The sequence below is a fragment of the Anser cygnoides genome, chromosome 12 (genome assembly GCF_040182565.1).
Source record: "Anser cygnoides isolate HZ-2024a breed goose chromosome 12, Taihu_goose_T2T_genome, whole genome shotgun sequence".
Lineage (NCBI taxonomy): Eukaryota > Metazoa > Chordata > Aves > Anseriformes > Anatidae > Anser > Anser cygnoides.
Genome location: NC_089884.1, coordinates 9,542,765 through 9,664,660, shown reverse-complemented (window position 1 = coordinate 9,664,660; position 121,896 = coordinate 9,542,765). Strand labels below are relative to the sequence as shown.

At 41.1% G+C, this 121,896-nt stretch overlaps 3 protein-coding genes across 6 annotated transcripts; all 3 read right to left on the bottom strand.

Moving 5' to 3' along the window:
• Positions 1 to 203: 203 nt before the first annotated feature.
• Positions 204 to 4,342, bottom strand: LOC106033246 (uncharacterized). Its single transcript, XM_048068997.2, has 2 exons — positions 4,022 to 4,342; positions 204 to 2,168 (listed from the first exon to the last, which is right to left on the bottom strand). Exons 1-2 carry the CDS (start codon positions 4,340 to 4,342, stop codon positions 663 to 665), a joined length of 1,827 nt encoding a protein of 608 aa, XP_047924954.1. The 3' UTR covers positions 204 to 662.
• Positions 4,343 to 7,328: 2,986 nt separating this feature from the next.
• On the bottom strand, positions 7,329 to 61,184 carry BEAN1 (brain expressed associated with NEDD4 1). 3 transcript variants are annotated; one of them, XM_013176653.3, is made up of 7 exons: positions 60,799 to 61,184; positions 60,004 to 60,078; positions 49,538 to 49,672; positions 37,364 to 37,510; positions 24,954 to 25,163; positions 22,245 to 22,386; positions 7,329 to 10,828 (listed from the first exon to the last, which is right to left on the bottom strand). In XM_013176653.3, the coding sequence occupies exons 1-7, from the start codon at positions 60,827 to 60,829 to the stop codon at positions 10,480 to 10,482; spliced, it is 1,089 nt and encodes a 362-aa protein (XP_013032107.1). In that variant the 5' UTR covers positions 60,830 to 61,184; the 3' UTR covers positions 7,329 to 10,479. The 3 variants fall into 3 exon arrangements, with proteins under 3 accessions (XP_013032107.1, XP_013032109.1, XP_013032110.1); XM_013176655.3 differs by lacking the exon at positions 60,004 to 60,078; XM_013176656.3 differs by lacking the exon at positions 37,364 to 37,510 and having other exon boundaries at positions 60,799 to 61,177.
• An 18,542-nt stretch (positions 61,185 to 79,726) lies between these two features.
• Positions 79,727 to 111,184, bottom strand: CDH5 (cadherin 5). 2 transcript variants are annotated; one of them, XM_013176651.3, is made up of 12 exons: positions 110,967 to 111,184; positions 93,133 to 93,333; positions 90,517 to 90,805; positions 90,311 to 90,427; positions 89,171 to 89,335; positions 88,576 to 88,763; positions 86,561 to 86,814; positions 85,850 to 85,992; positions 84,927 to 85,051; positions 83,728 to 83,836; positions 83,198 to 83,443; positions 79,727 to 82,409 (listed from the first exon to the last, which is right to left on the bottom strand). In XM_013176651.3, exons 2-12 carry the CDS (start codon positions 93,319 to 93,321, stop codon positions 81,904 to 81,906), a joined length of 2,331 nt encoding a protein of 776 aa, XP_013032105.1. In that variant the 5' UTR covers positions 93,322 to 93,333; positions 110,967 to 111,184; the 3' UTR covers positions 79,727 to 81,903. The 2 variants fall into 2 exon arrangements, with proteins under 2 accessions (XP_013032105.1, XP_066860283.1); XM_067004182.1 differs by having other exon boundaries at positions 79,727 to 82,397; positions 110,967 to 111,181.
• Positions 111,185 to 121,896: the final 10,712 nt, after the last annotated feature.

Sequence of the window (121,896 nt, the reverse complement as noted above, 5' to 3'; positions counted from 1 at the left end):
CTGAAAGAAGAGCAAGGAGGTTGTGGTGGGTTGACTCAGTGAGTAGCTAAGCACCTGCATATCTGCTTGCTCACCTCCCTACATGACAGGAACATAGGAAGAGCAAAAGCAAGAAACTTTCGGGTTGAACTAGAGGTTTAATAAGCGAAGGGAAGAGGGGAAGGGAGAAGTGATGCAAAGGCAGACAAAAAGAACACACCACCTTCTGCTATCCCAGTTTTATTGCTAAGCATGATGTTACATGTTATATCTCTTTGGCTAATTTCAGTCAGCTGTTCCAGTTGTGTCCTCTCCCCATTTCTTGCCCACCCCCAGCCTACTCATGGGGGGTGGGGGCAGAGTGAGGAAGAGAGAAGGCATTGGTGCTGTGCAGGCACTCTTCAGCAACAGCCAGAACACTGGGGCATTATCAACAGTTTTAGCCACTACTCCTAAACATGCCACGGTGCAGGCTGCTATTAAGGAAGTTAACTCCATCCCAACCAGACCCGGTACAGACGTATTAATCTCTGCGTGCATGTTCACAATATCTGTTTCTCCCACTCCTCAACACCATCCAAAGCTGAAGGCAGTCTTGCCCTGATGACAGGACTCCAGCAATTAGTTGTTCAAAAACTAACTGGGTTACCCCGGGGGGTATTACAAATAAAGCACTGTTAGAGTCAAGTGTTCTGGCACAACATTCCTGGGTCACTTTTGTCAATAATGACATAAGGCTCCTGGATTTCGTTTACTTTTGAATTACAGTTTTCCAGCTTTACTTCACTGGATTTGGGAGAGTCACAATCAGGCTGCAAGAGGTTCCTTCTACCCAGTGCACTGGTGCTTCTTCTGCTTGGAGACTGAACATTAATACTTCGTGGTGGAATGTAGGTGGGATTTGGTGGCTCTCTAATACGTCTGAAGCACTCACAAGCTGCGTGCGCATTAGGAGTATCCATTAATAGTCTCTTGCTATCAGACTCAGTAGTGGGATCCTCCATGCTCCCAGTAGTACAGCACAGATCTGAAGATGGCTCAATACATGCAGCTGCTTGGTTCTGCATTTGAGCATTGGCCAGGTATGTGCATTTTATTTTGGACTGATTAAATTCTCTTACATTCCTGTCACTTGTAGTTGCATATGATACTGACTGAGGTTGCCCAGTTTCCTCTACTGGATACATCAAATCTTCCTGAGTGTCCTTGACTTGTAGTTTTGTGAAGGTTAAAGACAGCTCACAAACTTCCTCTTCCTTAGTGACACCGCAGTTTTGGACAGAGGCAATGCCCTTGTATGGCAGAGACTTCAGCTCATTGGGTTCATCTGCAGGGTCTGGGTCTACACAATTTATGGCATCGTTAATTTTTGCTTCAATTGATTCTTCAGGCACTTCTTGAGCTTCGTACTCCAATGTGTTCTGACTGTCACAAGAGCTGTCAGCAAATATTGCAAAGGCTGGCGGACCGCTCGCTCCTGGTGAGAGTGGCACAGGCCTGATCTCATTTACAGTTGACTGTGCAGTGACTGCCAAAACACATTCTTCACTTAGACTGGCTCTTGGCTTTTTTTCAAAAGCTTTTGGAGAACGATTCTCACTGAAAATAGGTGTCTGTCTTATGACAATGTCGCTATATTTGATCAAGAAGTCCTCGCTGTCTGAGCATTTGCCCGGAAAGTGTGCTGTGTTAATGATTTGCCTTTGGTGTTCCTGAAGCCTGTTAGTGGATTGAGTAACCGCTAACTGAGGCATGTCATCTTTGATCTTAAGATTCCCAGCAGCTTCAAAGGATTTATCGCTATTAGTTGAAGACTTCGGTTGCATAGCAAGGCACAAAGATGTTTCTCTGTTTTCTTTATTTTCTATGTTTTCAGAGTCTTCTCTCTGGGGTGTCTGATCTTCTTTGTCCTTATTTCCATGATGCCAGTGCATTTGTGTTCTCTTCTGCAGGGTCTTCTCCAAATTGCCATGTTTTTCTTCATTTGTCATTTCGAGGATGGTTTCACACTCAATTCTTGCCAGGAATATTTCAAATGCAGTCTGCTTTGTTTCCTCATTGTTTCTCTTTCTGACAAGTGAAAACTCTGTTTCTGTTGTTGCAATGTAACCTATTTTCTCCAGTACTGTTTTTACTATGTCATCTGGGAGCACAGATTGAATATAGTAGACAAAATTACCGGTGAATGTCTGAAACAGAATGCAACAGTGAAAAACAGATGAACACTAGGGGGATGGGGAGATGTGTGAAAGACTCCCTAAAAACAACACTACTTCAAAATCAGTTAAATCTTTTTAAAAACTATTTTCTTGGAAGTTTGACTTTTGAATCAGTGAGACTTTTCTAAAAGCATTATTTTGTCAGCCTCTTGAGTGCTGTATCTGTGCTGTAGCATAATAATTTCAAAGTTATGCCAGTTTAAACCTGCTAAGATACTAGCCAAAAGCATCAATATTAAAAAAAAAAAAAGAAAAACCCCAACATTTTATTCAAACTAGAGAAATTCAGAAATGAGTCTTATGTATTCCACTGAAGAAGGGAAGATTTTTCAACAGAAGATTCATGGAATCAATCACTGAGGTCTAATTTTTCCTAAGGCGAAAGACACAATGCAGTCACTGTTAGTCATATTTTTTCATTGGTGACAAGAACGTACCATTTTCTTTCTCAGCAGTTCAGATTCTTGCTTTGACTTTACTTTCCCAAAACTAGGTTACCACTTCTCTGAAAGCACCCTTCTGAGCTGACACTATTCTAGGGCAGATATTGCTAAAACATGCTCTCTTCTCACAAGCTGCCTGCACAACACGACTTCTGTAAAATACTGCTGCTGTGTAACAACTTAAAGTTACCATTTGCTCTGTTTTGGAGCCACCCGAGGCATAAGGCCTAGTTTGTAAAATCAAAGTGTTTTTTGGTTTTGTCATAAATCTTGTGATGGGAGAGACTGTGTTTACCTAAGCATGACCAACTCCAGGTAAGTCAAGAGAATGGAACTAGGAATGCAGAGCTGACTTTCAGTTAGGGTACTGTATTCTCTGGCTGCCCTTCGAGACCTGCTTACCTACTTCCTAATGCTAAGTGTTCTCACAAGTATGACATCTTGGGGGAAACAATACTGCCCCCCTAAAAAGGCTATTAAATTAAAATGCCACAGTATAACGTAGGGCTGAACCTCAGTCTATTTTCAGGTGAGTTAACAGCGGCTTTCACTGCCCAGCCTCTGTTCTTTCTGGATGGAAAGAAATAAGCAGGCACTGGGGCAGGAGGGTGGCATCGGTGTGGGTGAGAGACAGAAGATATGAAGTATGTCTACATCACTGTGGGTGAGACACAGGAAATATGAAGTATGTCTCCAACCAGTAAGTTCTATCAAACCGTTATGTACATAGACGCTGCTAGTTCTCCAGCTTGTGCCTTTCAGTACAATTACTTCAGGCCTTCAGTAGGATGTATCTTGTATTTTGCATTACCTACTGTATATATTTTTTTCTAAATTAAACTTAAAATTTGTGTACTATAAAAAGCTGAGCCTGCTCACTGTAGACCTTAATATCTTACACTAATGCTTAGCCCTGTTCTAGGGAGATGAATGTGAAATGGTAGTCTAGAGCTGTTTGAGAATCCACAGATGGCACCTAAGAGCAGGAAGAAGGCAAGAAATGGCTTTTCCTTGCCAGCATCTGGTGCTATAGGAAGGGAGATATGTTTGTATTTTGGGTGTTTGGGAACTTTAAGTTCAGGTGGCTTGAGGATGTGTGCAAGGGGAGAGGGACAGCCCTGACCACCTAGGTGTGGGAAGCAGCTGCGTGTCTTCTCAGGAGTCCTCGTCCGAGGGCCTTTCCTTCCCTGCACCGGCTGCACTCACCGAGCGAGGAGGGGCAGAAAACCCACCTGTGCGGGGCGAGGCCAGCCCGGCCAGCTCCAGGCCTTCCCCTTCCCCAGCGCCTCCGTGAGCGGGGCTCCCCGGGAGGCCCCAGAGCCCCCCCGGCAGTGCAGGGCCGGGTAAGGCCTCGCCTCGCCTCCCTCGGGGGCCTCCTACCTTCAGCGACCTGATCTCCTTCCTCCACGGGGACAGCAGCAGGTTGACGCAGAGCAGCTCCAGGACCTCCAGCGCCTTCAGCAGGTCCTTCAGGACGCCGCAGCCACTCCCCCGCTGCCCGCGGGCCCGCCGGCACCGCTCGGCCACGCCGCGCACGTCCAGGCCGCCCCGCCGCCGCGGCTCCAGCAGCCGGCGAGCCCTCGCCTTCAGGGCGGCCTCGTCGCACGCTGCCAGCCGCCCCTCGGCCCCTCGGGCCGCGTAGTAGGCCAGGTAGTCCCGCAGCACCCGCTCCTCCTCCGCCGCCGCCGGCTGCTCCTCCATGGCGCCGCCCGCCCGCCGCCGCTGCCCCGCGGCGCCGCGCCGCCCGCCATTGGCCGCTGGCGCCCCGCCGCGTCACTCCGGGCAGGGCCGGGCGGCACGGCCAAGCCGAAGCGAAAAAGGCCCGGGGCCGGCGCCGCCTTGCGGCCGCCGGGGAACGCTACCCGCGGCCGGGGCGCGGGGCGGGGCGGGCGGGCGGTGGCTGGGAGCGGGAAGCGAGGAGGCGTCGCAGGGTGGCGGCGGCGTGAGGGAGGAGGCGGCACGTGGTGGCGGCGGCCGCATGAGGGGCCGTGTGTCGCGAAATGGCGGCCGTGTGAGGGAGGGGGCGTCGTGAAATGGCGGCCACGTGGAGGACCAGGTGTCACGTGATGAGGGCCGTGTGAGGGACCAGGCGTCGCAAAATGGCGGCTGCGTGAGGTACCAGATGTTATGTAATGGCGGCCGCGTGCAGGGTGAGGCGTCGTGCAATGGCAGATGTGCCATGCTTTTTCCGCGCTGAGGTGAGGCTCCCCTCCTTTCCTGCTCCTCATCCTCGGTTCTAGCAGCCTCCCTGTAGCCTTCCCTGCTTCTTCCCCTCACCGTACCCCCAGTGTGATGTGTGGGGCGGGCTGGGAGGTGAGACCTGTGCTTGGATGGCTGCTGCGTGGAAGCTCTCTTCTCCAAAGGTAAGCACGTGGGGAAAGTAGGTGTGTGCCCTGTGCCCTTTGCACGCAGTCTCGGAATTCCTCAGTTAAATGGCTCGTGTCTTCTGCTGCCATGGCTGGAAAGGTTTCTGGGGTGGGCTGGAGGTGGAGGTCCAGCAGCTGGAAAACAAGCCTGTCTTCGATCCAAAAGACTTCGCTCATCTTGGTTTTTGAAATCTGGATTTTACAATCACTTGTTATGGCTGCCGCATATATGCTGCATGCCCGTGTGATTTCATAAATTAGTGCCTGCATGGGCCTCCCATGACCTTAATTTCTGTTGTAGACCAGCTGGGCTGGTGTCTTTAGCTGTGTCTCCACTGACCTGAGTTGCTGCGAGTGTGAATTTGACTTCATGTTTTTTTAATGACTCATCTTATTATAGATTGTCTTCATTACTCGATAGATTTTAGATAAATATCAGTCATACCGTTAACCACTGGGAATGGCTGGCTTCTCGTGATTAAGGGAAATCTCTGGCTAACTTGACCGTAGTCCCTCTATTTCTTGTCTTGCTGAAAGTGACTGTGCAGTGTTGCAAATAAACTGGCTTTCTCTCTGACTTTTTAGGCAAGAGGGCTTTCACAAAAAGCATATGCTTTTGATCGTCATTCCAAGTGAAATGTCATTAGGTAATACTTTTGCAGTATTTGTGTACCGATAATTGCTATATAAAAATTGCTGATCTAGCCAAGAGGGAAGAGGGGAAAAATCCCCGTACTACCACCACATGTTAAAATGAGGCCATCTGGCCATCTGCTGCAATGTCTGAGTTTCCTCCCCTGCCATATGTGCATGCATAGACAGACAAGCTTGGCTGTGCTATTAGTAGGGTGCCTGCAGGCAGCTCAGCTCGCTTCTTGCCATATGCAAAACTTTATTGACCCAAATGAGCGGGTCTGATTTTGTGTTTCTGCACGCCCGCTCCCATGGGGGGGCTTGGATTCTTTAATCTTTGCAGTTCTGTTTCACATATGGAATAGTTGCATTTTGTTAGTCTGGTGCATTTTAAAAGGACTATACAGGGAATCTTGTTTTGTTGCTGTTTTTTTTTTTTGGTGTTTCACTTTTCAGTACAGCATTCTTGCATATTTACTTAATATACTAAGTACTGAGTTGCTTCATTTATCTAGTTGTCAGTGCATTGTTTTTCTCTGAATTCATTTCCTCGCATAGCCTCCAAGGATGTCTTGAAGGTCCTAATACTTCAAAAGCCTGTTCTCTGAAAGAACAGCTTGATCACTTCCCTGCTATGTGAGTGGTGCCGATGCCGTCACTGCCAGCAGGTTAGGGTACTTGCTCATGACTCAGATGCCTGAAAGTCAGGCTGCAGTTCCCTGAGCTATGAGGTCTGTCATTTTGCTCCTCCTTCTTCAATGGGAACTTTGGAATGTTTTGTGAATAAGTTTTGTTCTTTTCTGGGTGGGTGTCTTAATTTTACTTGTTACGGATTTTATTCTCTTGAAAAAATGTAAGATCACGATAGGAGTAAAGCTATGACAAAATAATCTTATTTTTTACAGGGCTCTTTCACTGCTTCATTTGTATTTGTTTTGCTTGTAACTTTTTCTTGCTTTAAGGGAAGTGAGAAAATATATATGCATATGGAGCTGTCTGAAATCCAAGCTGTGAATTTATCATATGCTTATGAGTTCAGTAGCCAGTGTTCAAACATACACTACTGTGAGCAGAGCAAAAGGATAAATACTTGCTTGTATGATAACTTTAATTTAAGAGAGTCTGTGATTATAATTTTTCGCAGAGCATATTTCTCTAGATTGAGGGGGAATTTTTTGTCAGACTTTTGTACCATGACCAGTTAGGTAGGTTTGATGTGGTTACTTATCTTGCTGTGCTTAAAAATAATCGGTTTAAAACTTTCTGGAAAGATTGGTCTGTTATTTCGTGGCTTTTCCTCTTCTTTTCCCAGTGATATGTTGACATTTTACAGCCTCCTAACCTTAGTAATTTTCTGAGGTACGTATGGATGTTTGTGATGGTTTGTGATGCTTCTTGAAATGCCCGGGAGCATCTCACTCAAAGGCAACAACTTTCTCTGCTGTGCTATTGCAGGCTCTTCCCTTCCTGCTTGTGCTTGTGCACATACAGCCTTGTCTCCTGGAGCAGGGGAGCCCCGAGTGCCCCACAGAACTGTGCCGGTGGCTGCTCCTTCCTGTGGCTTCTGACAAACGTGAAATCCCCATGGAGGTGGCTGAAGCACAGTGGTGCTTAGTTGCCTTATCGACGGGCTGTGGCTAGTCCCAGTGTGATAGTGGTGCAATAAAAATCACAGAAGCTGTATCAAATACGTGTATATTCTTTACTAAAGGTTGTCTGTAAAGATCCATATACTAAAAATCGAAGCAAAACAGATGAGTATAGAAATACAGCATTGTTATCAAGTATCAAGAAACAGTACGTCCAAACAGTTTTCTTTCTCACATTAATCATGTAATAGATGAAAGGCCTGCATTCAACTTGTTTTTAGGATTGCTATTAAAATGATGCCAAGAGTTTAGGATAAAATCTAAGAAGAGGATGTGAATTTCTTATGAAAAGGTTTCTTAAGAGTATAACTCACCTTCCATTAAATTTAGGAGACGCTGTTTATACTATTGTCTGTTTGCAGAGGCATATGGTTTGGATTTGTAAGCTTTTTCTCTCAACTTTGTTGGATATAACATAGTTAAAAAGATTATCAAGACTAGAAAATTCTAAGTTACTTTTGCAAGTGGTCTTGCTAAGGTATCACATTGTATCTCAAATTCACAATTTTCTTTTTTTTTTTTTAAAGATGTTAGTTGATAATCAATGATGGAACGTGTGCATTTAGTGCTAACTTAGGAAAGTGCGACGTAATGGAAGTGTGTTCTGGTTGGCTTCCGCATCGCTGTGACAAAGAAGCTGGGATTGTCTGGCCGGATGAGTCCCGCTGTGACCTGGGTGTAGTGGTGTGCCGACTAGATGACTTTCTAAAGCAGTGTACCACAAGAGGGAGTAGATGGCTATTTGTCAGTAATGCTGCTACCTGCAATCCAGATTGCAATACTGAGGATGTCTTAACTGTGTTCAAATCAAGAAGACTTGGATTAGTTTACTAAATTTTAGTGAAGCATTTCTGTCATGAGGTAAAATGCAACTCTCCTATTTTTATCAGAAATCAGCTTGTTTTTAAAAATCTTTTTTTTTTTTCTTTCCACATTTAGATAGCGGAAGGGCCTGAAATCTCTGTCAGGTGTAAAGCCAAACAGCTAGAAGCATTTCCCAGAATACATAGAAAATGTAAGCATTTGTAACAGAGTAGAGGCTTTAGATGCTTGATTGTCAGACATGAAAAGCCCTCTGCTTGTCTTCGGAAGTACCGTCAGGTTTGCTGTACAGGTGGAAGAGACAGTTTTTGTTTTTTTTTTAAAAAAAAAAGTCACATTTGCATTCTAATATTAATTAATTCCCTCTCTAGTCCCTGCCAGAAGACTGAAGTGGGCATGGTCTGGTCCCAGTGTCTTACCCTGTTCTAGGCAGGTCTCCAGGAGCTGCAGGAAGACACAACTGTGGAAGCATGTGGTATTCTGCATAAATAAACCTCTGCACCTTCCTTCACTTTTTATTTTCCTTCCAATAGAACTGACTGGTAGCCTTTTATGTTGATTTTCTTTTCTGTCCGTAATGGTGTAGAGTTTTGTCTCTGTCTTTTGCATGCCACACAACTATTTCCGGTAGTACTTTATACAGAAGAATGGTTCTTTCTGGTAAAAATACGAATGCTGAATAATTTAGCCTAGATTCTGGCAATACCTGCCAGTATGTTTTGCAACGCAAAATGGTGATTTTTTGTTGTTTTGGGTATAGTATATTGAAAATTTTGGAGAACTGCAAATGATTTCTGTTGTTTTAGCAAAATACAGATTTACTCTTATCAGCTTAGCAAAAAATACATACTTACCTTACCCTATCATTGCATATGACTCAGCAATGATATAATTCATAGAGCAGTAAGAATCATGTTATTACTTCCCATCTAAGTATTAATTATATTTATGTCGATCTTTGGAGTGTCGAGGAATGATTACTGCTGAAAATTATTTTGTATTTACAGAAAATCTAAGTGCAGTTTTCATAATTTGAATGATGCTTCCTTTTAAACACAGTTGTACATGTACCATGCTCCTTTTAACTTTTCCTTCACTGGGGGTAACAAACTGAAGTCCATTTTATCAGTGTAAAAGTTAAACATTTTTTTCAGTGAAAATACCCATAAAAGATTTAATGGAGATGAGCCCCTGATAGCTCTGCTAACTAGTGCTGGTTGAAGACACAGCTTAGTCCTTAAATGTAGACAGGATGCCTGTGTACCATGCAAGATTAAACTCATGCCTGCAGTTCCTTCTGTTGTTCCTGCCAGCATGCATCTGCAACTTCTGTGCATTCATCAAATGGATGTGTGAGAAGTCCAGGTCTTTGAACAGAGACTAGGTTTATGAGTAGCAAAATCTTAGTGAAGAGGATCGTGTCTAACAGAAAAAGTTTCTGTACAAAGTGAGAATCTCTGTTATTGTGACTGCTGAGTGCAGCATCTATTATGTACATCCCACTTGCTCAATTTCTAGAGGTCAAGGTCCTTTTTTTAGTGCTACAGGCTCCTAACTGAAGAATGAGTTAGTGCCTGAAAATTAGTCGTGCATGATGGGAATTGGCACGAAGCATCTTCTGGGCTTCCAGATGCTGCCTTTCCTTAGCTACATCAAGTCCCTGTGAAGGGTGCCCAGCTCCCAGGCTGCACACAGCTGGAGCACAACCTGATGGGTAAAGCCAATCGGTGTGTGAGGATCCATTGCCACCTCTCCATCGCTTGCCCGTTTACAGCAGGCTTTGGTACCGGCCAGGCTTTCTGAAGGAAAAATGTGAGTATCAAAATACTCTGCTGCTTTTTGTTTGGCTCCTATGCAGTACTGCTAATCATGTTTTGCAGGCAGTGTTCTGTCTACTGAAATACATATTTAGACAAAGAATTTTTTAAAAAAATGCTTTGTTGCCAAGACATTGAATGAAATGTACTAATGACACCTACAAAGACAACAAAATGCTCTTCTTTTTCCTTCTGCTCTAAAGCATGCAAAGTATCATAAAATCAACAAGTTAGCTTGACTGGATAACATATATCTACACCGAGAGGCTAATTTCAGTGTCATTGGAAATGCTTCAAAAGGTCGGATGCGCTGCTTGTCACTGCTGCTTTTTAATGCTGTGTGATGCCATGGAACACTTTGAAGCACAAAGAGGGAACTTTAGGTAAACTTTCAAAATTCACTGTAAAAAATAAAAAAAAGCAATCCCATTACATCCCTTTTTAAAGATATAAAATAGGTAAAACTTTCAGAGGTTTTATTCTTCCATTTAAATGTTTTTTTTTCTCAGCCTGAGTTCTTCAGAAAGATGGAAGGAAAAAGCCGCTTCCATTCACATGACTTGGTTCAGAACGGTCTGATAGTCAGTGGGAGAATTTTTCAGTACTTCCACTGGAAATAGTGGGATGGGGATGTTCTGTTCGCACACCACTGTTTCGTACAGAGGAGCAGCCTCCAGAGTGAGAGACGACAAAGAGATGGATGAAATGGGCTGCTGCAAGTCCTGCAGCCTGACTGCGTAATTTGCAGCCTGTCCTGTAGTCCCAGATGCTTCTTCCTCTTCCAGGCTAATGTTTATAGATATTTCATTTCCTTGACAGGGGTCCGTAAGAGAATAGGGGGGGGGATCATCTGTGGGAATATACATTTGTGTTGCTCCTGGCCCCACGCATTCATCGTAGCTGCAAGACAAACAAATTTTTCATTAGATTCCTGTGAAAAATGCCACAGTACATCATTTTCAGCATAACAGGGGCAGGTGAAGTGAGAAGAAAAGGATCATCTGGTGTTTTGTTCCTCAGCCCACAGCCCTGCTTGCCCTTGCCATGTGAAATACTGAGAGCACCAGACTTAAAAGCACATCTCCCAGTACCTGAAGATAATGCCAGAGGTCTCAGTGACGGTTCAGCCCCCCGTCCTTCTGCAGGAACCGCAGCCGCGGTAGCAACACGCTGGGGGATGAGCCTCGCTGCTGCTTATGTGGGAGCCAGGGGAGCACGCTGCTGGCACCAGTTACTGCTGGTGCACACAGCGGGATGCAGTCCCCATCTCCGCTCTTTGTGTCTGGCAAGGTCAGAAATGGGGGAGGCAAAAGAAGTGGTGGTGCCGTTTTTATGAAAGATAGGTATGGAGAGCCTTAGATGGAATATCACATCAAATCCTGTCTTCCTGACTCGCAGGTCTCTGGGACATCCTTCCTCGCTGTGCTCAGCCAGCCATTATGTGCGGTGGGCTGTCTGGATGGCAGATCTGTGCTTGCAGGGACAGCAGGATTGCTTGCTGAGGTGCAGAGCTGTGATGAATAATCTTGACAGACTCATGCTGGCCATTCTGAGACTCAGCAGACTCCTCATCATGTTCCTCTCAGATAGGAGGAAAGCAAGAAAGATTGATCTGCGGGATTTCCACGAGGAGCCAGCTCATGTCTGCCCAGGCTTTGTGCTTCTGTCAGTGGCACCAAGCGAGAGCCAGGGAGCTACTGCCTCCTCGCTCCACCACAGTGCTCAGCCCTGGCTGCCCTGGGGCAGATGCAGACAGGCAAATCAGGATTGGAGCATGGGCTGTGCAGCCTAGCGAGGCGTGAGAGGGAAAAATAATGAGCCAGGATGGACCAGTGTGTCTTAGTGCTTGTGTTTTCCCATGTCCTATGGTGCAGGAGGGGGCTGGGAATGGTCCCAGCCAATGTGAGCACCGTACTGCGCTGGCGCTGCTCAGCCCTCCGTGCAAATTGTGCTGTGGCCCCACAGGAGCCAGGCAGGCTTGGTGCTCAGCCAGAACTGGTGATGCTGGTTTGTTATCTGGGTGCTCCACTACCTGCCTACCCTATCATCACCTGCTTGTCTGCGAAATAGAGCTGCCTCTGCTACCCAACCAGCCCAGGTCTGGTGGTCTGAAGGGGTGTCCTGTGCTCTGAGCTCACTGGCTATGCAGGCAAAAGTGAGGAAGAAGCATAAGATTGTGTTCCTAAATGCTGGACCTGCTTTATTTATGGCTGCCTTGTTTACAATTTTCATGATCACTTTTAATTGGATTCTGAAGAGGACATACGCATGTTCTGAGAGAATACACGCACACAAAACCAAACAAAAAACTACCACTGGAAAAACACAAAACCTTCTCCCAGTCAGCTGACCTGAAAAACAGTTCTGCTGGAGCCAGGCAAATTAAGAATCCATTTCCTCAACCACACTAACTGCAGAGCTATTAAGATCTAGGATATTTCCTGCAAGATGGGACATTTAGCATATGTCTTCCCAGTAGACTGCAGGCAGTCATTCTGCCCCCTGTAATCGCATTACTGCCAGGCTAAACCCAAGCTAATAAACCCTACTTGCAGATTGTAACTGACTTGTAACAGGGCAGCTCACATCAGTTGCAGAGAGCTCAAATCTACTGAAATCAACCATGGAGGCCCTGCTTTAGAAAAACACTCGGTTCTGCGGCACTCGTTCATACCTCTCCCTCAGAGTGCTCCTGTTGTTTTTGATGGTATTGTTCCCAGTATGGGTGATGAAAGTGGTTTTGGGGGCAGGGAGAGAAATCTTTGGGTAAGAAAGGGAAATCTTAGCACTAGGTTACTAAATAGCCTGAATATCCAGAATTGTTTTTAAACTACCTCCTCCCCAATCTTATTTTTATGTTTGTGGGGACAATGGTTTTAAATCCAGATTTAAAATTCTCATGGTATTTCAAACTGTAACTATGCTCTGAAGACCCTAAGGTGGCTAGATACTTCAAAATCAAATCTCAGCAGGTAGAAGGTTAAATTGTTTTTATGTAGCACATGGAAAAGATTTGAGTCTGGCACCTGCTAAGCACACTGAAACTTTCAAGCGTACCTGTTACTCTTTTACTTCAGTCAAAGACTGAGGAGCTGATGACCCAAACTCAATTCTTCACAAACTCAGAGTAAAGGAAAAGCCACTCTTTGCAGAATTACTTCCTCTGAACTGCATCTTTACTTAATTTCTGTCTTACTGACGTAAAGCCCAGTGAATTTATTTGAAATCTTTCCACCAGTTTTGACTGACTTAATCAGGCTAATGAAGAGCACTACCGGGTCCTGTTACCATAGCAAAAGAGGGAAAAGAATTTTGGTTTTGGAAAGCCCACAGGAATGTGAGTTCCAAGGTGGAAAATCTGGCATCCCTTTTCTGAGATACGAGAGGGAAGAAGTTTGTCTGTCTCCTGATTCTGGCCCAGGCCCAGCACAAGGGAAATCTGCCACTGGCCTAAAGGAGAAATGGGCACAGTATGAACCTTCTGCTTACTGCTCTTACCTGGTCATCTGCATGGTGCTGCTAAAATGCTTGGTGCAATAAATAGCAAAATGGCCTTTTGTGAAGGAGGCTTTTAAGCATCAAGACATGGCTAGGAAATTATGGAGTTCAAGACCTGGCATTTTGGTGTTTTATTCTAAATATCAATATATTAGTGTTAGGGTGTTTTTTCTTAATATACGTGATGGATAAAAAATAAACTTTTTTCTCCAGACTCCCATGCAAGTAATGCTCTCCCTCATCATTTCTGGCAGTTAAGTTTACATCCTAAAAGTCTTATAAGACAGTAAGGAACACAGATTTTTCAAATAAGTAACTTTTTAACACCTTCATGGCTATATATACAGATCATTCTCTCCTTCGGAGTCCATAATATGTAAGCTTATGCATCTGGTCTTTACCTGATCTTTTTTTATTAGAGGATTCTAAGAATGTATTATAAGAAGTAATACACAATTCCATGGGTACTCACTGTCCACGTATGTTAACGGTTGGAAAAAATCATTCCTTAAAGATTTAATAAAAATTTTTATATTTCTTTTATTTATTAAAAAATTTTTATATATATTAAAATTTTTTATAAAAATTCTAATAGCAATCATTTCTTGCAGTTGATTGCCACGTACAGATGTGAGTGATACTAGACTAAATCCTCACGGCTGTCTTAAAAATTAAGTGTCATGTTTGAGAGGAAGAGGTGACTAGACCTCTTGCAAAAAATATGATGATAGTTATGTTTTATCTGAGATTCAGTTCTGCAAAGTTATTGTACACATAGAAACTAGCTAATGCTTGATGTTCAGTACAGCAGTCACAAGGAATCTCCTTTTAAACTACAACAAAAATGGCTTTGGAAAGTATTACGTTACTGTAACTTAGTAATGGACCACAGGAGCTTGTTGCACTGCATCTTGTGAATATCATCCATTTCTTTTTGAATCTTAAAAAAAACTCCTTGGTTACAGTACTTGTGGTGAATTCACTTTATTATTTTTTAGTCGCGAGGAGGAAGGGGTTACTGACATGGGGATGTTTTGTTGTCTATATTTCTTTGCCTTGTTTCCTGTCAAAATAACTTAATTGTCATCGCAGACTATGCTATTGAATTTTTAAGGGATAACTATTCTAGGAAAGGGAAGGAAGACTGGTATCTGTTAACGCCATCATGCTGCATGTAAATATGACCCGCAAAGAGAAGAATGTTACTTAAAAAATCCAGCAGATCTTCAGGCTGACCTTGTTGACTCGGAATGTTTGGAGGGAGTGAAATAACTTCATGAATTTGTCAGGTCTCATTGCAGTAGGAATTAGGATGGGTTTGTTGCTAAGGAAACACAAAAGAGCTTATTTAACTAGCTGTCATTCATAAATTATGACCTACTGTCTGGGGAAAGAAGGAGTTTTTACTTAAGGAATTTTTTGAGTTGCAGACAGTAGCTAGCAAATAAAAGACAAATCTGGGGAATGAAAAATTCTTCTGTGTGAAATAGATGTCTTTTTGTTTACTTCATTCATCTGGTATATGTTGTGCGTCCATGAAAATTGCTCCTGCATTGCTTCCATTTTATTGATGACCTACTGTCTTTTAATAATGGTAAACACTAATCTTTTCCTGGAAAATGCATGTGCTGACAGGTTTAAACTATGATAAAACACCACAAAGGATGTTTATGTGATGATGTTGCCTGAGAAAGAAAAGCTGAAATTAGAACAAATGTTCTGTAACTATTTAAAGGAGAATCAAAGGGATGTGTTGGATGTGTTCGATAACAATGTAAGTAGTTCAACAGATGATGCTATCTCTGATCCCGCAGCCTGCCAACAGCTGGGTTTGTAGGACAGAAGCTTGGAAATGTCAGTGTTTTTTCTTAGATAATACTTGTATGTTTTGGTTATCTGTAACTACCGAGAGAAAACATTACCATTTTAGCAGAACTGCTCTTACAGTGACATATGTCATGAGGCAGCATATTTTCTTAGGTTTATTTTTGATATCAGCAGTTTCCATGAGAGATATTAGGTGCATTTACTAACTGTATTTTAACTTCTGCATGCTTTGTTAGTGATTTATTGAGTGTTAGTTTAATATTTTCATACAGTAGCAATCCATTCATGTTACTCTCTGTCTCAATCATTCACTTTTAATTCTTGAACAGTGACTTAGGATGAAGAGCCAAAATGTATTTCTTTATTACAAAAAGTACCCCAGACTGTTGGAGCTTAGTAATTAGCAGAATGATAGTGCAAGAATAAGCCTGTGTAGTTAAGTAGCACCTCCTGTTTCTGTCCTCCTAGTTACTGTGTTCATATGAAATAAAAACCCATCTGTCTCTGGGCCTGGGTAATATTACATGAGAATTTTTACTATGGCTGATCCCAAATTCTGGTGGTGAGGAGTAACAGGCGTGTAACACTCATGGATGACAGACCGCCATGTCAGGCAGGGCCCTGACAGAATGATCCAGTGAAGTCACTGGAGTTTTTTCTGGGAAGGTTTTGTCAAAAAAATAACGTTTCTCATTGCGTATGAAATACGGTTATTTAGAAAAGGGGACTATTATACAATTAAACTATGGGCACTGTAATAGTGATCAATGAAGACAAATTTGTTTTAAAATAATCTCTTGTAGCCTCCTGTACCGTGGAGTTAAGCCACAACTACATTTCTAAACAACAGTAATCATTTCTGTGTCAGCAGAAGTGCTTAGAATCTGCTGATATTTGGGGATGTTTGCCACATGATGTGTTTTAGGATCATATTCCTAGAAAGGGCTTTGTTTTAATTATTCTAGGAAAGATTTCTGAGCAGGTAAAGGAAATACTATCTGTGATATAGAACAGAAAGTGTAACTAGTGGGAAATGAGAGAAAAATACTTTTTTTTCAGTACTAGCTTAAGAGCTTTAAGTATTGTGATTGATCTGCATGGCACAGTAAGTTTCTGGTTAGAAATGCTTGGTGCTTATCTTTTATCAGGTTTTTCTGCCTTCAGTGCTGCAGGGTGTTTTTATGCAGCAATAGCTTGCACTTCCAGAATGAAACTGGGACGGGTGTAGAGAAGGGCTGGTCAGATGATACAGTGGCCTAACAGATATGTTTGATGACAGAAAGCTGAAAATGCTTTGTGCCGTAGCCTCACGACGTGCAGGCAGAGGTGCGAGATGATTTTTGACTACAAATACAACAAGCAAGCTAACGGAAAGGCATGGGCATCTTAGAGGAAGGGAAATGACACAAAAGGAAACTCATAACATGTCCATAAACAAATTTAAGCTGGAAATACGTTTGTCATAATAGCTAAAATTAGGTCTGTCTGTAGGTATTCTGGAATGAGTATAATGGGGAAAAAAGATCCCCGCAGACTGTGTTATGGGATAGCTAACTGTCTGTTAAGAGTGATTACTTGCAGCAGCAGGGACGGGACCGTGTAATTGCAGAAGATCCTTTTCAGCCTACGTTCCTCTGATGGTAATGGTTTCCTGGAGGATGATTTGTAGCAGGGAAGTGAGATGAAAGCAGTTGGAGGGAGAAAACTGCCAACACAGCAGGTATGAATTGATAGAGCTGCCCTTGTCTGGTGGCATGCACATGAGCTGAGCACCTAGCCAGGGCAGGGCTCCTTTTACAGAGCTCCCAAAGGCATCTGCAGGACTAGTGCAGGTACACTTGTTGGGATGTGGCTTGCACACTGACCTCTCAGGGTCACCCAGTGGGCCTTGAAATGTGTCATTAAAATCTCTTCACAGCAAATAGTGACCAACTAATCAAAAAGCAATTACCTTGTTTCTATATCTAATATTAGCTAGGAAGAGCTCTAACTAGAACGTGAAAGGAAGGGATTTTGAGGGTCTCATTCAGAATTTGGAGATGAAAGAATCGCGTTTTATCTTATGTCATGATTGCCAGTGGATTTCGTGTCATATTTCCAATGATATTTTTTAGTTTACTGACTGAAAGTTTCAGTGAAGGGTGTGAAAAGGGGCCTTGGCAAGAGAATACAGCCCAACACAGCAAGTTTTTGTGCTCATTTCCTGCAAGCCTAATTATTTCTTTCAAGAAAATCTCTGGAAGTTGGTTCAAGCTTTCTTGTCTCAGGTATGGCTAACTTGCTTCCTCAGAAATTGGGGATGGAAAAGGATATCTTAGGGAACAAAGTAGCTGAAGTAGTTTGGTGTTGTTTTTTTGGCTTCATATTTTGAGGAAAACTAAGATCTGTCTTGAAGATGTGAACATTTTCTTTTGCTAGTTTAAAGTAATTTTAAATGGATTTGCCAGTTAAACAATGCTGACTGGACAGAAGTATTAAGAGTACTGGAATTTATTAAGCCTGAATAACACACTTCTCTTTAAAATTGATCCTATCAATAGATTGGGCAAGATGATCAGATGTGGTGTAGTAAGCTTATTTAAAAATGGAACAAAACCCAACCAAAAAACAAAGGGGAGAAAAAAAAGTGTTCTAGTGTGCATACTGGGATAATGAGTGACTAACAAGTTTTATCATAGCATGCCCTGCGGGACACATTTCAGTGTGAAATATGGAGAGGACTTGTGTGGCTTCCATTAAAGCTATTCCTGAAGCTAAATCCCTCCATCTTGCTCAAGAGTTGTTCCTCGGTGCTATTACTATATTAGACAGTCATGAGTCACAGATGAAAAAGGTGAGAGCCTTGGTTGCCTAAAGCTTTGTACATACCATTACTAGCTGATCTCTAGGGAGTGAAAAAGCACTTAGTCAACTAGGGTGAAGTCCTTTTCATCTGGCCAAAAGGTGAGGAGTTGATAAAATTCCTTTCCTGAAGGGAACCTCAAATCTCCTCATTGTTAGAATTTCAGAGCGACTCATCAAGAAAATGCAGATATTCTTAATTTGCTTGATCCTTGATTGGTATTGTATTTCAAGCCACTTAAAACATGGAAGCTAAAATTATTTTTAAACAACTTTCTTAATACATGTATATAACTATAATTAGGGAAGCTCATTAGAAATGTGTATGTTGCACTGAACTCTGGGCACAGTGAGCATGAGCACGAGCTCTATAAAGGTACTATCCCCAGCAGCTTCTCAAAAAAGTGTTTAGGATGTGTAAGATAATGATTTGGTAAGATGGTAAAATTTCTACTGAAGTCAGCTCAGAAAGTATGGTTTTAGTAAAAATGGTACATTCAAGAATGCTTACCTCTGCAACACCTGCTGTGCAGTGATGTAGTGCTGTTGCCTCTTGCAGACCATCTTTAAAACACCTAGTTTTCACTCACTGAAATCTTTCACTCCAAATGTGTGTTGAGAGGTACTTGCCAAGAGAGTTGCCTCCCTTGCTGCTCTTCATCTCTTGCTCTTGTTTATGCTACGGTTGGATTATTAGCTTTTGGGTATGCTATCTTAGCTTTAAATTACATATTGCACTGCATGAATTAGAAGTAGGAATTCCATTAACTTAGTCAGTGCTACATTTCATTAAACCTACTCTTCAAAACGCTATAATCCGTAATAGGACCGATCCTGGGGACTTAATATTTCAAATGCACAAGGTCAAGCATGTCTTGTTTATGCTTCAAGGCTGCATCTGACAGCCAGTTCCTGCTGTTAGGACCCATCAGTCCAAATACTCTCCACAGCGCTACTAATGCCCTACTAATTAGAAAATACACACTTTAGTTTTATGCCATGGAGGACTGTGTAGAGACAGCTGTACAGAAATTTACCAGGCTCTTGCATAATACAATGTATTCATGTAGTGCTTTTCTGAGGAGAAAGTTACAATGGGATTTAAAATGTATTAATAGTAAGTTTAAATGTCTTTTTACATAGCTTTGCTTTCAGCCATCTGCTGAGCTCTACTCTTCCTGAAGTTTTCTCTGAATTGTGTTGCTAAGATGTAAAATCTAATAAGATTTTGATGATTTGCCAAAACTACTTTTTTTTTTCCCTAAAACATTTAACTATGGTAGCAGTAAGAAAGTGGAAAGAATTGTTAACAATAAAAAGTCATCTTTACTTGTGACCCGTGATGCACAGTTGTCAAGTGATGGGATGAGCAGTGCTTGCTCTCTCTATACAGAGTCAGATCTTGGTCCCTCAGCTCAGCGGTGAACCTTGAGGAGGCAGTGGTTTGGGCACCTTTTCTGTCTCTCTGATCCTAGTATTGACAGCCCAGAATAGTTTTGTAGAACAAGGTGAGACACAAGACAGTTGGCTTCTGCCAGGCTTATGACAGAAGTAGTTGGAGAATTCACAGGAAAGCAGAGATCATCCAGTGCTATCCTGTACCACTCATGTATGTGCTTCCAAACAGAAAACTCCAGAGAGATAGAAAATCCAGCTTTGGGCCTCTTCCAGGGTGGAAATGAAGCAACCTGTGGTGCAATCTTTTGAGACCTGTGTGCTAAAGAAGTATGTTCTCAGAGCTTGTTCACAGAAATCTGGGTTTGTTCTCAGAAATCTGGCCAAATGCCCACTCAAGTTGTTTCTTGGGTGTCAGCTGGTTTACTTTTATTAGTAAAGACTTGTGGGTGTGGGTCCAAAAACTAGTGTAAATTTGTAAGTGGATTTCTGTGAAGTTCTACAAATTTAGATGCCAGCCTCAGAATAATTTTTCACATGTGAGCTTTCTGCTAAAATATTTACACCATCTCTGAAAGCCTATTTATTATCTGGTATGGCTTTGCAATACATAAAAGGTTGCTTGTACAGAATAGAGAAAACACAAGGTCTGTGTATCTTATGTTCATACTGCTGAGTTGCTTCTGAAGAGCTGTTATTAAGGCCTGCTTCATATGCTAGTCACCTAATGCTTGTGTCCTTGCTACCTGCTTTCTCTGTTCTGGCGATCCCAGAAGCGCTCAGGGAAGTTCTCATAGCCACTTTTTATGACCTTGTTAAAGCAAGCACAGAAAAAAAGTTTCTCCTCTTTTCTCCATATTGGTTATGTGTACATGCAGTCAGAAAAGGGCTTGGTCTTACGTGTATAGGTTTAACTCAAAACAGAATCTGCTTAAAAGAAAAAAAAATGCCGACCAGCCATTATTTGCTGTTTGTAAGATACAGCAGTACAGAAAGACTGAAGTAATGTTCTATTTAATGCTATTTCTCCTGGTTCTTTGGAGGGAGTAACTGAATTCCTTCATGTATTGACTCAGGGTGCATAGGGCACGCCGACGGTATATATATGGCTGGAAGAACAACTTTTGTCACTCATGAGGGCAATTCTTGTATCCTCTAAATGTATGAAATCAGTCATAAATGCAGAAGGGGATGCTATATAATTTCTGGAATAACTCTATTTGGAACAAGCCTCTTCTGGTTGTGTGCCTCTTCTGCTCCAGGCAATTACAATTGCCTGATATTTAAAGGACACCCTTTTCCTACAAAAACGCTACAAATTCAGGCAACTATGGCTCCACAGTGAAGGTCTGAGTTAAACAGCTAAAAAGGTAAATTTCCTCCTTCACAAAATACTGCTATAAAATGAAGAATGCCAAATTAGGAGGTTAAGTACCATTACTAGGTGTGCCAGAACATGGCAGTATGTTTACTTCAGTTCTGCGTCCTGCTAGAATAACAAGACTGAGAAGAGAGACTTGCTGGAAATTAGGGAGAGGTTTATAGAGGCTTTGTGCACTTTTTTTTGTTTGTTTTTTAGTCTCATCTGAGCTGTCTTAAGGCCAGTAGTAAACGTAACTTAAAAGTTTTAAGTATCTTTTAAAATGTATTTTATTAAGAGCTATTTTTATTTTTGTGTGGCATGTGGGGCTCGTTAAATTGTCAAATCATGGCTGTTAGCTTTGCACTCGTAAATGACAGGTAAGAGATGATGGAGATGGTTTTACATACTAATTTGTGGATGCAATCTGTAGTGTTTCAGCATATGTGAGTATCTGAATTCTAGGCATATTGGATTTACTTTTTTTACTTTTTGCAATTAAATTATGTCCATGATGATTTTTCTGGTTTCTTGATTACTAATTAGATACCTAGACTTTCTGTGCACATGTATAGCAGTGCACTCTAGGCAGAAACTCTTCCGAGCAGACTGACTCCTGCTCTCACATGGTTATACTTCTAATCGTGTGTGAAGAACGACAGTAAAAACCAAAGTCCATTTCATGTTGGTTGCTTATTTCAGAATCATTTTCTGCAAGCATTATGGAATTGTGAGGGGGTAGTGGTACATGGAGAAGAGGAAAAATTAAAGGGCTTCTGCATCCATGCAGGCAGTGAAATAAAGCTGGTAAGAGGAATATCGCTTGCATGGAACAGGAGCAAATACTCCTTACTTGGAAACTTGTTTAAGTGGTTAAATGGATTCAATTCTGTTCTGATTCTGAGGGGGTATAAATCTGAAGTCTCCTTTAACCTGACAATAGTAAAATGTGGGTTGGGCACTACTCTGATGGACACCAACTGAGGCACTCCTTGTTCTTGGAGGCAATAACAGTATAGTACAAAAACAAGGCTGGAGATTTCTTCTTGGAAAAAAAACGTATTTTTTCCTCAAGACGCTAACCTTTGACTTTCAAAAATTTTTCTTAAAAAAAAAATTTAATAGAAAACTTTATGCATGCCTTTCATTAATATGCCATCAGTATGATCAACATTAATATGAATACTAGTAAATGATACATGCCTGTACAGGTGCCTTTACTTAGTAAGGACATATTCTACTATGGAGAACTTGAACTAAACCAAGTCTGTTTGTATCGGGCATCTGTATGACCTGTGTTTTTGTCGTGGTTGTAGGTCTAGCAATTTTAGTTTCCTCAACAGGCTTTGCAAGTGCAGGTCTACAAAACACGTAGAGTCTCAGAAGAGTGCTTACCGTGGCGGTGAGTCGGGATACATGATGTTGACCTGAGAAAGTGTATCCAGATAGGAACCAAAATCAAAAGCTGGGGGGAACTCCTCCATGCAGGTGGATCTTAGCTCCCCAAAAGAGCCACCGTAAGAGAAGCCATCTGGAGCTGGAAAACAAGCAGATAATTCTAGCTGTTTTTTTTTTCCTCCATGATGGATTCTTTGAGACAATATCAGTGTTTATAACACGTCCATATATCAGAAAATAAAGCCTATCTAAGGCAGAATTGCTGTTACTCTGAGCAATCAGCTTTCACAGGACATTTCTGTTCCTTTTAGAGCAAGCCTCTGTTACCCGTGGGTGAATGGCAGCGTTTTGGGCTGTGGTACAGGGACTATATATTTAGCACTATCCTAAGAAGCTGGTGTCTAAAGTTCTTGTTGTGCCTCGAAGGAGTGTAAGTCGCATGCAACTTCAAGCATTGGCAAGATTGCTGAAGTTCCCAGGAGCTGTGTACATTGCAACCTGACCAGTGCCGTGATGCTGTTTAAAAGCAGGCTTAGGTGCTTGATTTGTAAGTATACCTGTCTTAAGGAAGTGCTGTTCTTATTAAAAATGCTCACAGGAAAAGAGGAAAAAATGGCAAATACTACAAAAAACTATCCTGCTATCTGTTGCAGGGATTTCTTAATACTTTCACACGAGAGTGTCATAGCTGTAGAAATACCAAGCAGTTAGTGCTATTGTGTATCTGTGATGATAGTTAATGCGTGACAGTCAACATCAATCTCTGTAAGAATGTCCTGAATTGTGGAAATACGGCAATTCCCAAATCTCCCACTCATTCATATACAGTGAGCCTTCCTTTTCCCTCAGTGCTTTAAAATGGCACCTGGAGACAGGGCCAACTTTTCAAGTGCCATCAGAGCAGTGCTTCTTGAGCAGAGGGCAAAGGGCAGGACTCGCTCCTGCCATCCTTGGACTGGCTCTTCCTCCTCCTGGCAATTTTCACCTCTGCCAATTTATGCTCGAGGAATTCTACCAGGGCTAATCGAGTCTATCACGCACTGTGCATTCCTTTTGCTTGACAAATGAAGGGAGCCAGCTTCACAGCGACTCCCGCTGATCCCATTCTGGCCAGGGGACGCGTGCTGAGACACTAGGATGGTGTGTGCTAATGGAAAATTTTCTTTTAGGCAGACTGGCACAGTTTAGTTTAAGATTATTCTTTTGAATATCTCTGAAAATGTCACCATGCCTTTCTTTTTTTTCATTTCTGCAGTATTGTTATTTCTAAGAAGCAGTTTGAAAATGGTCCTTTACATTTTGGCCTGACTTCAGGGACTTTAAAGGTGGTGAAATTAACATAGCGGCAAATTTAAATGTAGTGATTGGATCCCAGTATTCGGTATGTTGTCATGCCAAAATATTGCTGTTCATGAGTAAAATTAACCACAGTTTGTGTTTAACTATTTAATCCCAAGTTTAGCTGCTGAAAAATAGGACAAAAGGATGTTACAAAAATAATAGAGTTGTGGGGATTCTTTTTGTTTGTTTGTTTCCTCCCCCCAGTATGTTACTAGTGGAGTTGGCATAACTTCTTTTGGGGTTTAAACTTTAGTCTCAAAACACAGACATTATTCATGTATCTGGATAAATATTTCTGAAAAAAGTAAAAGAAAAAAAAAAGAAAAAAAAAATCCCGGGTTTGAGTGGACATATTGATCCTAGAAAATGTTTCTTTTAGAAGTGAAAAAGCCTGCTCCAAGTAATTAAACGAAGTCCAATTGACTTCAGTGGATACTTGATTTACCTCACTGAAATCAAGATCTGATCCAATGCATTTTAAAACAGCATGGTATTATTGTCTTCTCTATATAAATAAGAAAATTAAAAGATACGCAAATAAGCGTGCTCATAACAAACTGCAGATAGAAGAGCAAACCCACAGATAACAAAAACTGCTGATGCTCCACTGATGAATCCATTCACCGTTTTTTTACTAGCTGAATGCTTACAAAGTAACTTTTTGTAACTGTTTTTTCTATATTATAGAAAGAATCTGATTCTGTAGTTTTCTTGACTCTGTGGCTTCAACTTCAGTCAGCAAACCCCATATTGGCCCAAAATATAAAATTGCACCTTCATATTCCCAAATCCTTCTGAAGTATGGAGGGTTTTTGTCATGGAGAAAAAAAAAAGGGACTTATTTAATAGTAAACCAGTCTCTTTAATGATGATGGCGATTGTCTGTGTAATGACATTTTGATGCCTTGTTCTCTTTATACCCAGATTTAACTTCTGTGGTAAGAAAGGAGGCAATTGCCAAATCGTTGCTGTAGCTTGGTGCACATTGCACAGGTGGGGGAGTCCTGGCTTTCCAACAAAGCAAAATTACCTTATATGCTGTACCATGGCTGTAAAGGGATGTGAAAATAAGCTATCAGGAGTCCAGTGATGGAGAAAAAATCATGCAGTGTATCAAGGAGAAATATGCTGTTTAAGAAATGCTGTTGGCATTGGCCTCGTTCATGTTAACCAGCAGCTGTGGGGCTTGTGCTGCATCAGTTGAGGGCCAGCACAAAGATGATATTAGACTGCAAAGCTGCCTGGCACCTGCTCCTCACAACTGTTTACTCATTTTTTTATCCCTCCCACAGTGGTTGGGTTTTGTGTTGCCTTTACCACCAGATATTAATAAAGGTAAGCATTATCTTGCTATAACTGTCTTACCATAAACAGTGTCTCTCCTCTGGTGTGGGTGCCTTAACCGTCCATCCTTTCGCAGGCTGCCAACAATGATTGTAACACAGGAGAGAAACAGCACAAGGCCGATCACTACTCCAGCCACCAGAAGGGGTGAAACAAGCAAACTGGTATCATTTCCGTTTTCACCGTAGCTGGGGAATTCACTGGTTGGGCTGCTCTGGTTCAAGTGAACTTCTGCACAGCAGAGAGAGGAAGAATGTGTCAGTTGTGAAAAGAGAAATGCGGGAAGTGTGGTTATACAGACGCCCAAAGTAAAGATTTTTTTTAAAGCACTAGGAGACAGCTTCAGCCAGATCCATTGTACAAATTCTTGCTTTTATGGATAGCCCATTTATTAGACCGATTTGTGGAGCTGTTAATTAACTGACTATGGGGGATTCACTGAGCAGTCATTCCCCTGTTATGGGGAATATCCTGCTGGAGTCAATGATGTACGCTGCATAATAGTCAATTTGCTTATTTCTGGAAAGATTCGTTACATCATGAATTGATTGATGCTGAAAGAACCTTAGTGCACAGGAAAGAATGTTAAAATTCAAAAATTTCAATGCCAAGCAGAACAAAGGAATCAGATGTTGTTACCAGGTACGGAAAGACTGCAGGGTTTTGTAGAGAAAGTTTTGGGCAAGAGTGAAACAGGAGCATGCCTGTGTAGCATGGGGCCTGTTTTAGTTTGAGGGATGGGTCGGCGTTACAGGAAACTGTTTTGGAGCAGACAGGGGAAGAGAGTCGTGGCTTGGAGAACAGCCTTTAAAAAGGGGGTCCTCTCACTTGCCAGATTTGGCCAACTCAAAGTCTTCTCTTCAGCCATTTCTGTGTGGAAAAAGGGTGAAGGTATTGAGGCAGAGAGAGATGTGCATAAGTAGGTTGTTTCTTTAACTTTTCTATATTACATATGTTTTTGCATAATCCTAGTAAAAACTAGCTGTATTTTGCCTACATATCAATAAATTTACACTAGCTTGTGTTCTTCAAGGAGATAAAAATGAGTTTACACAGCTGGAAATCCGCAAAAGAACATTTTTAAGTTACCAGAAAATGCAGGAGTTGCCCATTTGCCTAAGGCAGCAGAGCTTTGAGAAACAAAGTTTGTACTTGGGAAGAGGAGAAGTTGTTCTGGACCTTGCTTATGTAAAGGGTTAATGGAGTCCACTGGAGCTGTCCCACTCGGAGAGTATGAGTGATGACAATATTAATTGTTTCTACTTCTTAATTACAAAAAAAAAAAAAAGACTGCAAGAACACTTCTGGCTTCCAACCAGAACCACAGTTTCTTAGACCACGGCAAAGCTTACTGCGTAAGGATGCAAGTGTTCAGCCCGAGTTTTGGAAACCATCTGTCTCTGTTGATTGTTTCATTATCTTTACAAGACTATATTTACTTTATTTCCATCTAAACTGCTCTTGTATTTACTAAATATAGATTTTAGTGAGTTTCAAAATAAAGATTAAAAAATTTAGTGATCTTTACAATGAATTTGAAGATAATTGTCCACCTGGAACACCTGACTAGGATGTTTTACAGTTCTTTTGGTCATGGACTGTTTCTGATGCTCCTGACATTAGTTAGGTGACTAATATCTAGAAGTGGCTAAGTGGTGGTCATGACACAGTGTTAAATATTCGGGTGATTAGCAGAATCAGTCCGCTAACTGTGACAATTAACAATAGCCTCTAAAAATGTGTAGCCTACCCATTGTGTACTTCTGGTAGACTGCATTGCTAATGGAAAAAAGGAGGTAAATGGTAGAATAAAAGGATAAAGGATTTGGGATTTTAGTGGATAGACGGAATCTCCGCTTAAAAAAAAAAAAGAGGCTTTTTAGTGTTTATTTGTGCAAAAAGCTTGGGCAGGTAGTAAAGGTAACCAGATTTGGACCTAGGTCTTGGAAACAAGTTGCAATAAGCTCACGTTTTCCCATACTGTAACCCACTACAGCTGTAATTCACAGCATATGCAAAACAACAAAAAACGGAAACAACAAAAAGCTAACCCCTTCACCCCCCCAAAACAAATCAACAAACAAGCAAACAAAAATCCCTCATGTTTGCTGCTCAGGGTGTAAGCAGCATTTGGAGTAAAACAGCATTTTATTGATGGAAGAAATTATTAATTATTAGAGATGCATATATATATCTATCAAGACTAGTTTTCAAGTAGAGCATGGTTATATTTTTATATCTGGCTATATGCCTGTTGAACAGATAAATAATTTGTTTCCTACAGAAACTGAAGCTAACAATTTTTTGCTCTTTTGCATGTTCTGTAAAGTAAATACATGCTTTTGAAAGTGCTTTTTACATGGATAGTTGTTAGCAGATAGTTTGCAGCAGTGTTTTCCCAGCTCTTTCCCTTTGGGACATACAACTTGGTGTCTTGCAGTCACAGTAACTTAAAAAGAAGAGGATGGCTTCAAGCCAATGTGTATCATCATTGGCTAACACTTGACATTGAGAGAACTGACTAGAAATATAAACCAAACTGAGGAATTTGCATGTAGTAGGTTGGTTTTTTAATTTTTTTTAGAAGCACTTGACTGTTGGCTAAGAATCTTTATGAGCAATTAAGATACACAGCCAAGAAATGTGCTGAGCTTCTACAAAGCATTGTATCAAGGAACTGACACCACTGAAGATGAATTGAAAGCACTAGCAGATAACTTACTGGTTATTTTGGCTGACTTGCAATGATAAAAGGGAAGAATCAACTTTGTTCCCATCATGATGAGAACATAAGCCTGAGATATGAGGTTCCACCATACGCTACTGGGATTGTAGTGTTCAGCTGAAGTCAAATAGCACTGAAATGGGCTGGTGACATATTTCCCAGCAAGTTCAATGGGAAAGAACAGAGGCTGCAAGTGAGTGCTAACGGATCTTATGAAACCTAGACAACTTCTCAACAGTCCTGTTAACAGGAGGCTTCTTAAAGAAAATAATTTTATTTTATTCTTTAGTACGTTGTTTAGCTAGAGAAGCCAGCTTGTGTCTGAACACGTTAACTGTTCTGGAGATGCTTATGTTACCACTCAGTGTGAGCACTAACACTGGGTCCTGTTTTGCTTTATAGGAATGTAATGGGTTAGTAGTGACTTCAAATAGAAAGTACTCTCCTTTTGTACTCGAGGAGTAATTTTTTCTTACAAGACAGCCCGTTTGTCTAGCACATTCTCAGGACTTCCTTAGCTGCTCCAAGTCTTGTCTATTTTATCTCCTGTTTCTCACTTTCATGAATCTTTCTCTTTTTATGTTCTTAATCTAATTGAACCAAGTCTCTGGCAGAGACAGGTTATATTGCAATATTGCTCTTATTAGGAGGAATGAATCACTCCCCTAGCCTAGCTCCTAAAACAATATGTGGTTGATAAACTTCTGTTTTGGTATTATTTTCAATTTGACATTGTAAGCCTTCCAGATTTTGCTGTTGTGAGTAGCTGCACTGGCTTACTACAATGGGAATCGATTAAGTGACTAATGACAACAGACCCTGCATTCACATAAAATCTTTCATTTTGAAATTTTTGGGGGTCAAAAGATGTTTATATTACTTAGGCAAAGAATGTCTCATACATTTTTATTCTCTTATCCAAATACCTCTTCTTTTGATAAACTGTGTATTCCTCTCTATAAAAAATGCTATAGGTTTTTATTCAGAATAGAAGTATCTGTAAATTGATGTAGAGTCCATAAATATAATAGCAGTAGCAGATTGCTAACCTTTTCTTTGAGGCCAGCTTTATTTTTTCAACAAAATTTCAAACTGTAAACAATGCATGCATAAATGTAAATACTTTATATCTAGTCCTCTAAATATGAATTATATTGTATGCCCAAACCATTGCTTTTATCCGGTGATAGAAGCTGTGTAACCTGACATGGTGCAAATGGTGTGCATAGTGGCAAGTGCAGCTGTGAATACAATGCTAGGGACGCATATGGCTGAGCAAACACTTAATGTAGTATGAACATACTAGTGGAAAATTGCCCACACTCTCCATTTGCTGTTAGACAGTAAATTATCCATCTGCAAAATCCCTTAAATATGACATTATCATATTTTACCGAGTGATCCTGCCATCTCAGTCAACCAAGTTTTAGAGTAATTCCACGCAGCTGAAGGAGGTGCAGTACGACTGGACTTCTGGGGTACACGTAGTCTTGTTTTTATTCCTCATTAACCTGGCTTTGAAGGGGCACTTTTTACTCCTTTCTAACTCAGTGGTAAGTAATGTAGTTTCAGTTGGGTCAGATCTTGTCAGAGTGAAATGTCTTGGTATGCAGTCATGGGAGCTTGGGTCATTCCAGATAAAGCCCTTTTTTAGTAGTGGTTTTGCTTCCCAGACTGAATTTTGTACGAACAGCTCACAAGGAAGTGCTGATTCATTGTACTGGAAGGATTTTGTGTGCAGAATCATCTACCTCTACATCCCTGGCAGGCTCAATTATGCTTTGTCTGTAGACAGAATAGGTTTGGTAATTACTTGCTGAACTAGAACTGAAACGCTGACAGAACAATGTTGTATTACTTGTACACCACAGGTTAGGATAAGCTGTTTGGGGTTGGTGATCTAGCTCCTATTATCTTCAACAAATCAACAAAAGCATACAGGGCTGGAAATAAGTAGGAGGAAGCTCAGTAGAAGATAGTGCATAGTATGCTTTGATTTTAAGTGATCACAATAAGGTATTTCAAACAGCAAAGCAATTTAAAGCATGTTTCTGATTGCCTCATTTAATTATTTTTTCTCTGGTTGGGACAGTTTTGGAATATGCAGCCTCTTTATCAAGGGGAGGAGATTGACAGATGGCAAGAAGGAGCTGAGAGATCCTGGTGAGGCCCACAGATGAACTAAATTAGTGAAAGTGATGAAGATTTTGTTGATTCTGCATTTTTGAACAGTTCCTGTTCAAAGATGATTTAGTCTGGCCAAGAGTGACCAATTGGATTAGGCGCTCACTGCTGTACTGTGAAATAGGCCTCTGGCTGCAGCTGCTATCGGGCTGCCATCATGCTGCTTATTCCTGTAGCTTCCAGACAGGAGCTCACAAAATGAGTAAGGTAGGCACACTGCAAAAACAAATTGAAAAAGGTTTTGAATCATAGACACTGGTTTTGTACAGAGCATCACTGTAGCAAGGGAGAAAGGAATATTATTGAAGTCACTGAATGCAGATGCCCCACAAGAGCTAAATCCTAAAAATAAAAAAGAATCTCTGGATTCAAAGTTATTCCTTTTGGATTATGAGGAAGGTTGGAAACTCTCACTTAGGCTAGATAAACACCAGGATGCCACCGACTTATGGGATTTACCTTGGTTATCAGTATTACTCAAGAGTAGCTCCATATCTAAATCTGGTCTGCATTTGATTTACATTTATACTTTGTTCCACTCATACTTTTGTACAAACAACCTGCCATTTTTAAATGGAATGGCAATTTAACAAGCTTTTATTTTTTTCTTTTGTTTAACCTTTCCAATCCCTGGCTGTAGTGAAAACATTTCAGTTATTCCGTAAAAGTAAATGTGAGAACAACTGTTCACAACTGTGAGAACAACTCAGTTCTGTCAGACATGATATTTGGCACATTTTCCATGAATCACTTTTGATGGATCTATGCTTTCTTTTGACTCCCTGGTAAAGAGTTGTGCTTAATGATAAAATTGGAGCCTAATGCCTCTCTTTCCCCTGCCCCCTTGTCCTTTACAGAAGAGGAAAACACCATGCTCCCACTCTTGTCCTGCCTGTCTGATTCTGACCAATTTGGATAGGGAAGAAACAAGTCATGTTCTCAAATAACTTCTTGCAATCTACTTCAGGTCCTACAAAAGCTGTGATGGCAAATGCATTCAGGTAGGAATAACCAGGGGCTCAGAAAGAGTTAAAAACTGAGAAAGTACAGTGAGGTTGGAGCTGTCATTAAGATCTGGAAGATGGAGAGTTGGTGAGTGATTGTAAGGAGAGGTTTTGTAGGTCTGGCTGTGGCAATGGCTTATGCCAACTGTAATGAATTAGGTGGCACTGCCTTCACACCTGGATGCATTTGTTTGGGTTCTTGCCATCTTAAAGCTATCCAGTAGTGCAGACTGTCAGGCTACAGTGTAAATTCACATCTCTGCATTTTTAGCACCAAAAGAATAAAACCTCTCAGCACACTGGTTATGTACTAATTCAACTACGGGAAGACCGCATCACTTTCTTCCCATGTTACAGAGAACGAGCAGATAAGACCTGCTACCTTAGGATTTTCAATAGTGTTAGCAGGAACTGATGATGACATGAAGAATAGGCACGGCTGTTGTTGGTCCTTCTGCATTTATCTTGTTATCTTGCAGTTGAGCAAATGAGTGAAGACTAGAATAATCTGGAAACTGCCCCCACTATAAATCAGTTTTACAAAAGCCATATAAATAGTATGGGAAAAAAGAATTCTTGGTTCAGGAGGCCCAGGAGCATATTAAATTCTCTCTCATGCTGCTTACTGCTGTGTGCAGCTGGGGGCCCAGTCATGTTGCAGTCCTGTTTGTATGTTTCTCTGATTTGAATGCGTAAAACTAATCTGCTTCATAAGCTACAAATGATATTCAGCAATAACTGCATAGGTACTGCTTCAAACTCGTACCTTTCGTGGCTTGTAAAGGGCATCGTATGGTGTATGTATTTGTAGGTTAAAGATTAGTCGATATAATTAGCTCATGTATATTGTAGCTCACACTATTTCATCCACTTAACTGCTTGTGAGAGCCCATTAGCTTGTGCTTGATGGTAGCTTATCTTCTAAAATATAATAGCTATTTGACAAAGTCAAAGAATAAATATATTTTTGCTGTCAGTTGCTGCAACTGTGACATTTAAACAGCTCCCACAACCAGACGATTCTCATTATTATTTTTAAATTTGAGGTAAAGATCTTTGTATACAAATGGTTATGTAGTCTTGCCTGATTATTGCTATTGTGGGAGGTTTTTTAGCATAACCCAAACCCATATTTATGCCATTAAGCAGGCAGAACCTGTAAATTTAGATTAAGTTTCTCTACAGCTAACATTGCCTTTGATCTTTCTCACATATATATGTTCTAATCATAATTAAAGCCTTGTAGTGATTAATAGTTAAAAAACAAATCCTTATTCAGAACATGAGACTGTGTGGTAGGAACATTTCAGTTTTATCTGATGCTCTCAGCTTCAAGTGAGTTTGGATCATATTTACAGGTACAAAAGCTGCCCGTGACCTTGAGAAGCTCATCCAAGGCAGAAAGGGTGGCCTTTCCTCTGAGATATCTAACTCTGCCTTTTTATCATGTCTGCTGGCTATCAGATAATGGCTTTTCTCTTCTTGCATTGACATCCTTATTATAGAGCCAGAATGAATAAGATTGGATCACCAGCAGCCTGCAAATTGGGAATGTCAGAAGCAAAGAGAATGTGGCTGCATAAGGGCTCAGAAAATAAATCTTTTCAGATGCTGTGGCTTTAGGGTATTATGTTGATGTCACAGCAGCATGTATAGGTGCTGTTTCAAATTAACAGGAAAAATCTTCCAATTTTGAGATCCATGGTCTATTTTATCAACATGATAAATACCGTTGCAGTGAAACAAATCACTTTGGAGGTAAAACAGCCCACTTCGGGATGGACAATATATTTCTTCCCCTATTTTCTCATATACAAACAACTTTGAACTAATACAATTTTATAAGCAGGACCTGAAGCTATTACTTTTTTCAGAAACTCCATATTAGTGCTTGGAAATAAGTATGATGAGAATCCTATTTTGCCCATTATGGTAAAGTTACTTCCTGAGCTCAAATCCAACTTTGGCTGGTAGTGACTAAATCTGGGGTAAAAGCAGTAATTTTTATATTATGATAATTTCTGTTATTTTGACATATAAACTTTCTATCTTGATTTTTTTTTTGGGGGGGGGAAGTAGCAAAATAATATTTTTTCTTCTGAGATGGAAAGTTTTGAAGAACTGTAGTTGGAAAAAAAATATATATATGTTTTATATTACCTCAGCAGTGTGTCTCCTTGAACTGTGATATGGGAGTTTCATGTTTTCTCTTGGGGAGGTTGAGCTATGTCTGAACTATGATGTGACCAAAAGAGGACCTTTAAGGAGGAAACCCAATTAATTTGGTGGGGAGGGAGGGGTCCAAAACTTTCACAGAGAAAAGTTCAATTCATCATAAACTTTACTTTCCATATTTAAGATTTTTTTTTTTAATTAAACCAGTTAGTAATCTGACCTGCTCATGTGATCTGAAACTCTGGAATACAGCTAATAAAGAGCTGCAATAAAAGAGCTAATAAACAGCTGCAACAGAACTCTAAGAGTAAACTACTAACTGGGCTTCAGGAGTCCTATCCACATTATACCTTGAGTCTCCTAGAGAGCTTTTGGCTATGTGCTGCTGCTTATTTAGGACTTATCCTATAAAAATGATCATATTTCTTACTCCATCCTCACCTCTAGTCTTCAGTAGTAATAATCAACCAGAAAAAAAAAAAAAGTAGAGGAATGATTGATGTTAAGTGTGTAGAAAATAATTACAACGAAAATACTGAACTAGCTAGTTATGTAAGGCACTGGGTGCTAAGAGAGAAATCAGCTAACAGACACTGGAATCGAAAGATCTTACTTGAAGATGTATTGCTGTATGTAATATATCTCTCTGTCTTCCTTTTAAGGTGACTCTGAAATAATTAAAACGGCTTTGTAGTGTTGTTATGCAGTTCCATATGAATTATAGTGTTGGTGTCCCAGAGCATACAAAGTCTACAGTAGGACTTAGATTATCGTATGTATCTGTAAAAGCTACAGCAGTATCTGCCAGCATAAATCAAGGCTTTATCTGGTACCATTAATAAGCTATTTCACTCACTCAGATTTTGTCAAGGACTTCTGCTTAGACAGCTGCAGGAATGTCAATAATAGCAAACCAGATATTGATTCATGGGGTGGCTGCAATCACCTAGCCTCTTTGCTGCTAAAGGAGCCATGAAAATTCAAGGACGCTAAAAGATCTATAGAAATTACATTACTCAGACATTACTATTGTAAAACCTGGGGGCTAAAATCCCTTTCTTTAAAAACACAGTTGTTTACTATAGAAGACTTGTTTAGTTAGAGGACTGGTAAATCAGAGCACAGGACTCATGATATAGCCAATCAGTATCTAGGGGCTGCTTAGTACGCGTCCTGCATTCTGCCCTGTCCCGTAGTCATATTTGGCCTGCAGAGCTGAGTCGGGTTCAAGTGGGAGGGAAGACTGGCAGCCCTGAACAGCTGCAAAATGTAACTTCTCCCCAGGTGAAGGGCAGCGGTGTTTCTCTGAAGTAGCACAGCACTCTGCTGCCTTCCATATATAGCTTGTTTAATAGGTTCCACATGGTTCTTTCTCATAAAAAATACAATGCTGGTTCCTCTTTGAGACTTTTCCTCTTAAAAAAAGTAAAAAAAAGTGTGGCATTTAGGAAAGTCTATTTATTTATTCGCCTTCCTATATAACCTGCAGTGTTTAATGTGCATACTTTGAACATAACATGGAGTATCCAAGGCTACTTTCAGCATAGGGTAAATGCTGACAGCACCTAGAGTGGGTACCTACACCGTCCTGTCTGCTGGGAAGACCGAAGTCCTCAGTTTTTCCCCTAATAGAAGGCATATGTTAGGGGCTGATATTTACAAATGCCATCAGAAACATCTGTGTGTGCTGCACCCATTTCTCTCCAGGCAGTTAGAGATGCAGGCTGTGGTTATTTCTCCCTGTTCTTATAACTAAGCTATTTATTATTTTCAAAGAGGCTTTAAAAAAGGTATTTGTAAAGAAAGTAGAAATAGCTGTGAGTATTGTTCTGCATTGCTACCAAACAAGATTGAGTGAGAAAGTAATAGAAAGAGTAAGGCTAGGACATGAACTTGACCTTTTGCTGTGAGCACACTTTCTTAGGTTAGACTCTATTTAAATAATTGTATGCTATGGGGAAGTTGATTAAATTTCGATGTACAAAAGTCTTATAGATCTTTGCAATGAACAGTGTTGTAGGTTAGAATCTGTGTGACGCCCACTGAGCACAGTTGACAAAGCTTTAACTGGAATTCAGGATGATTTTAAGCCCAGGCAGTTTTTGTAGCATTTTGAACAAATGGGACCAGAAAATGTCTGAGTCTCAGACAATGTGTGTGTCCTGCAGGGGTGGTTCTAAATAAATTTAGATGGACTACCTAAATAAAAGCTTTTTTAAGGATACTGCTTGGAACAACACAGAGGAATAACAACCAATTTCCACCTTTTTCACGGCTGTGGTGTGCACATCAAAGAGATGTGCGTGGTACATTTAGTTTATCAAATAACTGTGATTTCATCTCTGGATACAATTTGCTATTTCAGATGGGACAAAATGATCTTCCTTTGGCTATTAGTCCATCACTGCAGGAAATCCCTCTGTTCCCATTAGAAAAAAATAAAAAAAAAATAATTGTGAATTTGTGATAAAAAGATACAGGATTCTTGGTGGAAAAGCTAGTATCTAGGCTGATGGGAAGTCCTGTAAGTGCGTGAGTAAATATACAGAGGAAGATATAAACAACTTTGTAATAGAAGATGAAGTTATTTCTGTTCCTGGATATCCCGATTGCATGTGACTGCAAGGGGATTTTCATCTGTGTACTTGCTAACAGCAAGGACTTTCACAATTGCCTAATAATAAATTAAAACAGAATCACATGAAAACAAAACAACAAAAAACAACCCAGCACCACCACCAAAACAAAACAAAACAAAAAAACAGCTGACCCTCTACTTCAATTTCCTCTTATCTGCCTTCATTATTTTTATCTACAGATAAAAGCTACATTGGTAGACTCATAATAAGACCAAGAGGCTTCACGCAGTGAGGCCAGTAAGGTGCTTCTATCCAAATTAACTGAACACACTTTTTTTTTTCCTTAACAAAAAGCTATATATTACATTATAGTCCTGCAGTACAGGAGAATTCAGAATGTTCTTCACTATGAGATCAATGTGAAAAGCTCACATCAGAATTTATAACCCTTTCAAAGAAGTCACTAAACTTAGATATGTAAATTGTATGCACCTGGTCTGATACGGGTAGGATTTGCATGAGATAGCTGGATATGCTGCTACTTCGCTTCTGGTGTGGAGGTATGAGCAAATTCAGTTTTTTAGGCATGAACAATGGGATGTAAAAGACATTCAAAGATTAAAAGCAAATTGAAATTTTCTATTCTTTGCATTAGTAGGTAATGATTTTTTTTGTGAAGAAGCTGACAGCATGAAAATAACTCCTATTTTATATGACACAGTAGAAATAGGGTTTGAGCTGTAGGAAAGTGAATGCTATTCTGAAAAAGGCTTTTTTTATGAAAGTGATGTAGCACTGAAAGGAATAAAAGGGAGAAAACCTAGTGTGCCAGGCTTATGAGAGAAATAACAACAACTAGCAAAATACAGTGGGATTTATCTGTGTTGTGCTGGACACTATCTTATATCTTGCAATTAAACACGTGGGGAAAATCCCTTCCAGCAGGAGTAGAACCACAGGCCTTGGATGGCCGGGAGAGGTGTCTGTTTCCATGGGTGGGTGCTGTGGCTCTGAGGGCTGTGATGTACCCTTCTGCTCACTGACCTCTGAGGGCCTCCTGCTCCCAGAGGGGGCACAGCCGGGGGCTCTGGGACAGCACAGAGGCCTCGAACTTGCTTAAAGAAGGAGTAATACAACTAGCCAGGTTGCTCAAATGTAACAGAAATAAAGAAGGGGCTATTTTCTACTGAAAGCTCTTGGGCTTTAATGCATGAACTCATGCATGATGATGTTAGCATGGAGGTACAGGGACAGATTGCAATTATTTATCAAGGAAGCTATGAACACTGTACAAAATTAAAGCGTATTTGAACCCCAGCCTTCTTAGATAGCTTCTGCATTGGTATTAATTGGAGAAAAGTGCTAGAAAAGTTAACAAGGAAAACCACCGTTTAATGGAGCTACACCTACAGCTTTATAATGTTCAGCCTGGGCTTACTGTCATACTACAACTTGTTCTAAAGGCTGTGATGAATATCATATAGTGCAGGGACTTTCACTTTAGATCCCATCTCTGATCTCCCTTGTGCTGACAGCATATGATACAAGAAATATCACGCTGTTTGGATTATGAAAATAATTGATGTATTCATATTTACTGTCTCACTTCTGAATACTAGCCTGTTCAGTCCTTCTGGGGATGAGATCACAGATTTTTCTAAACAGCAGCTGCTCCACAGTTTCTTAAAATATCAGATTTAAGAGATGGGCCAAGGAAGACAGGGTTGATGATAAAAACAGATGGCTTCATTGCTAACAATATACCTGAGCTTGCAGGCACTGAACGCTTGTGAAGGTGTGGGCAACTTTGTTGATTCAAGAAATGGTGAGGCTGCTCAGTAGGGTTCTTGGTTCTGGAAGGAAAGTCACTGCTCCGGTTCCTCGCTTGTGTTACTTGGAGATAAACACTGTCTGTGAAGAGGAAAGATTCGAGAAATCCTAATAATTTGAATGTTTATTCCTTCTGTTCCTCTTTATCAGTGTTTGATTAATCTCACCCAGACTGGTCCACAATTTTATCCACCTCCTACAGGTGCCAACCTGGCAGAAAAAAATGCATTCTATATATAGGGCTAAGAAGAGGGAAATCCTTTCTTGCCCAAACAAAAGAGGTTGCCTGGAGCTGCTGTGGAAGTTGGTGAGACCAGCTGCTGTCTTGTCCTCTCTTTTGGGAAGTGTGGCTGGCCACGGGCTGTTGGGAACTCGATGTTACCGTGCCTGTAACACCCTGGCTACAGTGGTGATGAGTACTGTGGTGCTGGATATTGTTAAATACAAGCATTTTGTGTGCACGTGGAACCTGTGCAACAACTGCAGCTCCACTATCTCAGTGTGTGGGTAACGTGGCGGCTCTCCGTAACGAACCACTCATACCACTTGCTCTGTATTAGCTTCTCCTTTGTGTCTACCCACAGTACAAACATCTATGCACGTGCTGCGCCAAGAACAGACATTGTATGTTTGATTACTAGTGGTCAAGCATACCCATAGACACAGAAAACTGCTTAGGAGAAAGTGAATTAAGAAATACCGAATAATAAATGTCTATTCATTGTCATTTCACAAAGGTCTGAAGAGGTCTGTGCATTGAATTCTTTGCAGTTGTGGTGCTAATAAATTGTTCAAGATCTGGTTTGCTTTCTTAGTCCAGGGTTGTCAACATTATTGCCTGAGAAGAATGACCTTCACTTCTTGTTGGAAATCTGGATAAAAGCTAAAACCAATACTGTTCCCTGAATGTAAGGGAACACGGGGGCTGTACAGCACTGGGTTGTCACCAGCAGACCGAGGCTTTTCCTGGGGAAAGAAACATATGGCCGTGTCGCTGGGTGTGCCGCAGGGGTCAGAGACTGGCTTGGAAGCATTAGCTGCCTTATCTCAGAAAGCAGTCCCAGAGGCAGTGTGCAGTTTTGGCTAGGAGGCCTGGGGAGAAGGGAGTGGGTTGCAGCCCTGGGCCCCATCAGGACGCATGTAACATTTGTACAGAACTTCTTCCAGTGGTAGGGACGTGGCGATGTTTGTGATGGATATCCTTGAATTAATGGAATACTTCACTAGTCTTATGTACTCTGCAAACACTGTCCTTTGGACTCTTACTTAAGGTAATTTAATATGACTACATCAAACCCATGCCTGCCTCCTACAAAAGTGTATATGCATATATTTTCACAAATAGTTGCTGTGTTACGATCCCAAATCAAGATTAATATGAAATCAGTTTGTCTAATGTCAGCCTTAATCTTAACTTTCACTTATCATCCTTTAATAAAGAGCTCTTCTCAGTTTCATTGGCAATATCTGCTGATAAAATTAGGCTTTATTCACTGCAGTTCAGCAGACTGAAACAAGGTTTTCATGTCTCTAACTCAGTAGGAGAGATGCTGACTTTAAGACATATTCTATTTCCGTTTGGTGAATGCTGCTTCATTTATCATTCATAAGTGCAGAGGAGAATTAAGGAGGCTTCCTACCCAACCCCTTCCCTTTCAACTTGGATGAAATAACTGCTCAAGGGAGCAGATTCAGAGCAGAATTATCCCCATATAACTGATGCTGCAGGTGCACCACTTCTGTAAGGACCAGGTGGTGGGGCATTTTGCGGTTCCCTCTGTAACAGGGCTCATGGCTTTTGGTGGGTTACAGAAGGAAGTTCTGTGGACCTACTTTGTGTAGTATTAGCTACCTATTAGGACAAAATAGCACCGTACACATTGGGAGGACACCGTACTTGCTGGACTTTGCAGTGCAATGAACAGCTATAGGCCTGGAAATTTACTGCCTGTGTATCCAACATGTTTTTTCTGCCCTGGTAGAAAAGACAATGTATCAGGAACTTGGCGTCCAAACTCTAAATGCTGTTCCCTTTTCAAAGGAAAGTCGTGGTATTAGTGTTAAAAGGTAGCACGTTGCCCAACTCCAAGTCATTACAATGCCAGTATCTCTGGAGGCAGTGAAGTCAATTTCTCAAGCACCAAACAATAAGCTAAATGTGCAGTTTCAGCATATCCAGCCTGTGACCCTTTTTTTTGTCTTGTTAAGTCATGAAATCCCATGCTGACCTCTATTAGTACAAGTATGATCCAGTTCTGTCACACGGACGCTTCATTGTGTGCCTCCTGAAAGGACCAGAAACGATCAAATTGCATTGCAGTCTTCTGAGGACAAATGGTTGTACTGAGGCTGGGGATGCACGCACCAATAAATTGGAGTGGCGTGGAGCTTTAGCTGGAGGTTTTGTAAGTCAACAACCACAAGGGCAGCCCCTTAACTCTGCTCTTCCTTGAATTGACTTCTGATTTGAATTAAACCCGATCAACGCTTGCTGTGGTGTATGATCTATGTTCTGTGCTCTGTGTTGTCATGTTCTAATCCTGCATTTTTTCCTGCACTTTCTGTGATCTTTGGAAGAAGGATGAGTTACCAGCACAATGTTCAGTTGAGCTAAGGATTTACTTGTGATGAATATTACATGGGTTGTTTTAAGATGGAAAATAGAAGGAAAAAAGAGACTTACAGTGGAAACTTTTTTTTTTCCTCGATGCTTTCATTTCTTCTGCAGTGGGGATTACTGTGCTATTTATTCTTTATGTTGAAAGTATAGTACTTTATGTTGAAAGTATAGGAAAGTATGTCTGTTAGATTTTTCATATTTAACTTTATATTATTTAAAAACTGGGAAACATAAGTAACATTCCTCTACTGTTTTTCTGTATTTTGTTTTTTACCCTGATGATATTTCCTTCTCCCGGTCAACAAAAGTTTGACATGTGAGACATAGGCCTGTCTCATTCATTCATTGTCATCATCATCAGGTAAACTTTCTGTCCTTGTTAGCTCATGTCCAATGGAATATGTCCAGAACAGGGATTTTATAGCTCTTTGTAAAGCCAGTGCTGAGTACTATCCCCAGTGTAATACTCAGGGCAAGAATATGTTTGGAGCCCAACCAAAGCTTGTGGAGTAACCTCACTGTATCTTAATGAAGTGATGAATGTCTTGTATTTTCATGGACTGACCTCTTGTTTCTGTATCAATTATGGACTTGTACATATCCCTGCTGTGCTCTCTCCTTATGTAGTGTACACACGCTATATTCCTAGTCTTGAGAATCAGGATTCCTGAATCAAGAGTATGTGTGAAAAACAGCTAGCTAACAAGCACAGGGATACAAATTTTATTCTCATGGCATTAAAGTTTCAAGGAAAAGAAATGCATCTCTGCATTGCTGACATTGAGCCAACAGTTTCAGTCTGAGAACAATTTTATTTGTAATCCCCTGCTAAATGCAAATAAGTTCTGTGTCTCTTTCTTGTGGAGATTGCTTCCCTGAGTCAGTGGAGTTCATTTACATTTTGGTGACATCCACAAGAATTTTGCCAACACAGCTTATTACTGCAAACATTGCGTCAGTTCTGACATTTTTCTTTCCCGGGAGAATCCCCAGAGTGGCTGTTACTGTTCTTAGCAGCAGACTTGGGGCTTCATGAGCAGAGGCACACAGAAGCCACGCCGGTCTTAACCATTCTGTCCTCCACCTGGCAGAGCATATCCCCGAGGTCCCCACCACAACATTTTATGGCCACAATGTGAAGCACACTGGAGAAGGGAACTGAGTGGATAAAAACCTTCCCCATGCCAGTTTGCTCCTGGAAGCAGAATCAGCACGCTGACCTTGCTCCTAGAGACCCAGGCTCAGTCCCTGCGCCTGCTGCACAAACACCTGTGTTGGCACACCCAGGATTGCCACGCTGCGCCAGTGGGACACACCAAACGCCAAGCACCTGGGGTAGGGGTGTCTTCCCTCTGCTCTCACAACCAAAAGTTTTGATCTCAAACTGCAGCCCTGGTCATTCAGGCTTTCAGGATCTTCACAATTTGAACGTAACCTGAATCTTCAGGTTAGATATTTTTTTTTTAAATTTAATTATTTTATTTGCATCTTCATAGTACGAATCCTATGTATTCAAATTCAAATTAATCCTGCAGTCTTGGGGCCAGACAACTGAATCCATGGAAGACAAAAGTTATCTCTGTAATTGCCCTGAAGGTTTTTATACAAGCATACTCAATTCCCAGCAAAGAATCCTCTTGCCCATGTAGCTGTTATAGCAGGTGCAGTGTTACAAAGATGAAGAACTTCCCTTTAGGACAGAAGCATGATCCGAGTCAGACCCTGAACTCTTCAGCCTTCCTTTCACATGAGCAGTACGTGCCTTCCTCTGGCTCTGCCATGCAGCAGGAACTATGGGCAGTGCTTCTCACAGAAAGGATGTCAGTAGTGGTTCATTCGTTTACAAGCAGCATTTACTAGTTCTGTGAATTCCTGTTGTTGATGGGAGTCTAACAGTACTGAGTAAGATAGGTAGGAAAATACTTTTTTGGTTTACCACTATGTATTTTTTCTGCCCTGCTTATGTATTTGTACATAATATGTATTTATTTGCCACTGTGCTCTCTGAAACAAAGCCTGGCAGCTAAAAGCAACACTGCAGTGTAATGGTTTGAACAGACCTGTTAGGCACTCAGATGGAACCAAGCAAATTATTTCAGTCATGACTTAGGGCATATTTGAATTTAGAATTTTAAGTAGATTTTATTTCCCCTGGCCCTGCTGACTTTTTTTTCCCTATTTGCTCTCTATTCTTCATCATATTCTCAATTCCATTGCATATGTTATTGCACTAACTCATGTTTTGTAAAGCTAATGTGCCAAAAAGCTGGATTCTGCCACTTATTTAGAAAGAGACTGGACAAAAGTATTGGGCCTCAATTCAGGAAAGCGCTTATGTGCGTACTTTAGGTACTTCAAATACACCCTTGATTTGATTCGTACTAAATTCTCCAATTCCGGGACTGCTGAGATGCATGTTTAACACATTTCTGTCACGGGAGCTATTTGCCTATCTGATGGGCTCTTTTACTTGTCTTGCATTTTTGAAAGCCTGCATTTATACAAGAGTTACAATAGAAATTAGTTACATGTTTTAAAGTAGCCTATTTTGAAATTCATATACTTCATATTTACTTTTCAAACGAAAGTGTGTATCGAGACAATTCCATAACTAGATCAGTTCCTTGTCTGCGCAGGTTTACAGAGCAGCCTTTGGGCCTGCTGCTTTGATAGCTGCTCTCCTTTTAAACTTCTGCTTCTGGTCCAGTAAAAATAAAACCAGACAAAGAAATGTTTCTATATATTTCAAAATACAGCAATAATACAGATAAGTTTTCACTCTGAAACTGAACTAGCAAGTCAGTTCAGAACTCGTACGCCCCAGATATGCCTCAGAACCCCAGATTAAATGCAGACTTTTTTTTTTCCCTTCCTGCTACACATTCCCTTCCTCCATCTTTTTTTGGTATTTTTAAGTCCTTGTCCTAATAGAGAAGCTTGAATGTACTACAGTAGTGTTCCTGAATATAAGGAATAACATTATGTTGCTTCTTAAGTCTGTTAGGGTGCCCATAATACAGCAGTTTTTCAAAGCTGACAAGTACAGTTATAAATGTTTACTAGGCAAAGAAGCAAAGTTAAAGAAAGATGAAATGATTTCTCAAGAAGAAACTGGCACAGTCAGGACAGACAGTTCTCTTGAGTTTGGAGTTCTTTCCTGCAAGACAGTGCCTTGACCTGCCTCTCATTTGTGGTTCTTTCGGTGGTCACTACAACTAGGTTTCACTCTGATTCATTGGTGCGTGACAGTACCGTGCAGATTAAGTGCAATACTCACCCACTTCTGGAACTTTACCTAGCAGCTTATTTTAAGAATCAAAGCCCTCTAGGTCTCCCATTTGGGCGCTACCAACAGAGTGGATGCATCTAGAGGGCAAGTTGGACCCTTTGAAATCACCTTCATGATCTCCTGTCCCTGTCCACAGCCGATAACAGAGTACATAAGCCCCTCGTCAGATGGTGCGAATACCGGACTAGGTAAAGCCTGGATACAAATTTGCAAGGAGGCTGTGAAATGATAAATTCCTTTTCCTTTGTTGGAATGACTCCAAAAGGATACCTAATGGAATTAACCTGGAATGAACAGAAACAACAGGATGCATTCATCGGGTTGAAATTTAATATTTTAAGTGACTGTTGTCACTGTTATTTCAGGAGCTGTTATGTTCATGTAACAGTTAAGTAACACTGCCATGCCTCTCAGAATTTGCTTTTCCAACAAGAACTGTACAAAATCAAAGACTGGATAGTACTTAAACATTCTTTCCTCGATAGACTCAAGAATAGATTAACTTTCCTAGTTGACTCCAAGCAGGGTTATCTGTAGAGACCTTTCCATTGGCAGGATTACCTACATAACACTATATAAAGCTGCAACTACAACGATGGAGATTAATTATTCCGAATGACCTGGGATGCTTAATGGAAGGACAATTTGTGGGATTATCTGTATAGATGCAGCTTTTAGAACAAACATTAAGTCTGGCTCCTGTTAATGTGAGCCTTAAGTAAAGTCAGTGGGAGAAATTTACTGTAAGTTTTGCAGTATTTAATTATTTTGTTGATAATAAAAAAGTATCAAGTACATGAGACACAATTCCTTTGTCACAAAAGGCTCCAGCCATGTAACCCATGGAAGTGGGAGCAGTGATTGCACAGGTTATGACGATCTTTAGCTTCAGTGGGAAAAATTCCTTGGTTCCAATGAAAATGTATGTTTAAATCTGAAGCAGAATTTTAGCCTTTAATACTACTTTCTCATGAATTCAGGATCTGTCTAGATAAATAATGCATCCTTAAAAAAGCAGATAGGTTGTATGAGACACTAAAAGGCAGATAAAAATTTGGTATGCAAGTGAGCTTCTATCCTATAAAGCTGGCTGAAGGAGGGGAGCTGAAAAATAGGCCAAGACAAGTATGTCTTAAGTGTTACAGGTCAACACCATTTTGCTGAGTGTATTTTCTGAAGAAATACATGGTTAACCTTTGAGCAAAGATTATATATTTGATTTCTTCTTATGGCAAGGGAAATATTAGCTTGTTTTCTCAACTGGAACAAATCTATGCATTGCTTCTCAGGGCAGTTTCTGTTGAGTACATGCAGTACACTGCTTTTGTTATGACTTAGCAGTGGTTCTGCTTCTGAGTCAAGGGGATTTAATGGGAAAAAATCACTGTCAGTCGATTTAAGGAAGGGGAGCACAAGAAAGAGAAAGGGGGAGAAAGAGAGGAAGAAAGACAAGAGAATCCAGCTTCTCGTGGCGATTCTGGTTGACTGATACAGGAAGCATAGGCTTGAAATACACTTTAAATAGTTCAAGTTCTTTCCCATTAGGCTGAAATTTCATGGTAGCTGCACATTAAATCAAATACTTCTGTGTCAATGTTTTGTCTCTTAAATGCTAAAATTAAGCTCCGAGAGTATGCTAAGAGTGTAATTATTTGTCTCTGAACACTGAAATAACTATAGAGGGTAAAATCTACCTACACAGGGAGGGTAAAAATCAACAGAACTGTGGGAATTTATAATCCTGCAGTGTGACATGAGTAATTGTTTTTTTTTTTCTTTTAAGTTAAGGCACCTCTTTTACAAAGATATGTTTATATATATGAATGCACACATCACCTGTTGGTAAGCATACACTGTTGGCTGTTTAAGAATCATCTCTGAATGCACACACACAGCTCCTCAAGCTGCTGTTGCTTACTATAGTGCCATAAACAGCCTTTTAGGAATATCAGGCCTGTGGTTTAACATACAGACTGGTACTGTTGTTCTTTAGTTAAGGCTTCTAGACATTATGGTAACATGGTGAAGAAGCTGGATGTGTGAGGTGCTACAAAAAGAATGAAGAGTCCCTCCTCTGAAGTGAACTTAACCTATGAACCTGTTGTGAACTAGACTATGGTTTGTGATGACAGTAGTACAAACGTTTTCCATCTTGTAGCAGTGTGCTAAATGTAGGATAGAAATCTCCCCTGGAATGTAGCCTCACTCAGAAGTCCACTTTTCCTCTAAGTAGATGATGATCTGGATTTTGAGGACCCAATATTTTCCTGATTTCCTTCCTCTCCCCGAAAATTCACTTTACCGTGGCTAGCTGCAGAGCTTTTCCCATACGTGCCTGGCTCTGAAAGGATGTGTAAAATACTACAGCCCGTCTTTCCTTTATAAATAGCACACTGTGTAAGCCCTCTGGAATCTTTCTCACTGTCTCAGGATGCACTGCACGTCTCTGCCATTTGCTTAGAACTGGGCAAGTCATAATGTGGAGAGTTCCGCAATGGGAGTGGATAGCCACAAAATACATTTGGGCATTACAGCAGCCAACCACAAGAGATTTCAGCAGCTACATGATAGTAAAACTGGCGTAATGGGTGTAATGCAGTTGAGAAAGAGCTGTCAGCTTTGTTTTTCTTTCTCCCTAGGTATTTATTTCCGAACTCATTTCTTTGTGTTTCTTTTTTGTTTGCCCTTCCCATTTCTGAGGTGCTGCTTACCTGCATAGCTTATACAAAGCAACCTCTGATGCTAAATGAGTACTGAGACCACATGGTGGTGGTTACTGGTTACAGGGAGCCCCCTCTACAGACACTATTCTATCCGATTTCATGAATGCTAGGACAAAAAGTTCTTACTTTACTCACTCCCAATGCCTATGTAAGTGAGTCCAGAATATTGTTAGGCATTAATGACACAGTGAGCAGGAGGTGATTTGAAAGTTATTTCCCTTTGACTCTATCATTAGTTTGCCTCTGTGGTTGATGTACTGCCAATGTTTTAAGAGCTAGATCTCACACATTCCCCTTAGATTCTGACAAATCTGAAATCCCCTGCAGTGAATGTACATGCACAGTGTGCACCTATAACAAACTGAGGAACTTGGCCGTTTGTTTTTCCATTTAAGGAAAAATGCTGGGCAAAGAAACTTCTAACAGGTAGACTCTGGAAAACCTTTTTGTTCTGAAAAGCTGCACTAAGCACAACATGACATGCTTTTGGATGTTATGATCTGAAGTTAGGCGTTTGTTTAGAAGCCTGGAAGCTCCTGGGGAGTGAACTGTACTGCTTTTCAGAAACAGGTCAAAATTCTCCCTGGGAATGTGTTTGTTGAGACCATCCTTAAAAATGTCTAATACCAGTACTTGAACAGAAAAACATGCAATAAGGGAACTACAGTTCTTTCTTGTTACCTGCTTATTAATTATGTAGGGTTTCATCTGAAGTAGATGAAGTTATTCTTTGCCAAAATTAAAAAAAAATAACTTTGACATGTGAATACCTCTAACTGTAAAGTAAACAACAAATTTGGGATGAGAAAGAACAATGGTAACTAATATGTAAAATATTTTCCTGATATTCTCACACATGCTTTGCAGCTCAAGGGTAAAATGCTTTAAATGACTGCTGGTTTCGGTGGGCTTCACAGGTGCATGGCTCCTGCCAGGAAATTCTAAAATGTGCTAGGATGAGCTAGCCTGAATGAAGGTCTTTGTTGTGGGTTAAATGTTTAGATGTTAGTATTACAAAAAAAAAAAGTTAGAAATAGCAATTCCAGTGGAATGACTCTATCTTACACATGTATAGAAACAAAATATGGATGATATATTTAAATGTACACACAGTCATCTTACAAATTATATAATGTTATCTGTAGTTTAGTCACAAGGGGATTTTTTTGTACACAAGCACTTCATTTTCATGTGCTCACACAGCCATGTGCTCAGGTTTCTTAATGCAAGCGCTGCTGTGTATGGAAACCTGTCAGCTTTTCAATTTCATCTAGCTCTGTCACTGCCTTGTCCTTCTTTACTAGGTAGCGCTGCTGTTTTGGATGGCATGAGGCTGAAGGGAATGGCACACCGGATCTAACTGCACAGCCTTTCTGTGTAGATTTTCTGTTGGTGCTTATTTTCTAACAGGTCTTGCTGCTATTCTGCAAAATCAACACACGACAGAGGTGCTTTGGCACCCGTCTTGTCTGAAACATTTCTGTGTCTGTGAAGTGTAGATGAAGTGACAGATGTTAGTGCCTTGCTGGATAACACTCTGCTCTCAAGTTCAGCTGTGAACAGCAAATCAGTCTTTCCATTCCAAATAATGAATTTCTCCTCTAGGCAGTTTCTGATTTGTGTGCGCTTCTGTAACCATTGCAAATGATCTGTTGGTTTTGTCTTTTTGAGCTCTTCAGACTGTAATGTGTTCAGAGCAAACGTGTGACTATTTGACTCTGTTTTGTCAGCTGTCACTGTTGTAGCTTATTACTACTGAATTGACAGCTTTGCATTTCAAAAAATACGTATTTATTGAATGTTAAAAAGAGCCGGTTGCCACTCAGTACTTACTTTATGCACACCTTTATGGAAGGGCAGAAAATAATACTACTGTGAGATGCAAGTTGTTAAAAGGTTTTTATGTGATCTAGGCAAGATATATAAGATCATCAAAACTGAGGTGTTCCTACTAATCTTCCACCACCACTCCCCAACACATTCTTGCAGAAAAAAAAAAAAAAAAAACCACAAAAAAACAACCAACCAAACAACAACAAAAAAAACCATATCTAGCTCTAATCTCTGCTGATTGGATTAATGCCTAAAGCATGGAGAGCTGAGGTCTTGCCTAAATTCAGCTTGTGTCCTCCTGTGCATGTTAGTCCTTCTGTATTCTCAGCTATAAACTCCAAATCTTTCCATGCTCCATGGATCTGGAGCCTGCTCTATTTAATGGACTGTGAGCGATTCTACAGAGTGCTTGTGCTGTATTAATGTTTGAACTGCAGTGTAAAGCCAGGTAGTGGGTTGTGACAGGTGTGGCTCTGCGGACTGAACACTTGGAGTTGAGGACCTGCTTTTTATGGTGTGCATGTGTCAAAGGCTTTGACTTTGCTTTAGCTCTGCCTTGCGTCTGTGGACCTGAATACCCATTAGAGGATGGGTGTACTGGGCTCACTCCTGAAACTCAGTTTTGGATATACTTTCATCTGTCAGTAGCTGTCAGTTTGCTTTCCCTATTGTAACTTCTGGTCTTTTTGCAGAACTGTGGCTGTGTTCTGTGTACAATGTTGTGTTAACTCAAAAACCAAAGTCGTCAAGTATTTCTGGCAAGCAGTGACAGCAGTATGGGATCAGTCCAGTTTTTGCCATGTGAAATAGGGGTCTAAAAGCATTTTTGCTCTTAGATGTTGCTAGTTACAAAATGGGTATGTTAAAAGGAAGATTTTAGAGTTAAAGCTGTAGCTTGAAATTAACAAGTAAACACGATGAGAATAAGTAGGAACAGAAAAAGCTGAGATGGTTAACCCACCAAGTTTGCTAGTAAATGGCTATGCTGAGATTATGACATGCTTGTTCAGCAGAAATACTCTAACTCATCTTTCAACCTGTTTGACAAAATGGTCTTCTGAAACAAACGGCTAAAGCTATCTGCACTGTTTACAGCGATTACCCTGTTACTCCTTTAAATACAGTGGATATCACTGACTTGACAGTAATTCTTACCTCTCCTCTGCTCCCCCAAAGTATAATTTTAATCTGCTGGCAGTTTGTTTATTCGCATCAACATTTCCAAAGGCAGAGTGCCCAGCCAGCAGCTACTGCTCTGTAGAGCCGCCAGTGTTTAATTGTTTCCGGCAGTGATGACTGCCTTTTTAAGGCCTTATTCTATTTTATTTTATTATATTTTATTTTCCCAACTGGCAATTCAGAGCAGTATCCTTCACAATACATTAGCTTAATGCATTTTGATCTGGACCAAATCTTCCATTTCCCGCTACTGCTGATACTTATTTACTATTCCACTTGAAATGCGTGTAGCATAAATGATTTAGACATAAGTAAAGCTCTAAATATCCGTATCCTTGCAACAGCAAAACCAGATCAAATCTCGTATGTAGAACAGTATATTGCTACAAAGACAGATTCAGTGAGAAAACAGATTTGCATTCGTAGGACATTGTCACGATTTAGGAAGGTGCAGGGTAACTCACTTGAGCAGGTTAGCTTGATGGACATGTAGTCTCTGCCACAGTCCTTCTTGTAGTGACAGCGCAGCCAGTTTGAGAGGCAGAGGCCGTTACCACACTGTAGTTCTTCTTTTTTACAAGGCAGAATGCTCTGTTCGTCTGAAAGGAGGAGAAACGATTGATGACTTTGTGTAACAAGCAACTCCCTCCTGGGTAACAAAGCCCAGTGTCTACTGCAAGTCAGCCTTCCTGCTTCTGAAAGCCCTGGGCGGATGAAAATACTCTCTTTTTTGTTAGACCTGAAAAGGGTCTGAAACTTAAACAAATGCTTCCTAGGCTATTGTTGCTGCTCATTTAAATAGTGTTAGAGACGGATAAGGTCTGTGTGAAGTACACCAAAAAAACCACCAGGGCACCGTGTTTGAGAGGCACCTAGCCTCATTACCTGTAGGCATCAACTCCTAACCAAAACACTCCATCTTTGCCCCAGTTTAATACACAAAATGGATGGAGGAAAATAAATAAATAAATATTTACTGCCTTGTATAGGTCTGAAGGACTGGTTTAAGGGCTTCTCCCAACCCTTTACCATTTTGACAGTGAAAGATAGGAACTCAATCTGTTAGGGTGGGAGCACATTTTTTGGAATAAACTTAAACCGTTGGGTAAATTTATGGAGACAAATGCTTAGGTTTGGTTTGTGGAGATACTAGATACTTTGTGGTAGGTTCTGCAGCTGTGTGCACACACCATGCCTCTGGCTGCTTAAGTGCAGGGCTGAGGCTCCTTCCCAGGAGAACGGTTGATTCCTGTGGGCTGAGCAAAAAACTGAATCCCCCATCTCTGCCTGGAGAGGGGGAAAAAAGAGCAATTTTAACTTATCCTGCAGTAACGTACCATGGCTTCTGTTCTCTTTATGGATACACACAAGCATGAAAACAAATTCTCTTAAGTGAGAGATAATACCTGCCTAAGCCCTGTAACTTAAGAAAAACGGGGTTTTGGGTCATCCTAATATTCACCTGTTTGCACAAGAAATGGAGGCGCTGGGTGAGGGGATGTCACTTTCTCATGTCTGAACAGCACCTCTTTTTCCTCATCCAAATGTCCTAGGGGCATGCCTGAGGAGAGAGTGGCCACTGGCTACTCAAAATAGCTGTTTTATTTGATGTTCATAAACAATCAAATAGCGTCCCAATACAAAACTTAAAGGAGCTGGGGGTACCTCTGTGCAAGGAAGAGGATCTGTCTTTTTTTTTTTTTTTTTGACATACTAACTGCACATTGCAAAATACCCCATGGAATGCCAGTGGCTAGCCATACCATAGAAAACAGGCTGAGAAAATGACTGAAAGAAGAGCTGGTTATGTTAAATGTATTCCAGCTCATTAGGTTAAAATCTACTTGTATACTGTATGGGGCAAACAAATTCATGGGAGATCAGGAAGTTGGAAAGTTATCTGGGAAAAGAGGGGGAAAAAGTGTATTTTTCAAAGAAAGCATATATATATATATATGACATTTTGCAAGTAGTGCTACTGAAATTGGGCTTATTTTGATAAAAGGAAACCATTTTCTGACAGGTGCATCTGAGCGCGCAAACAGATGTACTGAGATCTCTGAGTTGCACACTTTTGTTGTGCCTTCAAATAATGAGAAGCAGAACAGGAAGAAAACAGTTCATTAATGACAGATGAAAAAGTATTTGAATTTTGGCATGGAAAAGCTTTGTGCAGAAAACTCTTCAGAAATCACCTTTAAATCTCCCTAAGCACTAGAGTTTATTTAGGTTACTTTATATAACCAATCTAAAATATTCCAAATGCAGGCAAATAGAAGTTCAGGCCCAACTTGGAAAACACCAGCTCCTGAAAGCAAATGCACAGAGGACTAGCATGCACATTGGTACCCAACAGAACACCGACAATTCTGCTACGTCAGGTTTTTGTTCGCTCTCCAATGTTTTTAATTTGGTGCTTTTTTGTCAGCCTTCATATCTGCAAAATCATGCAGCTAGGAGTAATTGTTCATGATTTCCAATTCTCCACACAGCTGCTCCAGTGGAAAATGTCAGTACCCCAAATGCATTTATAAATACTGCCAGCACTGAGGACAAACTGTTACAGTAAATCTTAGGCTGTGTGCTTGTACCTGGCAGCTCAGCAATCCAGAGGCCAATAATCAGATCACAGTGTTTTGTATTTTCAGAACATCTTGCAGTCTATTTCCCAAATGGCTTCTGTATTTGTGGTAGGTATCTCAGACAATCTTTGGGTAAAATGGAATAGAGCTCCCAGCAGTTAAGGTTGTCGGGATTCCTGTCTGTTTTTTAGAGAGTTAAAATATTACAGAAGAAGCAACTAAGCAATAACTATTTTGTGGTATCAAAGATAGTCATTGTGGAAATGCAACAACTTCATTAGCTTTAGACTGCATTGTCACTACAAATATCAAGAAGGAATTCACCTGCAAGAAAATGATGCCAATGAAAAAATACTATTTGCAGATTTGTTAAAGTCGTTGGTCCCAGTATGCATCTCACATACACATTTATATTTTCCATAAAGTCCATTTAGTTCATAACCTAATCTGAAGGTGCACTAATTATTTTAATCCTCTTAGAACCTGCTTCAGTTTATACCCTTTCGTATCTTTCTTGTTCACTGTTCCTGTTTTAGTTCAACATAATTCCCCTCTATCAGTAGCTACAGTTTCACCAATTTTTGGCATAAGAAACTTTTTTACAGTTCCTGCAACATCAAATTTCTGTTTTACTTTTTACCACCTTACTGGCTCTTCTTTAAAGGGCACTTAATAAATGCCCCTCCTGCCTCATCCAGAAAGTAATTGTACACACTCTGTTTCTGCTAGTTGTTGTTGGACTGTCTAGGCCACTTTGGGGTACACTCCTTATGAAAGTGTTAGAAAACCACAGCAGTGTTATATTGTCTTCAGGGAAAACCATTAAGAATGAAAGCTATAAAAAATGATAGGGGCAGATGCAGTTCTTTGGACTAAAGAGCAGTGGGGGACAATGACAGTCAAAGAATGGCGTGCAAACCTATCCCATAAAGCTGCATGTCCAGAATATAGCAAAAGTAAAATATGTCTTTTGTAAATCCAGATGATGTAAATGTTCCAGCTATTGCCAAGGAAAGCTGCAAAATACCTGGTAAAACATGAAGACTAAAAATATATAAATAGTATTTTTAGGAAGAAACTGAGGCACGGCCCTCATGGAGCAGTCAGGGACATAGGTATAAAATTCAGTCTTAGTTCTGACGGAACAAATGATAATGTCTAAGTTCCAGGTAATCAGATTTCTCTTGTGGAGCACAGATAGTTTCATTTGTGAAAAATGAATTACTTTCCAAATGATGTTTCTGTCTCAGTAGAGGCCAGAACACAGTGTTTTGTCTTCACAGGACGTTTTACCCTGAGGTAAATTGATTTGAAAACATTTTTTACTACAGATGACAGGGAGCTAACAAAGTCTCCACCGGAGAAGCACTTCCCAGTTCTAAGCCCACCTGTTCCAATCCGAGCGTGCCAGGCACAGGCAGGATGATGGTTTTCAGGGTTTGTACTCCAAATCTACATACGATTGAATTAATTTATGATTTTAAAATTAGTAATTTAAGAACATAAAATGATCCTATCAAATTTAGGTTAAGGTGCAGTCTTATCTAACTGTGATGCATGAAATTAATCCACAAGTTGAAAATAAACTCGTGCCATTAACATACACATAACAAATTACAGCTGTTTTACGTTAGCCAAATTTCTATTTCTCTGTTAATACCATTTTTTTTAAAAATTCAAAGTAACAGTTTATCTGCTAAAGTGGGAGTACACTCCTCACATCAGCCACTGAATCTGATAATGCCCAGATCATCCACCAGCAGGAACTACTCTCAGCAACATAACATCTGGGCTTTGTGAAAGCATGGTCCTTATTCTTGTCTGCAGCCTGGCTTTGAAACCTTTGCAGCTGCAGGAAGATAGTCCTGGTGAAGAAGGATCCTCTAGCTACATAGAGATGATTTAACAGCTCTTGAGTTTGGTGAGAGGATGAGAGAGAAAACTTGTGGTATGTGTTAACTTGATGCTTACTGCTCTACTGTGCTTATATGCTTTAGATGAGCATGCACAGGATATAAAGAAGAGAGATTCTTATCTGTGGTGACTTCTTGTGCCCCTCAGTTCCTAAGAGTTTTTGCATTGATGGCAACTAAGAAAATTTACATTAATCCTAAATTGGTGAGCTTACACAAGATGTCATTTTTGCACTATTAAAGTATCTTAATACCACCTTTACTCCAGCATTTCACAATGCTGTAGTTGGGAATCAGTTTCACATTTGAAGATCTGGAAAAAAAAAACCTTGTTTCTTTTTCTAATGATGTTCCAGCACTTCTGTATTACTACCTTATATCTCCAAGCTTTGGGAAGGTTTCCAATTTACAGCTTGCTTCATTCAGCAGAAACATTTTTAAATCAGAAACATAGAAATGTAGTGCTGAACAAAGTATTTTTTTAGGCTTTCATATGCACTCAGATCAGGTTATCTAATAGGATCAAGTTGCAAAAGGATGGTTTCCACTCACATTCCCATTCAGAGTTGTGGTGTTCTAAAATCAAAGCCCTTTTTAAAAATGTCTGTGTTTTTTCAGTTGCTTGTTCTGCTTCAAACTGTCTTGCAAGACTGAAAGCAAAAACATGATGTTTACTGTAAGGGGCAGCACAATATGAAAAAACAAAATTTTTGTTCTTAATGTACCAATTTCTTGCTCTTCCTATACATTTTGACAGCTCCTGATTGGGACTGATGCTAAGTAATGTACCATACAGCATGTACCCCAGCACACAATAGTATCAATACGTCAGAACTGCTTTGTCGATCTACTGTTGAATGCCCCATACTCTCTACAAAGGAACATCTGATTTCACAAACGTGTTTAGTGCGAGGAGCTGGATTATTAGCATAGTTTAACATACACTTCAAGTGATGCATAGAAGTCATTCCAAATAGCTACTCTTTGTTGCTCTTCTTTGCAGGGTTGTGTGTGCCAAGTAAAGGACAGATACCAGTCCAGCAGCCTGGAGAGCGTGGCTTTCTCCTTAAATTGCTGTGTAATCCAAAGCAATTAATTTCTCTGTCACCCTCTTTCTTTTCCAACCTTTTGTCTTATCTGTACAATCTGGAAGGACAGAGCCAGTTCCTCTGTCCAGGACCTAGCACAATAAAGCTTTGGTCTCAGTTGAGACTTCTAAGTGTCCATCAGACTGGTAGAAGTAATCTTGTCACAACTGTGTAGCTAAATCAAAATAAAGTGAGGATGCTGAAAACCTGTAAAGACCGTATGCTTGGAGAGCTGTTTCTCTTAAACCTTGAAACTAAAAAAAGATTAATCACCAACAAGAGAGATTCAAAAGCAAAAAGTGACAAAACGACATGTATTTCACTATTTATTTATGTAGTCTTTTAATGCAGTAAAACAACTGCTGAAAGGAAAATCTCCATTTTAATGATAGAAGGGATTAACATGCTTGCAGCTAAAAATAGCAATTAAAGATAAGAAACTTAGGCCCAGGAAAGAAAGTGTTGTAGAAGCAAGATCTGCATTGAGACTAGATTGTGATCAAGTGGCTTTGTCTGAAAGGTTGCAACAAATTATCTTCACACAGACTCTTGAAGACTGTAGGTGTATCAATGTCATTATTTAAAAAAAAAAAAGCATTTCAGGAAGTTGTAGCAAGTTGTATGTATTCAGTTTTGCAACCAAACTCACTATTTGCCTAAATGCTGCCAAAGCTAACTGAATTGCTTGCTTCTGCCAGCTCTAAATTTGCAGCCAAAGTTTCAAAGCATCTGAAGACAGACACTCTGAGTAGACTTTACAAGAGCTGCTAATCAATTAGGTGTCTACCCCTCAATGTTGAACGAGAGGTGGCTGAGCAGCTTTAGGTGCCTTAATATCTAGCTCAGTCATTACACAGTAATGAAATGACAGAAGGACAGAGTCAGTAGTGATCAACACTTCTAAAACTTATCTTCCCTCCTGCTCTTATCCCAGTCTTGTTCTTTGTACCAGTCTGATCAATTCCTTTCAAAAACTAATGCATAATTTCTATTTAAAAGGGAGCAGGGTTGGTCTCTAATCTGTGTATTTTTGCCTAGTAGTTGCACAGGAATGAATTTCAGTCTATTGTTCTCTACACTAAAAATAAACAAAAAACAGGCATGGGAGGTAGGAGTGGGGAGAAGCTGCTGAAACTGAGGAATTAAGTCAGTAGCTTTAGTGGAAATGAACGATTTGGAATTGTCAGCCTACATCCTCATAAAGGAGGATGAGAAATTGTCAGGCTTGGTGAGAAATAGATACCTTCCTAGTGCAGGATCCAATCTAATAAATTAAAATGTGAAAAAAACATTCTTGATGTGAATAACTGAAATGATACCAAGCCATCACAAAATAAATTGATGGCAGAAGGATACTGAGCAGGATATGACTTATTAGGGGAGAAGAACAAAGAATGCTAAGTTACAGTTCTAGAACCATTTGAACATCCTTGATTCTGCACATTCTGAAATGCCGCATGGGAAACTGTGGGGAGATACGGGCTACACCTTGAAGGAAGGGCATTAGGGAGCCTCTCTGGTGCCTTCAGAAAACATCCATGCTTTGAGAAAAAAACAGTGGAAGAAAAGAAAGAGCCAATTTTTCTAGATTAAACTTTGCTGTGCATTTGGAGAAGAGAGGGCTACTAGAGCGTGTGCTTGCCCCATTGCCTGGCATCACAGACCTACGTGGTTTCTGGCGTTCTGTGGCTAGACAGGCTGGAGTGAGTGGCAGATGGTGGTGCTTCGGTTGCTGACACTTCTCAAGGCATCCTGCGGGTACAAGTCTTAGTGCACACCCGTCACTCGCTCCACAGCACATCCTGGCATCATCCTGGCTCCACAGCTTGCAGCAAAGCTGTCACACACAGGCTTGAAGCAGTCTCTTGTCCCTCTGTATGTCTCACAGCTGGTGCAGCTAACAGACCACTCTAAGGTACCTACAGAGCCAGTTCCTTCGCTTGTTTGAACTGAGGCTCTGGGCTCCACGTGCACATGAATGTGCAGTTACGTTCCTTGAATACTGCTATCTAGCCGACTGTATTAACCTGGCTGAGTTTGGAGACCATTCTGGGAAAAAATGCAGGATTTTCTCTCAAGAACAAGAGCTAAAGACTCCCTAGTCTGTAGCAGGGGAGAGAGTAATTGATTCTTGCTGTGTACAGAGAGATTTCATTGGTTCTGAGTTTGCTCAACCTTCTACTGCCTTCCTGGGGTGTCCGAGCACAGCTAGCCGTGCTGGAGTCAGCGACATGCAGCTGGGAGCCAGCTGTGGGAGCTGAATGTGAGGTACAGCAGCCAGAGGGTCTGGTCAGGGGCCTAATGGTCGTAGGATAAGGATTTGCTGCACCGTTTTCTTAACGTGAGTTTGTCCCTGTGCCTGGCTGGGTGTGCTTTCATACAGAAAGCTGCAGTGTGAACTCTCTTGTTCCTTCTTGATTTTGTGAGATAACACTGTTTAATATGAGCAAAGGTTATAACACAGGAGTCTTAAGGCTGAATTTTAAACAGTCTGCATATTTTGTACTGCTGTTTTTCCTGATTTCTGTGCCGAAATGAACATTTTATAAATTTCTAGACATTCCTTGTGCTCTTAGATGTAACAGCTGAGACATTATAGTTAAATCTGGTTATCATCCAGACATACTAATATTTAAATACAAAACTATACGGTCACTTGACAGTTGTAAAATAGCTATGTTCTTAAAATAGCTGGTAAGTATTGGCTGTCTGCGTAATTGACTGAAAACTAGTTGATTTTTTTTTTCCTATGCTTGAAACATTTCTTCAGAGGTGAATCTTGGACCTCCTGAGGAGAAGGCATGCAGGAAGGGAAGGCAATTTAGTTACAAATATTTCTCTGCTGTTCTACTACTCTGACAGTTCTGGGCCCCTTCATTCATATATTACACGGTGGCTGTGGTTCATGACTGCTGATTGATAATGATTAATACTCATAACATCAACATTTTTGAGAGAGAATTTTGACTTACTACTTATTAAAACAATCTTCTGAACAAAAGCTAAAAAATACAGTTGTTTTTTTTTTTCTCTGAAATATGCAAAGCAACAAAACTAATTGCAAATTTTACTTCTAATCAGAAAGTTCCAATAAACATTGACATTCTCCACCTGCCTTGGTACTGTATGTTTGAAGTCACACAGCTCCATTCCTGAGTATTAGCTTGCCCAGACTTGGCTTGTGTGACTTCACCTCTTTGTCCTGTATGGGATGCAGTGTTCTCAAGGCACGGTGGACACCTGGCATGAGAAGAGTTGCAGTCCTGCTCCTGGGCCTTTCCATTTACGTCGGAAATTCAGTGTTTGGAGAGTAGATGGGTCTAGTACTGGGCATACATGAATTAATACGTAACAGGAGACACTTTCTGGGTTTGCAGTAAATGCACAAGCCACATTTTGTGAGGTTTTCTTTTTGGCTAACACCTACCTGTTACTGTGTTAACTCATTAGATATAATGGATAATTTAACATTTCACAGTCCGAGCATTACAGTAATTAAACACATAGAAGGCCAGAACGTTGGGCATACCTGAACTGAACTCAGTTAAGATGGAAGTAAAAAGAAAATGCTGCCTTACGAACAGCTAATTTTGAAGAGAAGTAGGCACCCATTTGGAAATTAGGGCAATAATTGCACTACTCTGAACTATGTTTGCTGCAACACCTGCTTTACATAGCTCCGCTAACATAATGTCAATGCAATCCTAACTTGTCTTGCTGTGAAGAACTGGTCTCTCTGGGAGGGGCAGTGGTAGGGAAGGGTAAAGGAACACAAAAGCAAAGAATGGATAGAAAACTGTATTACTCTGCTCTGAATTCCCAAACTAAGCACATAGTGACTTCATATGCAATGAAATGCTATGGAATGTCATTGTGTGCATAATATTAAAATAACGGTTCTCTTGAGAAATAATTGAAACGGTATTTTGTAATATTAACCTGTAACAACATGAGCAAGCACATTTTAATTTTTTTTTGCCATATCTACAGGAAGATCTTTAATAAATATATGGACTGGTACATGTGGCTATAGTAATGTTAGCTTTTACAATTCCCTGTCATTTTTGTGTTATTTTGTATTTTCTATGACTTAGGTGATGCTAGTTGGTCCTACATTAGGTAGACAGAGGATGAACAGTTTTAATCAGCAGCTACTAGTTTTGCACTTACTCAAGCCCAACTTTAGCATGGTTTTATTTAGGAGTTTAAGGGATTACCAGACTGTCTGAAGAAAAGCACTTTGCATTTACTTGGTTTTGCACTGTAACCAGCTTTACTGATCAAACTCCGCTCTTAGTTGCCATAGAGCCTCTTAGGGTTAGAGCCTCCAAATACCTAGTGCTGACAGATGCTGGTGGTGACAATATGAATAGTTCCTCCAAGTTGGTAGGGCTTGCAGCAAACACTCATCTTGGTAGTTTTTCCAGTCTATGAAGATAACAGTTGCCTGACTCTGTCATGCTTTATGTACATTCCAAAGTAAATGTGAGAACTTTTTGCCTGTTGTTTCTGTAAACTTCAGGTTTTATTCTTATTATTTCTCACCCATGAAGGACATCTTAGCTTGAAAGTTTTGTTATAGAAGACATAATCTAGTTACAACATTTCAGTATGACTTTTCTTGAGATGCAGCACGTGCTCTGAGATACCCTGGTAGTTTAATTTTTGTTAGGTATTTTTTGTTAGGTATTTTATCATTATGCATTCTTTTATCAAAGAGGTTGGATGTGCTAATGTGATTCCTTGCATACACGTGGTTTTCTACTGAAATACAGCCAGTGACATAGGCAGAGTTGGCTCTTAAAATGTCATATTTCCCTTTCAAAAAACTTTCATGTAATAACTACAAAAGTCAGTCATAAAAAGGAGAATGGAAGGAAGTCAAATGTCAGGAGTTACGTTGTATTTCGGTGAGTGGAAGTAATTTTTAGCCAGATTTGTTTCAGTAGTGAGTGCCAAAATGACATGAATTTTGATGTCAGTGTGCTCAATTTGTCGATCAGTTTCAGCAGCTATGTGCTAATTTCTTGTGGGAGAAAATGCTGAGAAGGAGGAAGCATTTTTTTTTGGAAAAAGAAATAGTGAAGTACTTGTGCCTGGGACCAAGTTGTACAGTCCTCTATTTCAGGCAATTCTTTCACTCATTTCTGTGAGTTTTGCTTGTTCAAAGATCACAAGCTCGAGTCAGTTTCAGTTAACTCAGTTGTTTTCTTAGTCAGGAAGCTATTTGCTTTTTAATGGATTGATGTTTATCTGCTAGAGGACTTTAAATACAATATTCCTACAGCTGTACATGACTGCAAGGCATGCCATTAATGCAGTTAAAAAAAAAAAAGAGGCTACTTACAGAGATTGGAATAATTGCTGCCTATTCCAATACGGATGGAGCTTCCAGAGATGAGAGGAAGATGGAAGAAAAGAACTAAGGAGGGAACAAAAGAAAGGTCCTTAATAGCAGTTTGGTTTTTTTTCGGGACCAGATGTCAGATGAAGACACTGTGTGGTTAACAGGCTCCTGTTCTCTAGGGCAGCGTTACACGTTTCAGACCGAATATGCGCACAGATGTAGCTTGAATGGGGTAAAAATAAATAAACAAGTCGTTGCTTCATACTTCCAGGAATCCCTCCCGTTCAGGAAATGATATTCTACATGACTTTAATGCCTCAGGGTTCAGAAGCCCACGTATAAACAACAACGTGTTATGTAAATATGGTAATTATCGCTGGGAGGTCGTCCCCAGTCAGCGGGCAGGCGCCCAGTAACACGGAGGGACTGGTTCCCAATTCCTGCGCCCCTGGGCTGCGTGGGGCAGGAGCCCACCTCTTCGGTACACACACTGCCCTGCGCACCGAGCCTCAATATTTACCACTTGCACCTCAGGGCTTTCCTCTGAGACCCAAAAAATCACGAAGGGTTCGGCTTTTCCTGTCAGCCCCCCGCTGAGCTTCAGGGCTCCCCTCAGCCCGCCCTGCCCGACCCGCTGCCCCTCGGCACGGAGACGACCGGCGTGCCCCGAGCCGCCGCGGGATCGCGCCCCACGCCCCGGGACACATCCCTGTCGGGACAGAGCCCTGTCGGGACAGAGCCCCGTGGGGACACAGCCCTGTGGGGACGCAGCCCCGCCGCCTCAGCGCGCCTTACCCCAGCCCGCGGCGCCGGCCGCTGTCTCCATGCGCCTCAGCCGCGGCTCCCCGGCGGGCGGGAGGCGAGGCGGGCGCGGCCGCCGCCTCCTCCTCCTCCCTCAGCCGCCGCCGGCTGCTGGACGGGGGGCGTGTGGAGGCGGCCGACCTCCGCCCCGCTGGGGCAGGCCGCCGCGGCCCCCCCTGGCCGGCCCTGCCCGCCGCCGGGGGGAGAGGAGGGGCGCCCCCGGGGCAGGCCGCGGGGAGGGGGGCTCCGGGCTGCGCATCCCCGAGGGCCGGCCGCGGCCTAGGGGGGCTCCAGGTCCGTTCCCCGCCCTGGTGCCGGCTCTGGGGAAGGGGAGCGCTGTAGGGGCTCGGGCTCCGAGCTGGAGGCGGGTGCCGGCTCCTCGGGAACTGCGGCTGCGAGGGAGGGAGGGAGGGAGGGAGGGAAAGGAGGGCACGGCCGGGATTAGCCGGCGCTGCGGGGGAAGCAGTTCGGGCGGCTCGGTGGGATCCAGCAGGATTTAGGACAAGGCACAGCTGGAGCCCGGCTGCACCAGGGCGGCACGTTTTTACCGGGGATCTTGGAAATGTTTCCCATCACAAGTGATAAACGTCCCGGTACTAGAGCCAGAGGAAACAGGGACCGCTGTGTATGAACTTTAATCACGGGCCATTTAGGTACGAAAAATAAAAGAAAAAACATGTTGTCAACTGCTTAGGCAAAGCGTGTGAGAAATGCAGCCTTTTTGGCATGTCCTTTTAGTAGAAGCTTGGATTTTTTTAGGAACCAACTTGTAGTGGCAATTCCTTTCTCTTGTGCACGCCTGTTGACCCCACTGGCAGAAGCCGGCTTGTGGGGTGCTTCCTCTCACACTGCTCGTCCAGGCGACTCCTTCACTTTTTGTTTGCAGGCCTGTGAGCAACTTCCCATGCATAGGAATACCTTTGCCATCAATACCCAGGCTGTTTAATTTCTCCTTGGTTCAGTAGTGATGGTTGCAGAGTTGTAATGAAGTTTGGGGTTGATAAAATGCTTGTGAACTCTCAGGTCTTCCTGTCAGAAGTGTGCTGCTGTCATCGATCACTTATTTTTTCTTTTCCTTTTTAATCCAGGCAAGCATGAAATGTGTCTGAAGCAGTTGAAAAGTTTCCTGGAAATTTGCAAGTAGATTTCATTATGGCTCAGCAGTACTTGTGCTTTTTGCCAAAATTATAGGAACTCGGTTCTTAATTAACCAATTTCTATGCTAAAATCCCCTCAGAATTCTCCTGCAAAAATTACCTCTTGATTAATTTCTTCAACCCATCAAAGTATTTGACTCCATGAAAGACTTTTCTACCACTTCAATAAATGGAAACCATATGACTTCATTTTAGGGCCCTTCGTCATCTAGTTAAGCATATAGAAATTCTCACCTTCACACTATCAGAAAAGCTGGGTTTCTGTGTGCAGGCTTTTTGAATTCACACCTGAAGAGTCAAGTATATATGTAAGACTGTACTTAACGATATTAAAATACTTTCTCCAATTTAAATCTCAAAATTTCTAATATTTAGTGCTTCTGCAAATTTTGGTGATGGCATCTTTCCCAAATGGTGCCTTACATTTAGCCATAGTATCCATATAAACTTTAGTTCAAACAGACTAATAGTCTTATGTTTGACTGCAAAACATACACTTAATTAAAAAAGCTGAGAAACTGTTGAAAATACAGAGGCCTTGTTACCTGACTTTGAATTCAGGGTAAGCAGGTTCACATTTGGCAATTCTGGAAAAAAAATCCCATCTAAGCCCTTTTTAGGCTCTTTTCTGAGAAAGTCTTGTCCAGAGGAATTTTTATCCCCAGAGGAGATAAGGAAGGGATGGCTTCTGAGGATGGCTTCTGAAGGGATGGCTTCTGAGACACAGAACGTTTGTTTCTGGGTCAGACAGCACAGCGTGCCAGGTACGATCCAGCGCAGCCTTACTGAAGTATCATCACAGTTAACAGTGACTTTCTCGGTACTTGTCAGTGCTCAGCACGCTCATCTTGAATCTACATGAAATGTTTCCAGGTTTTGCTCACCCCACTGATTTCCAGATCTGCATTAAAGGTGTATGGAGATGGGACAGGTTTTTTACCCTTTTATTCCATATGTTTTTCAGATTGTGGGGGTTCTTTTTCTTCTGGTTCCAGTTGTGCACCGGAACAAAACCTGCTTGTTGTGGTGAATTCAGGCTGGAGTCTCATTTGCACACTTTGTGCAGTCCCTCAACAGGAATGCGTCAGGGAGATAGTATAGGATTATTTACATCATTATTTATGTGTTTTTTTTTTTTTATTATTTATTTATTTATTTATTGCATCTGTTTTTCTGTTTTGCTAAAACAAATTTGCATTAGATTTTTTCCTGCAAATCAATGATTTATTACACAGACATTTGTTTATATGCTGCATGTGGGAGGGCTGGGCCAAAGACAAAAAATACTCAGAATTTCTGCTGCTCATACCTGTTTATATTTTAATTGGCTTGTCTTTCTCATAACATCACAAAACAAGGAGCACTAAGGCAGCATCTGTTGCTGGTAATTTACAGCCTGTGTGCCCAGTTTGAGTTCTCTTACTTTGTAGAGAAAGTTTTTCCCCAACCTTTCAAAATAAGGAGCGTGCTGGACGAGGAGCTCGGGTACACTTCCATAAGGTTTGGGATGGCATTTGTTATAGTTGGCAGCATAATAAGCTGCCATCCTCACTCAGTGGGTGTTTCCCCCTTTACTAATAACAGGCAATCAGTGTGAGAAGCCCTTGTTGAAGACAGATAATTTTATTCTTGGATGATTTTACATTTTCTTTGATCCAGGGACTTCATTATAAAACTATACAGTTTAGTAGAGTCTGCTGAAGCGGCAGACCTCCTCAGCTCTACTTACCATCTCATGTGGTTTCATTTTAGGTTCGTGGAGGTCAGTGCTGAACTGATGCTTAAGTGTGATGGCTGCTGCACTGCCCGTGTAGACATTTTGTGACAGCCGATTTCTGTAAGGCAAAATAAATCTTGCTGTTAAATGAGATCTCTTTTTGACTGAAAATTTTAATGTGTTAGTAACAAGACTTTGGGGGATACTGTTCATCACATAATTTTTTTTAATGGAAAAGGTGGTAATGAAATAAATGTCAGTTGGGTTATATAATTACTCTTGGATAAAATGCCTCAGGACAAGCAAAACAGATGAATCTCAGTTTGCGGGAGCGGGACAGTCTTCTCGGTGTGCAAAGTTTTGTGCCTTGTCAGTGGTGATAGCACGGATGTAGTGGCAGTGAGAGGTCATCAGTGGTAGCTGCTGGAGAGGTCTCGTTGCCAAACGGCTGCGGAAATAGCTGCATGCCTGCTACTTGGCCAGGTCCGAGGCCAGCTCCGCCAGCCCTGCACCTGTGCAAGGCAGCAGCACCGGGCATTCCCTGCGTCTGGCCTTTCTGGCCAGGCTGGCTGTAACGGGCCCTGGGCCAAGGTAGTGCCCTGCTGGGAGTTTCCACTGCCGGGTGCACGAGATGGTACAAATCTGTGCTTGCTGCTGAAAACAAGAGGGCAGGAAAGAGGGATTAAGGTTTGATAGAAAGCATCTCATGCTTTTACCACCTGCACTGTTCTGACATGTAATGAGAAGAAAAAGAATTTTTTGATGGAAATTTTTTTCAAATTACTCTTTTGAAAAAATAAATGTTCATTCTGCCTCTAAAAATGTTCTTAAGCCACGAAGGAAGGCAATTGTTTTGGCATGGCGAGTTGATACCTAATTTTTATTTTCAAATTATTTTTTTTTGAAAAACAGCAAAAAAAAAATTGAAATTGCTTTTCAGAGACTCTTAACGTAATTTTCCATTAAAGAAAAGGGCAGTAGTACAAATATGATATGTGTAGGCGTAAATTCGTGCACTAAATATTTTTTGCTGTCCCTGCCCACATCATACAAGGGGAGCTCCGTCCTGCTGATCCCATGGAACAGTGAAGGTTGGAAGGGGCGTCTGGGGGTGGCCTGGTTTGTCCTCTGACTAATGGCAGAGCTGTGTAGAGGAGGCTGTCCAGAGCCTTGTCCAGCTGAACTGGGGATATCGCTGGGGTGGAAGACTCTGATCTCTCTGGGCCAGTGATAACTATGCTCGTAATGAATTTGTTTTCCTGATACCTAATCAGAATTGTCTGTTTTGTAGTGTTCCATGCTGAGCTCTTTCCTGGAAGTAAAGACTCTCTTGAATTTCAGTGTAGTGCCTATAAGCGGTATGTGTTATACATGATGTTGTTGCAATGTATATGGTTGGTTGTAAGCTTGAGGTAGGGCACTTGCCACTGACCTTTGATGGAAGAGGAGCAGTTCTGGCTGATTTCAGGTTCAAGGCAACTCCTGTTATTTCATATGCAAGAAATTGTTTCACTGCCTATGGATCTACTTGCATTAGTACAGTGAGTAGGATTAACCTCATGGGGGCAAGGATTTTATTTTTAATGGAAGAGTCTGAGATATTACGTGCATATCATAGCCTGGATTAGCACAACTGCTGTGCCCTTCCCTTTGTTCAGGCCAGGGCATGTGATACTTACGGATTTCTTGTGTCAGTACCCCCATTTTACTTTCTTCATTTTGATTTTTTTCCCCATCTTAATGCTGTATTTCAAGGAAGGGTAATGGGAAGCAACGAAATCAGAGATGTTTTGAGATCTGTCGTGAACAGAATTCCTGCAGGGCTAGGGTGGGTGGTTTGATTTTCAAGTTATTTAATATTCACTAAATCACATTTCTAAGAAATCTTAGGGTGAAAATAGTTTCTAATTTTCAGATTGGCAATTTTAAGGCAGTGGATTTGAATGTGATTAAGCTGAAATGAATTACCAGCAAGATACTAAAGGTTTTCTGAGTTTGGGCATAACTGTAGAATTACTAACAAAAGAGCTTCTTCTGTGCCAAAAGCTATTTTAGTGAAAAGGATGGAATTTTGAATATATTGTATAAAGTTCTGTATAACATTTTTCAGCTAGCATTTGTAGGACAGGTAAATTTATATTTAAAATGTTTTATAGAGGTTTGAATCAAGTGATTTAGTTCTTTAGGCATAAAATCTGTCAAGAGGAAAAATCATTTTAAATTGCTAATACAGATGAAACATATAAATAAAAAATATTTTAGAGTAGCGCCGAGACCCGAAGGCAGAAGTCATCTTCTTTTACGTGCCATCTAACGAAATGAGAGCTAGAACGGAGAGACTCTTCATTCTCTTTCTATAGTTGCTATGTCAAGAAAGTGTTCTCTGGGAATTTTATGACATGTCCAAATTCCCAGAGGCTATTTTTCTAATTTTTAGAGCTACCAACTGTCTTTTTCTGTGGAACAAAAGGTGGTCTCAGGCATTGGAATGGGGCCAGGTTCAGTCTCTTATTTATTCACCTGCTTGCAGACTTTTGAGGAGGATGGTAAATTCTGCTGTCTGCCATGTGTACACAGATATTTTTAAAGTATGTGTGTATGCACTAAGAAATAATTGGGTCCAAGATTGTTATTGAAAAGTCTATAACATTTCCCTTATGTGTCTGCCTGTGTTTTCAGTCTTCCTGATGCCAGCTGAGTTAATGTTTAAGGATGTAAAATGGAAAATTTGATCTCTGTGTTCTTTTCCCTCTCATTCTGTGACTCCTTAATTAAATTTACAGTTAATTATGCAATTTATTTTGTGTTGACCTTTCAAGGACCTTAAAGCATTTGACAGTGAAGGCAGATTCTCTGTTTATTTCCATTAGTCCTTGCATGAATTTATCACAAATTCTAATTGTATTTTTGGAATTAAAGATAGCCAGCAGATTGCTAACAAGTAATACCATGTATCCCTGGAGATACATAAATATAAATACACACAAATATATATAAAGAAATACTGAACTATGCCATACACAGCATGTAGGGTTAGGCACCCCCCTACCACCAGTGTTGACAGCAAGCCTCGTGTCAGAACATCACCGGACCTTTCGGGCGCTGTAGGTTTGCTCTAACAGATGCGCCCCACACCGTGCTGCAGGTCCAGCGTCGGGGTCAGCAGCTCCACCTGGGGTCCTGTGAAGCAGCGGTGGCCTTCAGAGGCCAGGTTTCTGTGACATCTGGGGAAACACAAAAATGACACAGAGAAGTGTAAGGCAAGCATGGGGACTCTAGTACAGCACAGGGCCGAACTTGTGTGTGCCAAATGTCACAGGGAAAGAGAATAGTGAAGTGAAAGGAAGCTTCATCCATCAAACTGGTTTCTTTACTACTTCAGAGATTGTTGGTCAGTGTAACCCTTGTGGAGTTCAGGGGTTTTGTGATTTATTTCCTGTTTTTTACAGGTGGACCCTAAAGTGAAGTATTTGTCCTTTGCGATCAGCAATCTTTTTTGTAAAGGCCTTTGATAGAGAGCTCTTGGGAAGAAGGCCTGCCCTATAGGACTTCTGGTGTAGGCAGGCATTGGAATCTAGCAACGCATTTGTTAACCTAAAACGAAAGAAGTACAAATGAGAAAAAGTCAGTATGGCTGCAAACAAAATAGGTATTCAAAATTGATTTTATCTTTCTGAAACTGTTGTGTACTAACAAGAAATATTTAATGCACCTTGGTGAAGTACAAACCTCATAATTCATTGTCTTGTCTTACCAATGAAAACACAAACCAATATCTCTAGATTTTATTACTATTCTGTTTATGAAGTCTTTCTGAATCTATAGGCTCTCTGAAAGACAGTAAGACATATATAAATATGTAACAGTGCAAAGTTCCTCACTGGGACTGTGAACGTTTTTTATAATAGTAAGGGAAGAGATGGAGACTGATGAATCAAATGCTTGGGGACATAACCCTCCAGCTCATGAAGCCCTCGTGCAACTCAGCCTGGGTTTCACTGACATGTGCATGCAAGATGAGGGTAAAATAAGGCCCTGAAAGTAGTGCTCGGTGCTCAGTCTTAGCAGTGGTGAGGCTCGTGCCAGAGAGGAATTGCTGTGAGAAGCAGAAATGAGTGAGAGAAAAGAACTCGCATGGGGGATGATTACAATGCAGCCAGATCTTCCATGAAAGTGGTTTAAAAAAAAAATCTGTCAACAACCTCCAGGTGAGCTTCCCCCCGTATCCTGAGAGATTGGCACCACTTCGAGTGAGACACATTTTTTTATAAACTATTCGCAGTTAAAATAGGAATGTAACATACTCGCTGGTTTAATAGGTCTCGCCTGTGGAAATAAATATGCAGTAGGATAAGCAAACTGGCAATTAATTTAAAACCTCAAGAGCAGAGAAGTTCACTTGCTGGCATAGAGAAGCCCAGTGATAAATGGGTGGGAGAGGTGGGAAGCCAGGGCAGCTAAGTGACTTGTGCAATTTATTTGTAGGAAATGTAAGGCAGGCTTGGGGACAAAACAGAGCAAAGCCAAGGAAAAGAAATGGACCCTGAGGGTTATACAGCACAAAAAGATCGTACTGGGGTTTAAGAGCAGATAAAACTTTGTCTCTGACAGCTTTGGCTTGGGGTTTAATGCAGTGGAAAGAGCAAACAACAGTGTGACGCAAAGTAGTAAAAGGTATCAAAAAGAACTCAGATGAAGGGGGTTGCTGCAGCACTTGAAAGGCTGGTGAGTGAGACCACATTTAAGAGATCAGCTGCATCAATTTCTACTCAGCCTTTGTGTATCCTTTTGATAAAACAAAATATTCTCAAAATTGAGGATAAAATTATACAGAAGCAGTGGTGAGTGACCGCTCTAGGGTATAGGCGAGCAAAAGCCACTATAACTGGCTTCTATTTGAGGAAGGAAATTATGATTAAATTTCAGTGCAGAAACAGAAAGGAATTGAAGGGGAAGGAAGCCACAGGCTGCTTGAGTTAGTGACTTGTAATCATGAAGGACAGTGACTTGTAATCACAAGTCAGAGGACAGTTCCATGCTCCTTAGCACTTAAAAGGACAATTGACTTCTATCAAAAGTGCAGTAGAAAAAATGAAGTGGTACAGACACACACCTGAGTTGTGTCTCTGCCACAAGGGGACTGTCTGTCCCACAAGGGGACATTCTGAATAATTTATTCTGATCATTGAAAGTTTTGGTCAGTATTAGGCGTTTCTGTTCAGTACCACGACTTCGGTGCCAGTGCCTTACCTGGATCTCTTCTGAACAGGTGAAGAAATTCAGCCCCATCTGTCTTCTCTCCCCCTGGCCTCCTCTGGCATTGTGTCTGGATGCTCTGCCAGGCGCAGGACCCAGCAGGGGCTCACAGCAGAGCCGGTCCTGGCTAGCGGTGTTGCAGTGGTACCTTCGCTGGCCCCACCGAGTACCTTTACAGCGCCCGGCTTTTGCCCTTCCTTCTGCTGCCTCTTTCCTCGCTCCCCGCCTGCCCTGCTCTGCAGGGAAATGTGGGCACTCTCCCCAGCCAGCATCGTTGTCTTTTCTACTGCTGGTTATCTGGGCTGCAGAATGTGGGAACAAAACTGAAAACAGTCATACTGTGAACCGCTAATTTCCAAGTTTAATCTAGAACTCACCCGTGCAAAAAACACTCGAGACCCATTTTGTTATTTCTGAGAGTAAGTCACTTTCTCTCAACTCATCATTGAAAGGGACTCAACTGGAGCTGCCTTCAGCTTCCAGGTACTGCAGGATACACAGTAAATGAGTCTTAAAGCCACTATAAAAAAAAAAAAAAAAACCCAAAACATTTTTTCAGGCTTTGGAATTAGTCAAGAACGTCAAGTCTTGCTTATTCAGGGGAGCTTGGATGATTGATACCACCCAAGGAATTGCTTTTACAGTGATGCACCAAGAATTGCTGTGTTCTGCCAAATTAGGTCCCAAAAGTTAAGCGTTTTCATCTATGTATTGTCCGTTGATTGTTTTTCTGTATACGTGCTCACTATGGATAATGCAAAACTCTGGGTTAAACTCCTGTTTAAGGTTTAGCTTATAACATTTTTGTGTCTGTATTCAGGGAAAACCTACAACAGTAATCTGTCAGCTAGTAGTGTTTTCTGTGCCATCTGCTGTATTTTAGCTGCAACTGCCACTATGTGGTGAAAACAGCTCAGAAGATAAAGTTTAGTTGGTTCACAAGTGTATATCCTATTATGTTCAGCATAAGTTATTTATACAGTGCTAGACTTTGCTGTTTTCTAAATAATAAATTAATCTGTGTATCTGTCTTCTAGGTGAGGCCTGTGGGCAAAATGAAGATAACACATTTTGTTTACTACAAAAGGTAAGACTCAAGACCAAAAATAGATAGCTGTTAAACCTTACAATTGAAAAAAAATATATATGTATATAATAATGATTCTATATGCTTGTTCTACTGCATTTTGAGATAACGACCATAGAGATTATTGTAGCACATTGTACACCCAGCAAAATTGGTTATAAACTCCCCAGGGTTAAGAAGGAAAGAGAACATGCAGAATTTGAACTTTTAGTTATATTTGCTGTCCTGGCAAGGAAAATGCATTTCTTGTCTTGTAAATACAGCAAAGATTAATAACAGAGAAAGAATAAATACAGAGATTGTAATGTCATTTTGTCTAGCAAGTTTCCTATGACCACACTTCAGAATAGAGGAACATATCTCCACCCTGCTATGAAATGTTTTATTAAATTGACAATGATATCCCCATGATAACTGCCCAGAAAATAACTGGTATCACCAATTTAACTGCTGTCTTTTCTTGATTTACTGTTATTTCGGCAGTATGAAAGCCAATGCCAGCTGACACACATGTGCCTCTGGCATGGAAAACACTGATAAAAAATTTAGTAATGAAGCTTGACATTTAAGTCAAAATGAAAAAATGTCTGTGTGTATATAGGGAGTGTCTCTGACAAGCAAGGAATGAAGGGAGTTGGTGCATGCTATAAAAAGATAGGAAGCTGTTGTTTATGTTTTAAATATGGTAAGCTAACATTCCTCACAGTGACAATGATAGTGGAGTGACTGTAGTTGTTGCTTACTCGCTCTTGTGCATGCACCTGAGAAATAAGCATGCTGTGGACCACAAAATGGGTCTTGCCAGAGTCCAACAGGGAAACCTTCCGAAGTTGTAGAGTTGTTGGGCTGCATTGTTTGTGAAGCATTAAGGCCCTTGTTTTCCTGAATGCTTCTAGTTTAGTAATTTAAGTCCCAGGTGAAGTAGGGAGTTACAGCAGAAACACGGTGAAATTTTTGCATATAAGTGATTGCCTCTCGTGGGTGCAGACACTTTCTGCTTCACTGAAATCTTTGAAAAGTGTATGCATATTAGTTGTGAAGCTACTAGAATTTATTATCAAAACAGTAACTTTAATGTATGAAACGATCACATATTCAGTAAAAAGCACTAGGGAAATGCATTATTTAACACATTGCCTCATGATGGTGTTTAGTGTGAAGCTAAACACAGCTTCAGCTGTAATTATATATGTACTTTACCGGTAGGGCTCCCATAAATGGATTCCAAAGCCGTGCTGAGGACAGTGTTATTACACTGATTTTCTATTACTTTCAAAATCATTTTGTTTCTGACAATGTGAACTGACAACAAAATGAAAATGTGTCCCACCCACTTAGGGTATTTTGTACACACTTGCTCTTTCTTTTCCCTTTAGTTGCCCCTTGAATGCTGACGTGCCTCCTGTGAGGGACTTGATGGAGATGTTACACTTACTAGAAACCAATATCCAGCTGCATTTATATCACTGCAGATGTAAGCCTGTGGGGCAGGAGCTCCAAGATGCGGGCGAGTAAAGAAGAGCTCTCCTTTTATTGATAGAAAGGGATTAGTGCTGCTGTAAAGAGATTTATTTACAAAGTCTGTCTACCCTGAAGCAGCTCTTAGGCAGGCTGTACATGAACTTGGATTTGGTAACTGCATGGTGCTTCCCTTGTAATCTGTGTGGATGAAATGGGCACAAGAAATAGGGAAAGCCAGGGAAACTGGACATGTCACTGCTGTTATTTATGTGGGTTTGCATGCAGGTTTAGAAGCTTACACAAACTGCAGTAAAATTATATCCGTGTGTCTGACATTTAATGTTTCAAGTTTTATCAAGTAAAGACAGCAAAGCCAGGTTAATTCACTAAGAAATTTCCATCAAAGTAATCAGTTTATCAAAATTGTCTTCCTGCCATTTAATGGAATTAATTAGTAGTGCAAAGAAAATGATGTTTTTAATGCAAGACACAGGACAATAGAAAGTTGTTATGTGAATAATGTATTTTTACTGTATTTAGCTAGGTTAAGTATAATTCGGGTGACCTGACCTTATTTATTCCTTTGAGAAATACAGGCTTACAGTCATTATCTGTGCTTTAGAATGCCTTATAAAAATAAGCAATTAGATGAGCAAATAATTTACTGTTATTTGACAGATCATTAGGCAGCTACATGAAAAGCAGGATTACTCACAAGAAAAATCAGAATCCTAGGGAGGCTAGAATTGGGATTAAGCAAAATGTCTTAATATTTAAACATGGTATTAGAGGCTGAGGATAAATGACAGACAATTGATAATGTTTGTACACAAATTGGCCTAGATCATGTCTTGCTATTGAAGATGAGTCAATCCAAGCTGATTGACACTGAATAGATCTGCTCTTTGCAGAATAGATTTGTGCCACAGTGCCCTGTTCCTTCACAGTAGGTACTACTGTGACTGACATTTATAAATTTCATATAGACAGAGTAGGCTTGATTTCCCGGTAGGGCTCGATTGCTTTATCTTCAGTTGGAGAAAGGGTCTCTTTCCTGAGTTAGGTGATGTGAAGTAGAATTGTAGAAAAGTGAGGCAGATGGGATTTATTGAATTTAAATAGGAACCTCACGGTATTATTTGTAAAGAGGTGGGAAGTGTGTGAGAGAGTTATTTGGATGAGTAAAGGCATGACAAGAACATGGGTTAGGGATCTTGTTTGGAAAAGGGGTATACAAAGGAGGAGAGAAGATGTGTGGGAGGGAGAATAGAGGGAACTGTTCCTGGTTTGGGAAGGTGGGATGATGAGAAAACAAAGAAAAATGAAGCTGAGCAGGTCCAAACTCTGTTCTAAGAGGCAATATCTCTCGTTCTTTTCTGGCCTCCCACTGCCTCATGTCAGGGCTTGGAAAACTGCTTGGCTAGGTGGCCCAAACTTCAGTCTTCGTCAATCCCTCATCTACTTCTGTAGAAATATCTAGTGGGTATTTAGTTTTCCCAGGCTTCTGGGTAGGGTAGGCACCACAGCTCTTCATTACCTAGCAGAAAAGATTTAGCTGGGTGCAGTGTGATCTCATGCTCAACATTCAATGAGAACCCTCAAATAAATGAAATATGTGAAAAAGTCTCATTTTGTGTTGAGTGAAGCTTCTCTAAGCTGAATCTGAAAATCATAACTACCTGCAAGTGGCAGAAAAAAGGCAATTGTGCTCTCTGGAGATAAGGCCATCTGATAGGCGGTGCAGCAGGGAAAAACTGTTAAAATAAGTGTATTGGAAAGAATAAGATCAACTGCTGTAATGTTTTCTGTGTAGCAAACTGCTATTGCAGCTTGAGCTGTTCCCATTACAGCAAAACATTATTGAAAGGGCTTAAATAGCTTGCTTAGCAGAGCAGCCTATAGTAGTGTCACTGTAATTAAGCTTCCACCAGCATTTCAATGCTAAACGTATCTTCAGGGTCCTATAACCCAGCTTTCAAATCTTTACTTGGTGCTCACAATACCCCATGCTGTGATTTAACTTTTGTCCAAAGATTACAATGTGAAGCTGGGCTCTCACAGAGGTGGAGCCTCAATCAGATCAGAGGTGCTTAGAGCGGTATAAATGGGCCAGAGCCCTTCGGACAGCATTGACTCTGTGCACACAGTCCTGCCTGTGGGGAAATGGGCAGCTGAACATGTGTGCCTAGTGAAATCACAGCATATGTGTTCAGTAAGAGCCTTATCCCTGCGTGATTAACTAGTCGTGCAGCACTCAGACGAGTACAGGAAAATCACAGGGGGCTGACAGTCAGAGTCGGATTCCTGTTTCATCTCCCCTGCTGGAGAAGGGCAGTGATTGTGCCAGTCCCGTTCTCTCCCTGTGCAGTGTTGGAAAGTCTCCTAGGGTTAGGAGAATCCAAACCTGGGTCTCTCCCGTCTCCTTTGGGATTAATATAGGTATTTCAGAGCCCCAACAATAAATAAATAAGGTGCAATCTTAATTCATGGATTTAGCTAGCCGCGAGTCCAGAGACTTAAACTAAAGATGGTAGCAATTCTGAACTAGCATTTGCTCATAACTTGGCTTTGTATGAATGCTGTTGTGTGAAGGCCTCTCCTTTCCGAGCATAGTAATTGAAGGCCAGAAAGTAAGGTATTGAGTCATTATCCCTTTAATATTGCCTGCTGCAAGCAGTTCTGTTTGAGATGAGTACCCTGTAAGCAGTGCCTGGGTTGCTGTGGATTAGGGGCAATTCAGTGATTCTTCTGCCTAGCTTGTACAGCTACAGCTGTCACTTCAGAGATGACTAGAAGTGGGTCCTTTTTATAGTGATGCAATTCTAGGCACCTTTGAGAAGCATCGAAAACACAGATAGTGTAAAACCTTGGTTGTGCAAGTTATTTTTTGTTCTCTACCTAAATGGAGTACAGTTTAGCCCCATCTGAAGTGTTACAGCTCTTAAATTTTACAGTTTAAATTCTGTGTGCTAATGCTTCCAAGGCTCATCCCTTGGACGTTAGCCCAAACAGCTGCTGTCATGGAAATGAAAGCTTGTTCAACTGTTAGGCTGTTCTTTGTGGTTTTCAGAACTGTCCTGGGATGAGCTTTCTGTCATCAAAGGAATATTAACTAGAGGTGAGTATGTTTCATGGGTCCTTTCCTGTACTGTAAAGGATTTGAACCAGAGGGCCTCTGACCCTGGTGACTGAAAACATCAGAGATGGGTAGACATTTAAAAAAGCTAATCTCATAGCTATGCAAGAGAAAGCTGAGTTTTCATTATTGGTTGTGGGCTAAAATAGGATAATTTGGGCAGCTGCAATAAAAGTCTGGTGTAAGTAGTATATATAATAAACTTAAATAAACGTGTTTCTTAGAGGCAGAATTAAAGGAATGAAAAGGCAATGAAACTTGAGTCCTCTGGCCAAGTGTAAGTTCTTTATGTAAGTCCCATAAAGTGTAAACCCCATACAGAGCCATGTGAAGTATGTTGGTCACACATTTAGCATCTCATACAAATAAAGTCTGTGCTGTAATTCTCAATAGTGTTTTCTGCATGTAATAAATACTCTGTGGCTATGGCACTTATTTTAAGTACCTAACATTGTAATTTTAATTTCGAAGTCTGTACATGACTATCTTGTTCTAACTCTCCCTCATATTCTCTGTGTTACCTATCATTCTTGCTCACAGTGACCTATGAAATACATGTTCTATTCATGCAGTAGGCTACAAGTTCCCTCTTAACTGCAGTAGGAATAATCCCATACATCATGCAGAACCAGGAATATGTACAGGGGTGCGTGTTTTAATTATAGATCTTTTGCAAAAATTTATTGTGCCTAGAAGTTGCTAGAAAATAAAAGTATTAAAGCTTCTGTCCTTGAAATGTGTAAGCATTAGAGGATGTTACTTCTTCAGAATGCTTTCAGGCACATTAACGGGCCCTTACGATGGTATAGGGAAGCGTCTGTGTGTCTTCTTTGTGCTAGACGGATCTGAGTCTGTACACGGTGTGTTATGCAGTGAGGTGACAAGTGGTCACTGCCAAATAAGCATAATGAGACAATGATTTTGCATCAGCATGAGACATAGCCCTGCTGCCCAGTATTTTTGACTGCCCTGCATCCAGCCCTGTGCCAGCTTTCTAGGGGTGTTCCTTGGTGCCAGCTCCTTTGCATAGTCAGCTTTCGACTGGATCCCTGCTAGCCTCGCCTTCTGCTTCTGCTGCCCGTTGCTGTTGAGTACAAGAGGGCAGTGCGACTGGGCACGGCCATATCATGTTTCTGACCCCTGTGGGTGTTACACTAGACCCAAAGGCATTAGTTTTTGCTTCTCTGGATCCTTATCTGGCTGCAATTGCAGAACTCAAGTCATTCTCAAGCATGGTACTGTGAGGAGTGCCTAGTGTCACTTCTTGTGTCTGCTTGCCTACCGTGTTTGCGGTGGCAAAATACTTCAGATTTGGAAAGCCATCATCCACCCCAAACTGGAGTGGTTAGCAGTGACATTGAGGAAGTTTCAGTATCAGTGTGGATGACTCGTGCCCACTGAGTGACACAGAGAAGAGCATCATAGTCTCCCCAGCTGTGTTACATACTCCTATCATCTCTGTCCATCCTCCCTCCAGTTCAAACAGGAATTCCTTGACCAGGAAGCCACCGACTGCTGTACGCCAAGGCATGGTAAACCACAGCGGCAGCTTCACTGACGTTCATGCTAACGATGCTGGGAAGGTGCACAAAGCTTCCTCATGTTGCAGCTTGGGCAGGTGCAGGTGGTGCAAGCAGAGCTGCCTGCACGTGCTGCTGGGGTGGCCTGGGTGGGGATGTGGTGTTGCCCTCTCTGCCAGGACTACCGTGTTTTTAGGAAGAAGTCCCCAGCTACGAGCAGCTGGGCACATGGGCAAAGTGTGCTCCGGTTCTCTAAAGGAGAAGGAGGCCTGGCAGGGTGAGACCTGTGGTTTGCTCGCAGAGCCCTAGCTGCGGACTGCATCATGCGTGACTTCTGTGGGAGCACGGAGGAGCAGGTGGCGGCGGGTCACTGAAAGGCTCCCAGTGCTTTTTGTTTTTTTTTTTTTTTTTTGCTGGTTTCTTTGTGTGGCTACTTGGGGAAGTTTTGTTGCGTGTTTATAATACACAAATAACGACTGGTGGATAATGCGTGTGTTCATACATAAATGCACTTGTCCACAGCAAATCTCAACTTTAAGAGTCACTGACTATAAAAATGATTTGGAAGTACTTGAGAAAATTCTGAGCAGGTTTGGAAGGAAGGATATTCTGAAGCAGTAGGATTAGACAACATCTCTAGCACCAAAAACAAGCACGGATTTCAATGTCGTATGACAAACTAGTATGATTTAGTACTTGACTCCTGGCAAACAGGCAAACGTGCCCCAAGTTGTGTGGCTGCCAGGGAAGGATGTCGTTTGGCTGAAGGAGACACCTGGAGCGCGCATCCTTTCCCAGAGCTATTTCCCTTCCCCAAGCCCTGCGTGAGATCCCCGCTTTTCCGGCATGAACCCGGGCTCGGAGGCCCTTGTGGCTTTACAGCTCCGAGGGTTTGCGTGAGGGCAGCGCTGAAGCGACTTGCTGCTCACCGGGCCGGGCCACACCGGGGCACAGCGCTGGGGCCGAGCGCCCCCCGGCGGCCACGGGTGGGCACGGCACCCCGCGGGGCTGCGCGCCTCGGGGGCCCCGGTGGCTCCGCAGCGACAGCGGCCGCTGAGGAAGAGCTCGCTGAGGAGAGCCCTGGCGCCTCCCCACCAGGTGGCCGTGGGGAGGAGCGAGCCGGCCGCAGCATGCGCGGCAGAGAAAGGTGCCGCTTCGCCTTCCCCTCAGATTCGCAGCACCGTCAGGTTTCGCAGGTTTGCAATTAGAAGGGGGAGGAGAGAGAACGGCAAGCCGTTCCGAAAGGACACTTGTACCGCTCCCCTCCCGCTCCTGCCCTGGCCTCCGCCCCGCCGGCGAGCAAATGGCCGCCGGGTGCCGCCTCACGGGGGCGCACAGCGCTCCTCGCCCCTTGCGGGCTGAGAGGGGCTGGCTGGAAAAGCGAGGAATGAAAGGATTGCCGAGGGTTGTGTGGCATCAGTAAGTTAAGTTTTGTGGGAACGCAGGTGGGACAGCCCTTGGCTGGGGACGAGTGGAAGGAAGCGCTCCTTCTCCGTTTTCTTTCAGGTCAGGCAGGAACAAAGTCAGGAAGCTGAGAGAGGTCAGGAAAAATCCATGGCTTTTATTGCTCATGAAAGAGTTTCGCTGTTTTTGTTTTCTCTTCCTGTTTCTGATGCAGACCAAAAGGGTGTTTTCTGCTATGCGTTTTCTATGGACTAGGTTTAGGATAAATCATACACTTTGATCTGATCATACTCTTAGTCAGTTCCTGGTGGGCTGCACTGAAACTGGGAGCTCCTTAAACAGGAGAGATAACGGCTGTGGTGGTTTCTTTCACTGCAGGAAATATGTGAAGGTAAATCCACAAGAGTTTTATTTTTTTAATCCCTCAAATTTGAAGTATAATAAGAACAATAAGAAAATAAATAATAAGAAAGCTAAGAAGGCGAACAGGTCAAGAAAAAATTACAGTTGCTCTTCTTTTCTGTCCTAGCCCCATCTGGAATATAATGGAAATAAGTATATTGCTCCTAGCCAAAGACGGCTAAATCCTACCATACGATGGTTTACCTGCAAGTTTACTACTACTGAGAGCCATTCCTATGCACACAACATATGCACAGGAGTGTCAGGAGTGAAAACATTTAAAATAAATGTATTTGGGTGGATCTATTAGCAGTAAAAAAAGAGCATTGCTTTATGTGACTTGTTCACTCCGTTAGGCCTGGCCGGATGACAGTGCTTGTGCCGAGCTGGTCTGATTAGCAGCTTGGTTGGAGCCCTTCTGGTGCTATTCTAAGCCCGTGTTGCTGAAAGAAGAAAAGGGAAGAATCCACTAATTGAAGAAAGAAAACAAAGATTCAGAAGCAATCCTTTCCCCTTTTTTTCTTTTATAACAAATTTTTGTTTTTACTTTTTGTTGTTACATTTTTACTGACGGCTTCAGTAATACTGGACTGTAATCAGATAATACCCGATATGGCTGTTTGTTCTCTGAACCGTGGAAATGGGTTTTGGTAAAGGGAACTTAGCTCACTTGACTTGGTTGGGCAGTGTGGCAGTGTGCCAGGTGGCAGCAATCAGCTTTTCCTTGCTGCTTTGGTACATATCAAGGATTCCCGTCACAAGGCATTGTTTCATAAAATTTTCTGATGGGGTGGAAGTAAAAAACCTTTATTAAATGGCATGAACTTCTCAGTATGAATGTAATAAAATAATAATTTATGATATATTTTTAGGGATAAGAGTTTAAAATGCATATTAATTAAATGAATAATGAAAACCTTTATGAGACTCTCTGCTACAAGTTGCAAGTAGCTGTTTAATCAAATTCCTTCTTTGGAAAAGTGCATTTCATTATAACGTAATTAGCACTTCTATTGTGTTTTTAATACAACTTGAGCTAAAGTGTGTTTGATCTGGAGTTTGCTCATGGCAATTAGCAGTGAAGGAATTGAACTTCTTTACTTTATTCCAAGCTTTGTAATTTGTAAGTGCCATATCTGGGGAAAATCGATGGGATTTTCTAACGCACTTGAATAATCTTGGGAATATATTGGGGCAGTGATCATTAGCAGATAAAGGAAAAGCTGCAAATTTAGGGCTAGCCATTTTTCATTTTTCTGTCACATGTGAGGGCTGTCATGTTGTGTCAGATGTCGGCAGCGCCGACAGTAGCCCACCGAGGCAGAGGGCCAAGGTGCAGCCCCCCTGCAGGCAGGGGCTCTGCCCTGAGTCCCCCACCGTCCAGGAGGAGTGCATTTCCAGTGGGAAGGAAGGGCAGATCTCGGTAAACGTGGTGCCTCACAATCACTGCAATGCCTGGCTCCTAAAATACCAAACATCTGCTTGGAAACGGAAAGCATCCTGTCCTGCTGGCAGGCACGGGTCTTCCAACGTCAGCGGGTTCAGCCTCCCCAGCTGCTGAAAGCAGATTGCACCTCTGGGGCTTTTCTCTTCCTTCCCCAGGAGCTTCATTGACAGCTCTCTGAAGAGTGGGAGAAAACTTCTCTTACAGGAAGTCTTTTTGTGGGTTTGTGTCTAATCTGAGTTTGCTTACCGTGAAGATACCAGTGGTTTTATGGTTGAGGTCACTGTAGTACATGGCATGTTACTGTCTTCTGTGTGAAACTCAATGCACAGAAAATCCACACTTGAGATTGGCTTTTATGTAGTCAAAAAATAAAATACAGTACAGCCATACAAAAAGAAAATATCCAGTGCAAATGTCTCTATACAATGGAAATCGATACAGTGTTCCTTAAAATAGCTTTATAAAACAGGCTTAAAAACAGCGATTACAGGTAATACTATCTGGATGATGCTTACCAAAATACTTTATTTACCGCACTAAATAATTTCATAACTAGCTTTACCTGTTGATTGCCAATACCTTAATTATTGATGAAAACCTTAAACTGTAAGTATTATTAGTTAGAATTCTTTATAATATACTAACACATGGAACCTCAATAGCATAGACTGTTGACTGGATTAAGCAAAATAGAAGAGAATGATCACATTAAAAATAAACCAAGGCTGTCATCCCAAAATTGGCTTTATAGAGGATCTGATCCAAAGGTGATTTGATTGATAGGCAGGATTCTACTTAGTTTTCCCTTAGTTTGTATGTGGAAATTTAAGTGATTTGAAATATCTGATGGTGTCTACTATTGATAGTGATGCATTAGTGTCTACTAAGTATTGTATTAGACAGCTTGCTATAACAGCGTGGATTAATCTGGGGTTGTATTACAGTGCATTGCTCTTTCCTGCCGATAAATGATCTGGGGGAAGGGAGAGGACATGAATGATTGAAAAGGAAGTTCATGAGGTTCCACTACACTGGTTTAGGAAAAAAATGAAAAAAAAAAAAAAAAAGAAAAAGAAAAAGATTTAGTGTTACGTGGTTAGCTACCAAATTTAAATAATCAAATCAACTAAACTAATACATACAGCTCCAGCACAGACTCTGCAAAACTGAGTATGTGTGTAGTAGGGCTCTGTTCCTGTTGAAGGCAACAGGAATCTGCATGGCCAGAAGCCAGAGACTGGCCATTGTCCTAAGAGACCCACTTCTAACAAAATGTATTTGGCTGGGTAACTTCAGGCATGGGAGTTTTCATTCCATTCATTGTGTGGCTCTTCATCAGGCGAGAAACTGAACACATGCTTACCAGGGACTTAATAGTTGCAGTTCCAAAACCTTACTTACATTTGTGGTTCTTCTATGCAGACAAATGTGTGGGTGTGAAGCATTATGGTTTGGAAGTCTACAATATTTTCCTAGGTGGAAAATACCCGTTTTACAGTACCTGCTTAGAAAAAAATCAAAACAGTTTCACAGTAATGAGGCCCTTCCTTTGTTTGTCCCTGAAATAATACAGTTCCTTTAATAATGTTGAATAAAAAAGCTATTCACCCTTTTTAGAGATCCAGAGAGACCCTATGTTGCTATCTAGAGAGATTTACAGTATTGGAGTCTTAACATTCCCCTGATCTCCAACATTTCCTGCCCTGCAGGATATGTTCCATTGAGTAACACTGAGGTCCTATTTACAGAGAGAAAAAACAATTTTGCTGCTAGCTAGAAGAAATTCTAGCACTCCAGAAAGGTGCCTGAAATCATCATCAGGCTGTTAAAAATGACAGATGAAACCAGATTGAGCATCTAAAAATCCTGTCTCATTTTATCTGTAGTAACTCATATATGTAGTCAAAGACTATAAAGCAGGAATAATTAATAGATTGGAAAGAAGGAAAAAACATGCCTCTTTTTGGAAGTGATGGAATAATTTCTAATATTAAGTGATAAACCATATGTTCCTCCTTTCCTCTGCTGGGTAAGCATAAGCGGGGAATATCAATAAAGATGTTACAATAGGGCCAGGCAAACCAGCAGGCTGGAGATACAGGAGGTTGTACAAAACATTTCTTCTCAGTGCCACCAAACCTCTCTGTTTCAGCGGATGGATGAAATGCATGTTGATGTACAGGAGGAGAGGAATGAAGGAGACATTGGAGACAAAGCCACTTTTTAAGGAGAAGGATCTATCTGGGTAGGGAGAAAAGTCATGTCCTGGAAGACTCTAAGTCCCCGAGCAGCAATTTTAGGGACAGAACAAAATGTCAGCAAGAATAGCAGTGCTGGGGAGTGGATATACATTATTTGTATTTCTTTTTATCCCTACCTCTGTCATGTTTTTTTCTGGTCTGTTTGAAAACCTATACTGCTTGGGTGAAGAACTGTGAAATCTTCTTTGGCCATTGGCAGGCTCTTGTATCTATCTGTATTGGGAGGGAGAAAATTCATGACTAGTTTGAACTTAATACACAAAATCTTCATTTGGTTCTGATCCATACAGCTCAGCTAACATTTTAAACCTGGGTCCCCAGTCATTTAGAAAGTCATAATCAATATCTGAGTCTGAGGAGCCTGATTCCAAAGAACTGAGAGATTCTGCAATGGACTCAGCACCTTCGTAGCCATAAATGTGAAGTGTGTCATATGGCAGCAAATCCCTGTCATTGTCAGCTTCATCCTTCTTAACCTCAATCATAATTTCCATTTTTTCAGCACCAGAAGTTGGATTTCCAGGAGGTTTTTGGACCTGTGCGTATGGAGAGGGCACTGTTTCTGGCTTCATTCCATTCTTGCGCACAGAGTTGAGTACAGACACATCATAACTGGTGGTATCCATTTCACCACCACCTTCTTCATCGTAAGTTACAAGCTGCTCGTGAATCTCTGCCACATTCCTCCCAAGACCACTCAAATCCTTCTTGTGTCTCTTTCTTAGAAGAATTAGCAAGGCGATTACTGCAAACAAAACTTGAACAATTGTAAATAGAGAAGTAACAAAGTAAAACAAATTGCATTTCAGATATTTAACATAGTCTGAAGTGTACTTTTTCCCATTTTTTTAGATATGTGTTTTAAAAATAATAGTTTCAGTTACTGCTAAATTTTAGGATTTGTATGTTCTCAAAGCAGTTACGTCTCAGCAGGAATCGTACAACTGACTCTTGAAGTAGAATCACAGGTGCAAAAGTATAGTGTCACAAGTGCAATGAATGGTTCTAACAGCTACTGCCTGGAAGTGGTAAATATTTTAATGCCAGGCATCAAATGCTTCTTGTGTGGTAATTGCAAAGGAGGCCTCTTCTCAAGCAAGAAAGAATTTGCCCATTCTTTGACAGATTCGAAGTACAGCAAATAAGTTCTGTTCTGCTGATTTATGGATTTACTTATGTATATAAGTTCACTGTACTGCTGAAAGTATTTCCAGCCTTTGAAAACAGGAATCCTGTTGTTATTGCCCCAGCACAAATTTCCTTTTTATAGCTGCATGTGAGCCTGGTAATACTAAGTCAAGTATAGTATGCATATGTGCAATGACCTTTCCAATGACTCACCTTTTCCAATAGAATGAACAAGTTTGTAGTTGAAACTAAACTAACAAGCCAAATAGAAAAGCAAGTGAGATGAATCAAATAGTTAAAGTTTTTCTGCCTTTGTGACCATTTTATAGCCACGAAGTTTTCTTGGACCTAAGTTAAGAAAAAACAAAAATGAAATGCCCACAAGTCAGAGAACATTACCGAAGTCGAATAACTTACCGATGATTGTGAAGATACAGACAAAAATGGCCACGAGTGCTTGTATACTAACTCCGACTTGTTTAGCTCTTTCCTCACAAAAAGTGAAGTCGCCTTTTTCATTACATTTGCAGACACTGATAACAAGTGTATTTGTGCTGCTGAGCTCGGGATCACCATTGTCTGAGATGATGACAGGCAGGTAGTGGATTTTGGCAAGTTCACGATTAAACTGTCCATACTTGACTGTGATATTAGCTGTGTTATCTGGAGGAAGTAACGACATCTAATTCAGTGATAATCTCTACCTGATTTTTCTTATAGATTATCAGTCATTTGGTACATCTTCCCCTTTGACAGAGCAAGCCTTTAGGGAACCCAGTGAAACTTGGGTGGCAACAGATGACATTTTCTTTCCAGTAGGTTAAGCCTTTAAAAATATTTTCTTAGCTCAGCTGGACCAATCATAGGTCATTGCTGCAGCTTTTCTCCCCTGTGCCCTAGTGTCTCACTTTGGCTGTATGAGAAAATGCATTGCAGGAAAACATTACCGTGGTTCTCAACCAACGAGAAGTTGCTATCTTCTGTGGCCAGGGAGTATTTGAAGAAACCTCTAGGTGATATTTCATCCTTGTCAGTAGCTGAAATCGTGATGATTACCTATAAAGGTAAGATGGAAGAGGTCATAAATTTCAGTATACGTTGCCTCCAGTGATAAAAATGCTTACAGTATATAAGTTAGTGCTGGGCTCTGTATCCTGTATAACCCCTCAATAAATGGCAGGACAAAGATATCTTATGATGTTCCTCTTCCAGTTCTTTCAAGGGAAGTAATTTCCTTGTAGCTCTTCAAAAAGAGCTGTCCTTCCTTCGTTCACAGATGGGAAACAAAAGATGAAATCTTGTGTCAATAAAGCATAAAAAAGTCTTATGCTCAGAGACACATAGATTGAATTTTCATTTATATGTCCACAATGGATATTATCTAAAGTGTTTAACTTATTTAGAAGCATGAGGCTCATTAACTGAATGCCATTGGGACTGCTACTCCTGAATGACGTGCTTTTTTTTCAAAACCTCAACCTGGGATACAGTAGCTGTATAAAATATAAAAAATGTATATGATTATGTCCCAAAGGTAATTTAAAAATTAATTTAAAGGTGAAATAATACCTTATGTGTTCTAACAGATTCCATTAATAATACCTTGTGCATCCAGTCTGTGGCAGCGTCTCTTCTAATCTAACATAGTATGTGTAGGCCACACAAATTCTTGTGTCTGAGGTCAAACACCTAAATCCACAAACGCTATCACTCTTCGTGCATGCAGGTGCTTGCACTCTGATAAATGCTATAGTAATGTTATACATAGCAGTATTTCTCTCAGTTTTTCGAAATAGTTTTGTTTTCACTGTCAAGTGTAAACACTCGTAATAAAAAAACTGAGCTGCTAATTTTTGCTTCGCAAGGGTTGCCTTACTTCAGGGTTCAATTGCTAAAGCACGTACATACTTAAAAGCCTGGAGGGAGAGGAACTGCGCAGCCCATGTGTGCAAGGAGGTGAAAGTCAATATTCCAACAGTGTGAAGTCCTGAAGAAAGATTACTAACCACTGATATTTTGGAAATCACTGAAATGGTCAGGTTTTTGAATGTGAAAACTGAGACTATCTTTTAATAAAAGATATTTTTGGCCTAAGCTTGCAAGTAGATAATCCAGGTTTAAGGGAGAAGCCCTCTTCCTGTCTCACCTTTCCTGGAGCAGCGTTTTCACACACTCTGGGTTCCTCAGGATAAACAAGTTCTGGAGCGTTGTCATTTTCATCAATGACTATTACATGAACTTGGGCGTGTGATTCTCTGTCAGAAAGACGGCCTGAAACGAGTAACAACAATGCACATCTCTGAGACAGCTGGAATCGTGGGGCTGTAAAGCTCCCCCTTTCCACTGCTCATGTCCACACCTGTGACTCCTGCATGCTGAATATGGGGAGTTTCTAGATCCATCATTCATTTAAACTTTTCCTTTTGACAGATTCAGATTTATTTTCTGAAAACTCTTGTATTGGCCTAATTCATCAAGGATCCACGAGGAAGAAAATGACAATTGCTTGTGGCTCCCTGTGATTCCCAGACTGCGTGGCTATGGTGTCCGACATCATTCTCGAGCCCTAAGGCCACTGGTACAGTGTGCCCATACTATTAAGTACCTTTTCCCTGCAGAAAAGCCCGTCCTCCCCAAAACTGACTCTGGGGGAGGGCCCCAGCCAGCTCTGCTTCCCCAGCCTGAGCGGAGTTGTGCTGGGCAGTAAGCTTGGTAGGCAGGTCTTGCACCTCCATGTAGGGGGGTGACACTGGTTGGGATGTTTGCTCCAAACACAGGCTTATGCCTGTTTTCCGAGCTCCTTCCTCTCCTCATGCCCCTTTCATTCCTTTTAACAAACTGAAAGCATTTTTGTAATATCTAGGGCCCAAATCTTAAAATTCTATTTGACCTATTTGTAGACACTCATTTGATTTGGAAGATTGCTGTGCAAACCCTGCAAGCATCCATTTCGTTTGTAGCTTAGTGGAAACAAGCTGTCAGGTTGTGGCTTTACTTCTTGATAAGGTACAGTCCTGCTGTAAAGTCACCCACTGCTTTCTTTCAAGTAAGGAAATGGATAGCACTTACCATCTTCCAGGATTTCCTGGGCTGCTACAGTGATGTTGTACGAGGAGCTGAATTCTCTATCCAGGGGCTTGGGAAGTTGAATAATTCCAGTGTCAGATACTCTAATGTAGTCTGCATTAGGACTAGCTCTTCGTCGAACAAATCTGTTTTTTGTTTGAAAAGAGATATGTTAGTACAAGGGTTATAATATTGTGTTTCACTTCAGTTCTTCATAGAAGGCCAGACGGCTGTGTAACAAATTGCATTCATATCAGGACTAGGCAGTCTCTGAAGATTTCCCTAAAATTAGGCAAGCTGTGAGAGCGTAACATACCCATCCTAAAAGTTCGCAGGTTATTCTCTTTTGCTGTTTAAGAAGTCTGTTTTCTTTTCCTTTCAAATCATATGCTCGAGAAAGTTATGATAAAAATTGTAACAGTAAATTACAACTGCAACCACATAAAGTTATCCAAGATTATGCATTTTCCCATAAATGTTCAAGTGGTTTATCAGCGACTTTATGCAGTAATTAAACAGGTGCAAGTAACTTATGCTCATATTTGTTGGTTGCCGTATATATCTATGGCTGCAGTGACTGAAAAAATCAGATTGTATTTTTTCATGCTTTTGTCTGAAAAATAGGGCCAATGTCTCACTTGTTTGCCAAAGTTTTGGACTCATTAACAGATTCTCCACTTTAAAATAGAATTACTAAAGCTGGTGTTGTGTTACCTGATTTTCCGTTTAGCTGCGTCAGGGTCGTATGCCCAAACTGAGCCAAGTATTTTTTTTTCTGGATCATTTTCCCTTACTTTAAATTCATATGGTAGCTTAGTGAAGACAGGGGGCTCATCCACGTCAGTGACTTCAATGGTAACTGTTGAAATGCTCCTAGAGCCACCGGATTTAAAATAGCGAAGATCAACTGTGGGATCTGTTGCTTCAATGTCAAACCTGTATTCTGCTACTTTTTCGAAGTCCAGGGGCTAGAAGAAAGACAAACACAGATAGTCTCTCTTTTGTCATGTCTAAGTAAACTTTGCATTAGCTACCCATGCAAATTAAAGCTCTGTGCTCTAATTTTATTGGGAAATAATAGCAAACCGCACTCCAACTAGACTCTGGGGGAAGCAAATCAGAACTGAACTTCTCTTTCATTAATGGAATGGCTCGAGCAACTTCTGGTTTTGAACAGATTCGTTCAGTATTCGAAGTGCAGCAATTATTTCTTGGTTTAAATCATTTTCTTTTTATAATTCTGTAGCCACCAAAAATTGCTTAGCTCCTTTTCCTCCAGGGTTGAGGGCCAGAGTTTCCTCTTCTCTCTTTTCCTTCCAGGCAGACTTCATAGCTGCACTGAATGATAGCTGGGGAATTTAGTGATAAATGACATCCGCTTCCTTGTTTTTCCTATAACTGAGATTATGAAAAGAATCCCACAATGGAAGGAAGGCCAGGAGCTCGGGCACTGAGAAATGCCCCAGCTGTCTCTTGTCTCACAGGTTGGGTCCCTATGCACCGTACCCTGAGATCGTACACTGTGAAATAAGCCATGGTTAATACTAGTGACTCTGTTTTCTCTGTTTATTTTTATTTTTATTTTTTTTGAGTAGACATTGCAAATGGAAATGGCAGTGCTTATCTATCAGTTGAAATTGTACATCACCTGCCTGTATACTTAAAATGATGACATACACCTGAGGCTGAAAGCAGGTTGCAAAACACTGGGGAGAACTTTTCCCTCTGCCTGTTCAAGGATGAGCTGCGTCCAGATCAGCCCGTGTGTGTGTGAGGGGCTCTTCCTCAGGGCAGAAGTTGGCAAGCAACGCATTCCTCTGGGCCCTGGGCAGATCAGGGGAAGGGCTGCGTTTGGTGAAGGACAGCTGCTAACGTCTAGTGTGAGCACAGCTGAAGACTTTACTGTAAGTCTTGGAACATCGGTTGCTTTTTTTGGTAAAGTTTTCTTCTTAATGACATTCCTGGTATTAATAGTTAGAGATGCTTGGAAGTAAAAAACACATTCATGTCAATCTGAGGATTACAGGAGGTAATTTATAGTCCTCCCTCCCCCTTTTTCACTGTAAATCAATAAAATCAATGAACGCTTGGCTTGGCAGTGCTCTGCATAATGCAAGAATGTCCCTTGGTACAAATTGAGTAGGTTTGAGAATTAAGAAACAAAGAACAAACCATAATAAAGGCTTTGGAGAGTCTGGGCCCTCTTAAAGAGTTAGCAGGAAGTAATGGGGAAGCTTTGAAAACATTGAGGAAAGTAAGGGAGCCGTGGCTAAGATGGGAGCAAGTGCCACACTTGTAAAGAGCACTTTTATAAGAGTGGTCAGGTGTACGTGTTCACATTTTCTGCTTTGGTTTCTCTTTGGCTGCAGAAGAGAAAGATTATTTGTCTTGGTTAGTTGGTTCATCTCTTAAATTCACTCGCTCTTTGAAGCATCCAAATGTCTGAAGTTTGAGAGGAGCCCGAAGCGCGTAACCTGTAAATCTGACATAGTCCCCATTGCACTCTGCAGTAATCCCAGATTTTCCCAGTACTGGCAATTGAAACGGGCTGGTAAATCACCAGCTCTTCTTGCAGAGTTTACAGAATGGGGTTTTCAGGATGAATACCTTCCGTACTGTGACTTCCATGCATTCCTGTTTTTCCCTGCTGCTAGTCCCAACCCGAATCAAACACTTGTTACACATGGAAAAACAAAATCATCATCTTTCTTTGTTACTGGGAAAAGTACCTTCTTTGGTCTAATAATTCCTTCATTCGTGTATGGATTTGCAACAATTTCAAAGGTGTCCCTGTAATCTCCTCTGACAAAACTGTATTTTGTATTTCTGTGTTGTGGTTCATCAATGTCTTCCACTTTGACTCTGCCAACTTCTCCTCCTACTGAAACGTTTTCAGGAACTTTAAAGTGAAATGATGCTGTTAAAAAAAAAAATCAACAAATGAGTCATAAAGATTGTGCACATGGAAGTTAGAGCTTAGTTAAAGACTGTTCTTGGTTTATAGACATCCAGAGAATCATTGAGAATTTAGCATTATTGATCCTTACAGACAACACTGAAATGTTTTTTTGAAGTTTAATTACTTCTCAAAATATTCAAGTTTTTTATAAAGTTACCAAAAACTAATACCGATTTTTATTTTCTATTCTAGGTGTGCTTCACCCAGGAAATGCAGCTAGTGCTGAAATACAGAAGCCTTCTGAATATGTAAGATTATTTTGTTCACTTTTAAGAAAGTTGAATTGCAATGAATTCTCATGTAAATTTGTTTTATTCATATCAGCCTTTGGTTTCTAAATAATACATCACTTGCATTATACTTACGGTGTTTGAATACGGGGAAGTTGTCATTGATGTCTGTTAAAGTGATAATGACTGTAGCTGTGCTTGAATCCCCAGAAAACCCTGGAGCATCTTTTGCTTTAACAATAATTTCATACGTTGATTGATTCTCTCTGTCTAAATCAGCTCTGGTTGTAAAAATCACACCTTAAAAATATAATATTGAATATGATTAGATTTTGTAGCATGTCCAACATATTTTAATTTTGAGAGCAAGTTTTTGTCTTATGCTACACATTCAACTGTAACTAGTGTTTTTACAGTGATATTTTTCTAAGACTAAAAATGTCAGAAATCTTTCTATACGATGGAATATTTGGGAGATTTTCGGTACATTCCTTTAAATTGATCTTTGCTGCTTAGAAACAGTCAAAAACTGTCTAAACTCAGCTACTCCAGCATCTAGAGAGTTTGTTCGGCCACCTCATTATCTGATTTAGTTGCTCCAGAGAACCAGTATGCTTTGTGCTTACAAGAGATGTTGAGATTATTTGTAAAACAGGACAAACTTGAAACAAAAGAAGTTTAGGAAAGCAATGGGATGAGTTACTGATCAGAAACAGGAATCCAAACTTGGAAGTCAAAATCATCCCAATAAAATGCAGTTCATTTTGTATGTAATGACCTACTTCAGGTCTCTGCTAACTTGGGAAGTGCATAACCTATCGTTCATGTGCCAAATTTGCAAAGCTGTGGGGAGTATTCTTGGGTTGTAATCACTATTTATCCTTTGACTATCTTTTTAAAGATTTTTTCTCAGTTAATCTTTAGGAATGCTGCTTCTTTATGTATTCCTCTTTTTCTGGTTGGTCAAAGAAATGGTATCCATGCTAAACTGGAAACATAAACGTGTATTATGTCCTAGTCAGTCTCTTCATCAGTGGGAAGAAAATGACCTTTCATCTTCTCAGTTAGTTCATGGTACCTAATATCCTGGCTTTATTAGTTCATTTTCAGATGCAGGCAGTGGCATTGTGTCATTGTGAATGAAAAATCTTTCCAAATTATAGTTGAAATTAAATTTTTGACTTATTATCTCCCTTGTCCAGAAAGAACGCAGCTTAAAATTGTGTTTTTATAAAAGCTTAAGGTAGAAGTTTGACACTTGCATATCTGACCTACCGGAGTCATCAACTGTGAAATATTCGTCTCCTTTAATGACTTGGTAGGTAACTGTGGCATGACCTGTAACTGTTGGGTCATCAGCGTCTACAGCTGTCACTTTGGTAACTGAGGTTCCTAGAAAAGGATTATCAAACAGCACATTTAGTATAAATTTTGCTTTTTAGCCAAGGACATGAAGGAAAACGAGTGATGGAAGAACGTACCTACTGGTGACATTTCTGGGACAGATCCATTGAATACCTTTTGTACGAACACAGGGGCATTGTCATTAATATCATAAACCTTGATAATAAATTTAGATGGTGGTTCCAGTGACCGGTTGTTTCTTCTGTCAATAATGAGAGCTGTCAGCTCATATTCTGCTTTCTTTTCTCTGTCCAACCTCTCAAAGGCATATACATCACCACTGGTCTCTTCCACTTTAAAGATGGTATTGGCATATTCACCTTCAATAATGTACTTAGCGTTGTTGTTCCTTACACTCGATGTGATCTAGAAGGTATAATTCAAAGAGATAAAGGCGGGCTTTGGAGTCTGGATTCAAAACAGTTTCTACCAGACGGTGCACACAAATGTGACTGACCTCTCTTTCTGACTCAGTTTGAAACCAGAACAGCCCTCAGGAATTGTGTTGCCAGATGGGATATTACTGAACTAAGCAGTAGCTACAGACATCCGGGTTATAGGATGAAAAATGCATCCAGACTGAAACGTGCTTGCTTATATGTTAAGAAGCATTTTTTTTAAGATTATATTTCACATTTCCTAAAGATATAAATTGTTCAGGCAGTTACATATAAAAATCATTAACCTCATTGTGTCTGAAATACATGCACCACCACATTCAGTTTGAGCTTCTCCTTTTAGCAAATACCTTTCAGAATTTAGTGGAGATTTTGCGTAGATTTCACAGAATTACGGAATCAAATCTGTGTTCACAGCTATTGACATTATTTAGCATTATTCTCTATTATTTGTCATTTAGCAGAATTCCTGCCATAGCTGACAGTTTTCTTGAGTGTAGTCACATGCAGTTACTTCGTAGTTAGTCTTTAGAGTCAAGGCTATGACAGCAAGATTAAATTTGCACTCCACAGAGTTTAAAATCTAAGATCATATGCTATGAAAAAAACGGATGGGATAAAAGGAATAAACATTAATCAGTTTTTATATGTAATTTAATCCAATTCTAAGTGTTTTTGCACATTATTTTATTTAATCGGGAGATGATCTGACGATTCTTCCCTTTCCATACCTTTACCCCTCTAAGTATACTACTGGCAGGTTTAAACCACAGTTTTCTGTGCACTATATCAGCATTATTATTTCAGCAAGCTATTTATCAGTAATTGCTGGGTTTGACCAAGAATTTCTAGTCTTTTGTTACTGATGTTATCATAAATTGCAGCTGTTTGGTATTCAGGATTTTATTTATCCTATAGTTGTCATTTACTGTTGAACATTCTTTTATTTATGTTTTCTATTTTGAAATGTGTTATTAAAATTTTCTTTCCTCGTTCCACATACTTAATCATGCTTGTGACTGCTGGTGCTGCTGTAGAACAGCTTGCAACTCTGGAGATGTAAGAGGAGAAATAACCTCACCCTTGTCTCAAAGATAGTATAGTCTGTGCCTTCTTTCTCAGATTTTGTTTATTTATTTGGTGTAAAAGGTATAGAATTTCAAGATTGCCTTTGCTAAAACTGAGAGTGAACGTACAAAGGGAAGGCTCCAAGGTCAAGAAAGATAAAATCCAAACATAGCAGCATATTCCTGCAGCTGTCACTCAGTTCTGCTGTGCTGCTGCTGTGGCCTTTTAAAAGGGGTTTATCAAGTGTTCAATCCTGCAAATGCAATGCACTGAACACAGATATTGCAAAAGTAATCAGAAGCATTCCACTGTTGAAAGACCACAGAGCACAGTACAAAGTGAATTACTCTTATTTAGGACAGCTCCAGGAATAAAAGCGTTCTCCTCAATCTGCTACTGAATTGGTCTGAAATGAAACAGAGATACCCAGTGTTCACTGAGAGTACCCTATGGCCTCTTTTCTCTCTCTCTTGTGCCAGTGAGCAGCACTGATCCAGAAAGGTCTGTTTCACTTTACCGAAACAGCCTTGACAGATGCTGATTGTTGTACATGGGAGGAAAATGTAGAACTGCATTTATCTGAAAAGTGTCAAAGTAGTTCAATTTGGAAGACTAGATTGGGAGAACTTTGGGTGATGCGCAGTTAATCATAGGATTTTATGAGCACTGCCCTGAAGAAAACAAATTTTCAGGCAGGTCAATGCTTGTTATTATTTTTAAAAATTATTTTCCTTCACTTTGTGAAACAAATTTTTTGATTGTGTAACAATACTCCTAAACAGCACTTCAGTTTTTTTTTTCCAAGCTGGGGGACGTAAACTATATGTTTTTTAACACGTACGTTTTTATTAGCTGATCGCCCAGGTTTTTGAAAGAGAGAATCTTAAGCTACCATTAAAATATCAACGTATATCAGCTGCCAGACTTCCTTCCTAACTGTGCACCTGCATGCAATGCAGTTCTTTCTTCACTGTGGGTGCTCCATACTTGTCATTCTCTAAAATTTGTTTGTATTCTTCAAAAGAATTAGAATCCCTTTGACATTATTCTTGATTTACTCTGTGCCCATTTTAAGATTGTAACAGGTTATTACATCAGCATTAAGTTTGACTTCTGTTTCCTTTTTTTCCCCGCGAATTCTGCCTAAACTGCAAACAAGTAATTCTTCTCCAGATACTCATCTGCTGCCTGCATTTCTAATTATTCATTGCTAACAGCCCTATTTACCTTGCCAACATGGTGTGGTAATGGCGTATCAATCTCTTCTTTGATATGCATTTGGTTCCATATCCAGTCTCTCTTAAGTCGTTTATGACTGGTATTGTTTGAAGAAAAGTTTTGTTTTGTTTTCTGACTTTCTTTATAGGCAAATGCTGGAGCCAAGAACAATGACAAAAGCAGAATAAGCTTCTTCATCTTCTTCTGAGCCTAGGAAGTAATATAAAGTATGAAAACTGTGTAAATAACAACAGAATCAGATTAATCAGAGAGAGCACACAAAGGTGCAAATGTGATTTTCTCCTAGAGGAAAGTTTGATTACTCTCTATATTTCTTTACATCTGCCTTAGAATCAAAAATTTAAATATCAGGCACAAAACAGTGGCAACTGTAGAAACCACTTAAAGTATTTGAATTAAGTAAAAAATGTTCAAGTTTTTAAAGCTAGCATAAAGCTCAGCATCCACTTGAGCTAATCTGAAAAGAAGGATCAGCAGCAAAGATCACCCTTTGTGCATCATGGAAGGTGTAGTTCAGCTGCAGATCGTAGCTCATGGGAGAGAGCAGCCATGGGAGGCAACACCAAGGCTGAATCAGATCAAAGTTTATGTTAACTCAACTTGAAATGAAATGGTAGAGCTTGACAAACTAAAATGCAATGTTTTGACTTGGCCTGACACAAAATATATTGTAGTCAGTATCTTCATATGGAAAATATTGATTTAAAATACAACTTTTTTTTTTTTTAACGGAAAAAAATGATTCATATGGAATTTTCAATCAATTCCAAGTACAGTGTAGCAAATTATCTTGCTCAGAGAGCTTGTTTATTGATTCAATTCCTTGTCTTTTGAAATGTGTGAAGGCATATATAAAGTTCCTTTATCCCTTATTCTCAGATTTTAACATATACGAAAGGATAATTCATTAACTTATCTTCAGGTAAAACCTTTTTTTTTTTTTTTTTAACCTTGTATGTTAATATTAGCAAACTTAGGCCTGACTTTCATGCCAGATTGAGAAGTTCATTTGATGTGGAAGAGTTGATTAATTTTTCCACTAAATTTTCCCTTTGCAGTATAAAGCACTGTCAGGGAAATTTAACACTCAAATAATCAGACTTTAAATTACACATAAATGACTTTCTATTAGCTTTTAGGAGCTGTCAGTGTGTACATCAAAAATAAAACAATTGTGATAGAGAAGTTGACATCGCACAGGTTCATAGATGCAAGGTTAATATTTTGGGCAGGATTTGCTGAGACATTTTCCTAATTACTCTTTGGTAACTAGGTAATCAATGTTATCTTGCAGTGTAGCATCGTTGTCAGTAAAAACATTTTATTTACCATGAAATTTTGCTTTGCTCTCTTCTACACTGTTGTACATGATCTGCAGATCATTCCTTCTTTTGTGAATGTGTAGGAAATGACTAAATGGGCTGGCTTTGAAGCTGCTTTTTAATAGCCAAGCTGTGCTTTGTACTTTTGGGGGGGGAGTTACGTAACACTTTTTTGATTCAGCTGGCTCTTTGCATTCTATGCACTTACTTTAGCTTTGATTTTTTTTCTTTTTTTAAGGAAAATGAGTAAGATTGAGTTGTTTTGCTTTGTTTGATTTGTTCACACAAATATTCTACAACTAGAGCTGTAAGGCATTGAGTATGATTCTGCTGTGATCTGTCTTTCATTCATAAAATTATAAAACACAGTAACCAAAGGAAAACCAGTTGGTTAATGTCAGCTACTACAGACCATAGTTTTGGAAAAACAGACTGCAGTGTTTGAACTGTCATTTCCTCTTGTTGCTATGGTCCAGTGGGGATCCCCTGAATTGCTGTAGGGAAGAGGTTGGTTGGGGAAACTGAGGACAGCACTGCCCACTTAAGCTGCCATGCATTTCACTGTGATTGATGCATCTACAAATATCCTCGCAGAAAGCATTTTTAGCTTAAATAGTCAAATCTCCATTAACGCATACTGGTCTCTGTATGGATCTGCTTTGTAAGAAGTTTTGTGTCTTCCCTATTATCTTTTCCTAGTGGTGCCTCTCTTTTCACTGGTTCAGAACCTGCCATGCCCTCAGGTCGGACTTCAGCTGGTGCTGAGAAGGATTACCAGCAACAGCAACTGCAGGACCCCTTCTACCCTCGTGTAGGGGCACTGCTTATCAGAAATTGAAGGCTCAAATTCATAATGAGCGTGCAGTTACCTGTCTAGGAGCTCTGGGACTGTGGTAATATCCTGACTACGCCTGAGGATCCAGCTCTCCTTTGAAGTAGATAGTCTGTATGTGTTTCACAGTTCAAGCCTTGTTTGAAAGCTTGGCTATCGATACAGAAAGCACGAGTGAGAAGGCTAAGATGTCCCTTGGGCTTGTGTTTGATACTACTGTGGTAGTACTGTGATACTATTGTGGTAATAATATCCGCAACCCGCTGTTTTAATTGGAGGCCTTTTATAACCTCTCTGCATTAGGCTGGATCTTTTAAATAGATGCACGTTTCAGCCGAAACTTAAGCTAACCCTTCCACTCAGCTGACCTGTCTTCATGTTCTCACACTTTAAGGTGGTTTCACTTCCCCTTACTGGGCTGCCTGTTAGTACTTGTCCAGCATCCTTTGTAAGGCAAAGGTCCCTTTGTAAGCAACTTGATGGAGTTCGGGTCTGCCCTCTTGTATGCACTGCGTGTCACACAGACTGAGATGGAAGAGCCTCTTGCAGAAAGTGACTCCTGCTTCATCTTTGGCATCTTTCAGCATGTCGTATTTTGGTAGAAGCCACACTGCACTCTTGAGCACTGTGCATGCTGTCCTTCCTAGGGGCGTTTGATGCGTATGACTCCATAGGACAGTCTGACTCCGAGAGGAGTTCCTCTGTGATACTGTGCCAGTTTTCCGTTCTGCAGCTGGAAGCCTCTGTTGCTGTCGAATCCGTAATTGAATTCATCACAGTATTTAAGAATACCCTTCTTTGGCAGCGTGTACAAACACTTCAGAAGCAGGACCCTGCCGAGCAGTAACTGGATAAGGGCACCGTCCTGGTGTGAAGGCCACGTTCCATGGCTGTTAGCTCTTGACAGGCTTTACTAAATGCTCTGTCTTTTTCTGACCATGATAGTTTTCTTTTCCAGCAGCAGATCTCATTTGAAATGGCAGAGGTAGCGGCAGAAGAGAGAGATTCCCATGCCTGAGCAGGGGAATGCAGTCCCATAGAGTCAGAGGCAAGAAAATTTAGGATGGATGACAGGTGGATGACATGCAAGGATCAGATTTTCATTTCATTTCACATTCACTGTGGCTGCCAGGACTGAGAAAGGCAAATAAGCAGCACCCTTTGAAGTGATGACCCTCGTGGCCACACTTCTGGAGAAGAGGACAGCACAGTTTGCACTGTGACTGAGCTCTCCCACGTGTGCCTTTCCCTGCCTTGCTGACATGAGGTCCCATTGCAGGTCTGCCTTAACACACAGTCTCCAGTTACCCTTCTGTCTCTAACTGATTAGACCAATAATTCAAACTTCTTTTTTTTTTTTTTTTCACTTTAAGCAGGGGCCATAAATGTTCCTTAAAGTTAGGAGGGGAATGGATTATTCAAATAGCTAAGCTTCTTGGTATGCTCTTAAATTTTCTTTCAGCAAATGATGTTTTTTTCCACCAACATTATTCATTTTATGTGTTGAATTATTTCAGCAAATAACTCTTGGTCTGCAGGGTACTATAGACAGTTAACTGAGAAATTTTGGTATTCAAACTGATTTGTGGGACACATGGCTCATATGGTATAGTTTTTATTTGCAGATTGGGAGTAATTATTAAAAAAAGATATCAGGTGGAGATGCAGACAATACTGTACTAATTAAAAGTTTGCATCTTATGAGTTGTTTTCATAAGTAATCAAGTGTAAGTTTGATGAGCAGCAAATACAAATAAAGTGTCCATGTAATGAAAACACATTTGATGAAATATTCGTATGAACATTCGTTTTTCTTTGTGGTATTTGCCTCTTAGTTGGTGTAATTTTCTCTTTAAAATATATGTGGCTGCTTATGTGAGGTTAGTTTGGTTACTAAAGAAACTTGTTCTATGCTTGCATGTTAAGTAGGAGTTACGCCAGGTCTCTGTATGGAGACTTTGATAAGTAAGCAGACAGTTGTAGCTGAAATGGTGTGTTGATCAGATTAAAATCTTGTACTAGTCTTAGAGAATTTCTGTTTATAGCATTTGAAGCTGATTCCAGGCAAGATAGAAATAGTGATAAGGAATTTCCTGAAGGAGAAATTTGTTTAGAAGTGACTATTATATATCAGAAAAGAAACAAGTACTTCCTGATCTCCTGTAATACATCTTAAAAGGAATTTGTCAATATTGTTCAAGTAATTTGCATACCGATTTTCAGAAAAGATGGAAACTAAAGGATTATTGATTATTGAGCTGGAAACTTAATGATTGCTTTTGCTAACAGTATCTTGGTTGGAATCTGAACAATACAAATGCAAATGAAAACTCACTTGCAAAAATGAGAGTTTCATCAAGGCGGAAAAAATTAACAGAATTACTGATAAATGAACAATACAGGATAGAATATATTCCGTTCCGTAGTACTGGAAATTTTGCCGTTTCTGGTTGTTAGTCAAACCTCAGCTGTCATGCCTGCAGCAATGTAAATGCAGGGAATACTAAATATCTGAAATTCCGTGTTCAGTCAGGTGTGAGAAATGGAGAGCCCGAAGGAAGGCGTTTAGCCCATCTTGGGCAGCCCTTGCTGGGGCTGCCAGGCCTGTGGGATGGTGGGGCAGGGCCCTCCCGGCCTGGCTGAATGTTCTGGGGCTTTTTGGCTGTCCATGTCCCCACGTGTGGCCCGACAGCTGTGTCAGTGGGCTCTGCCCTCTCATCGTGCGTCGGCTGCCCTTTCTCAGGAGACTGTGGCCGTGGGGGCCGGTGCGCAGCAAGGGCCCGCGCTGCCCTCGGGGGCTCCATGCGGGTGTGGGCTCTGGGTGCTGAACAGGGTGGCTGGCGAGGAAGAATTGGCTTGCGAGAACTGCAAGCGCCTTAAGGTCCACAGCAGAGCACCCCGTGTGAGCGACATTGATGTAAAAAGTTAAAAAGTGTAAAAGTCTCACTGGAAAATGATTGCTTATTAGATCTGAAATACTTCAAGTTTTCCTCACTACATGGCAGGCTTGCCACCCAAGGGATCTGTGCCGAATATCTTCTGGTATCTTGATACTTGTAGGCCTAAGAAAATTTTCTTGACAGAAGTTTTACTAGAGAAGTTGACTTTGGGTAGCTTTAGTTTCAGTATTCTCATAAGTATTTTCATTTGTCTTTCCCCTTCCTCTGTGCCGCTCCCCATTCATGTTCCTAAGTAGCTCTGTGTGAAAAAAATCTGTTAAATTTGCACTGGATTAAACCCAGCAACACAGAGTATGCAACACTTCAAACTTAGATTTTTTTCAGATGCAAAAATTTTACTTTGTTACATCATCTAAACACTTCTAAAATTCCTATGCTTAATGAAGCCACACTGGAGTCAATGAGAGCAGAATCTGACCCAGTGTCAACTAACAAAAGAACACTGCCTTACAGGATCCACTTTTACCGTTAATTTCTGTCTAATGTTTAAGACCAAAGGTAAATGTGTGAATACATTAAGCAAAGAGAAACAGAAAGGTAATCTATTAAACCTTAGAGGGATAAATTATGTATTTTTTTGCATTGCCTATAGCTTAATGCATACTTAGCTTGCTTTGCAGAAGGAGCATTTTTGGTAAGCAGACAAAACATTAAAAGAAAGTAGCTCTAGCAGTACCTAACGCTACATTTCAGGTACCTTAACTGGCTGTGCAAACATGAATCGATAAAGCCTCCTCAGTTCTCTGTGAAAAGTACTGCAGCTAGATGAAAAGCTATATCCCTTTCAAAAGGTACATTTGAAGCACAGAGGACTTAAATGTTTTTGCTATCTCCTGATGGTGGACAGGGGTCAGGAGTAACAACCGTCTCGGATTTTTTTCTCCCAATTTTTTCATCTCATAATTAGACAACATTGCTCTAACCAGCTTCTAACAAACCCAGAGAGACAAGGCAGCAAAGTAATCACATAGATATAATTGTTACCTGCGCTGCAGTTTCTGATTGGCATCTAACTTGCAAAAATGCAGTCTTCCTTTGCTCCCTTGAGCTTACAATGTGAGAATAGTACATAGGGAGTTCAGTGAGAATGGGAACTATGGTAGACCTTCAAACTTTAGTAACATCACTGAAAAAAACTGAGTAAATTGTGCAACATTTGACTTGGAACAATCATTTTGTGTTGCTCTTTCAAATATAATTTTTTTCTGGATGGTTACTCAGCGTTTCTCTTATTTCTGATTAAAGCTGTCATGTGTCATGTTCTCAACAATATACAATGATTCATTTCAAAACAGGTCTTTCCTGAGATCACTCTGCTGCTTTTTGGTTTCCAGATTATTGAACTGATTTAAATGTGCATAGTGCCCAACTACCTAGTATTATGTTTTTGATTGTCCTTCTGTCGTCTTTATGCATCTGAGAAGTGCCTTCCACTGATGACTAAACAGTCTGGAGTGCAAATGCCTACCCGAAAACTGATGATAAAATGACTCTTTATATGCATGATAGTACCTTTGAGTAAATAGCTACTATGATGACTAAACCATCTGGAGTGCAAATGCCTGCCTGAAAACTGATGATAAAATGACATTTTATACTTGTGATAGTACCTTTGAATGAAAAACTACTCCAGCAGTATCTTAACTAAATGTGCTACTTTAAGAAAAAACAGATGTCACTCAGTATTGTGAGGGCACTGCTGTGTGGTTTTGTTATAGGTCAGTTGTTGGTGTTGATGATGCAGCACCGTATCTCAATATAGCTGAAGAGATAACTCAGCACTTCTGATTTTGGCTCCTGTTTTGCCTCCTCATATTCCAGGGAAAAAAAGAATAATTCTAACCTGGAAGTTCTTTCTGATTTTAGCTCTAAGTTTCTGGTAGGTCTGGGGAAAATATGTCAATGATTTTTTCCCCTATCAGTTTAATTTACCAAAAAATTCTCTCCTGGATGATAAAAAATAAAACTTCCTCTGATGGTTGGATGGAGTCCTCAGCCAGGACAGGTAATTCTTTCATAAATTAAGAAATTTGTTTATAAAGGAACTATAAATTACTGTGTGTATGTTGAAGATTCATTGCTTTTGATTAGATGGAGAGCCCAATGCTCCACTCCTGAATGGACAGCAGAGTCAACAAGAAAGGTTTCCCTGCTCTGGCAAGTAAAGGACACCACACAGAGTGGTGGAAAGCAGGCAGCCAGATAGGACTCCCAGTCTCCCTGTGGTTTCTGCTATGGAGCTGGATAAAAATGGGGAGGCAAGCACTGGTTTGGCAACAAAGCTACTGTCCAAGCTAGTGAGAGAATGCCCATGCACTGAAGATGGGGAAAAGAGGTAACGAAACCTACAGTAATGTCTTCCTAGAGCTTCCTGACTCCCCTGCTTGCATTTCAGCAAGTGACTTGCTGACTCCAGGATTAAAGAGCTGCAGGAAATACTGCCAGTGGCTATGTGAACAGGCTGAGTGAGTCACGCAGGCAAATGCGAACTGAAAATAACAAATGTGTGGTCTAACAGGACATTTGCTGTAAAGAGAATGATTTTAGAGAAATGAATGAGGAAGAAAGTTATAAGGGGTCACAAAGTTTTCCTTTGTTCCTTGCCAGGAAGCTTTTTTGGAAAAGGGATGTATAGGTTTGCATTTCGTTTGCTAAATGTCACCTCATCACAGACCTGAAGGAGAAGCAAGATGAGTCAGGTAGGATCTGATCCTGCGTCTGTAAATTCTGACTGTACTGGAGTTGGTTTTACATCAGTGATGTGCCCGATAATATTTTAGCTGGCTAGATTAACAAAAACAAAAATGCCAGCGTGAGCGGGAAAAGAACAGCCTATAGGAGCCTTTGCTTACTTTGGTCTGTGAACAGTGCAGTACTACAGAAGCAGTCAGCCGTTACAGCAGGCAGGAGACACTGTGTTTTGTGCTCATCAATGTTGGCTGGACTTCTCTAGGTGCATAAGAGTCTTTTGGAGAGCTGGTGTCTGTTTCTCTGCCAGCTGGTCCCTGGATAGCAGCTGCAGTGACGGAGTAATGACATGCTCCCAGCTGGGATAGGAACTCGTTTGTTTTTGCATGTGGCTCTTGACTGTAATGAGGTGTAGAACAGGCCACTGTAGACACGATTGATAGCAGGTACTAAGGTTTGGTGATTTCTCTCTTCAGTAAGAACAAAGAACAAAGAATAGCAAACCTCAAGGGAATTTAAATGATAAGGTATCTCCTAGAGATACTTGGGCCATAATTCATACTGTTTCTAAAATCTAGAAAAGCTTTTTTTTTTTAATTTAAATTTGTTTGGCTTAGATCTTGATGTACCTATCTGCATGTCACACACACACTTTGAATGAGCTCTGAATTGGGTTTCTGTTAGAATTCTAGGAAACCTCAAACAATCCCCTTTTCTGGGTCAATTTGGAAGAGATGGGCTGATAATTTGTGCCCAGTTGTTCTGTGTTCTTTAGGGAATGGCAGCCTTTTATGGATAGCATCATTTAGATACCTCCACGTATCTGAGACATTTCTGTTTGTGGAAATGAATCCCATACATGATCTAAGAAAACATGTGACTGTATTTTTATGTACCTGTGTAGTATATATGAAATCTGGCAACTTCCACATAGGCCAGGGGTAGGCTGTTTTTTTTCCTTCATATGTGGCACGCCAAAAATCTTACACAGTAAAGTTATCAAACCAAGAGGGACTACTTCTGTGATTCATATGCAGATGCTTTGATTCCTGTTCCAATCTTGAACTAAATCATTTTTCTGTCAATCTCTGGTAATACGTTTTTAATCTGAGTTTCTTACTTGCAAATCTGATAACTGAAAAGCAAATTAAGTGCATGTTTTAATTAGTGGGCTGGTCTCCCCATGAACTTTGAGAAAGCATTATTTTTGGAGTAAATGAATAATTCTTGAATCACTTCAGCTGTTGACATGACAGTGGTGCATTATTTAAACGCAGGTTGTTTGGTGAGGATGGCATTTGTGATGGAAGCAAAACAATACTTTGAAAGCATTAAAATGAGCAGTTGCAACTACTCTAGTAGTCTGACTAGTTTTTGCTCTTCCACCCAGATCAGTTATGCTGTACAATTGTCATTTTAATGGATGACTGTTTTCCTTTTATATAAGCATCCAGGTATGTTTAGAAAGTAATCCACCAGCCTCAGTAAAACTGGTGGCCTTCTACCTCTCCCAGGAGACAAATACTCGTGAAGGTGTGTTATAGCCACACTGAATCATTAGGTGAGTTTTAAGAATCTTTCTCATTTTACGCTCTCAGCATGCAGATCATGTATCATGCCAGGTGCAGAATCAGTGTCTCTACTCATTTTTCACAGCAATATTATTTGTCATCACAGAGGCTGTAGAGATACTTGAGAGAGAACCAATTTGAAACTGAACTGATAGATGAAACACTGAAGTACTTCTGGTCTGGTGCTGCTTAAGAGTTCTTACGATGGACGTGCTGCTGTAGTCATATAATGCTTTACAACAGATGCCTTCTCTGAAGTGACAACAAATTGGATTATTGTGCTTTAAATAAGCAGCAAGTGGTATTGTCCTGTCTTTCCATGCATGAAGTCTTTCAGTTCACGTACAAACATGTTAGTACAAAATGCAACAAGGGATAAGGTGGGCTTAGCAGAGGGCCTACTTTAAATGTCCACTATAACCAGAGTTGTTAAACTCTTTTGATGCTCGTTTGTGATCAAACGGAAGATTATTAAGCCAATTTGTGACACTTCATAACTAATGAATATAGTGTCATAAACAGAAGATTTTGGCTTTCTGTTACGAGTTGATAGCATGGACAGCATTGAGTTTAAGGTCATAAGCCTCCTACATCTCTGTACAGCTCCTGAGCCTTGGATGCACATATATGAGGGTTGAATGACTCCTAAGGAGCAGAAGTATTCTGGTGTTTAGTGGGTGTGTTCAAGCCCAGAGGTGGAGTTTGGATTCTGGTACGGGGTATTACCACCTCGTCATCGTGTCACATAGATCTGTGTGCTTTAGTGATTTGGAAGGTTCCATTTCTTTAAATCAGCAAGCTCGTAGGACCTATGAGTAATATGATTTCTTTTCTTTCCAGATGTTGCAGGGATGAAACTAACAATTAAATGACAGAAGATTTGTTCTTGGCCACATGTCTTTTGATGACAGTTGCCAAATGCTGTTGAAATCTGAACTATTTCGAGGGGTTTACTTTGCATTAAATACAGCCCTTCTGTTCTGAAATGAGCTAATAAGATGAGTGGAATAAACCTTGCATGCAGAATTTGGAGGAGCAAACATTTTTTCCCTGTGAATTCTTTGTCCGAAATAGAAAGCTTAGAGGAAAATCTTTCCCATCTAGATTAATTATTGCTAAGGACAAATGCTGGAAATGGAAATGAATGGAAATGAAGTGCCAGTGTTATGGACAGGCGAAGAACCTGTTCTCTTCCGTGTGTGCAATAAGTGTTTTTGATGATGCTCTTGTAGTCAGGTGTACTCGTTCCTGAGAGAAGGGTCTGACTGACACGGAAGAATGACCGGGTCTCTGTCAGTCTTGTTGGCAGTACCTGCAGTGGCTGTAGAGCCAGCCCCTTCCCTGCTTTCTTTCAGCCGGTTAATGTTTCTGTAGCCCAGGCTGCGGCAGCTCTGGCAGGACAGGCGGAGAGGCAGGTGTCTCAGCACCGAGCCTTCCCCATCCTCAGCAGCTCCCACACTTCGACTGCATCGTTTGACATTGGGGAGTGGGGCTCTGGGTGAGAGGGGGACAGAGGAATCCTCCAGTAATTGTTTGGTTATCCCCATGCAGAGGTGGAACAGTTCTGTTATATTGGAGGTGTTTGGAATTGCTAAGAAGATTTCTCAGGCATCTCTAACCAGAAGCTTTGTTTCCTACAATAAATGGTACGCACAGTTCAGAATTGATCTGTTTTGATGCTGCCCCCTGGCTAGCTCTGCTGTACACAGAGTTCAGCTGGAGCTGTCACTAAATGCTTAAGAGTTTGTCCAAGCTAAAAAAAAAAAAATAAGGTGCTCTCTGAGAATAATATATTATAAAGCTTTTTCCACTTCCCCTTTGTTTCCAGATAAAGCTTTAGTACCACAGAGGCTTCCAAGCACAGAGCTCCAACTGAGTAGCTTTGATTAAGGAAAAGTCCCCATCCTTTGAGGAACTGCATGCAATAAATATATATTTTTTAAACTACAATGTAGCTGTGTTTGCTGCAGATAAGATTTTTTTTTTTTGACATTTCCTTTAACAGAAGCTTGGGAGCAAAAGTATCTGTCTCTAGCACAAGCATCATGTGTAGGTCTCAGTAATGGGTATTTATTGTGCTAACAGTACTCCGAAGCAGAGAAAGTATGTTCAGCTGTATGTGTGTTCTGATTCCCTTGTCCAGATTATTTTACTGAGTAACTTAATGCATTGGCACTTCCTCTGAAACTTATTGTTTTGGCAGATAAAGCATATACGTATAGATAAATCTAATTTTCTGGCTGGGCAAGAGGCTAGAAAAACAGGGTGTGTCTGGATCTGTTTTGTTTGGTTATTAGTATTCAGTATTTTTCCCCCTTTTAAAATGTCCAATTCAAATGTCAGTTCATTCTTCTCTATTTCCTGCCCTTATTCAACTAGACTGCCAGACCAGGCTTAATTAACTTCAAGACCTTTTCTGCCAACCCTTATAGTTACAGCCTTTTCCTGGAACATTTCCATTGTTATGCTCTCCGTGTGTTGTGAGATGATACAGATGATATTATTGCTACTTTTATGAATTTACAACGAGCCTTTCAATATTTTTACTTACAGCTACTTACAGCTTAGCTTTTGGAGTCAGGAAAATCTCAGTTTCGAATCAAAATAAAACTAGGGAAGCAGATTTCCAGCTTACAATGCTGATGAAGTGAAGCTGGAAAGCCTGGAAATTCAGTCCTCAGACACAGGGAAGCTTCAAGAGATGAGGAAAGCTGTTGTAAGTTTTATGACAGACTTCAGAGCTAGACTGTTTTCCCTAAGGTTTCGTTTCCATGTGGAAGTTGCTGTGATTTAACACAGTGTTGTGTTTTGCTCCATTATCTCTGCACCGGCTTAAGTAGGTCATTAATCTAATGAATTTCACAACCCCAGTCCAGAGGCAATGAGGAAAACCCCCACCTAAGCCGAGCTTCCTTCTTGAAACAAACGGCAGCTGTGGTAGGTGCTGGGTCAGCATGTAAGATGTGAGGGCAGGAGTGGCCTTGTTTCAGGGCAGGGGGTGCTGTTGTTTACACCTGATAAGGGGTCTTTGTGAAAGTGATAAAAGTGAGAGCTGGGGGCTTTCACCTGGCTGACCCAGGGAGTTTTCTGTGCCCAGGTCTTTGCCAGCGGGACCCGTGGTGGTGATGGAGCCCCCCGCTGGGGCTTGACGTGGCGAGCACCCCCGGGAGCAAACGGCTTTAAAGCAGCCTGACTGCTTGGGAAGCTCTTGTTCCCAGCAGAGCTGCGCTTTGTGGGTTTGCTGTCTGAAGCTGAAGCACAGCTGGAGATACTGCTTAAGCTGAGGTGGGAACTCTGACTCTCAGTTAGTGGCTACCTAAGTGGAACATTTATTTTCCCTACTGCTCGTATTTTCATCGTGACTACCGAAAACGCTTTTCTTATATGAATGAAGCCTTCCTCTTCGTTTAAGGAAGCTGAAGACCAATCCATAAAAGGCAGGTAATAAAGCTCACCATTTCACAGCAGGAAAATGACACAATGTATTCCAAAGAGAAATGTGTCTCTTTCTTCCTGTTGGAAGCTTAAGTCATCTCCAAGTGCAGTTACTGGACAATGCAACAATACTAATCCTAAACTTCTACCAAGGCCGCTGCTGGCAAATCGAGTGTACGAAGCAAGTGTGTTTGTCCGCATTATCATCTTTGTATAATGAACCCATCCATGCTTTTTGTACTCTCTGCTTTCTGTCTTGCTTCTCAGTTTCCATGTGGATATGTCTTTTAGCTGGAGTGCATCTGGATGACACTAAAATATGCACAGTGTAGCAATATTTGTTTACGTTTTAATGACAGCATAAAACCCCCTATCACTAACAGAACTGAACAAATAGGCAGTATATACTATTTAATTGTAGGTTTGGATTCATAGATTAGGTGGTGGAAAAAAAAATGAAACCTTATTAGTAGTAATGATTGGTGGGCCTCACCCTAACGTGAGTAAGCTGGTTCTCTTGCAGACAAATCTTATTTATCTTGAAAGACAGTGACAATAAAATCCAGTCAGATACTGCAAATCTCTGAATTCAGGTGTAGGACTGGAGGAGGGGGAAGGGAGTACCCCACAAAAAGAAGGGGGAGGCTAACCTAACGCTCCGTGCCAGTCGAGACCGTCTGTGAAGCTGAACCTAACACAGGAACAATTCCCATCAATGGCAGGATTTCCTATCATTCGCAGGACAGCAGCATTAGGCCCTTAGTCTTCTCAAGCAGAATGTTTTAAGGTACACTTTGCACTCCTAGAGAGGATTTCCAGACCACAAATTCATAACAGATAGCATCATAAAAGGAAGGGGAAAAGGAAGACTGGTCCTACCAAGGCATTGCTCAGAAATGTGGACAAAGACAGCAGAAGGAATGTGACTGTATCCTCCAGACATACTGTGGAAGTGGAATTTCCCTTTATACTGTCCTACATAATGAGGACAAGGGCCCATGCGAGCTGCAGATAACGCACCTTGCGCCGGACGAACGTCACCAGGTGGCAGGAGGACTCCTCCTGATGTTGCAGGGCCAGGAGGGTTGCTGCTCATTGGTGAAGGCTGACAGTGGGCTTTTTAAAGGAAGGTGTAATGGAAACAGAGGGCCTTTGCTCCTCAAGTTTTGGCAAAAGATGGTTGCAAAATCCCATAGGAACAGGAGAGTTATGATGACAGCTAGGCTGAGACAAGAATGCTGTTGTTTTGGGATTTTGAATCATGAAGAAAAACCCTGCTGAATTTAAAAGGTGTCTGCTTTTGGTCTACCTCTGACTATGGTGGTGCTCTATTCAGGTGTCATTCCTGACATTCGAGATAGCAATGTTACGGCAGAAGAATACTCCTTCCACTCCACTTGTCCTTTGGAAAGGTGTCCTGCAATTTCTGCACTGTGTACCAGGTGACCGTACTTGTCTTTCCTCTGAAAAATCAGTTATTTTTCACTATCAACTCTGGACCCTTTTATGGAGGTTGCTTGATAACACTTGCACATGTAGCTCCTAATCTTTTGTAAGACAGTTTTGCTCTCTCTCTCAACACAAAAATACTTGTCTGGAGATAAGTCTGCCAGAGTGTCCATCCACCTGCTTGCCTCTCTGTGGTTTACTGATTGTAAATCTCGGTTACACTCAGAGTACCAAGACCGAAGCAGGCAGTGTAAACACCTGCAGGGGATGGATAAGTTTCCCTCTTTGCCCTGCCCTGAAAAACACTGAGCTTTTGAGCCTTTCCAGTGCTTGTGGGCTTTAATTAAACACGTAAGGGGACACGGCCCCAAGTCTTCTCACTGCCTGCCCAACAGGTGTGTATGGCAGTGTGTACACAAAACAGACTCAAGGCACAGATAGCATCCATCTCAATAGTGTGCTACAGAGAGAGTGTACATAAAATATTCAGCAAAATCTTACAAGCAACATACAGCTTGTTTCATGCTTATCGACAGATCTGAAATTCATATTAAGAGGAGCGAAGCTCAGGCTCTTACTGAATGAAAAGGCTAACTTACATCCCTGTATGGAAGAACCGTAAACTGGATCTTGGCAAATTTTTATTGAACTTTTTGTATTTTGAGACCAGACTCATTGCAGAATTCAGGAGGCAGGTGGAAGGTGTGTGGTGAGTTATGTGCATTAATTTTGCACACCGTCAGTCCCAGCGTTAGCCCTGCTGGTGGGTTTCCTGGGCCTGCAGTGGGGCCGGTCCTGGATCCCTTATGGCATGGCTGAGGACAGGCCCTGAGCAGGATGCCTGCCAGGTTCTCGGCAGTGAAAATGGGGGCTCCTGATCATGACTGCGTGTGGTACCCCAGTGCCTTCTGCCTCCTGTGTTTGCAGTACCTGAGGAGGCCTCTTGAATGCAGTAGGGCACAAAAGGGAAGTCAGCAGCTGGATCAAGCTAACTCATCCCCATTGTGGGCCAAACTAGTATCCAGCTGGGGATGTACTAAGGTCTGCTCTCCTAATTCGAATTCTGATCAGCTTTAAAAGGTGTGTGTGGGGAATTTTTACCCAACTTTTACCGTAGCGACTGTGAGCTGGTCATCTCTCTTTGTCCTAACAGAACTCCAGTTTACACAAATAATCACTCTTTGATGTGTTCTAAAGTAGAAGGGAAACCAGTATCAATGGGAAACTGGAGGGGATTTTTGATTTGTAAACATCCAAGGATAACAAAAGGAAAGGCATTGGTTTTAAAAAATGCACCAAACCATTTTTGTTTTCAACAAATTTCTCACAAATAGAGAACCTCTTATTTTCTCTTTGGCACTAACACTTGAACCTCTGAATTAAACATCTAGAACCTGAGGGAAAAAAGAAATATGGACAAGTGACAAAAATAACCACTAAGATCACTTACAAAAAGCTCAGTTGCTAGAAATAATCAATTATCTCTATTCTGTGAACCTCTGCCTTTTTAGAAAATACAAAATATTATCTGGCCAGATACAAGCTTGTAGTTCTGTAAACATGTAACCAGGCCAAAATAAAATGAAGTTTTTCTATTTTTCATTTGAAATATTAATTGAAACAGTGATTTGTGGATGTGCAGTGCAATCCTTTGTTCCATACAGCTATAAATCAGGGGAGCCACTAAACCATAACCAGGGATTTTCACCTATATCCTGTTTTCAGCTGTTTCATTCAGCAGAGGCAGGATATGAAACAAACCCATCTTTTCCTTTGGGAACAAACCTGTTAACTATTTAGGTGAAACCTCCTTTGTCTAAGCTTTCTCTCTAGCACTGAATCCAGCCGATAGCTCTGTGCAAGCTACAGGTTACTGAATGGCACAGAGCTGTCTCGTGGCTTACTTTCAGAGTCAGCATTTGCTTTAAAATGTTTAAGAAACAGTTTTATGATCTTACGTTAAAGAGCAAGGCACTGGGAAGTATTTCTTAGTGCAGTACACCTCTAGCACTCTCAAAAATAAACCTATTTTGTGGACAAAGCAGGAATGATTTGTTGAGTTTATCTTTTGCTTTTGGATTCGTTTGTTGTATTGTTTGTAAGTTCACATACAGTTCTGTAGTATGCTACACTAGTTTAAGGCTTTTATATGCCAAATTAAAGCCGTGTCCCTTTCTCCTGATGGTCACCCTTTTTTTTATGGCTAAGTAGTAACTCCTGGCGATACCTCAGATGAATTGCAAGTCAGCAGTTCTGTGACCTGTTTCTGGTATATTGGGTGTTGTTGCAAGGCACAAATTAACCCGAGATGAGAACCTTTTGTAAATCATTGGAGTATCCTTGCTTTTGTCTAATATTTTTTTCTACATGAACATCTATAACACCGTCTGCTTTCACAAATGCTGATACGATGATTTATAATCAGTGGAGGCAGGAATACATTGATTAACTACACCTTCATTAACTGCAGTAGCAACCAACTTTCAATGCTTTCAATAGCGGAGAATGGAACAGATTTTCTCACAGAAATTCTTCTTCTTCCATATCTTTTTTCCTTTTATTTCTTTCCTTCCTTTATCTTTGTTACAGCGTGACAACCAGCACTGTAAGGTGCTGTGCACACTGACAGCCCCACTACTGCAGACTAGAATTCTTACACAAAAAGCAGTATCAGTTCATCTCTTATGCATAAATGCTTAGTTTCTGCAAGCTGTACAGGAAACTTGTTAGCTCAGGGGCTTGCTATGCTGTCTGTAGGAAAAGATAAACCTTTTCAACCAAATTCTTGTGTCAAGTCAGTGTTTGTGAAACACCTTGTCAGAAAAAAAATGTTTTATTTTGGACCTCTGAGCTCAAGAAACTTCTAAAGGAAGTAAACAGGGGCTGTAAAAGCTGGTAGTCTAAGGTTGAGACTTCAGAGAGCAAGGCAGTGAGGTGTTTATATAAACTCTCTGTGTAAGCCCTAAGCACCTCTCTTAGCAAGCGCGATATGCCAAAGATGGCTGCTATGTGTGGTGGCTTTCACCTCTTCTTGGCATTTTAACGATCAAGTCATAGCACCTTTTAAATACCAAGGGCAACCCTCCTTTTGATGGAACATACCATGTCAAGTCATAGCCCAGCATACAGCTGCTGGCTAGAAACAAAACCAAGCCTGTAACTCTCCACACAGCAGGTGAAATCATTTTGTAAATGGTTTACAGGTGCAATTTGCAATAGAATTTCTTTTTTCCATATTGAATGAACATTGGCAGCATAATCTAAATATTACAGAACAGAACTACAAAAAAGCGATCTGGGAACGTTGTGCTATAGCCCAGGAAATTTAGAAATTTTCCTCTTCCAGTGTAAACTGTGAACAGCTCTGCTGTTGCCTACACTTATTTTGGTTTATATGATATCAGTATTAGGCCCAAAGGATGGTGTGGATAGGTATTAAATTCATAGCCAGTCCACTGTTAATTCATAAATTATTTAAAACGTTAGAAGGCATATCTGGTGGAGGTAAGAAATCTTTACAGTTAACTTCACAGCTGAAGGACAGCAAATACCGTTTATTCCTTACCTGAGTCAGAGTTGGTGGAGCTTCAGTTTGTTCCCAAATGAGGCAAACTAAAATCAACAGTATCCCGAAAAGTTACGCAGTACAAAGAAAATGAAGAACAAACAGAAAAATCCACTTCTTTTCGTTAAGCAATACTGGGAGTGTTCACAATCCAATCTCCAAGGTTTTCCATCTGGGAGTCAGCCTTTTCCCATCCTGCATCCCGGCATCCTGTTATTGTTCCAAGTCTTAGTAATTCAGCGAGAAAAGGGAGTGGAGGAAACAAGATAAACTTAGCCTTATTATTGCTATACTGACTTATTTGTTGCTGCCTCTAATGAGGTAGCTGAATAAAAGGAAATTGGCTCTAAGAGAAACACAAAAGTTGGTATATTATTTAGGGTCATTTTATAAAGAATTTTAGGAATTATCAGCAATGATACTTTAAATAGTGGCTGATATTTGATCAGCACAGGCTATGCCTGTTTTGCACAAACGTGATAATTTAAAGCCATTTGGAGATGTCCTTTCTGTAAGGATTTTTGTATCCACAAGCAGAAAGCTGAAGTCCTCATGTGAGTGAGACTGGGGTTCTTGTAAGGTCTGTCAATGCTGAATGTGAAAATGAAATTTAACGCTATTTTTCCCAGGTAAAATTGTGATGCCAGAAACAAGACAGTGTGTGGGTGGGCCTTCCAGAAGGAGAAAGTGTTTGAATCATGCTGATTATGGTTAGTTTATGCCTCTAGACCACTCAGGCCAGTCAGAAGGGAAAGATTCAGTGTTTGTGTTCTGTTACTGAAGCTGACTTGCTGCGCAGTTCGCAGACGGGGGGAAGCTCACCAAAACCTCAGTATTAGAGATCTCAGTGTCTCTAATATTGTCATTTGCATGAGGCTTAGGTCAGGATGTTGCTCAGTGAGGCCAATCTGTTGACCCTGTGGGCTGCCTTACAGCCTAGCCTGAGCACCCAAAACCTGGGGGACTGGGGTGCCGCCTCCTGCTCCACCTGTTGTTGTCTGACCCCTGCCTGTATGTTAAAACCGAACACAAAGATGTACCTCTGACATTGTACAGTACGAGTGAAAGAGGATTTTTTTAAGTAAATAACACAGAAAGAAATCTAAGAAATGTGGCACTTAGCTCAAAACCCACTTGTATTTTTTAAACAGTTACAATAAAAGTAGGCAAATGTTCAGCATATCTTAAGTAGGACTTTAAATAATAATGATCCACGGTTAAATATTCTCTTGCTCCTATTTGTCATCGCATCCCAGCACAGGTGATAGGATTGATTTCCTAGCTTTCTAGAAGGCTGAGATTGGTTTTATTATTTCACATTTTTATGATGTACAGCAGCAGAGATGAATGGCGTTTTAAAAATTTTGATACGTTAGTTATTCAGAAAAGTTAAGCAACTAATGAGAAGACATTTTTCAACGTCTTACTCAAGGAGACCAACTAGAATTAAGATCCCTTACAAGAAAATAAGCTGTTCTATTTCATTGCTGAGAGAAGAGCACGGAGGATGCTGATAGGGGTTTTCCAGGGAACTGCAGCTATCTGGTCAGGATGTAGCTCAATGATAAAGTGGTACCCACAGCAGACAGCTGTCCCAGATATGATTTACTTTTGCAAATGACTTCAACTGTATTTACAACCGTTGCATAGCCTTTGATGTTTGTATCTGTGACTTGGGAGTAAGCATGCTATTTAGCTAATCTAAACAAAGGATGAGGATAAGAGAGCCCTTCATGTCCATTATGCAAAGAAAGAAATGGGAAAAGCACTGTGTTTTCTGTGCATGCCCTGAGGCAGCAGGTCTAGATTATTAAGGTTTGTTTTGATGCCTACTAAATAAGCTTTGTCTTAGGTGACTTGTTTTATCACTAGTGAAAAGTTCAAGGAAAAGAATGAGAATGTTTCTAAAGGCATTTTTAGCATGCTCTGTTTCAGGGCTCAATAGAGTAACTGAAAACCATTTATGAGCTCTGAGGAAGATAATTTCATTCAAATTTTAGAAACCTTATTAAAATCTCAAAGCCTTCCATATTCTGTTTTACAGATTTCATCTCTACTGAACTGTTTCTTTAAAGTTTCTTTCTGGCTATAAGGAAATGTGCCCTGAAATTTTATGGAATGAACAACCTATCTTTGCATCCCTCTCAACAGAAGGCAGAGCTCCTAATGGTTCAAACCACCTCATTTCCTTTATTTAATCCCAGGTATTTTAGGTACTGCACTTTCTAGGCAGTGAATTTCATCAAGTTTTCAAAGCTGCTGACACAAAATGCTAGCAAGGAAGTTTCCCTGTAGACTTTCAGACTTTTTATCATCACTGACATGTCATTTGACATATTTGACATATTTGACATATTGACATATGTCAAATCATAAGACTTTGGGGGGAAAAAAAAGAAGAAGCTTTTTGACTGCTTTTGCAAGCAAGGAGGTAATGTTTTAAACAAAATATTGGTAATTTACATCAATATTGATAACAGGAAATGTCCTGTGTGTGATTAGACATCAGCAGGTGTATTTACCCTCTAGATCCCTCATTTTAAATTTGAAATCTTATTTAATATTAAAACTTCAGGAAGGTAAAGGAATGGGTAAAAAATGAAGAGCATCCTTAGCATATAGGAACTTCCCACTACTCAGTGTGACTCATGCTAGGGATGGAGCTGGTGGTATGAGCAAAAGGAGGGAGAATTTCACATTTCACAGCCTTTGTCTGCTGTTGTCAAGTTCCTGTTCCACATGACACCAAGTCTTTTGCATTGTCTGTTCAGCACTGCCGTGCAACTTCTCGACCTTGTTATACCCATCCGTTCCCACTGGCTCACTTGCTCTTTTTTCCCAGAGTTGTTCTCACAGATGTTTGTTAGCTGCTCTTTTCTGAGTTTGTGGCACCTTGATTAGATGTGCCTGGTTCAGATCAGCATCTCTTCCAAAGGTTTCTATGTTAGCCTGTGTTAATTCATGGCTGGTGTCTGAGCAATCTTCTAGACTGCTCATGCTAGGAAAGTTTAAAATAGTCTTTCCTTTATTGGATGGGGTAAACCTTCGCTTTGCTTTGAAGGTGCTTGTGCACAGTCTGAGTTTGACATTTCTGTGAATCTAAAGTAATAACTGTCATCTTGTAACTGCTGAAAGGAATAATGTGTTAGAATGGGCAGAAACACAGCCCTCATTTACTATGCTAAATCTATTACATTTGACTGTTCTTACTATACACAGATTCCTGGGATTGGGTTAGGATAAATTAATGGAATTGATAACGGCATGCAATAAATGTGAGATTGAATCTTGCATCTTTTTTCAGAATTACATTTTATCTGCTGCTGAGATCAGTCAGCTGATCTGAAACTCAAATTTCATCCTGTTCTGTGTAGCCAGCAAAGCAAGATGACTCTTAGAATAATAGCTTTCAGTTACATCTTGTTTCAGTTTTCCCCTGAAGTGCTTGTTTGTTGCCCCATCTGATTAATGGTCTCTGAAGTTTGCCTCAAAGAAGTAATGGATACTAAAGTTGTAGAAACAAGTTCCTTGTGTTCCTAGCCAGCAGAAATTCCATCAAAGTTGGTAGAAAAGCCCATGCCTTTCACTGAATAAGCATGGATTTTTTGTCATTGCAACTAACTCTAGTTACAGTGAAATTGCATATGATAAATAAGCCCTTAATAAGCCGTCGTCAAAACTAAAGATAGCTATTGACACAGCTGCAGCTGATGTTTTAATTCCTTGTAAGCAACTATCTCACTATTTGACTCTCACTGGAGAGGGGCTTTACAAGTGGCAACATGGCTGAAGAATACTTTTGCAGCAATTTATGAAGGTTAGACCACGTAATCTGTCTTCCCAAAACCACCGTTGTAACACCGTGCAAGTGAAGGTCTGCCAAGATTGGAAACTCAGCCACAACAATAATACTTGTGTCCGTATTTTTATGACCAGCTAAGACCTGTGCTAGAAGAGAGCACAGGCTTGCCTTCAGTTATAAAAATAAACCTGAAATGCTAATTCTGAACAGCTTAGATAGTCATTGTAAGATCCCCTCCCATTTTAAATGTGCAGTTGTATCTGACAGTTGTCTGAAGCGTCTCTGGAAGTAACATTGCTTAAAGTTTAAAACATAACGATTACTGCTCCATGTGGAAAGCTTAATCTCTGCAGAAAGATGCCTTGTTATTTTGGGGACTTTTAATCAGGGCAATGCAGTGCTCTTAGTCACTTCCACTGCTTTCCACTGTGTAACTGCTTTCCTTTTGTCACAGGCTGAGGTGTGTATCCTGCAGGGAGTCTGACTCAGCTTCCTATCCGACAGATTTTTAAAACAAAAGAATGTAGCTCTGATTTTTTTAATTCATTATTTATTTATTTAATATAAGGTGTATTAAAAAACAAAACTGCTGGGGAATTTTAGTTGAGGCTGGTGGAATTTGATGTTTGCTGGAGACATGTGATAGCATTTCTCTTTAATGTTTTCCAGAGTACTGCTCTGGCTGTGCCATATGCATTTCATTAAGCTTGAGCTCTCCTGGAAGGTCAAATCCCGTGCTCCTTAATCAGGCAAATCGCTCATCATATGAGAGACCTGTGGCTGCATGAAGACTGATGACTGCAGGACTTGAGTCTAATATGTTCAGTGGGGAATGGTTCCAAACTATCCTGTTTCCTTGTTTGGAAAAGACAGGAAAATAAAGATGGTAGAAAATACAGCCAAATTGTACTAAAAGCCTTCATAGCACTCTGAGCAGGAGCTGTAAAATGAAACTGCCTTACCATTGAACTGAAAGAAAGGAACAATAAATCCCTCTGATTAGTTCAATGAAAACGCAGTCCACAGGGATTTTAACAAACAAGCCTGCAGGCTAGCTGAGGCCCACTAACCTTGATTTGTGGTTTGGGTTTGAAGAACAGGTCTAATGCAGAAGTGTGAAGCTGATCTGAAACTTTTCAGAAATTAAAAGTTTTGATAAGCCTGGTTTCAGTGAAACTTTTTAACCCAAAGAAAGTATCTGCTTTCATTAGAAATGTTCTTAAAAAATTACACAAACTTTTCTTTTCCCACCTAAACAAAACCGATGAAAATTGTTACCTGCCATTCATTATCATTGCTGATTGTTTCTAGAACCAGCCCAGCTTTCATCTCTGACTGGTAATGCAAGTACAAAGCCCATGTTTGGGGTAGAAGTTTCTCTCTGTGACCCCAGGTCTGACCTGAATCAGGTAACATCCATCTTCATTTTTGGTAAAGTTTGCAGTGCAAACTATGCCTGTTGCATTCGGTTTAAAAAATCAACAGAACCAAACAGAGTCTCCAGCAGGGGATGGAGTGGTAGTGCTGAGGGGCTACTGGGGCAGGAGAGGCTGGGTGGAGGGGGGCTTTGTTTAAGCCCTGCCTTGTGTTTCTCCACCCACTGTGCTTGTGTCCCAACGGCACGCTGCAATTCCTCTCTCTGGAAGGGGTGCAGCGTATCAGGAATAGGGAGCTGGAGAAAAACAGGGATATGGCCTCCTCTCTTTCCTTCCTACGCTATTTACATAACTGATCTACCCATCCTGACACTGCTTTTTGTGTGACGTTCTCCCCATTAAGGGGTCAAATACTGCCAGCAGAAATGTTTCACTGCAAGCTCCTGACTTCAGTGTGGGGTGATCAAGAGGAGTGGATCTCATCTCTGCATTCAGCAATACTGGCTTGCTTGACTTGCTCTGAAGTTAAATGTCTGCTATGAATCTCTGAAACAGAAGAAGGTTTTAGATAAACTTAAAAAAAAAAAGTTGAAATAATGCTGATTTTCCTTTCAAAAAGACTTAAACTTTTCTGCCTCTTAGTGTTCTGTGAGAGCCTCAGAGGAGATAAAAAGTCAGATTACTGCTCAATCTGCAAGCTGTGTGCCAAATAAAAATTCCAGGCATTGGAGAGATGTCATCCCAAAAGCTGCGTCGCACAAATAGCTCTGTGAAGCTGGGATTTATGAGGCTAATCAAGTGCAGAAGGAGTTTTATCTTGAGAATAAGATTTTTGAGCATTAGGGGTGAAAACAGCAGGGAACAAAGAAGAGTAGGTCACAGGCTTGGGGTTGCTTTCAGGGTGACTTTGAGGTGCCATTTCACCTCTGTGTCTTTCCCGACCTTGATTCACCATACCCACTTGTAAACTTGCCAGAGCAGGAACGTGTCTCACTGTGCTTTGTTCAGTTCCAGATGAGTCCTTGCGAATAAACAAGTTCCTGGAAGGGAAACCACGCTGTTTGTTTACAGGACACGAGATGACCCATATCTTAAATGCTTTCCTCGATGCCCCTTGAAGTCTCTAGATTTTCCTTTTATTGTGTTATATTGAACTTCTGGTGCTGCAGTGATTTATTCTCTGTGCATGAAGTCATGCCATTGACGTTAGCATCTCCCACACTGGGTCTCGGCCATGCCCTCATCCCCCCAGATTGGTCACGCAGGTGGCAGGAGCATCTTCCAGCAGTGCTCTGCTGTGCCCTGGTAAGGAGCATGCACACACACACACACGCGCGCGCACACACACACACGCTACCTCGCTGCTGTGGAGCCACGGCCCTGCTCGGTGCCCAGCGTGCCAGCCCCAGCTGGCTGGCAGATCTCTTGGGGCCAGCCAGATCTCTCTGGCGTACTCTTTCATGGAGAGGGAGAGAGGCTGCGGCGCCCTGCTAGCAGCGCGTGAGGTGCCAGCGATGGGGTGGAGAAGCGCGAGGTGTGGGGTCTGGGCTCCGCTGCATCACACAGACTGCGTGAGGCTTCCCAGCCTTGTACGGCACGGATCAGATGGACCCACATCTCACTCTGCTGCCACCACGTCCCCAAGGGCACAGGATTTCAGACTGAGGCTTTGTTTTGTTAAACCAGCGCATGGGAGAAGGGAAGTGGATACATGTGCTTTATATAAAAGCTCCTCATGAATCTGCCCACTGGGCTGAGCGCGTCTGAGCACTTGCCAAAAGGAGGGTGGAGAGAGCTGCTCTGAAAGAATTCTTGCTAAGGGGTTTAAGTCTGGGAGCCAAGGCACTAATGCCTTGTAAATTGGTTCAGTGACTTTTACTCATTTATATGCACTCCCTTTATTATAGCCCCAGACCCAGGCTGCCTTATTTTTGGCTTTGCTGCCAAACACTGTGCAAATGCAGATGGTTTAAGTGTATCACTGGCGATCCCCTATGTATTGTTCCTGTTCTGCAGTCTGCATTGTGCCTCTGTTAGCCAGTGAGTGTATGTGTAAGAACTCCTAATGGCTTGGAAATCAGTCAGTATGGATTTTTTCCCCCATCCTGTTGAAACTGATCCATCCGTGTGGTGGCATCAGCAGCCAGTATTTTCCTTTATTTAAACACTAGAGGCCATTCTCAGCTGTGATGCTAGTCTCTGCAGTGAAGCTGCTCTGATGTGCACTACTTTGAATTTAGCCATTGCAATGGAATGTAAAATACTACCTCTCAGTTTTCTGCTAGAACTGATAAAATAACATTTAATTTTTAATAGAAGAAATATATTTATAACTGCATAAAAAAAATCCTAGCTTCTGACAGCATAGGGGGAGCACAAACCTATTGGAAGTTCAAGAATTTAGGTTTGGGTGTTTTTGGCAGAGAGAGGTACCCTGCAAACAGCTCAGGGAAACTAGTCACAGAGATTGAAGGGTCTGGTCTATAAAATGCCAAATTTCCGTGACTGTCATCTTTGCAATACAGTGGAAAAATCATTTTTTAATCTTCTGGCTACCTTTGAATTGCTCGGTTTGTTAGTGCTGAGGTACAGGACGGGTGTCCCCAGTCACGTGCTAACATTTCTGGTTTGTAAGTATCTCATTGCAACTTCACTAACTGAGGGAATAATGCAGGATGAAAAATTTGTAATGAATAATGAAAAGGCTCAAGCTTTAGGGATTAATGATTCATGCTGAAATATATCTGCCCTAGACAATTTTCTTTTGCTGATATTTCATTTTGAATGTACAAATGGTTGTGCCGTGCCCATCCCTGTGCACTTTAACGGAGATTAAAAAGAGTAAGAGTTGCCCGGTAACATCCAAACAGAATCTCAAAGGGAAGAATATGTATATTTAAAGCACAATGGAAAATTTAAGGCATTTAAATCCATGCTTGGACTTCCCAGGATTTACATAAATTTTGGAAATTCAGAGAAACAGAAAATGAATGATTTTGCAATATGTAAAGTTCGTGCACGAACACTTACATTAGAGTCTGTCTGCCTGAGTGCACTCCTGAAAAAACACACCTCTAAATCATTGTGTTAAGATGTATTTACAGTAAACAACGGGAAAGATAAATGGTCATGAATTACTGTAAGTAGATTTGCAGCTATTTTGACTTGTCACCAGTTTAATGCATAATTTACAAATTATGCTGAATTAACTTCAAAAATCTGGTTTTGAAAAGAATAAAACACTTAACAAAACAACACACACCTTTTATGTATTATTTGCACTCTCAGTGCAATGTTTTAAAATGTGCTTCAAGTGTCTTGGAACTAAAACGTCTAGTAATTAGTAATATTTGCATAACAGAGTAACTCGCAGCCCCACCTGAAGGCTCCCGGAGGTTAAGGGAGAGCAGTGGCTCCAGCCCCGGGCCGTGGCGTGCAGCCGTGGCCGCTCCACCCAGCAGCCTGGCTCGGAGCCTGACCTGCAGCCCTCTCAAGCCCGTGTGCTGGGGCTGTTCCATGCTCCTGGTCTGAAGCACAGAAACCTCCGTGAAAGCGAGGATCTGGCACGTTAAAATACTTGACTCAAATAGCCAGATGTTATTAGCATGTTGATTTCTCAAAGCTTTATTTGGCTTTTGCAAGACTGGGCTAAGATCTCATTAGAAAAACTTTCTCGTGACGCTTCCAGTGCTTCCTGCCCAGGTTCAGGAGACAAAGGATCTGGCTTTCTTGAAGAATTTTGTTGTTTCCGCTCCTGCCCTTGGCCAGAGTCTGCAGGTGCACAGCGGCACAATGAAAAACGCCTTTTACATGTTTCCTTCAAAGCCTCGGAAAGGTTGCTGTGGTGGGGGCTTGGATGGAAGACAAGCCATTTCCAGCCATCCCTGAGGAGCGTTGTCACAGCCTGGCCTGCCACACAGGAAGAGTGCAGAGAGGTTCTGAAACGTAAGCACTAAATGGGAGCCAATTTTTGAAATCTGGCTCTCCAGAAACAAAAAGGCACACATGCAAATAGCAGGGAAGTGCAGTGAGTCAACAAACTGGAATGTGCTGCCACTGCTGGTGACTCCTCTGTGGTGGCTTCCAGCTCGGGGGGGGGGGGGGGGGGGGCAAAGGTGTTGTGTGGCTCTGGTGGGAGCAGTCCTGTGGGACAAAGCTGCCCTCTTCGGCCCAGCACTGAAACAGAGAAGCACATCTGTGGAATCGCAGAGTATTTGCTTTGCACAAACACTCTCTGACTGTCACAGCAAAGATTTTCTGTCCTGTCTTATCCAGAGGGAAAAAAAAAAAGGTGTTACTATTGTCATTACAAAAAGTAGATTTCCTATAAGACATGGGTCAAGTAAGACTAAAGTGATTGAACTTCAGAGAATGCTTTGACAGTGGAACTGTATCAATGAGCAGGCTGAGATATTTAATATACTAGGTGAAAGCCTGTAAAAAGAGAAGATTTCTCTATGATGAGTCAGTTTACTGGAACAGATGATCTCTGACAATTATACAGGTGTAGATATAAGGGGCTTCTGCTGTGGCTGCTTTTTAAACTCCCGTTTTTCACAGTTACTTGAATAATAGTTGAAATTGTGGAATTACTTCTTTAGCAGTGATTGACCAGTTCAGGTGTCTTGGGCTATGTTTGAAAAAATGCTGTGCTTTATTTTGACATGACTGTCTGGAGGTAGAGAAGAATGTGAAGAGCGACAGTGGTCATGGCGTTTAACTATTCAGTGAGGGTTTAATGCATCACAAATCAGGAAAATGAGAAATTCCAGGTTCTGATTTGGCTTTACAGAGCAAGGGAGCAACTAGCACATGAAAAAATGAGACTGCTGTACCACATGCCTTCGTTAATAAATATGAACAAACGTAGTTTGCAGCATAAATCTGTAAGGTTTGTGTGACCAAAAGAATTCAGTGACAGAGCAATCTTTGCTTCATTCTGCTTATTGCTGGAGGGTCAGAGACTTTCCTGCTTCTGCGGGAGGAGTTGTGCCTATTAGGCAGAGCAGCTTATTAGCTTGCCACCTTTATTGATAAGGTGCAGCCAGGAGCCTGGGGTGCTGCGAGATTCCTCAGCTGGCCGCGGTGTGGCATGCTGCCTTGAAAGGAATTGCTGGGACTGAGCAGGTGGAGGTGGTGCTTGGGTGGTTGCAGATATTCCTGTTGCAAAGCTGAGAATTTGTTTTTCTTTTGCTGCGTAGGGATCCTTCCCACCCCCTCCCTTTCCAGCTACCAAACTGCATTTACTCCTTTTTCCCTGCCGGTCCGGATGTGCTCAGCATCCATGTCCCTTCCCTGTGCCACGCGGCCCGGCCTGGACATTACGCCCCCGTCTCCTGCTCCCTGCTGCAGCCTCCTCCAGTTCTGTTCTCCTCCTCTGCGCCTGCTGCGGGTTGTTGGGTGCTGCAGGGCAGCTGCACCCCTCGAGTCTCGGAGCAGCCGAAGGGAGCAGCCCCCTGCCTGCAACGCTAGGGAACCTAGCGTGATCAAACCTGCTTTCCTGCTTTTCTGTGTTTGGTTTTTCCTAGCAACAATTTCCTAGCCAATGCCAAAAGTATTTTCTGGGGTGACTGGATATGCATGCCATAAGCTACCCTCCTACAGCGTGACGTAGGAGCTTGCACTGGTGCTGCATGTTTCAGGGCTAAACCACCTCGTTTTAGCTGCATTGATATCTCATCTACAAAAATGTGTGTGGCATCATAAAGCTAGAGTCGGATGTGCAGGACAGTTTGCTGGTCAGGTTCATCCT

What these genes read in the sequence shown, in the direction of transcription:
- CDH5 (XM_013176651.3), bottom strand. Translation starts at nt 93,321, where the DNA reads ATGAAGAAGCTTATTCTGCTTTTGTCATTGTTCTTGGCTCCAGCATTT. An exon ending in TTTCACAGTTGATGACTCCG is followed by an intron (nt 89,336 to 90,310) that starts GTAGGTCAGATA and finishes TATATTTTTAAG; the next exon opens with GTGTGATTTTTACAACCAGA. An exon ending in CTTCCCCGTATTCAAACACC is followed by an intron (nt 88,764 to 89,170) that starts GTAAGTATAATG and finishes TTTTTTTAACAG; the next exon opens with CATCATTTCACTTTAAAGTT.
- BEAN1 (XM_013176653.3), bottom strand. Translation starts at nt 60,829, where the DNA reads ATGGAGACAGCGGCCGGCGCCGCGGGCTGGG. An exon ending in TTCAGTGCCTGCAAGCTCAG is followed by an intron (nt 25,164 to 37,363) that starts GTATATTGTTAG and finishes TCTGCTGTGCAG; the next exon opens with AAGTTCACTTGAACCAGAGC. An exon ending in TATCCCGACTCACCGCCACG is followed by an intron (nt 10,829 to 22,244) that starts GTAAGCACTCTT and finishes TTTGTCTTGCAG; the next exon opens with CTACGATGAATGCGTGGGGC.
- LOC106033246 (XM_048068997.2), bottom strand. Translation starts at nt 4,342, where the DNA reads ATGGAGGAGCAGCCGGCGGCGGCGGAGGAGGAGCGGGTGCTGCGGGAC. An exon ending in AGGAGATCAGGTCGCTGAAG is followed by an intron (nt 2,169 to 4,021) that starts GTAGGAGGCCCC and finishes ATTCTGTTTCAG; the next exon opens with ACATTCACCGGTAATTTTGT.